Raw genomic sequence first — 144179 nt, forward strand, 5'->3', positions numbered from 1 at the left:
ACCTCCTCCTTTCCACTCCCAGTGGGGAGAAGAGGAAGGCCCCTTGGGGCCTTCTCCTCCTCACTCTCCTTCCTTTCCATAGTGGGGGGAAGAGGGAGGCTTTGTGAAGCCTCCTCCCCCTCACTACTCTCCTCCTCACTCTCCTTCCTTTCCATAGTGGGGGGAAGAAGGAGGCTTTGTGAAGCCTCCTCCCCCTTACTACTCTCCTCCCAAATATTCTCCTCTTCCTCTGCCAGTGCTCTTGGTACTTTTGGCACCGTTGCAGGGAGAAGCTTGTACTCTGCCTTGAGGTGCCATAAAGGGAACTCTTGATTTATATCCCCGATCGTTTTCTTGAGAATCTCGGTACTGGTCCGGCGGTAAGAGCCATCACCAGGCCAGCACCGAAACCTCAGCCAGGGAATTTTTTCCTCCTTGTCCACGCATCCAACGTGCCCAGGTCTATGTCCTGGTGTCTATTCTGTCGGGATTTCCACCAGAACTCAACCTCGTCCCGTATGTCGTCATGATTTGGCCTAACTTTCGTCGAATCAACCGATTCTACAATGTATGGGCCAAGCTTCCTCCATTGAAGGATCACCTCCGAGGGGGGGGAGTGTGTGTTCTCCCCATTCCCCGGTGGCGTCCACCTTATAAGGGGGGTGTCTGTTGTACCCCTCCTAGACTCTTCCTCTTTTAAGATAGAGAGGGGTTCTTCTCCCCTTCCCTCTTCTATCTTTCCCTCCCCCCTTCCTTGTGTGGAAGAGGGAGGTGAGGACACCCTTGCTTTTTTAGCAAGGGGCCTCTCCCCTTCGTCCTTCATAGGCGAAGAATTTGGGGGGGAAGAATTCCTCCTCTCCTTCTCCGCCTTTACCTCCATGTCCTCAGGGTCGGGAGAGAGCGTGATGACGGGGATGAGAGAAATTTCTCTCCCCCCCCCGCACACTCTCCCCTTCCCCGAGGATTCCACCATTTCCACCTCCATAATTGGGGTGGAGGGGGGGTGGTCCCCCTCCTTCTCCTGAGGAGGTAATTGGGGGGTATTGCCCCCCCTTTCCCTCCTCCTCCTCTTCCTTCGTCTCCCCTTAGGGGGGACGATCGGGCAGACTCGGCCACCAATGCGGTGGGCCGAGTCTCTACCCGCCTCCTTACACACAGGGCAGCTCGCCCTCCTGCGCGAGCATGCCCCTGCTAGGTGATCGGCGCCCCCGCAGTGGAGGCAGTATTTGCTGCGGTCCACCTGCGAGGGGCACCGCCACCTCTCGTGCCCGCATATGAGAGCCTCACCATACCCCTCTTAACATTTTAATAATGTTTAGAAGTTTCCTGCCTTTAGAGAGGAGATAGTTGACGTAAAGATATCCCGTGAATCTATAGTCAAAAAAATGCCAAGAAATTTAGCGTGATCAACTGAATTAATGAGATTACCATTGACCTCGATAGAACAAGAGGGTCTATTCTTTTTCTAGTAAAGATGACGAGTGATGATTTAGAGGGAGAAATCTCCAAGCCAATGTCTTCAAGATATGTGGTGATTTTTGTGGCAGAATTGGATAATTTAAGAAGAATTTCTTCGATCTTTTCTCCTCTTATGTAGATAATTGTGTCATCGGCAAATTGAAGTAATCGACAATTGTTGGTTATTTGTTTGCTTAAGGCATTAATGTATATGTTAAACAAAATAGGACTCAATACAGACCTCTGTAACACACCTTTATAGGTATGATAAGACTGTGATAATTCACCATTAATGATAAAATGGAGGATGCGAAAAGAGGTAAGGTGAAAAATGAATCTGCATAGTCTCTCTGGGATCCCGATGTTTCTCAAAGTATGAAGTAGAATGTCAGGAATGAGGTTATCAAAAGCCCCTTTAATGTCCAAGAAGAGACAAGGAGTATATTGTCCATATGCAAGTCCAAGGCAAATTTTTGTAGAAAGTAGAGCCAGGTTATCATAGCATGATTTACCTTTCCTGAAACCAAATTGAGATTTAGAGATAATATTATTATGCTCGCAAAACCATTGAAGTCTAGAAGAGATTATTTTTTCTAAGATTTTAAGCAGGCAAGGTGTTAGCGAAATGGGTCGGAATTTACTCGGAGTGGATTTGGGAATTAAGTACAATAAAGTTTTTCTCCATTTATTGGGATAGGATCCTGTGGTCAGAATACTGTTGAATAGGTGGCAGATAAGTTTATGCATAAATATAGGGAGATTTTGAATTATTCGATAGCTAATGCCATCCAATCCCGGAGACGATCGAGCACCAAGTCTGGAAATGACGTCGGATATCTCATTGACGGATATAGATCGAGAGAGTAAAGATTCATCCGGAGAGAGTTCGGAATTCTCAAATGAGATGTCAGGGGGACAAGAGTCTGGACAGAGAGTATGAATAGTACTATTGAATTCTTCTATTTTATGATTTGTGTTGAAGTTATTGTGAACACTTACTAAATTTCTGTTTTTAAAACATTTAATGGTTCTCCAAATTTTTCCAGGGGCAGTTTTAAACTCGATCTCACTACAAAATTTCCTCCATTAGTTAGTTTAATATGTCGTGGCTCCGAAGGTTCTTCCCTCTTGCGGCCATCTGGTTCGGCAGAAGGGGGGGTGATAAAGGAGGCGGGAGATTTAAAGAGAGAGGTTAGACATTCTTAGAAAAACTTCAAAAGCGTGTAAGGCTTCGGGAGTTGGATTTTTTAGTAAAGTAGTAGTTGAATAAGGGGGGTTGATTCCAGTTTTTAGTAATTCCGAACGAAAAGCAGATCTAGCACTGTTATAAAGTGGGCAATTCCATAAAACATGTTCAATGTTTTCAGATTGATAGCCACATTGACACTTCGGAGAGTCGATAATATTGCATCTGGCGAGAGAAGCATTTAAATTGTAATGGTTACTTCTTATGCGAGTTAAGGAAGAGATCAATTTCCGATCTGAAGATTGAAAAGGATGGAACCAGGGTTTTTTGTTTCTGTTGTAATAATATTTAAAGTAATGACATCCTTTTATGTTTTTCCAACGATCCAAAAAGGCAAAAAATCTTGAATATGCTTTTTTTTGAAATGATGAAAAAAATCAGAATAAGAAATGGGTGCATTTAAGTTATTATCATATCTTATGGCTAAATTTACAAGACGGTCAGCCATTTCATTACCGTCTATTCCTATATGAGCGAGGATCCAAATAAGCTCAATATGCAGCCCAATTGCATGTGCGGAGTAAAGTTTATTTTTAAGATAAACTGCTAGATCATTTTTGCAATGTAAAAGCGAGCAGTTTGCAACAGAACGAACTATGCTTTGCGAATTAGTGAAAATAACTGAGCTTTTAAGTTGGTTAGAAACTATGAGGTCAATTGCAATATCTATTGCCATACTTTCCGCAGTGAAAATGGAAGCATAAGATGTAATTCTATAGAAGGGTGAATGTTCTAGAGAGGGGGCATAAACAGCCAACCCCACATAAAGACCGTCGGATTTTTTGGATCCATCGGTATAAAAGACATGTTTTCCACTGATAATATCATTGTAAATTAATCTAAAGATCTGATTAGAGTCAGAGTTCTCAGCAAAGTTGGATCTGTCTGTAATTCTGATGTTAGGTGTCCAAAGTAGAGCATCAAAGGATATTGAGTGAGCAATAGCTAGGGGTTCGGATTTAATACGATTTTTAAAAGTACGACAGTGATAGAAGGCCTTAAGTAGAAAAAAAGAATTAGAAATGTTATGTCTGGTGTGAATAGAAGTTATGTCAGAGAGATTTTTCAATTTGGTAATCAACGGATGTTTCTTCAGCGAGAAGGCCCTTATTAGGTATCTTCGAGTAAGAAGCAAGAATCTAGTGTATAGAGGTAATATACAGGTCTCAGCAAGAATGATATTAGTAGGAGTGGTTATCCTGTAGCCAAGTGCAAGCCTGGAACTGTATGCGTTCAAGTTTCTGAAATAGATTATAAGGAACACCGGAAAAGACAAAATTACCGTATTCCAAGAAAGCACGTATGACCATTTTGTAGATATTTAGCAGAGCAGAGGGATGGGATCCCCACCATACGTCTCTTAGCATTTTAAGGATATTAAGTAGCTTGATACCTTTAGAGTAAAGATAGTTAACGTGTAAGTGTCCTGTGAATCTATAATCCAAGAGAATGCCCAAGAATTTGGCTCTATCAGTTGATTCAATAAGACCTCCATTGACATCAATACAACAGGAGAAGGGATCTATCCTTTTCCTGGTAAAAATAACCAAGGATGACTTAGAAGGGGAGATTTCCAACCCAATTTCCTCAAGGTAACTTACCACTTTAGATGCGGATGTAGATAGGTTGAGGAGATTTTCCTCGATATCATTTCCTCTTATATAGATAGCCGTGTCATCTGCGAATTGAAGAAGGCGACAGTTATTAGATATATGTTTATGTAAGTTATTAATGTAAAGATTGAAGAGAAGAGGGCTTAACACTGAGCCCTGAGGCACGCCCTTATATGTATGATATGGTTGAGATAGTTCTCCATTTAGATTGAAAAAGAGAGTACGAAAGGAGGTAAGATTATAGATGAATTTGCAAAGCCTTCCAGGAATTTTTAGTTCCCTTAAGATATGAATTAGGATATTAGGAAGAAGGTTATCAAACGCTCCTTTGATATCGAGGAAAAGGCATGGAGTGTACTGTGCTAGAGCGAGGCCAGTAGAGATTTCTGTTGAAAGAAGAGCTAAGTTGTCATAGCATGATTTGCCTTTGCGAAATCCAAATTGAGATTTAGTAATTATTTTATTGTGCTCACACCACCATTGAAGTCTTGAGGCGATGATTTTTTCCATGACTTTAAGAAGACAAGAGGTTAACGATATCGGACGATATTTACCCGGTGTAGCTTTGGGGATTAGGAAAACCAAGGTTTTCCTCCAATCCTGAGGGAAAGATCCTGAAGAAAGAATTTGGTTGAATAACTTGCAGATGTGTTCATGCATGAAACTAGGAAGATGGAAAATCATGCGATAACTAACACCGTCAATACCCGGGACGAGTGTAAATTAACTCTGGCTATTACATCCGAAACCTCAGACACTGAAATTGGTCGAGAAAGTATACACTCCCCTGAAGAAAAGTCTACATTTTCAAAAGGAGTAGGAGAAGCACAGGAGTCGGGACAGAGGAAATGGATAATACTCTTGAGTTCTTTGTTTTTTTTATTGGAATTTGGATGGTAGTTTACCTCGGAAAGATTACGATTTTTGAAGCATTTAATAGTCTTCCAGATCTTCCCAGGAGCTGTTTTGAATTCAATTTCGTTACAGAATTTCCTCCAAGATTCGCTTTTAGCTTTACAGAATATTTTTTTAGCTAAAGTTTCTTTATTTTTGAGAAGAATGTAATTAGATAAGAATGAAATTTTTTTGAAATTTTTTAAGGCTGTCTTTCTTTCAATAGCAGCTAACTTACAATCAAGGTTCCACCAGGGAGCTGGTGGGGGGCCTTTTATTGAGCGATAGGATGTTTGAGAGTTGGAATGAAGAGGTTTACCATTAGCTGAGTTAACTGCCTCGAGAAATTGATTTGAAAGATAGTGAATTTGCTCAGAGACATCAAAGTCTTCACGTTGAAGTCTAGTTGAAATTTCGTCTTCTCGGAGAGCAAAGTGTCCTTTAAAAATTTTCCAGTCGGTGGCATTATTATCGATTTTGTGATAAAATCTTTTAGAGTAGAAAATTATAGCGTTGATGGTAGTAACAATAGGAAAGTGATCGCTATTCATGGAGTCATTTAAAACTTGCTAAGAGCAAACAGGGATGAGATCAGGATTGACAAATGTAAGGTCAACAGCGCTTTTGTTTTGAAGTGGAGATGTTAATCTGGTTGTCGAACCATTATTAAGAATTGCTAGATTATTATCCGATGCTGCTTCTTCAAGCGATCTACCTGTGGCGGAGGTAGTAGCACAGCCCCAAGAGAGGTTATGAGCATTAAAGTCGCTCAGTACTATTATATTTTTAAAGTTCGTAAATGAGGAGAAAAACGAGTTCCATTGATCATATCCTATACGAACCTCTGGATGCTTATAAAGAGAGACTATGAGTAACTGATTGTGTGCGGTTGAAAAAGAAGCTCCAAGAGTGTCTAAGGTTCCTTCATAATGTATAATTTCATTTTCGATAATAGATTGGATGTCGTTGCGGATCATGAGACATAGCCCACTAGATTTATTGCGAAGAGAGTCTCTTCTGTAAATTGTAAAACCTGGAATATGAAAGTGGAAGTTTGGATTTAACCACGATTCAGAGATGGCAATGACATCATAATTATTGATAATCTTAAGGAGTTCTCCCTTTTTAGAAATTAGTCCTCTAGCATTCCATTGGAAAATTTTTATATTATTGTTTGAAGATTTATCCATTATGAGAATTATTGTAGGGATTGAAAGGAAGTTCCTTTTCCCTGGAAGGATAAGACAAAGAGGATCTGTTAATGAGAATATTATATAAAGATGGGTTTATATTAGAAACCGCAGCTATTAACTGAGTAAATAGCTGCAGGATAAAATTTAGCTGACTCTGTTGGGAGCCAGAAGGAGGAGAGGGGGGGTAATTGATATTGGGTCGTTCAGAAGGGATAGCACACCCGTCTGGAGGTCTAAAAAGAGATCGGCCATTTGGCTCGAGCAAATAGTCATGCCCAGAGCCTCGGCTGTCCTGATTAGGACGGTTAGGGGCCTTAGGGGTAGGAACTCCCCTTATGTTAGAGAACGGACTCTTGTTGGCTTTATTATAAGAGTTAGAGCTATCCGTCGCCTGCGCATAAGATATGCCATTATAACTGATTGGTGAGTCATTAGTATAAGGAGAAGATCTGAATATAGGTGAAGAGAAGTGAGAAAAGCTAGGTGGTGAGTCAGGGGAAGGACTCCCACCAAGAGGGGGGAAATTGAAAATGTCGTTCCGCAAATTAGAATTCTGATTTTTACCTGAGAGTAGGTCTCTAGCCTCCTTAAGAGGGATGTTCCTGTCCGCTGCGAGTAGCTGAACATTTTTCTGAATGGCCAATTCAGGACAGAGGGGGTCCATAGGAGAGTGCTCTCCTCTGCAGTTGGCGCAAAATGGTGGGGACGCGATGTTAGAGCAAGGAGTTGAGTTGTTATGATCTGATCGTCCGCAATGCGAGCAACGAGGTTTGTCTCGACACTGTGTGGCTGAGTGGCCAAATCTGAAACACGAATAACAGATAGTAATTTTAGGTATAAAGGGAGTGACTTCGTATCTTACACCAAATATATAAATATATTTGGGAAGGATTTGATTTAGAAAAGATATTACAATAGTCCTAGCAGGTACAAATTGGATGGATTTACCACCAGACTCGTCTTCTATAGAGACTCTTCTATTGAGTCTCCTCAAGGCAGTGATCTCAGTTGGGCATTCGATTCCCGTTTTAAGATCCTCTAAATCAATGTCTGTAGGGATATTTCGGATTATTCCCTGACGAAAGATTCTGTAGTTTGGAATAAAGCATGTTGAATTGCGATCTTTGAAGGGCTGTTGTGAGACTAATAGATTAGCCGCTTCTTTGGTTTTTAGTTTGACGGAGACTTTGGAAAAACCCAACTTCTTTACTTCTGTAAATTCATTTTTACCCCATTTACTAAGGATGCGTCCTATGTAGAGAGGATGGATAGGTGAGGGAGGAGAAGAAGAGGATTGAATATACACATAAAATGGACCTTGGTTAGAATGTGTATATCTGTTTTTTATTAGATTATCGATAGCCTTAATTGTCTCACTTTCTTGACTAGAAGAGTCTTTGGCGTTATTATTGGAAGTGGTAACTTTAATGGATTTTTTGATCTCGGTATCCGAATAAGGTTCATCATTGGCAGATCTTTTGATCCCAGACGTAGATGAAACAGAAGAAATAGTGGCGTGATCGTGTGTTAGATTTAAGTTGGAAGAATTAGCCTCGATTATATCGGAAATACGTTTTGGATCGTTGGTGATGTCAAGGTACATATTAGTACTTTCCTTAGAGGTTAATTCATTATTAGTATTCATGTCGATGTCGGAATCACTAGAATCACTAATTATAGAGGTAGTTTTCTTAGGATTGCTTACCCCATCGTGTATTTTAGAATTTCCTTTGTTACTTTTAAGGCGGGAACGGGATCGAGAACGAGGCATGTCGGCCACGTGCGAAGGGATCAGAAAGGTTAGCCCTCCTTCTTACCAAAAAGCGGCAGGTTTCCCTGCAATAGAGCCTGAGCCTGGCCTTTCAAGAGCTAAAAATGCTAAAAGACTGCAAGACACTAAAAACAAACTTTAAAAGCTTAATACGTATATTATTGCACAATTAATTTTCCGAGCACTACATAATTGCGTGTGTTCACGTTCGCATGCAGCGCCAGACTCCCAAATTTTCTCCATGATTCTCTCTTGGCTTTATGAAATACCCTCTTGGCCAGGGCCTCTTGTTTTTTAAGATGACAGTAGTTCAAGAAAGAAGAGACTTTCCTGAAGTTAGACAGAGCTGATTTTCTTTCCATTGCTGCAGAGTCACAGTCGTGATTCCACTACGGGGTCGGAGGAGGTCCCATAGTTGAGTGATGGACTGAAAGGGAATCAGAGTTTGAACGAAGAGGATGGCCATTTGCAGATTCGATAGCTGAAATAAAAAGCGAAGTGAGATATTCTATATGATCAGAAGGATTGATGTGAGAATCTAGAATTCTTGAGGAAATTTCTTCTTCTTGAAGAATGAAGAATTTTTTAAAAGTTAACCAGTCAGTAGATTTTTTATCTATTTTGTGACAGAATCTTTTTGAATATTGGACGGTGGTGAGTATGGTGGTCACGACAAGAAAGTGATCACTATTCATAGAATCATCCAGTACCTGCCAAGAACAGATAGGTGCAAGATCAGGATTAATTAAAGTAAGATCTACAGCGCTCTTATTTTGAGAGGGGGCTGTAAATCTAGTTGGTAAACCGTTGTTTAGAATTACCAAGTCATGATCTGAAGCGGCTTCTTCTAGAGATCTGCCAGCCGAGTCAACAATCGAACATCCCCAGGAAGGATGATGCGAATTGAAGTCACCCAATACAACAATATTTTTGAAATTAACAAAGGTAGAAAATAACTTATCCCAATGTTTGTATCTTATACAAAATTCTGGGTGTTTATAAATTGATACAATTAGTAGCTGTCCTTGAGAGGTGGACAGTTTTACGCCTAGGGTGTCAAGTGAACCTTCTATGCAATAAATGTCAGCATCGATGGCAGAATAAATATCATTTCTGACAATGGTACACAGACCACTGGATTTTATGCGTAACGAATCTCTTCTGTAGATAGTATAGCCTGGAATTGAGAAGTGAGTACTTGAACGCTTTTAACGCAAAATCTTTTATGAATTTCCTAAAATAACTCGCTAATCCTAAAAATCTCTGAACACCATGTACGTTAGATGGTGTTTTGTAATTTCTCACCGACTCGGAATGTCTTGGACTTAACGTCATCCCTTTCTCCGAAATTATATATTTTAAAAACTCGATCTCTTTTTTGAGGAACAAACATTTTTTAAAATTTAACTCGAATCTGTAATTTTTTAAGATAATCAACACCTCGGCCAAAACATCGAAATTTTCTCGCACTGACCTCGACGGAATCAATACGTCATCTATATAGACGATCACCTTATCAGCGCGTATGAGCGGATTCAGGATCTGAATGATCCGTTTTTGGAATTCGGCTGGTACTTCCGAATAGCCAAAAGGTAAGCGTACATACTCAAATTGTCCTCGGGTGTAACGAATGCGAAATAACGCGTCGAATCGGCATGCACCTTAATCTGATGAAATCCATCTTTAAGATTAAGTAGCGTGAATATCGACATGCCACTTAAACGCGACAAACAGTCCTCAATTATCGGAAAAGGATATTTTTGTTTGATCACTCGACTATTTAACGGCCTCAAATCGACGCAAAGTCTAATTTCACCGTTTTTTTTTCTTACAGGTATTACCCTGGCGCAATACGGTGAGACACTGTTTTTTATAATGCCTTGTTCCAGGAGGTCGTCCGTTATTTTCCGTATCTGTATACGTTCCACATACGCAAAACGTCGTGGTGCATACGCGTAGATGGAGTCATCTTTCAAATGTACTCTCACCTCGTAATCGTCATCGACCGGTACGATTTTCTTTTTCTCTATCTTATCTAATAAATTAAACAATTCGTTTTTCGTTTCTACATCTAAACTACTACCATCTATTTCAAAATCTTTTTCTAGATCATCGGCATTCTCTTTGTCTACGTATAACGGCAGTTGCTCGAATAAACTAACAGCACTCGTGAATTCTGCTGACTCACGGCTTCGTCTTATCAAGGTGAGTTTTTGTTTATCTAAAAACTCTCTTCCTAAGATTATGTCTCTATTCAACGGTTCATTTAAGATATACAGATCGACTTCATATTTTTTTCCGCCAAGTTCGCTCAATGATATCTCTGTTTGTACAACTCCTTGAACATTTAACCGTTCCCGGCTGAGATTAACAAAATTTTTATTTGCCGGCTTACAATTGTTTACAAACGGTCTGATTTGTTTCAAATAAATCCCTTTTTCAACGAACGAGACTGGACTTCCGGTATCGATTAATACACGAATTTTACATTTTTGTTCGCAGATACTCGAGATTTCGGCAAATGGTAATCGGCAATTTCTAAATTTCCACCCGCGGCTACGGAAACGCAAGCCACCACCTCCTCTTTCTCTTCCTCGACGGTAACAACGACTGCTACCGAGGCCATTGAAGACCGCTGAGCCGTCGGCGATTTCCCGTTTTTATCCTTGACTTTAGAGCAGTCAAACTGACGCTGCCCTTTCGACTTGCAGTAGAACCATGTGAGTTCTCCGCGACAATCCTTATGAAAATGTCCTTTCTTTCCACAGTTTCTACACGCGTTATTATGCACGGATTTTACCGCACTCGCGACCGCCGTGGATTTTCTCTCTGTCTTTGTATTTCCTTCTGCTATTGTTCGCATCTTCGCGAGAAATCCGTCTATCAAATTATCTGATATCGAAAGGGCTATGGCCCTTAACGAACCCTGCGATATTCCGCCAATCAACATATGAATCGCGTCACTCGTCGGCAAGTTTAAATTTTTCATGAGCGCGAGCTTCGCGATCGCGTATTGATCGAAGGATTCTTTCGTTGGAATCCATTTTCGCGCCTCTAATTTCTGCATTGCTTTATGAAACGGCACTTGTTTTTTTAAACATTTTTAGCAAATCCATTTTTAATGCTTGTCACGACTCAATCATTTCGCCCGTCTGGATCTCGTACCATTGACGGGCAAATTTTACGAGCTTACTGGACGCGGCCAGAAGCGTTATCCCGTCGGACGCACCGTGGATTTCCGTCACTTTGTCTACGCGATTAGTCCACACCTCGACATTTTCATCGTCACTCCCGCCAAATTCCGGAATTTGCGAGGCCAGCCAGCTTACCGCATTTCCGGCCGGTAAGGCGCTCGCATTTGAGAGCATTCTACTATGTCCGTTATTCGAGTAATTAGTTTGATTCGATCGTACATTACCCGATGTTGCCCTTGACAGGGTTACCAGCCCACTCGGACCTGTTGTCCCCTCGTCCTGGCTTATCGGCACACTCGCTTCCTGGGGCGCCAGCCTCTGCAAGACCTGGAGCAAGATCTGCTGCTGCTGCTGCATCATCGCTGTCATCTCAGTGATGGCATGACAGAGAGCTCCTGCATTTGGTGGGTCTGCTTCGGTGGCTCGACTCGAGGACGACTCTGCAGGATCGTGCATCTCACCCGTCTCCTTCGGCATTTCCAATGTCCTCTTGGTATGACCCGCTCTCTCCAGGTAAGTCAAAATTTGTTCCACCAATAGATCGCGGTCGTTTAAAACCGGTAATTGGTATCTCTTTGCCTCTTTCTGGAGCTGTTCTAATGAAGCCTTTTCCAGGTCTTCTCTGTCCATCATGGACCTGGTTTTCGGCATTCTACTGCCCGGCACGACTCCAATCAGGATTTTTTCGGCCTCTTCAACTCGACGCGAATTTGAAAAATCTGTTAATCGACCCGACACGCCCCGACGGCAAATTTTGCCTTTTTCGACTCGACGCGGGTTACTGTCGCCCGTACACTGCTTCGACTCGACACGACAAGAGTTTTAATAACTTTTTCGGGTCGACGCGGACTTACTCAGTCCGTTAAATGTTCCGACACGACACGACAAAGTTCTTTTAACTTATTCGGCTCGACACAGACTCAAAGGCCCGTTATCCCACTTCTGAACTGAAAGATCCTTATGATCTTGAAGATCTCGATTTTTCTTAATTCTTAATTTCGACTCGATGTATTCTATTCTCAATAAAATAATGTCTCAAAAACGATTTGGACTTGATTCCAAAGTTTTAACGTATTCTAACGTTCAAATACGACACGACTTTGTTCGATAATGTTGATAAATATGTTTTAATGATTGGATAAATTATCCCGTACTGTTTAACTGTTCGACAGGATGGTAATAAAATAAAAAGATCGACACTAAATTTAATATAATGTACTTAACAAATTATCTCTGCTTTGAAATACAAAAGTGCGTGAATTCGACTAAGTTCAACTGAATTAATTTCGGTCCGACTGTCTCTCTATAATATAATGCTTATACGACTGTTCGGTTTGGTTCGACGATAGAGAGTGATTTTGCCTATCCCTCTTTCCATAAAGAAAACTACTTGGAAGGTTCTCGAACTTTTCGAGACCCTTCCCGGTTTCCTTTCGATATCTGCGCGTGATCGCGCTCGCACAGAATCGATTGACGCCCAGCTGATCGCTCGCATATTTTGGGCGTCCATGAGCTGGCGCCGTCTGTCGGTAAATCTCGAAGCGATCTTACAGGCTGCGTTCCCATTTCGTCTCACTCAGTGCAGTATCCAGTGGCCGCCATTTTGCTGTATACTGCACTGGAGAAGCGTTCCCAAATTACTGGACTGGCTAGTGACAATCGTACCTCGTTCAGAATAATCACAACACGTTAATAAAAAAAATCAATGTGTACTGAAAAAATAAAATTATGTACAATAATTATATACAATAAACATTATATACAATAATTTATTGTTTTAATGTGAAGTTATACAAACAAATAATCGGTATAATCGTTATAATATTTAAAAATAACGCTAACACTTATTAATACATTGCTAATTGAAATATTTACTTATCAATATAATAATCTTTACTGGCAATAATTGCTTCAACACTATTTACATATTAACTAACAATTTTATTTAGGTTATGAGCTAATACGTGTGCGAAACTATCACTAGCCACTAGCCAGTCCAGTAATTTGGGAACGCTTCTCTAGTACAAGATCTATAGAGAGAAGGTTACCTCACGCGCAAAGAGGGACGCGCGGCAAGAGGGGCACATGCCGAGCGGGGTGAGCGGCAAGAGGGGCACATGCTGAGCGGGGTGAGCGGCAAGAGGGGCAATGATGATCTCATCGACTAACAGTAGCTGTCTCTCTCGCACGCTTTAGTGTTTTCTCTCTCGCTCCTTTAATATAGAAATGCTTTGTGAATGCAAATGCAAATGTGAATATTTATATGATAAAATTTACAGTGTTAATAATTTTCAAATATTTGCTAATAAAATATTATTGAAATGTTTCTGTTGAAATCTTAAAATAATTCTTTAAAACAAATATGGGATATATATTAGGGATCATTAAATATGCGGCAATATTGTGATTATAAAATTATATAATTATCTATAATAAAAATTAAGTATAATAAATATAATAAGTATAATAAGTATAATAATAATAAGTATAATAGCATAATATAATAATAATAAAAGTATAATAATAAAATTTTTATAAGTATCTATAATTATAAAAATACATATATATTATATTAAGAGGATGCTGAAGTGACGGGCGAACTCCGACGCGAAAGCGCCATCATTTCGATGGTACTAAAAATGAAATGACATTATCGGCACAGCCTACGGACCTATGCCGCGTAGGTCCGTGTGTACGCATTTGTTTGTAGTGGTGACTCACTACACTGACGTGTGGTCTGTGTACGTGTGTCATCGGAAGTTTGTAAACAAACGATGCTTGCGCTTGTTTCCTCGACTGAAATTTCGTCGCAAAGCTGCAATATAATGTCCGAGAAAACATAAGCGTATACAAGGTGTCAAATAAATACAAACTAAATATGACAAAATAATAAATAAAAAATATACATATAATACTATATATATCATTGAAGAAAAATGTCATATACTTTTCTTACTTTTATCCTTATGTAGTAAATACTAAATAACTAATTAATCAATTAATTAATATATACATATACACATATATTCAATAAATATTTATCTTTATTTTGTATTTTATATGATAATGACTAAAATAATGAAAGTATATATTATTTCAGTTATATAAAATACAAAATAAAGATAACTATATTCAATATGTATATGTATGTATTCAATAATTAATTAACTTATTTATTTATTTTGTATTTATTACATAAGAATAAAAATAGGAAAAGCATATAACATATTTTTCCAATTAGATATATAGTATTATACATACATTTTTCAAATAAAATATTTTATCATATCTAACTTATATCTATTAGACACCTTGTATAAGTCTATTTTGTCTCGTATGTACATCATTCAGCCATACGATAGAATTTCAATTGCGAGAAAAAAGGTTAAATGACCTTATAAATTATCTGATAAAATATAAACAGACCACACGTGCAGTAAATTGCTAACTAAAATAAATACGTATTTCTTCAAATCTGTCAGCTGACGTTAGATCGCCTATGACAATATTTCTTAAAATCTGCCAGTTCACGAATAAATTGTCTTTAGCTCTCTTTTTTCTAAACTGTCAGCTGACGTTAGATCGCCTCTGACTATATTTATTAAAAATTGTCAGCTCACGATAGATCGCCTCTGACAATATTTCTTACAATTTGCCAGTTCACGAATAAATCGTCTTTAGCTCTCTTTTTTCTAAACTGTCAGCTGACGTTAGATCGTCTGTGACAATATTTATTTAAAATTGTCAGCTCACGATAGATCGCCTCTGACAATATTTCTTACAATTTGCCAGTTCACGAATAAATCGCCTTTAGCTCTCTTTCTTCTAAACTGTCAGCTGACGTTAGATCGTCTGTGACAATATTTATTTAAAATTGTCAGCTCACGATAGATCGCCTCTGACAATATTTCTTACAATTTGCCAGTTCACGAATAAATCGCCTTTAGCTCTCTTTCTTCTAAACTGTCAGCTGACGTTAGATCGTCTGTGACAATATTTATTTAAAATTGTCAGCTCACGATAGATCGCCTCTGACAATATTTCTTACAATTTGCCAGTTCACGAATAAATCGTCTTTAGCTCTCTTTTTTCTAAACTGTCAGCTGACGTTAGATCGTCTGTGACAATATTTATTTAAAATTGTCAGCTCACGATAGATCGCCTCTGACAATATTTCTTACAATTTGCCAGTTCACGAATAAATCGTCTTTAGCTCTCTTTTTTCTAAACTGTCAGCTGACGTTAGATCGTCTGTGACAATATTTATTTAAAATTGTCAGCTCACGATAGATCGCCTCTGACAATATTTCTTACAATTTGCCAGTTCACGAATAAATCGCCTTTAGCTCTCTTTCTTCTAAACTGTCAGCTGACGTTAGATCGCCTCTGACTATATTTATTAAAAATTGTCAGCTCACAATAGATCGCCTCTGACAATATTTCTTACAATTTGCCAGTTCACGAATAAATCGTCTTTAGCTCTCTTTTTTCTAAACTGTCAGCTGACGTTAGATCGTCTGTGACAATATTTATTTAAAATTGTCAGCTCACGATAGATCGCCTCTGACAATATTTCTTACAATTTGCCAGTTCACGAATAAATCGCCTTTAGCTCTTTTTCTTCTAAACTGTCAGCTGACGTTAGATCGCCTCTGACTATATTTATTTAAAATTGTCAGCTCACGAAAGATCGCCTCTGGCTTGTCTTATTCTATATTGCCAGTCCACGACAAAGCCGCCTCTGGCTTGAAGACAAGAATAAGAATTTTCTAATGCCAGTCCACGAGAAAACCGCCTCTGGCTTGTCTTATTCTATATTGCCAGTCCACGAGAAAACCGCCTCTGGCTTGTCTTATTCTATATTGCCAGTCCACGAGGAAACCGCCTCTGGCTTGAAGACAAAAATAAGAATTTTCTAATGCCAGTCCACGAGAAAACCGCCTCTGGCTTGTCTTATTCTATATTGCCAGTCCACGAGAAAACCGCCTCTGGCTTGTCTTATTCTATATTGCCAGTCCACGAGGAAACCGCCTCTGGCTTGAAGACAAGAATAAGAGTTTTCTAATGCCAGTCCACGAGAAAACCGCCTCTGGCTTGTCTTATTATATATTGCCAGTCCACGAGGAAACCGCCTCTGGCTTGTCTTATTCTTTATTGTAAGATACTTTTATTACGTCATATGCTTTATGTATATATATATATATATATATATAATGTATATTATATGCTCCACATTATCTATATTTATATCAAAATATTTTTCTAAGAAATTGATATCATTTTGTATACTCTTTTTACAATAAATGTATATGATATATGCCATATTTTTTATTTCTAAAGTATGAAATATAAAGATATTTTTATTTTTTTGTGTCTATTATTTGTAAAAAAATTTTGATAAAAGAAACAACATTAATTTTGCGACTTGCAATAATCTGTTTCATTATATGCTTCTTTTAAATACTTACACTTAGCCTTATTTTATGTGATTAACTTGGTATTTAAAATACGTATCAAAATCGAAAATGTATTTATATTACAGTAGAAACGAAACATTCTTGTCTTACAACAGAGAGAAATGGCAAAATATAATATTGTCTAAAGTACAGTCCAATAAAAACTGTTAAAATTGAACATTTTATAAAACCACTGTGATTCATGAAAAATCAGAATTATTATTTCAAAAATATAGATATATTTCGACTGTGTGTTTTAAACTGCACTACACATTCAAAATTCACAGAATAAATTTATTTCTGCAAAGTTGTGTATAATGTCAGTGGAAAAGTGATTTATTTGTTATTACATATACATGATATTTTACCATTCCTTTCTGGTGTAAGACTACAATGTTTTTTTTCTACTGAACTAGAAATTAATTTTATATTTTGATGTGTATTTTAGATACCAAGGAAAACGCATAAAATAAGGCTAGTTGTAAGTATTTAAAAGAAGTATATATTGAAACAGATAATTGCAAGTCACAAAATTAATGTTTTTTTTATCAAGATTTTTTTACAAATGATACATACAAGAAACTAAAAATACCTTTATATTTCATGCTTTATAAATAAGTTATATGACATATACATTTATTATAAAAATATATACAATATACAAAATGATATTCATATAAATGATATACAATATACAAGATGATATAAAAAGTTAATTTTACATAGATACTTTGATGTGAATATACATAATATGGAGCACAGAATATACATAATATATACACATAAAGCACATGAATAAAAGTATTTTGTAGAAATTAGAATATGAATGTATGTAATTAAATAATATAAATGTTTGCAAAAATGTTGCAAAATTTATGTATAATACATACACTTTTTTATCCTTCAGAGTGCCTTCAACCCATTTTTTTCAGCCGGGTTTCGTAGCACATAACACAAACACACACACACGCACAACTAACACACACATAACTAACCTAAAAGATTCTGTATATGACAGATAGCACTGAGAACTGTATAGCGCCTCTATCCCAAAATCTCGGAACTAATCTATAGCTCTTTTTTACCTTATTCTTTCTATATTGCACACATGCTTTACATAAATCTGGAAAAGGGTGGCGTTTTGAAAATAAGTCTCTAAGCTCTATTTTTTTGGTTTTCCATTATTGTTTCATACGCTCTTCTTCGGCACATGGTCTTGTTTTGCAGATTGAAGCAGTATAATTTTGATATAAAAGATATAATTCTTTGAGGTGACATTGTCGGTAAATTTTCAAAAATTTTTTTTATTTTTTGGTTTAAATTTGACCAACTGCCGAAAGATTAGCATATGTACTTTATTTACACCAAAGGATTTGTAATTCTATTAAAGCAATAAAAAACGCCACCCTTTTTAGAAAATTGAAGTTTCGGTCGGTAACAATATGACTTCAGCATCCTCTTAATCTGTTAATATAAAGAAATTTATTAGCGTTAAATTAATTAATAATTTTTTTATATTTATTAGCGACTCTTCTTTCATTATCATCTGCTTTTCTCTTATTACCTACGTGCTTGCGATTTTTTTTGGCAGTATTATAAAATTTAATACGTACATAGGTTCTTTGGAGAATAAATGCACGTACTAGCTCCTCAGGTATGTCGATATTTTTCTTCTTTACTATTGCCATAGTTAAGTTTTTAACAACGGCAGGTCCTTTTTGTAAACCATCTTTATGAAATTTACAAAAATATTTATCCATTTTTTTAACTTGGTTCAGCCATTCTGTAGATGGCTGTGTCAGTCCACCATAAGAAATGTGTTGCAACCAATTCGGGAATACATAATTATGTTCAATATTTGACTCATATGTATAGCACCCCAAAGTTGGATATTTTGTTTTATATTTTCTGGCCAACCAACCTGCTAAATAAAGTAGACCATCTGCTTCACTATCACATTTTATATTTACTGTCATAACGTTATAATCGCAATGTGTAATGGAGGAAATAGTCGATAAACTCTGGACTTCGAATGGTTTTTCTTCGTAATCTGAAGGTTCATCAGTTTTTTCATCACATTCAGGTATTGGAATACCTGAAGCTTTAATAACGGACGAAGACATATATTCGTCATGCACTGCTTCATGCACGTTGCGGTTTTTTTGGACTACACCTGGATTCTTACCAAGGATAATCATACGTATTCTATATTGAGCATCTAATGGGGTAGGGTGTTCATTAGAACCACCTTTTCCACGTACTTGCGAAAAAAAATTTTCAAGACCATCCTGATTTAATTTATAAGTAGCAATATACGATATGCCATATTTAAGTTTCATTTCAACATATAACTGTTTTAATGAAGCAATTGATATAAGAAGTCCTTTTTGAAATATTTGAAGAACTTTTTTCGATTGACAACGCATTGCATTTATCATGTTGTAGACCGTATCGAGAACTTCATTTTGGACGTTGATATTGAGACCATATGGTTTTTTACAATCTACCTTTCCTCCAGTAACATACGAATTCATAAGGTCCCACCACTGGCTGATCTGTTCAATGAAGTTTGCAGTATCGATTGCCACTTTATTATCCAAACCTGGACGATATTGTTTCAGAGCAGTTGTAGTCGTATGCGACAATAATTGAGCTGCTAATGCAACATTTTGTCGTTTAATTTTTTCACAATAAACGTGACCATTTGTTAATTTATGGCAAGAATTAATCTCAGAATTAGTTTCGGCGATTAAACATCGTAATGGTTCTGCTGTTATTATAGTTTTATCTGCTAATACAAAACCAGTATCCAATAGCCAATTTCTAATTAATTTTAGAATGTGTGGTGCATCTGCGAACACATAAACATTTTCTTTGGTTATCGGATGCGGAAAATATGTTTTTCCAGTAGATATTCCTAAAGTTTTCCATAGACCGACGTTGCCACCACCACAGTCTGATACAATTGCTACAACTGAATACGAAATATCATTCAATTCTTTTATTATTTGATATATAATTGTTTCAGTCATTTTTGTATCGAATTGGACGTATACTGGTTGCTTCCAATTTCCGAACAAGCTCCGAACCATTGCTATATGCATGTATTGATGTGGTCCAATAATTTCGTCGTATTTCCGATCATACTCGTATAAAGCGTTGACTTTCATTTCATCGAAATTTAATACCGTAACTTTCTCAATTTCGGACAAAGATTCTCCTTTTATTTTCATTAAATGTAACACATCTTTCAAAATACCTTGCCGCATATTAATAGTAGAGGCCCATCTCTGTAGTGAAGAAATTCCAGGCAAAGGGTAATGTAATTTTCTTTTAAATATCTGTAACCTTGTTGACTATAATACCGTAAAGCAAATGCCCGTGATATATCATCTTTTGACCAAATTACGTATTTTTTTTGTTTAGTGCTATATCAATTTGACATTGCGTTAATAATTTATTTAAACAACTATTCAGTCGATTATTATTATTTTTAAGTTCAATTATTTCTGAATTTGTCGCATTCAATTCGGTAATCGCTGCTTCGTACTTAGCTTTGAATTCATTTAATTCTATTTCTAAATTCTTACGAGATTCTTCACTCTCCTCGAATTTTTTGGTTACGCAGTTGAGTCTTATATTAATAATATCACAGAAATGTTCTTCTGTTTGAGTTATTGCATCTTTATAACATCTTAATTGATTATTATTATTTTTAAGTTCTATTATTTCTGAATTTGTTGCATTCAATTCGGTAATCGCTGCTTCGTACTTAACTTTGAATTTATTTAATTCTATTTCTAAATTCTTACGAGATTCTTCACTCTCCTCGAATTTTTTGGTTACGCAGTTGAGTCTCATATTAATAATATCACAGAAATGTTCTTCTGTTTGAGTTATTGCATCTTTATAACATCTTAATTGATTATTATTATTTTTAAGTTCTATTATTTCTGAATTTGTTGCATTCAATTCGGTAATCGCTGCTTCGTACTTAACTTTGAATTTATTTAATTCTATTTCTAAATTCTTACGAGATTCTTCACTCTCCTCGAATTTTTTGGTTACGCAGTTGAGTCTCATATTAATAATATCACAGAAATGTTCTTCTGTTTGAGTTATTGCATTTTTATAACATGTATTTAGCAATGGATTTTCATCATGTGTTGGTGAGGACTGTTTGAAAATTGTGTGACCTGATTCAATGTTCTCCTTATCTAATGAAGATTGCGTGAAGATTATGTCACTTAATTCAGTGTTCTCCTTGTTTGCATTTAAATCATCAGATATTGGTAAATGCAATGATGGTATTGCTGCAATAAAAGAATCAGAAAAAGAGATTAATAGAGTGCGATTATATATAAACATTCAAAAAATTAGTGTAATACCTTAATACAAAACAAATTAATTTTTCAGCATTACCTGTACACTTTAATCGAGGTTTTGATGATTCGCCCAGTGCTTCTGCAAGACCTCTCTCGTAATCATTTTTTTTTAAATGATTTGAGCAGATAAAACCGGTAAACTTTTCAAGACTTTTCCCACATACATGTGCCCACTGTTCTTTTAATTGGATGTTCTTGGGCACTTTATGAAATCGAATATGTGGATTCTTTACAATTGCTTTGCAATAAACATTGCCACATCCTGGTACAATGCACTTTGACCGTGCTCCACAACTTGACATCCTTGCTAAAAAGAATAATAATACACAATACAATATTTGTAAAGGAATTGTGATTTCAGTCATTACAATAATAATACCAGATCGACTTAAAAATTATAAAAATTGTATGTATTTTAGATAAAAGAAATATTGTTTAGGTTTAGGTTATGTGGGTTAAATATTTATAATTATATATAATTATTTATAAATATATATAATTATTTCTTCGGTTTTGTTCATTTGAATATGTTAGGGGAAATAACAGACAAAATAATTAATATACGTACCTTCGATTTTTACTATATAACCTCTTCAACTTGAACTTGACACATGAAAGTCAATAATGAGAGCGAGTGACAGAGTTAGAAAAGGAAGAACTTTGAAAGAGAGAGACAGCTATTGTTTGTCGATGAGATCATCATGCTCCCCCCTTACTTCGTCGCCCCTCGCCTACAAGCTGTATCTAGCTCCCCCCTTACTTCGTCGCCCCTCGCCTACAAGCTGCTTCTAGCTCCCCCCTTACTTCTTCGTCCCTCGCCCATAACCGGTTTGCCTGAGGTAACCTTCTCTCTATAGATCTTGTCTCTAGTAGCAGTATCCAGCAAAATGGCGGCCACTGGATACTGCACTGAGTGAGACGAAATGGGAACGCAGCCACAGTACCATCTTCCATAGAATTTCGCAGGAAGGTCTATAGTTTAAAGACAGTATCAAGATAGGATAAAAATGGGAATGTTGCAGTAGATCACATATACATGCACACATTTACACAGCCAAGCGTTGAAACGCGCGCGCGTTCATATATTGTATAGGATAATTTAGATTAGGTTAATTAATCAGTCAATTTCTTATTAATTGATATTTTTATTTCAAAATTACGACCGTAAGTGTAAAAATATTTACATAAAACTTACAATATAAAATAAAGTTCTAGAAGCCTAAGCTAGAGAACTTCAAAGGAACGATACTGCAAACTGAAAACAGTTTTATGTTAAATCATCTTTTTAAGACATTGTTTAAAAAATAATTAAGAAAATGTATTGTATATTTAACTAAGAACTAAAGAGGTGAGAGGCAATTATAATGCAAGTTTACGAACATAACCTTAAAATATTTTAAGCAAAATAATTTAACAAGTACATAAAAAATAATAAAAATATTACAAAAAATATATACAAACACTATCTAGTTCTTACACTTTATTCACTATTTTGTGAAATAAAACTTAAAGGAAAAAAGGATTACCTTCGATATCAGTAAAACCTCGGATACGTGGTGTTGCGTGGTGTCACTTGATGCCGGGCAAGCGGGAAAAGGAATTACGTATGTAAATGGCGCAGGTTAGTGCTGGTCTCGTCAAACCTGAGATTATACGCGCGCGATAGAAGTGCGTACGTATCACTTCCGTACGTTTGAGTCAAACCTGAGATTATATGTGTGCGAAAAAAGTGCGTACGTATCACTTCCGTACGTTTGAGTCAAACCTGAGATTATACGTGTGCGAACAAAAACCGAATAATACTGCAAAAAATATTATAGGATTGATCTCAGTATTTAACGGATAATCACAGTAGAATGAGTATGAAAATGGGATGATACGCAGGATATCGAGTGCTGTTAGGGTATCAATCAGATTTGAAATATAAATACACACGTATTGTAAATACATGTATTGTAGCATTTATTTTTGCATTTACAGTTTATTTAGCAAAAGATCAGTTATTTTCAATAACCTGTGTAATTTGAAAATGTACATTCAATTATTTTAATAAATTACTTCTATAATTTTGTATGTGTGTGTGCGTGCGCGTGTGTAAATAAAATGTTGCATTTTTGTCAATATTTAAGAAGATGATAAACTCTTATAGATATTTTATACAGTAATGACCAATAACTTATTTTGAACATTAAAAGCCAGGGTTGGGCGTTTACACGTAAACTATAATAGATGCAAAAATACTCGCATATTAAACACGAATGCAAACTAAACATTAAAAACAATCTTTTCATCTATAATTTGAGAAGACTATAGTTATGAACCGTCGCAAGAAAGTGTGCAAATTGTAATCTTGAAATTTAAGGTACAATTTACGAAAAATTACGGCATAATGTAAAATAAACAAATACATATACGTATACATTTTTAATTAATTATTTAAAGAAATTTATGTTAAATTTTTCTTTAATTTTGTGATTTTTGATAATAAAAATATGAGAGGGTATTAAAGTTTAATAAAATACTATATATGTAGTATTCAGACATCATTTATTAAGATAGGATATTAATATATTATTAAGATTAAATTTATTAATTAGTAATGTTAAATATAAAAGTGGAGCCTTTCCTCCATTGGTCTCGCATTCCGTCTCCAGCTCCACCACGCCACTCGCTTGTAGACCCGCGCCATCCGCGTCTGGATCTGTCTCGCCATCCGCTTCCAGATCCACGGTTCTGGCCTCCAGAGCCACGCCACTCGTCTGTCCATGGGCCCATCCACCCACCTCTCCACCCTCCTCTCCACCGGTTTCCTCCGCTTCCTCTTCCTCCACGTGCGTTTCTAAATCTAAACCAAACAGAGAAAATAAATAATACATTAAGTCATACATTCATCATGACATATAAAACTTTCAATGAATTTTATACTAGAACACGCATTGTCTTTATTTTTTATTTTTAATTGAGATAAAATAATTATAATATTTAATTAACAATGAGATAAAAAAGAGGAAATACAAAATAAGTTAGAATTATGTTGAGTTAGATATTTTTGCATATAAGCTTCAAAATATTGAAAATTGCCGAGAGATATTGTTCTTCCAAATAAAGTGCTAATAAAAATTTTCTTCACATTTGTGTGTGATAAAAATGCATTAAAGAAATTATAGGAGCATGTAACTTACATTTTGTTTCTTTCCTGTAAATATTGTCCTCCTCTCTTTTTTCTCTTATTGTTTTCTTTCTCTTCCTCTTCCTCTTCCTCTATCTCGTCCTCTGCTTTATCCTCTATTTCTATTTCTTCCACTCTTTCCGCTATTTCTTTCTCTACATCCATGTCTTCTTGTTTCCGTTTTTGCGTCTCCTTTTTTTTCTCCTCCTTCTTGTTAATTTTCTTATACTCTTCTCTACATCCTGACCTTTGAATAGTCATAAATTTTATTTACATATATGTATGTATCTTAATATAATCTTATATTATATTATTTTATTCGAGATAACACGCCTTATAATGTCTAAAAGTAAAAATATTGTCTAAAACTTTTTACTTTCTTTTATATGACACTTGATTCCCTAATCTGAAATCGACTTGGCCAGCAACAACATTAATTTCATTTACTAGCAACAGTTTATGTACACAGTTTATATACACAAAGTCAGTATAAGATTTTAAGAAATCAAGGTTTACTAAGAAATATACTCTTTCACGTATATTATTTGGGATATTATGTAGTATAAAATAATATATATTTCGACCATTAAGAATACAGACGGATATAGGATCGGAATTACAGAGTTCTCTCTAACATTCTCGCGTCGTGATGTATCGTTTCATCGCTCGAGGACGACTGACTGTCCTCGCCAAACTGTCGGAATTCAAAGCCGAACAGTACGAGGCAAACGCATGTACGAAATACACAAATATTATCGCTGTAACGCTACCTTTAAATATTCGGAGCTGTCGAGCTGTGTCTTACAATCGTGTCGCTGTATTCAACGTTATTTATTCCACAATTATAATAATAAAAAAAAGTATGAAAATAATTGATGTACAAGACTCTAGTAATTATCAAAATCAAATAAAATTAAATAGAAGCGTAAAGAGCCACAATGCAGGTTATTCGTGCGAAGGTTACAGTATATTCGTTTACAATTATTTACATTTACATTTAACAAACGTTTCTCTTAAGAGACATTCTGCGCTGCGCGCAGTGAATAGAAATAAAATGCACTCTGCGCTATGCGCAGTAAATTGTAAAAAATGCATTCTGCGCTATGCGCAGTAAATTATTAAAAAATGTATTCTGATTTTTGTATTTTACAAAGTTGAAGAATATATTTCAACATGTTTGAAAATAAATATATACTATTTTTTAACATTTTTAGTTGCTTCATTTTTTGAATTTTTATATTTACCATTGCTTTTGATTTTTATTATTTGGTCTTCTCAGTTTTTCTTTTTTTTCTGTCTTATTTTAATTTATATTATTAATTTTCTCGTTAGTTATAAACTGTTGCTCGATGGTGCAAGATGGTTAACTGTGTTCAAATTTTCTTATTATAATACTATTTTTATTTTATTTATTTTGTAGGTTTTTGAGTTTTCTATGAGGTTTACTAGTAACAGTACTGCTGCTTTTGTCAATGCGATTGTTATATCTTGTACAAGAATATAATTTAATCCTTATCATAAATTTCAATGCTTGCAAACGATGATTATAACACGCATTGCTTTTATCTAACCATTCAGGATATTTTTTATTTGTTAAATTAACACATTCATTCGATAGCTTATCTAGAATCTGCGTAGATGCCCAATAATGTTGCCAGACACGATTAAATGCCATTAGTTGTGTCTCGATTACATTAGCAAAAAGAGTTGTTGGTCTTACTAACTTTGTAATAATAGGAGCATCTTCATCTATATTTGGATATTCGCGAAATTCAATATACTTTTCATTTTCTGTTACATCATCCATTGGCGTTTTCATCATAATGTCGCGACAATTGTCGCAATTTGTTTTTGTAATACTTCGTCGTGCTATGTATCCAGCAAAAAATGCAATAGCATTTTGATCATAACATGTTATTAAACTTATATTTTCAGATTTTTCCATATCAAATTTTTTTATAATTTCTGCATCTTCTGTAAATACTTCATTTTCAGGTTCAATGTCATGTATAGTAACATTATTTTCATTAAAGGCATTCTCTATCGTTTTAACAAGTTGACTAAGTGGATTAATGAGAGTTTTAGTTTCTGGACACTGAATATTGCCTTTATCGCTTGTTTGTATATATCTTGTAGATAATATATGTCTAAAAGAAAGTCTGACCATTCTTGCTGTAGGATTAGGATTAAATCCACCGCGTTGTTTTAATTTAGAGAATAAATGTTCGACAGAGTCTTGATTACACAATCCTGTAGCAAGTTCGAATGTTTCTTGCTCTTTTAGTCCTTTATATTGTTGCGTTTCCGAAACGTATCGCGCGGTTTACACAAATAAACCAACACTTTTAGAAAGAACTATTAACAGTTTATTAACTCAGAACAACAGTAACACAATAAACACACATTAATTAACAAGAACGCTTTTAAAAGAAGACCGTGCTGCTAAGTACATCCGTACAACGAGACAGCCAGCCGAAATCTGAAAGGCGTGAGATGTCAACAACCTGTCTCCAAGGAAACTCATTGACATATCGATATATCGATATAATGAGATATCAGGGACATAACAATATGTTTCAAGAATTGCTGGTATTGTTAAAGTGAAACCTTTCAAACAAGGAATTTTTGAAATTCTGTCTGATGACAGAGACCATCTTGAGCACCATTCAACAAAATTTCTTAATAAAATTTCAATATCTTGATTTTTGGAAGACAATAATCGTTTTCCACCAAATTTAATGTTCAAACTATAAGAATTGCAGGCATCAATTATCTTATTCATATGCTCTGTAAAGTCAGCTATTGCTTCCCAAATATTTATTTGTAACTGTTTACTATATCCTGCTGTTTTTATTGCAGCTGCAAACCTGTTACTGAATATTTGAAAAACTCTTTTCACATTCTTTGCTTCAAAGGTATTGGGTCGAATATGTGCTGCTGTTATGTGCGATAATAAATTTGAACCTCCTTGTGCGGCGTTATCAATAGACCATGTTATTTCATAATCGGGATATAATGCTATTATTTTTTTATCACAATACAAATATTTATGTTTTCTTAATAAACTTGCCAATCTTTTTACCAAATGTGAAAAATCACACAAACAATGCGTAATATTTTTTTTTATTATGTATAAAATATGTCTTATCTGAGTGCACACCAAGTTGAGCATAAGCGCTTAGATTAGATGGACCTTGATCGTACGTTATAAGTCGTACATCAGCACCCGTTTTGCTCAATCTATCTAAGCATTCTTTCATTAAAATCATTATTTCTTCCGCTTTCATACATTTTCCTGGGAGAAAATATGTTAGCGGTTTCCGCAAATTTTCAATGAATCAATCTGAAAATTTCCAAAAATCTTCCTTCAATAGTGAAGAACAAATGTATCACTGGAAGTTGTTCCAAATTTCAAGTTCCCTCGATACTTTTTGTCGGCGAAACTAAAAAAACGTAGTTACCGATTGGCCTCAATTTGCAATTAATTATTATTAAACAATAGGCGATTTTCAGCTTCTTTATTATTTTGTAGGCATCGCTAGACTATACTGCATGCGTATACCAAATTTCAAACAATTTCAATAAAATTTGGTCAAATTACGACGATTTATATCTTAAAATCTTAGTTATATCTTAGTTATATCTTAAAATGTTAGTTTACACGGGCAATAATATTGTTACAGTTCCAAGTGTCTATCTTCAAACATTGGATTTTAATTATTAAGAAGAACTCACTGCGTATTTTATGGTTTTTATTTATTTACTTTCGCAATGTTTCGACTAGCAAGACACTGATTTATTATGTATTTTTTCTAATGTCACTAAGGAAGGCCTAACATAGGCAGAAACGTTTGAATATAATTGTAATTTGTATTTTTCATAATATAATTTGAATTTTATGCATGAACATCTTGCAACGGCTCTTGTCGCCTTTTATTTTTGATTATTGTTATTTTTTGGAGCCTTAATACTAATATTAAATTCTTAAAATCTTATTGAATTTGGGGATAAAAATTTTTCAGTTTTTTATTTTTATTATTAAAAATAAGCATCGAACAAAAAAACTGCAAATAGAAAAAAGTTCCGTCTCGTCGTTCTCTACAAGCCTATATTAAAAAAAATTAATTTTGCGACTTTCAAAATTTTCATGCTCTGAGACGTTTGGACAATACTTTTACAGGATTTCAAGCGCTGGGCAAAGTCTTTGATCCGGGCTGTCAATTCTATCTATCTGTTACGCTCGGGCTCGGTCGACCCGCTGAACTTATTTTTAGCCGAGCGCTGTTACCATGATGTAAGAAGATAGGTGTACCATTGCGCATAATGGCAGCCGTATGACGTCAGCATGATAGGACAGCCAATCAAACGTGGTCCAAAATGCATCCGCGAAATTCTAATATAGAATTATCATATTATTAAAATGTAATTAAAATTTATAAAAATATCTTATGAAAATAATAAATTTGCAATATAAAATACAGTAGCAATAAATGACAATTACCCACAATAATAAATAATATCAATTAATAAATATTATATAGAAAATTAAGTGTTTCCAACACAAATGTGTGAATACATATATTTAATATCTCTTATGATATCTCGTATGATCAGTACGACTTATACAATTCTTTACACAACACGTTGGCATAGTTTTTAAATATCTTTTAATATTATTATATTTAATAACCTTCGGTGTCAACCGTGTCAACATATTTTGGCAGCCATATTACTTTTTAGCATTTTGGACCAATTCCTGATTGGTCGAAGAGCGATCATTACTTTGGACGACTGCGCATTCACGGCAATGGTACACCTATCTTCTTACATCATGGCTGTTACGAGCGTATAGCTACATAATAGTGTAAAAGAGCTGAATTGTTCTTTAAATACACTATGTGTTCTGCAGAGATTAATTGAACTCTCTAGAACTTGTTAATGTCCGCTAAAGCAAAACTCTTGAGGCGCGACGCGAATGCACGTGAGCGATCAAAAGTACTAGGACGAATAAAACGTGTATTACGTCAGAATAGTTCTTGTAGCCGAATGAGGAACGAAGGGATGACGGGCACTAAAGACAATACTATAATCACCATCACTGATAAATCTTTATTATAAAGAAAATACGTGTGTCTTGACACACGGACTATGGCACAATGCCCCGAGACGTGATCACCGAGACTCGCATCGCATGTCCCGGCTGGTTGCATCATCCTTGACCAATATTCGACGAGCACGCGGGCGCTTCTTGTAGTGCAGCGCCACTCAGCCAATCAGGCGCTTGACAACCGCAACGCGCGCAATACATAAGGTGTGAGCAAGAAAAGTAAATGTGTGTAAGAGAGATAACCTATCGGTGGACGAGTTCTCTCTTACAATATATTATTTAGAATAAGTCGGGACACGTTTGTGGAAAAAGTCTTTATTCGGTGTTGCTGTTTGAGCTTTGATCGAGAACTGAACTAGCGAGAATGATCTTCGTTTAAGGTGCTGTAGGAAAATCGTAGCGGCGGAATGTTTATTGGAAGGAGGCGGTTTTGTCAAAGAGAAAATACGCGTTAGGCATAGGGACAGCGTTTAGGTTAACCCATGTTTGTTGCAGTTATCAAAGGGTCATGTGTTTAGGATCAAGAAGGAGTAAAGATAAAAAAAGGTTTGAAGGTTCGAATAAACAGAGTAATCTAAGAAACTATAAGTTGCGGCACGCAACAGCGCGCGTCACACAGGTATAGCGTTTCGTGTGTGCGTGAGATGTGCTTGGGCTCGAAATCCCGCTGATCTTATCCGCACGCGCTTATATTGTACTTTATTTAACTATTCTTTAATGTTTTTTTTTATAAACTTCTTATATCAAAAAGTTTAATTTTTTATGAAATCTTTACATATTCAGTAAGCACTAAAATACATATTGATGCGCGAAAGATGCCGAGATCATCTCTCTATTGTGCAATATATAATTACAAGGAAAATATCAGAATAACAAAAGTCTTAATTTATTTCATCCATAAATTCGTAATACGTTCTTTAGCCTATTAAAAATCAAATATCAAATAACTTTGCTCTACAAGATATCAAAACTCGAATTAAGAGTATCATTTTTAAATCATTTTATAAACAAATTTAAGATTGCTACTTTTACGTATACACTCAACAGCAAAATTAAAGTATCACTTATTCTGCTCTCTAAAAATTGGCAAATTTCGAAAGAGTGTAACTTTGTCAAAAATGATCATAATAAAATATTCCATATTCAAATTTTACATTTAAAATCTTTACTTTTCAGATTGGTACTTTAGTAAACAAGTTACTGATTTTTTACGAAGCTATACGGATACAAATAAAGAATGCAAAATGCGTTAAATTTCAAAATTTTTGTATGAACTTTGCAAAGTTCCATGGCATGAATTAAAAATCGCATACAAATGCGGTTTATAGCTTTTGAAAGTGTTAATATTGAAGCAAAAATGGTTTTTTTATTTTAACATTGAATAATTTGTTGAAAAAATTGCACAACGTTCAACGAATAAATTAAAGGTAAAGATTCACGCTTTCAAATAATGTAAACCGCATTTGTATGCGATTTATAAATCACGCATTGGAACTTCTCAAAGTAAAAAATTTTAAAATTTGACGCATCTCTATTTATATCTGATGTAGCTTTGTAAAAAATCAGTAAGTCATTTACTAAAATACCGATCTCAAAAGTAAAGCTTTCAAGTTGTAAAATGCTTCTCAGAACATTTTATTATGCCTACTTTTGACGAAGTTATAAATTCTCTTGAAATTTGGAGGGCAGAACGGGTGATGCTTTAATTTGGCTGTTAAATGTGTATACATCAACATATTATTGGATATATTTATATCATTTAAAAAAACATTTCTTATTTTTATAAACACGATTTCAAAAATATGCAAAAGTATGCTTTTAAAAAATAACTTATAAACAAAACTTACCACTGTTGCGTATCCATAATTTTTGTCTTGCATCTTGCTTTGATGGAAATCTAAATAAATGTAAACCTATAGTATATCGTCCGTTACGACAGTTTTTATAAGCACATTTATCATAAATTGTTTCCATTGTCCATTGATTATTTATTATACTTTATTTAATAAATGTTAAATATGTTTCATAAACTTTTTAAATATAAAATTAAAAAACTGTATAAATTAAATAACAATTAAACAGAAATTAAAAAAAATATAAAAACGATATTTTATAAAACGATAATATTGCAAAATGAGAAATGTGAAATGAAGTTACACGGTAACACACAAACTTTCCGTTGCACACTGCCCAAGTAACACAGTCTGGCTATATTCGCTGCGACAGCAAAAATGTAGTTAGTATAACGTTCTGCCAGCCTTAATTACAGCTATTTGACAGCAAATATTATTTTGCTAAACTTTTAACTGCAAAAGCGCTGTGACAACTAATAAAAAAGTCAAAATGCAGCCACAGCTATTTTAGCTGTATTAATAGCTATAAAATTGCTGTGGCAGCTATCAAAAAAACCAAAACTAATCGCAGCTATTTAACTGCATTAATTAGTATGAAGTAGCTGTGACAGCAATAACAAAAGACAAAATTCAGCCACAGCTATTTCAGCTGTATTAATTGATATAAAGTCGCTGTAACAGCAATAACAAAAGCCAAAATTCAACCACAGCTATTTTAGCTGTATAAATAGTTGTAAAAGCATTATGATAACTATAAAGAAAAGTCAAAACCTCAGCCATTTTATTACTTTTGGGATTAAAAAGTGAATAGGTAACAAGTTTTCAAAATGAAAAGAAGACTATTGACCGACTTGCAAAAGTTTAGAAAATTTGGGAAGTTTATTATGCACGTACACCGTAAATTGTTACCACGCATGCGCATGGATAGAAGCTAAAATATAGCTAAAATAGCTGTAATCTGGCTGTAATTTGTATGTCACAGCAAAAGCAGAGTAACGTGACTATCAGTTTTATATTAAATTTAGCATGTATCAGCGATGGTCAAGCGGACCTATGCGTTCATTTATGCGGCTCTAATATTAATACTTAAAGATCTATATGTGGTTCTGTAATCAGTCTCTTATGAATTTGCGTCCGCGCTTGTATACTTATAATGTACTTTATAAATTGTAGTAATTTGTAATGATTAATTAATCTTTAAATTTGATCTAAGTTTAGTGAGGCGAATGTTCCGGGATGTCATAGGTTCAATGTCAGTTAAAGCAAAAATTAAAAAAAAATTTTTTAAAAAATATTTTTACGTAATTTTACTGCCACTGCTGTAATGTGGCTATGACAACTTTTTTACGGCAAAATAATTGTGCAGCCAAATGGCTACGATATAGTTTTTAAAGCCTAAAAATATTGTCTCATTTTTGCTGCTACAATTTTGTCAAAACGTTACAATGACATTGTGGCGGTAGCTGTGCTAAACAAAAATGCTACGGTTTAAGCTACAACAACGTTATTGCAAACATTTTAAAGCTTTATGTGCTTGCTGTAATGTGGCTATGACAACTTTTTTATAGCAAAATAGTTGTGCAGCCAAATGGCTATGATATAGTTTTTAAAACCTAAAAATATTGTCTCATTTTTGCTGCTACAATTTTGTCAAAACGTTACAATGACATTGTGGCGGTAGCTGTGCTAAACAAAAATGCTACGGTTTAAGCTACAACAACGTTATTGCAAACATTTTAAAGCTTTATGTGCTTGCTGTAATGTGGCTATGACAACTTTTTTATAGCAAAATAGTTGTGCAGCCAAATAGCTGCGACATCGTTTTCAAAACCTAAAAATGTTGTCCCACTTTTGCTGCTACAATTTTGTCAAAACGTTACAGTGACGTTGTGGCAGTAGCTGTGCTAGACAAAAATGCTGCTGTTTAAGATGCGACAACGTTATCGCAGACGTTTTAAAGTTTCATGTGCTACTTGGAGTGAGTTCCATTTGGCGATCACAACGCTCCTAGGATCATTTTATCCTTGTTTTTCATCGAAAGTTAAACGAGGATAAAATGATTCTAGGAGCGTTGCGATCGCCAAGTGGAACTCACCCTTGGGTGACTATGAGCGTAGCGTATTTATCTCAATTTTTACCAAGACGCTCGCTGTTTACTTGTTTTGCTAGGACAGTGCTCGGAATTTGTTGACATTTCAGCCGATTTCCGCGGTATACCCCTTTTTTTGTCTTCATACGGCGCTCGCTGCAGCCGGTAGGGTCAACGCCGCCGAGCGTTAGGAGCGGCACTATCTAATTATGAGTGGATTATTCTCCCTATTCATTAAAATAAAAAAAAATTTATTAAAATTTATTAAAAATAAATTTTTTATTTTTAAATTTATTAAGTAAAAATATTTCAATAAATTCCACGTCACCCATGAGGTACTAATGCTGATGCGTTTATTTAAAAGTGGTTTTTCCAGTAGGTCCACTCCACTGAAGATAAAAATGCGTCAGCATTAGTACCTCATGGGTGACGTGGAAATCTGTTGAAATATTTTCACTTAATAAATTTAATAATAAATTTATTTTTAATAAATTTTAATAAATTTTTTTAAATTTTAATAAATAGGGAGAAGAATCCACTTATAAATAGATAGTGCCGCTCCTAACGCTCGGCGGCGTTGGCCCTAGCGGCTGCGGCGAGCGCGGTAAGAAGAAGAAAGAAGGCGTATACCGCGGAAATCGGCAGAAATGTTCAACAAATTCCGAGAACTGTGCTAGGAGATTGTTTTATAAAACTATAATCTCTCTCAGGACTGTCGATGATATATATATATATATATATACAATATATTTGCTCAGTTGAGAATGCAACAAAGATGAATGAAATAATGAGACAACAAAGGACTTTTTGAAATTTTTTTATTTGGAAATACATAATTTACAGTTCAATATAACAGAATTGTAAAAAAAATTTGAAACATGTGGTTTATAATTACAGAAAAACAGGTTATAACAATTCTTTACACGTTTCCACGTCACAAAATTATTCGCTCATTTTGTAGAAATTATTATTTTAATAAAATTTATACTTAGTGGGATACCCTTTTTGTTTTATAACTTCGGCAAGTCTTTTTGGCATTGATCCTACTATTTTTTTCAAATAATCGCTGTCTATTTTTTGCCATTCCTTTTGTAATCTATTTTGCAACTGAGTTTTGCTTGTAATAGAATGTTTGCGTATTTTTTCCGTAGTACTCTTCGAACTGTTTCGTGGGAAACTTTTTTTTTCAGAGAAATTTTGAAGAAGTGGGTTTATTCGGGGAGCACTTATCTTCGGATTTTCTTTAACTTTCCTAACTACAAACGCTCTTCTTTAGGAGGAATTTATTAATTTCTTTCTACCACGGTTTGTTTTATTTTCTATTCGTCCTTCTTCGTATTGTTTAATAACGTATCGCACCGTCAAATAACTTTTACAAACAATACTTCCAATTTCTCTTAAAGATTTACTATTTTTCCAATAAAAAATAATTAATTTCCTAACTTCAAGATTTGTTTTTTTGCTTTTTCTTCTCATGATAATGAATTATTGAAACGAGAAGTTAAAAATGGAAATCGATGCTTACTGAATGCTTTTCTATGTTATACTGACTATCTTAAGCAACAATCAGAAACAAATACCCATCGAAGTTTGTAGACTGCATTTGTTTTAGTCGGTTCGTAGCGTGAGCGAATAATTTTGTGACGTGAAAACGTGTAAAAAATTGTTATGACCTGTTTTTCTGTAATTATAAACCACAATGTTTCATTTTTTTTACGATTCTGTTATATTGAACTGTAAATTATAAATTTCCAAATTAAAAAATTTCAAAAAGTCCTTTGTTGTCTCATTATTTCATTTATTTTTGTTGCATATTTTTATTTATTAATCTTTTATAAATATTTTTAAAATAATTTTTGACAATATCTGATTTATTAATTTATTATAGAAAGGATTGGTAAATATACAATTTTTAAAAAGGGCAATTTTTAGGATAGTCATATTTTAAAAAATAAACAAGTATTCGATCCGACCAATATAGTTTCAAGTTTTATGACACGGTTTTTTCAGTTGATATACAATATTTGTTTTAGAAAAAATTAAAGTTTTCCAGAACAAACACACAAAATTTTGTGTATGTGTAGTGTTAAGAATATAGAATTAAATTTTAAAACTTAATTGTTAAATGAAACTTTGTGCGGTGCACAACTTGCACACTTTCTTGCGACGGTTCATAACTATAGTCTTCTCAAATTATAGATGAAAAGATTGTTTTTAATGTTTAGCTTGCATTCGTGTTTAATATGCGAGTATTTTTGCATCTATTATAGTTTACGTGTAAACGCCCAACCCTGGCTTTTAATATTCAAAATAAGTTATTGGTCATTACTGTACGAAATATCTATAAGAGTTTATCATCTTTTTAAATATTGACAAAAATGCAACATTTTATTTACACACGCGCATGCACACACACATACAAAATTATAGAAGTAATTTATTAAAATAATAATATATGGTACATTTTCAAATTACACAGGTTATTGAAAATAACTGATCTTTTGCTAAATAAACTGTAAATGCAAAAATAAATGCTACAATACATGTATTTACAATACGTGTGTATTTATATTTCAAATCTGATTGATATACATAATCATGTTTTACAAGTATGCATTACCGACACTTTGTAGATATAGCACATATCGGAACCAAAAAGTCGTGGACATAGCACGGAAGAGACCCAAAAGATCGTGGACATTACTTACGGGATTCGTGGACATTGGCTACGTAGTTCAATGTGCACGTTTTGTGCACATAGAGGCGCTAGCCCACAGAAACACAAAAAATGCGGGCATGTCCACTCTCAGTCTTCTCTCTGGTGTAAGTAAGTATAAAGAACGTTTTAGTGCAGTGATCAACATAACGCACCACGTAAATGAATTATTAGATTCTTCGGATGAAGAAAATATAAATCTAATGTCACCATTTATACCTCTTTTAGATGACGATGACGGTGGTAAGATATGTATTTTATGTGCACTGTATTATTATTTATTGTTATATATATTAATAAAATTAAAATTTTTTGGAAATTTAATCTAATCTAATTTAACCTAGTAACTATTTTTTTTTTTTAATTTTGATGAGTTACGATTATTACATCCAATTTTTGGAATTATACAAAAGATTGAACGTGTCAAAATAAATAATTAAATAAAAAATATTGTTTATAATTATGACAATTTGGATTTTATTATGCATTTTCGATTATCGAGGATAGTAGCGTATGAACTGATAGATCGATTTAGAGAATTGGAAATATTTATTTCTTTACAAAGTATATATTATTTTTAGATAGAAACAAAGCTTTGAAGATAATATTTAATTAAATCTTTTATAAATATATACATATTTTTCAGCTGTTCTGTAATTTGCAATTATTATTAACAATAAGTATAATTTTATGTTACACAAATACAGCATAAAAAACTTTTATATACATTTAGCTTCTCTAAAAAGATAAAACTTTTCACATTTAATAAAAGTTAGTACTATCAAGCGTGATTTTCTGAAATTCAGATTATTAGTATAATTTCAGTGCTTATAATTTAAATTTAAGAGAATTATTAATTACTTTAATATTAAATAGGATACTTTAATATTTATAATAGGTTGTGTACTTTTTAAATTTCCCACCATTATCAACTTACCCGATTTTCGCACTGCCCTGCACTGCTTGTTATTAGAGGTCTGTTTTTTATAGCTGAACTGGCTGCACTAGTTCAGAGTTTATCTTTCTCCTTCCAATATGGAGGGAATCAAACAGACCTATGAAGTTGCACGGGTGTCAACTTGACACTGTCAAGGCATATCGAGTTGGCATGTTCCGACTCTACATATTTTTACATCATGACTGGTTATGAACATAATGGCAATGCTGTTTTGGCTGTTTCAAAGCAACTGGAGCAATTGACAAGTAAAGGTTAATATTTATAATATTTAATATTTATATCAATATTTATTGATGGTTTAATATTTATAATATTTATATTTATATCAATATTTATTGTTGGCGGAAAACGAGCAATATATACAGGGTGATTCAAAATAACCTGACGTTCTTGCAATGCCATATTCTTGAGCAAATTCTGAGACGATTTTTCCTTTTACAAAGTTTTGTTCGAATCTTAGTTTTCGAGTTATAATTGAAAATAGGTAGCAACTCACGAGTTTGGTACAACGGGCAGGCAGGGACGCGCAACGTATAATGAGACTGTCAAATGTTTACTATCGTCTCATAACGCATTGCACGTCTCTGCCTGTCCGTTGTATCGGACTCGTAAGTAGCAAACTATTTTCAATTATAACTCGAAAACTAAGCTTTGGACAAAATTTTGTGAAAGGAAAAATCGTCTCAGAATTCGCTCAAGAATATGGCATTGCAAGGACATCAGGTTATTTTGAATCACCCTGTATATACTAAATGATAAAGAAAAGTGTAATTATTTATCAAAATAATAGGAACTTATATAAAAAACAATTAACAAATTTGAGAGTATTAGCATGATAATAAAAAATAAATAAGTAATATTTTGATTTAATAATATTATCTGTGACTTATTTAAACGAATATTTTTACTTACATGAGAAGTTTCAAAATTTTCAGCAAATTTCTTGACTACACCACAATCACATGCTAATACTTTAAAATCTATTAATTGCTTTATATAAGTTCCTATTATTTTGATAAATAATTACACTTTTCTTTATCATTTAGTATACAGAGTGTCCCATTTTAAAAACCCCACGTAAATAACTTTTTAGAGAGAAATTTACAAGAAAAATGATTTAGATCAAAGTTGTTGGGTTTGAAGGGAGACATCCAATGATGACATTGGTTTAATCTAGGGTGTACATGCCAAGGTCATATGAAGGTCAACTTTGTTTTTTTAAATAGAACACCCTATTTTTGATTCCAAAATCTAATAGCTGGTGTTAAGAACTTTTCAAAACACTATAATGAAGTTATTTTTCATTAAGTACTTTTCGAGTTATGAGGCTTGAAAGTTACAGCATTTTGACATAAAATACAAAATATCTTGTAAAACATTCAATTTTTGGGAATCTTACCTTAATACTTTTATGCACAAAATAATGAGACGAGTCAATTGGTATAAAGAAAACACATAGTTGCTTTCAAGACAAAATATGTAATTTGCAACATGCAACTGCATACTTTTTTTTAAAACCAATGTGTTTTCTTTATACCAATTTATTTGTCTCATTATTTTGTGCATAAAAGTATTAAGGTAACATTCTCAAAAACTGAATGTTTTACAAGATATTTTGTATTTTATGTCAAAATACTGTAATTTACAAGCCTCATAACTCGAAAAGTACTTAATAAAAAATAACTTTATTATAGTGTTTTGAAAAGCTCTTGACACCAGCTATTAGATTTTGGAATAAAAAATAGGGAGTTCTATTTATAAAAACAAAGTTGACCTTCTGTTTAAAATGCGCGCTTTTTCGCCACTAAGGCAAAGCGTGCAGCACGAGCGGCACTATATGCCGGTTCGTTCCCGATCCGCGAGTGGCGCTTACCGAAGCGGGAGGAACGGCCGCGCCATGCCTGCTTTGCATGCCGGCTTCCGCCTAGACCTTGTCACGAGGCTAGTCGCTTTTTGTTGTTCGTCGCGCGTGTCGTTCTTTGTTGCGGCCCTTGCTGGCCATAGAAAGTTGCGGCCCTTGCTGGCCATAGAAAGTTGCGGCCCTTGCTGGCCATTGAAAGTTGCGGCCCTTGCTGGCCATTGAAAGTTGCGGCCCTTGCTGGTCATAGAAAGTTGCGGCCCTTGCTGGCCATAGAAAGTTGCGGCCCTTGCTGGCCATAGAAAGTTGCGGCCCTTGCTGGCCATTGAAAGTTGCGGCCCTTGCTGGCCATTGAAAGTTGCGGCCCTTGCTGGTCATAGAAAGTTGCGGCCCTTGCTGGTCATAGAAAGTTGCGGCCCTTGCTGGTCATAGAAAGTTGCGGCCCTTGCTGGCCATTTTATAGAAAGTTGCGGCCCTTGCTGGCCATTGTATATATAGTCACATCACAAGGTGAGTTGATCATTGCTGCGCAGAACACGCTTACGCGTGTTCCTGCCGATCGCCATTAGGCGCTGGATGAGATGTATTTATACAGCATTGAAAGCCTGAGTTAACCTTACAAGTTAACGCAGCACTACGTTTGCGGATTTCTAGACTGTGAGAAAATCTAAGTCTTTTCTTTTCTTTTCTTGATTTACAACAGGTTAGGATAGCCTGCTTTGTTTTTTTGGAGACCTATCCCACTTGCATGTCCCTTGGAATGGACGAATGCTTGGCCTTTCTTTGGACCACACCTGCACACACATGCACGGAATAATTTGCCTTGACTGAACTATTTAACTTAATGTACATTTGCCTGTCTTGCGGTGAGTGTATCTTTTCCTTTATTTTGTAAAGGTCAGGTGCGGCCTTTTTATTGCATTTGTGAGCGACTCATTACCTCATAACGAAGAATGTGGAATGATTGAGATTCTTTTCTATCACCTTTATTTCTTTGTGACACAATAATATTATTATTGTATTTACGTTTGAACATCGCTAGACATAGCGTTTGATGTAAAACTTCTGCGATAGAGTCTTGCTGTGCTCTTTTAAGATTATTGCATTAATGTAATAATTGACGATCATTTGTATAAATAGTACTTAAGTATTATAGGTATTATCTTTTGCGTTTTGAGTCGACTCAAAAATTACAGTATAATATTAACCTTTTGCGATATGACTTTGTGTTAATCGAGAGATATTTGATTTATTATTTGAATGGTACATTTGACTTATAAGTTGCTTTTCTTTTATTGTGGTTTGCTCATTGACGAGCATGTTTTTTGCAGAATAATACAGTCCACTAAGACGATTTTCATTGCTGATAACTCGATAAAAAGAGTTGAGTTTATTAACTAAATAATTTAGTTTCATGTTTTCTTTTTGTACCCAAAACTAATATCTTAACTTCTGATATCTCTTGATTCTTGTTTATAGATATTATATCTGATGTTTATTTTGCGTTATTAAGTATTATTATTTGGATTATGTTTTCATACGACACATAGTTTTATGTTTCTTTGGGGATCTTAAAACCCTTTTTATACACCTTCATATGACCTTGGCATGTATACCCTAGATCAGAGCCTTCCAACTCGCGCACGGCGTGCAATTTGCGCCACGAGATCCCTCTGCCTCTCGCCCGCTCGCGTTTGTCCCTCCACATGGCTCAATCTTTCCTCTACCTATGCGGCAAGCGGCAATCCATTGTCGCATGTTTTATATGGAAGACGCGGTTCCGCCCGCCGAAAGATAAGCTAGAAAGAATACGCGCTAATACTACAGCCACGTACATATCCGTCTGACTGAGATAAAATCAAAGAAGACACATTTTTAATTCTTTTTTCTTTTAAATTTGTACTAAGCCTAAAAATTTAATTTTAATTTAGAAAATAAAGTATATATCAATAAAATTATAGTAAATTATTAAAAAATGGCAAAAAGGTTAAAAAATTTGCAATTGCAAATAAAATGGAAAAATGATTATTTTTTTGTTCTCCAGGAAAATAGCAAACCGCAGTGTCTAATTTGTTCCAAAATTTTGTCACGCGCGGAAACATTTCATATGAAAAGACATTATGATCTTTGTCACAAAAAGAATTATGAAAATTATAATAATGATACAAATCAAAATTATTACAAGAATTAAAACTTAAACATGCGAATAAATTACAAAAGCACATTAACAAAAATATTGTTGCATCACAGCAATCTTTGATAGCTTCTTATGCTGTTGCTGTACTTCCCAAGTAGCAACATGACGTTATAATGACAGTAAATTTTGGTCGTAAAATGACTAATTAGACGTCTTAAGTTAGGTCTCATGAGACTCGAAAATGACGTCGATATGTCACATCCACAAGACGTCATTTTTTGACGTCTTATAGACGGCGAAAATAGGACCAATATATGACCAATTGTATAATACTTAATTAACGAAATTTTGACATTAAACAATTATCAAGAAAATAATCTAAGACTTTGTTTTAAACACTCACATGCTTTAAATGCTGGTTCTTCTTCTTTTTTATTTAAAAAGATAAGAAGAAACGCTTAAAGCATGTAAGCGTTCAAAGCGAATGCATAGCCTTAAACTACTTTCCTGATAATTTTTAATTTGTTGTAAAGGGTTTATATTTTTGTTAATAATACAGCACATTTAAGTTTTCTTACAGAGTTTATTTTAATATAAGATTTATACAAAAAAGATTCTTTCTGTCTTAAAATAATAACATTTCAATAAATAATTTAATAATTGTTCTAACAAAACAATATTTAGATTATTCTCATCTTAGAATATTTATGTAAAACAAACATAAATTATAATATAATTATAAAAACATGAGAAAATAAAAATTGTTTTAGTAGATATGCGAGATACTAAGAAAAATTAAATGTTTGCAAAAAATTTGACTTACATTTTATGTATATATAAATCAAAAAATATATATATATTTTGATTTACATTTGTAAGATTCAGGATGATCGATAGTTCCGATAATAGAAAAGAAAAGATCTTATTGAAAAAACAATAAAGATATATTTAACAAAACAAATTGATTCACATGAGTTTTCTGTTAAAAGGTACGCTAACCTTTTTAATCAAATAATGCACGCTCGCATTGAATGTCACTAGATGCACGCTCGCACCGTTCATTTATCAATTGTTCCGTTTTTTATAATTTGCGAATTCTCCGAACCGAACGCACACTTACACGATCGAAAAGACTTTCTTTTTCCGTGTTTGTCTCTCTTCGCTTGCTCAATTCAAACTGACTCCGAATCAACGGCTTCTTATTTATTTTGTCTTCTTTTATACTCTAGATGGCCTTTTATGTTTTCGATGTACAAGTGGCCTACCGACTAGCTTACCATATATGTATTTACATATCTCTATTACCTATACTCTTACACATTATAATTAAAGTACATTCTTTCAAAATAATTTTATTCTCATAAAATAAAATGTTTTTTTAGAAACTACTGACTTAAAATTTAAGTCTATAATCAATTTATGTAATTATAGATTAATTATATATTTAATCAATATGATTAACATTATCTAAACTTTTCATGGGAAATTGAAAAGCAAAGTCTTTGTGTGAAGGCAATACTTCTTTATTCTGTAAAAGGGCTAAGACCTGTGAATTTTGCGCTTTAAGATGACTTAGAAGACGAATAATCTTCTCTTGGAAAACTGAAACAATGTTTTAGGAAAAAATTTATAACTATTATTGCATTGTACAACATTAAAGAGATTTATACAAATTTAGTCAAAAATATATAAATTATTAAGTATCTTATGTTTTTTTCTTTAGTTTTAATTTTTTTACATACATCAAAATGCAATACAAGACCAATTCTAACTGCGGATGTCAATATCAATTGTACGTTTAAATTTTGTAAATGTTCAAATATTTCAAATTTATATATTGCATATCGTATAACTAATTCGCATTATTAAATGTAAAGGACATTAAATGTAAAGGAAAACTTTAGACCAACTAAACAGAAAATGTCATACCTGTTGACTCTGTTGAACTATCCGTAGGTGTGATGTGTAGTGCAGTCTTGCAAGTAAGATATTTAGTAATTCTGTCTGTATGATCGGTAGTAAAGCTTGATGTATTACATGTGTTATGTCTTGAAATATTAGACAGAGTTTCTTGTATAGCTTCTTGTATAGCTTGTTGTGTAGAAAAATCTCTATTGGGAGAATCTGATGCATTAGGAGAATCGACATTAGGAGAATCTGCATTAGAAGAATCTTCATCGAGCAAATTTGTTACAGGATAAAATGCTATAACATTGAACAATATTATTTATAATTCAAAAAATAAAATATTAATATTATGCAATTATATGCTGCTGAAATTATAATATTAATTTACACTAAAAAACTCACTTTGTCTAAAATTCTTTTTTTCTTGAGTTTTTTCAGTAGTTAAAAATTTGTTTTTTAATTTTGGAGGGCGAACATCAACGTCATCATTATCATTTTCATCCTCATCGCTTGACAAAAATCAACGTGGCACTACTCTTTTTCTTTTCCGGTAAATATCGGCCTCCTGATTATCTGTTTGTAAATCGGATGTCTCCTCTGATAATTTACATTTTTGCTGAGCTCTTTATAAATCATCTAAAATAATTTAATTAATCAAATATATTACTATATAAATTTTCTTTTTATTTTAAATTTATTAAAAAAATATGAAACATTATTGATATTTCTTTATTTCTACAATAATTAGTAAAGCTTTACTTTTATGCGCTTACCAGTTTCAAATAAACATCTCTGTACTGGGTACAGTTTCCATGTTGCAGTATGTGCATGTACTATGCTTTCTAAAATTTTATTAAAAGTTTTTTGGTCTTTTACAGGTGGCCAAAAAACTTCTCGTTTTCTAGGAGTTAACCATGTGCTTCTTACAACTGCAACACTACCACCCCCATCATCAAATTCGATTAAAACATAAGACATGCTGTCACTCCTCGTATTAATTATAGGTACTATATAAAAATATCGTGAAATCCTACAAGAAATCCACAAACTGTATAATGCAAGGAAATATATGACCGCATACAGCGAGAAATAACTCATTGAATAGACATCTAATCGACGTCAAAATCATCAAAATTACATCGAATTACACGTATTTTCAATGATTTCTACGTCGATTAGATGCCAATTCAATAAGTTGTTTCTTTTTTTTTTTTTTGTGCGGGGGGCGATAGCTTCTCCCCGGGGGTGAAGAATCTTCTAAAGACACCCTCCGGCGATGTGGATTCCTAACGAGAAACTCACTGCCGGAGGGTAGTGTGGGATTTGCCTGGGGGTGTGTTATGGTATGCGACACCATGTACACCCCCAGGCGCCTACCCACTAAACTCCACCCCTGTTGCGTGGCCGTCAGCCGCTGTTAGGGGGAGTGGCCGGGAACCGCATCTGCATTACATCTAGCCACCCCCCCCCCGGCTGCCGGTTGCCCGGTGCCTCGTAAATTGTGGGGAGAACTATGTTCTCCCCCCCACCCTCGAGCGCATCTCTACTCCGGGTCGAGCCCGGTGATCCCGCCTACGGGGAAGTGGAAACCACTCAATGACCCGCTCGCAGGGGATCCCCCCTCCCTCTTGCCGCTCCCAGGTCCCGGCATACCCCGGAATCCAAGGAGCGGTGAGGGCCGGTCATCGGAGGTTATGTGGGGGAGGGGGACTGAGCGCCCCCCTCCATAATCTCTCGGCACCGTTCCCCCGCCAGCCGGAGCGCCTCCAGCTGGTCCGCCCAGGCACTAGCACTAACCGCGCCAGAAACCCTGGGCGGCCTCCTCCTCTTGGGCTCCCTCCCCCCGGCAACAGCAGGGGTCGCGCACTCTGGCGCGGTAGCCCCACCGCCATTGGGGGAGGGAGCCTTCACCTCACAAAGGGAGAGAGGGTTCAACCCTCTCCTCCCCCTCATCCATACAACTCAGGAGGCCCCTCCAGCGTCTAAAGGTACCGGAGTAGGGCCACTCCCGAGATCCTCCCCAGGGGGTTCTGGGAGGAGGGGGTTTTCCCTTTAATAGGGGAGTTCCCTTTCCCCTGCGAGTTCTTACGGACCCTTTTTCTCAGAGGGAGATTCAGGGGGGCAGAGACAGGAAGACCAGGGAGTGGTCCTATAGGACTGGTCCCCCAACCCCCTTCCCTTCCACCCCCCCAACCAATTCCCGTCGAAGCAAGGTGGGAGGCGCGGCCGTTGCATCGCGGCCCCCTATGCTCTTCCTCCCCCCAATCCTCTTCCCACTCTTTTTGAGGGGTTTCCCATTGCCCTGAAGAGACCTTGAAGCAGAGGGGGGGACGTCCCCAGGCATTGCCTCCCCCCTCTTCTCCTCCCTCCAGCGGCACACTCACTTTGAGAAGAAGCGGAGGGCAGTGCGGCCGCCATATCGCGGCCCCCTACACGTCTCCCCGCTCCCCTTTCCTTCTTTTTGGAGAGCGCATTTGAGGCAGCAGCGGCACCGCCACTGCCACCCCCCGCACTTCCCTCCTTTTTCCTCCTGACACCTCCGCTCCCAAGTCGCCTCGGTGAAACCGGAGGGCAGGAGCCCCCTATACGGTGGCGGAACTCCGCCTTCTTTCCCTGGCAGGCGGGGCAGCTCACCCGCCTGGTGCAGCTCCCTGTCCTATTCCCGGGCTTCCCGCATCGGAAGCAAAGATTGCCCCTAAACAGAGAGCCCGGGCTCTGCCATCCTCTGTACCCGCGGCACAGGCACCTAAAACATCGGGGGATATAGCCCCCCCCCAACGATCCAGACGCCTCCCCTCTTTTTTGGGAGGTAGGGTGGGGGTTCTCTCCTTCCGGAGAACCTCCCCATTTCCCTCCCCCACCTTATAGTCTTTCGGGCTCTAGTTCGTTTAAAAGGGTTGGGGCAGACGTTGTCCTCCCTTCCCCTTTGGCACCGGAGCCTGCCCCCTCCGTGCTGGCCGCATGTGGCCACACTGCCCACAAATGTGGGCCTCACCAAGTAGCGCCCTAAGGCGCTTATTCTCGGCCCTAAGAAGGGCCGCCTCTTCCGCCATAACCAGGAAGTCCTGGAGGCACCGCAGGGCCGTCACCCCTGCTCCGTTCGCGGTAGCTATTTTCGCTGGGGTGCCCGCGTGGCACACCCCAGCTAGCCCGTCACAAGATGACGACGAGGAGCTGGCCGGGACAGGATCAACTCCACGCCGGCCTCTGGGTGTCCGGTCACCCTGAGGCGGTAATAATCCGCAAGTCGTCGTCATCTTTTGATCCATCCATATGTAATTTGTTAATAGAGTTTTCTTCTCCGGGTTTTTTATCGTGGTCTTCCTTCCACTAGGACGGTTGTCGACCAGAACTAACGAGCCCGTCCTGCCCGGGTCTTTTTATAGAGGTTTTACCACCCTCGCGGCCTGTGCAAGCTCAATGCAAGCACCGGCTCCCGGCCCCATAATTGGGGTTACGGTATGAATCGCCACGCCCCCCCCCCCTCGTGCAATGGGGGGCTAGCTGTCGTCCCGGACTCCTACACACAAATCGGCGCGCACGCCTCGCGGGCCCCCAAAAAGCAACTGGCCCGCTCGGCGCACGCCACCAACCGGCCAGAGGGAGACCAGCCCCGTCACCCGCCTGCATGAGGCCCGACATGCAGCGGATCGTGAGCAACGACGTGTCGCAAAAGCGCGCCTTCGGGTAGAATGGGGATTCCCTCAGGAAACGCGTCCCGGCGCAGCCGCCGCCCCCTTACCACCACATGCCGGCCTGGGTCCCCCAGACTCGGGAGCGGACCACAGGTCCCCACCCAGGCGGGCAAAGTGGCTGCTGAATCACTAGTCTTCCATTAGTTCTATGTTTAATACTACTATTAACATAATATTTATCGAACCAAGTAAATATAGGTTTAGCTTCAGGGGGAAATAAAGTTTTTAAATTATTGAACGTATTCGAAATTTCTGTAGGTTGTAAGAATACAAGACATGGAATACTTCGTATTAGTTCAGTAAATGATTCATCTGTTCCATATTTATTTACCAATCCATTCTTCTGTATTTTCCTACAGTTTGACACAGGTGAAAGAAACACCCTTTTATTGTAGTAGATGGGAAAATGGATTTGATTGCATTTATCACTGCAATTTCGAAATCTACGAGTATAAATTCAGGGCATAAAGTTATGTCCAATGTAGCAGCTAAAATTGAAATTTTGTCCAATAACAATTTATAGATATCCTGTCTTTTAGATGACAATAAAGCATAAATTAAGGGCACAGATAAATTTTCCTTATCAATATGACCATGTATTGTATATAATTGTTTAAAGAAATTAGGAACCATTTTAAAAGTTCCATCCATGAACCATGTCTTTATTTTTGCTAGAGTTTTAATATTGTCGTCTGTAGTTAATAATATTATATTCTCTGATTCTTTTTTTATTATTCTAACAAATGGTTTTCCATCTAAGGTTTTACACAGATCATCAAATAAATTAATTTCGTCTATACTTTGAGGCTCTTTAGGCTTATTAATCCTTCGTTTACGTAGGATTTGTTGCTTCAAGGCATTGGAAGCAAGATATGGCTGAATGGATTTTTATGTTTCTACGATTACATTTCTAACTATTTTACATGGTTTTTCGTCCGTAAGTTTAGCTAACTCTTTTACTTTATTACTAACTTCTATTACTTGAGATCGCGATGCTTCCGGAGCATGATTGTGTTTTGAAATGTCGTGAGAACAAATAATGTGCACTCCATCAACAAGCTTTGTATTCGCTGTTCCTCTACAGTTACAGCTATTACCTTTTTTGCCCTTTTTTTCGCACACCCAGTAGTATAAAGTATCCCTGTTTTTGGATTTATTATACAGGGTGATTCAGAACAACCCAGGTGTCCTTGCACAGACGTATTCCTGAGTTAATTCTGAGACGATTTTTCCTTTACAAAAATTTTGTCCGCCGCTTATTTTTCAAGTTATAAAAGAAAAAAGTTATCAAATCACGGGACGAATACAGAAGATAGGCAGGAGCGGCGCAACTGGGCGCAACTCCATTCGACACGGGTGATTACGGGACGCACGTTGCGATCAAACACACGTGATGAAACACGCGCCACACACCTCACACACACACACACACGCGCGCGCGCGCGCGCACACGCACACGCACACGCACACGCACACGCACGCACACACACACACACAGTGTTACAGCTGACGGACCGATCGATAATATCGATTGTTTACATTCTCTTAGCAACAACTTGTTTATTTACAAATGCCATACGGCTTGAACTTATAGTGACCGATCGATATTATCGATCGGTCCGTCAGCTGTAACACACAGCATCAGCGGCAAAAAGCACAGGCGTAACAATACTTTTCAATAAAAACATAATCTGGTTCATTGTTTACATCGAGTACTGTCTCCGCATCGAGCTACGTGCGTTGTGTAAACGTTAGGCGTATCCTTCAAATAATTTTTAGTCACCGAATAATTAATCGGTAGTAATAACAAACCGATAGATTCGTGTGTGAGTGTGTGTAAATCTGTGAAAGTATTGATTACTGTAATTGCATGTAGTGTGTACTTTTTTCTTAATAAAAGTAAGCGGAATATGATTATTCGGCAGTGATTAATAGTAATGAATCGATTTATAAATCATTCATTTACGTGAGTAAATTTGATACGTGATACAAAAAAATGTATGTCTTATAAATCTCGGTATGGATTTGTTGCATGTCAAGTGCTGTGTAAATTTTTATTGCTTATCTCCAGTAAAATTATTTATCCGTCAAACGGAATGAAGACGTCGAATTTGTAAAAGTAAGTGAGCGAGCGAGAGGGAGGAAGAAAGAAAGAGAGAGAGAGAGAAAGTTGTGCGTGCGTGCGTGCGCGCGCGCGCGCGCGTGTGTGTGTGTGTGTGGCGCGTGTTTCATCACGTGTGTTTGATCGCAACGTGCGTCCCGTAATCACCCGTGTCGAATGGAGTTGCGCCCAGTTGCGCCGCTCCTGCCTATCTTCTGTATTCGTCCCGTGATTTGATAACTTTTTTCTTTTATAACTTGAAAAATAAGCGGCGGACAAAATTTTTGTAAAGGAAAAATCGTCTCAGAATTAACTCAGGAATACGTCTGTGCAAGGACACCTGGGTTGTTCTGAATCACCCTGTATACAAAACCATTAATGCAAATTTTTGGTTTCCCGCGAATAGATGAAATAATTTCAACGTCTTGTTCCGCAGCATTATGACTCGGTCCAGAATTCATAGCGTTCAATATGTACGTACACGTCTGTACTATAGAATAAGGTGAATAATGATCGTCGTAGAAGTCGACATCATGGATTTAAATATTGTCGGCGAAACTCTCTCGGTGTCGATGAAAACATTATCGATGAAAACATTGTCGATGAAAACATTGTCGCTTGTCGGTGATCTAAACGTGTCGGTAAGTAAATATTGTCGGCGAAACGCGTGTCGGTGAAATGATTGTCGGTGATCTAAACGTGTTGGTGAGTAAATATTGTCGGCAAAACGCGTGTCGATGAAATCGTGTCGGTGAAACGATTGTCGATAAAATAATTGTCGATGAGATAACAGTAACCCAAGGAGCGAGGCGGAGACGGAGGCAGGCGCGTCCACCGAAGCACGGCCACTTACGCCTACCGCCGAGTCCCTTCCCCCACCCGCCTCTGCAGCCAAGCTGCCTCGTAGCGGGGGCAGGCGTGGCCGCCGTGTCGCGGCCCCTTGCGTCATCCCCCCGCCTCCCCGCCCCACCCTTTTTAGGAGGAGCGGAGGGGACGGCCGAAACCAATCCACCTCCGCCCCACGTAGCCTTCTTTCGCTTCCTCACCGCACCTCCTCTCCTGAGTCGCCTCAGGGGAACCGGAGGGCAGGAGGAGCCCCCAATGCGGTGGTGGAAATCTACCCCCCTCACCTTGCAAGCGGGGCAGCTAACCCGCCTGGTGCAGCCCCTCGCCCAGTGTCCGGGTCCCCCGCACCGGAAGCAAAGTTTGCTCCGGTCACGGGGACCAAGGCACGCCCAGCCTATGTGTCCACGGCACAGGCATCTGAAACACCAAGGGAATTCCCTCGATGTTCTAGAAGCGCCATCACCTTTTTGGGAGGTGTGGGTAGGGCTTTCTCCCTTACGGGGTTTCCCTCCACCCTCCTCCCCTTTCTTTGCCTTTACAGTTTTCGGAGGGGTTTTACCCCCTCCATCACCCTTGACGCCCCGGTTGGCGTCTTCGTCCCTAGATTGAGGGGTTTCCCCTTCCCTCCCGATTGGTGTCCCCCTGGGCGAGGCACAGACCTCAGCCTAGAAAGGCGGGGCAGATGCCACCCCCGCCCTTCCCTTTTGCACCGGAGCATTCCTCCGTGATAATAGCCACGTTTGGCCACATGCTCACAAATGTGGGCCCCTCCCAGTAGCGCCGTTAAGCGCTTATTTTCGACCCTTAAAAGGGCCATCTCCTCGGCCATCTCCAGGAACCCCTGGAGACAGCGCAGGGCCGTCACCCCTGCCCCTCCCGCGGTAGCCAATTCCGCTGGGATGCCCGCGTGGCACATCCCAGCTAGCCCGTCACTAGATGACAACGCAAAGCTGGCCGGGACGGGACCAACTCCACGCCGGCCTCTGGGTGTCCAGTCACCCTGAGGCGGTAATGATCCATTATGCGTCGTCATCTTTAGTCCATAAGTTGTAATTTGTTAACAGAGTTTTCTTCTCCGGGTTTTTTATCGTGGTTTTTTTTCCACTAGGACGGTAGCCATCAGAGCTAACGAGCCCGTCCCGCCCGGGTTTATCTTCGGAGTAACCTTCTCCTAGATGTGCTCTTAGACCCTAACAATCCTTCCATCCAAGCGAGAAAGACATTTCCCACATGAATGAGGAGATTCATGACTTTGGAGAGCTCTGGCACCACGTCAATGTGGCATATCGTCGCCAGAGAACGGCATTATTACATTTTTTTTTTTTTTTTTTTTTTTTGGGAGGGGCAAGCCCTTCCCCGGAGGTGAAGAATCTTCCAAAAGACACCCTCTAGCGTGCAATGGGAACATCCCTGCCAGAGGGTAGTGTTGGATTCGTCCGGAGGAGTGGTCTGCGACACCACTTCTCCCCCGGACGCCTACCAACTAAACCCCACCCCCGTTGCTTAGCCGTCAGCAGCCGTTGTGGGGGGAGACTGGGAACCGCAAACGCATACATCCAGCCATCCCCCCCGGCATGCCGGTTTCCCGGCTACTCAGTGTTGGTGGGGAGAACCAAGTTCTCCCCCAACCCTCCAACGCATCTCAAGTCATGAGCCTGGGCTCCCTCAATCCACCAGCCATGGGCGGGACGGAGCGAACACACACCCACCTCAGTGGACGTCGCTGGACGACCCGCCCATGGGAGATCCACTCTCTCCCTTTCTACTCCTTGGCCCCGGTTTACCCGGTGGTAATGGCCTCGGAGTATCCAGAACACAAACCTTGGGGGGCTTTCGAAGAGGAGGACTAATCTCGTCCCCCCTAACCCCCTTGGGCCGCTTTTCAGCCGGGGTACGAGAGGGCCCCGCGGACCCATCCGACCCCTCCGACCTTAAGACTCTCCGAGAACTGGCCCCACTGGGACCAGGCTCGGGAGATCTTCTCACCAAAATCTCCCCTTCCCCCGGGGAGGCGGGGCCCGGGCCAGTAGGCGTGGTTGCCCCACCCTCTCCAGGGGGGGGGGAGTTAGGTTGCTCCTTTTGGGAGGAGCTCTAGGCGCAGGGGGGATCGGAGGATATTTCTCCGACCCCGCCCTGTGATCCGCCTTCCTGCCAGCGGTGGCACAAATGGGGCAGTGGGGCAAACGTCCACAGGTTGCCCCCTTGTGCCCCTCCACCCCGCACTGGAAGCAGCAGGAGGCCCTGCCCTTTCTGGACGGGCACCTCCGCTGCGTGTGTCCACGCGCGAGGCAGCGGAAGCAGCGGGCTGGTCTGTTAGCCAACAGCTCAGCCCGTACGGAGAACCACATTCCCACTGTGATCCTCCTTGCCTCCGCCACCTTAACAGCAGCCCTGGCCGGGCATTGCACCCACACTGTGCGCAACCTACGCACAGCGGGGCGCAGCGGACCCACTCGAATCTCCGATTCGGAGCATTCGTCATTGGCAGCAATTGCCTGGCGGATCTCCTTCTCGGAGATCGATTCCTCAACCCCCTTTAGCCGGAGGTCAAGACGCTTTGTCGGTCGTGTGACCCTGATGCCCTCAAAGTTTTCCTTGAGGGCCATCTGGAGGACCGTGGTTAGACGATCCGCCTTTGCCTCCGCCTCCGGACCGCCTCCTGGTATTTCCAGGAAGAGGCCCCCACCACCAAAAACTCCCTTGGTCTTGATACACTCAATGCCAAGTTCGCTCACGCTGAATTCCCGCCTCGCGGCGGCCAATGCTCCGGACAGATTATCCTGCCCCATCAGCATCACTGCCGCGGAGCGAGGGAGGCGTTTCCACGCTTCCTTGGCCAGGCTCTTCCCGGGTGCCGCCCCCTTAGGGGCCACCCTCTGCGGAGCCTGCCTAAACCGGCCGGGAGGAGTGGGGGGACCAAATCCCACTCCCCCCTTCCCAGCCTTTTTTTCTCGGGCAACGGTGTTCCAATCATTTGGGGCCACCGCCGCCGGATTAGCATCCCCAGCAGGGGGGGGGGGACAAATGGGATTGGCGGGAGACCCCGGCGGGGGTTGGGAAACATTCCCACTTCCCCAAGGAACCGCCATCCCAGTCCTCCCTTTTCTCTTCTTCTTCCTCCCCCCGCTACCCCGAGCTACCCCCCAGTGGGGGACACCCGAGGGCGGGAAGAGGTAGGGGCTGGAGGAGGGGAGGGGGCATTGCTACTCTCTCCTCCAGGCCCTTTAGTCTGTCCCTGATCTCCGCCAGGGTCACCGCAAGTTCCCCCGACGGAGGTTGGGGGGATCTCCTCCCTCCCTCAACCACCTCCACGGCGGCCTCCCCGTCATCCCCCGGGGAGACGGGCCTCTCGCCCGCCCTGGTATTGGCGAGTTCCGCCTGAAGTTTCCGGGTCCTGCGCTGGAGACGGCCATTCTCAGCCTTGAGGGACTCCATGTCCCTCTCCAACGCCAGGACCCTTTCCCTCCAATAGCCCGGGTCTCCGCCCTCAGAGGCCCTAGCGGCCATGGTCCGAACGACCTCTCTGAGGACGTAGACCCCTAGCTTGAGCTTACCGCTCAACTCCCCTTTTAAGTTTGCGGCACGCTGCCGCACCTCCTCGATGGAGAGGAGCCCCTGATCGATGTTTCTCAACATCTCGTCAGTCGTGCCCCTCTCCATCTTCCTTATCTCTTCCTCCGCCCTTCTCTTCTGCGGGCCGGAGAAGCTAGGTGGTACCACCTCCGCAAATGGGTTGCCCCCCGCGGGGCCCCCAACGTCCTGATTTGCGGCCGCACCCTCCGACGCACTTTCCGTCGCCGAGGTGCCCATCTCCCTCTCCCCGTCGTCGGAGTCCGACTCCAACGCCGCCAGGGGAGGGGCGGGTTTGAACGGACCAGATCCGTCCTTCCGCGGCCTCCCCTGGCCTCTCCTCAGTGAGAGGAGCCGCCCGCCAGCCATCCTTGCCGTAGCGCGCCGCCGCACGGCGTCCGTCCCCGGCGAGGATCTACGGTCCCTGCTGTTGGGGGACTCACCAAGTTCCCCCTCCAACAACTCTTGTATGGGGAGATCCTCCACCGCGGGAGAAGTTCTCCTCTCCCCCTCCTCCTCCGATGAAACAGGGTGGGTCTCGGGCGACTCGCCTTCACCCCCCCTAAGTGTGAGAGGGGGGAATAATCCCCCGCACTCCTCCACAGAGTCAGCCAGTCCACCATCAAAGACCGATTCCACCGCGGGGCTCGACGTCAACCCCGCGGCTAGTCCTACGTCGGATGACGACGCGGCGGAGGCAGGGACGATACCCCCATCCGCGCCGGCAGCTAAGCAAACGGCATTATTACATCCTCTAACCTAATCTAACTTAATATAATTTTTCTCACTTTAGTACATACCTTTAGTACAAATATAATTTATTAATTTTATTTTAAATTAGTTTCACATTAGCTTAAGTCAGTGCTCGGAATTAGTCTGAACATTTCAGCCGATTTCCGTGGTATACGCCTCCTTTCCTCTCCTTACCGCGCGCGCCGCAGCCGCTAGAGCCAGCGCCGCCGAGCGTTAGGAGCGACACTATCTGATTATGAGTGGGTTCTTTTCCCTATTTATTAAAATTTTAAAAAATGTATTAAAATTTATTAAAAATAAATTTTTTATTTTTAAATTTATTAAGTGGAAATATTTCAATAGATTTCCACGTCACCCATGAGATACTAATGCTGACGCGTTTTTTTAAAAATGGTTTCCCCCGTAGACCTATTCCACTAAAGATAAAAATAAATTCTTAATTTAAAAAAAAATATATATGTAAAAGAGATTTTCTTAATTAGATTTTCTTAGCCTTTTATGAGAATAAACAATTGATGCAATAATGTAGATAAAAACCACTTTTTGAAAAACGTGTTAGTATTAGTACCTCATGGGTGACGTAGAAATCTATTAAAATATTTCCACTTAATAAATTTAAAAAAAAATTTATTTTTAATAAATTTTAATAAATTTTTTTAAATTTTAATAAATAGGGAGAAGAACCTACTCATAGAACCTAATCAGATAGTGCCGCTCCTAACGCTCGGCGGCGCTGGCCCTAGCGGCTGCGGCGCGCGCTGTAAGGAGAGGAAAGGAGGCGTATACCACGGAAATCGGCTGAAATGTTCAGACTAATTCCGAGCACTGGCTTAAGTTATTATTTTACACGTATAAATTTTACAATAAAATTTAATTAAATTACTTACTTGTAAATTATATTCTTGAAAAGCTGCATGTGTTCGCACACATAACCATTACGCTACACGTGTAACAGCAAACAACGTACGTGACCGAATTCCCGTCGAACTAGTAATGCGCATTGCGTATACTTCTGCGCAGATTCTTTTTAAGTGCATGTTTCACAACTTAAAGCTATCACACAATGGAAAAATAAGGAATAAGAAATAAGAAATAAACGAGTCGATCAGTCATGATTAATCAACTCGTTTTTATTTCTTGTTTCTTATTTCTTATTTCTTATTCCTTATTTAATTTTTCATTAAGCACATAATGGCCTTTAAAAATATATTGCAATTAATTTTGTGGTTTTTATTTTATAATTAATTTATAATTATACACTATTAAGAAGTAAAAATAATTATACTATAAATTTATTTGGACAATCTTAAGACGTTTTCAAAATGACGTCTTTAGCTGGTCTAAGAAATGACGTCTTATAAACGTCCATTATTAGTCGTCGACGTCATAGTCCAAAAATGACTAAAAATAGACGTCATTATGTCGTCTTCTGACGTCACCTTGCTACTTGGGTTTTAGCTTGCGGAAAGAAGTTTTTCTACGGGAAATCTCATAAAAAAAGGAGCCATAGAAATGGCAAAAGCTTTCAATCTTAATGAAACTGCACAATACTTTGATACCGTATCTTTATCATCACAAACAGTTTCTCGAGGAATCAGTGTCATTGGTAATCACCTCGAGTGTTAACGATTGAACCTCGCGCAGCGTGCGTTATTTCGTCTTTATAAGTTTTCTCATTTTTGTATTAATTCGTTACCTTATACATTGTAATAAATTCCTAGTAACGGGCGGAATATGATCATGTTTAACTTTCGAGCATTCGCTTAGAGAAAGCAGCGGAAAAACATGCCTCGGTAAACAATCTTGAGTGAGTCGCTGGTATTGTTTTTATTTTTCTTTCTAACAACGAAGGCCACGAGAAGAGCGTTGAAAAGCCGAAAACTTCAAAACGATCAGAGATAGCGTTCCCCTCTCTGGCGCTTGAATTTAAGTCTGCACAAATCATAAGAGACCATACGGCCCTCTCTCCGCTGTGAAAAAGACGTTCGCATGCAGATCCACAGGACAATCGCTCACTTGGTCACTTTTGCGAATTCAGAAGCTTTCTTCAATTCCGAGTGAGAAGACGCTTCAAGTCGCCGAGTTCTATTAGTTATTTTTTCACTTTCTTCTCAAGCGTACGAAAGCTCAGTTTCGGGCCTCGATATTAGCTGTTTCTCGATTCTTTCGTCTTATTGCGAGATTTAGATTCTTGTCGCGTGAACTTATTCGACGGGCCTAACCGCCAGCGAACCTTTTGTTAATTCGTTTAATTAGTTGTTGAAAATAAAGTGCATTATTCTGCGAATATCAACGCTCTACGAACATTTATCGCGGCCATTTGATTTGGTCCGTTTCCGCCGCATCCGCGGGTCCTTACTTCTCGCTCACTTATTTCTATCTGGCTTTCTCTCTCGCTCGGTCGCTGCTTCGTGCAACAGCTAGCGTTCTTTCTCCTTCTCGCTCCTTTCGTTGCTCGCTCCGTACCTTCCTTTCCGCCAAACTGACCTTTCGCTCTCTCTGAGCGCACCTGGTAATTCTCTGCTCCGATCGGAGTCTCATCCCAATCGTGAACATAAATTTGGTCCTTCGAACCGGATTAAGGGCAATCAGTGCGGAGCGTTAAAGTGAGTGGACAATAAGTAACAATTCGGCATATCACCATGAGTGAACTTTTAGCGAAACAGCACGCGTTGTTTCATTCAATCTCACGGTCACTCGACAATTTTCGAAAGGTCGGGAAAAACAATTATACACCCGCAAAAATACGGTCGCGAGTGTCCGCCCTAAAAGAAACTTGGGCTCAGTGCATTGAGACACATTCATCCTTGATGCAAGCCGTGCCAGAAGCAAAGAGGGAGTCGGTCGACTACTTCCGGAGTCAGCTTTTCGACATGCACGAAGACGTTTATCAGGAGACCCTGGACTACATGGCGGAGCGCCTCGAGGAGATCGAACCGCCGATGACTTCCAACTCGGCAAATCATCGCAACAGTGGGTCTCCGTCGGCCTTTTCGCTGTCTCATTTGCCACCCATCAGCATTCCACCGTTTTCGGGCAAGTACGACGAATGGGAAAGTTTTTGCGATCGTTTTTCGTCGTTCATTATCAATAATAAAGACTTGTCCGCGTTCGCGCGCATGCATTTCTTATCATCAAGCTTGACCGGGCGCGCTCTGGACGCGATTAAGAACATTCCAGTAACAGCCGACAATTTCGAGATCGCTTAGAAAACTTTTGTGTCGCGCTATGAGAACAAACGTCGCTTGGTCGACATTCATGCCGTCGCGCTGTGTAATCTTCCGAGTGTTTTACGCGAGTCAGCTTCGGAGTTAAACGAATTGCGAGATAAAACAAATCAAGCAATTGCGTTGCTGAAAACTCTCAAGCGATCGTCCGAAGACATTTTAAACGATCTTCTCGTGTATACCGTTTCGCAAAAACTCGATCCTGCTACGTGAAAAGCGTGGAAGCTCAAAGGGGTGAACGAAACGGCTATTTTGTCATACGCAGACCTCGATCGCTTCATCGCCTCTCGCGCTCGCGCTCTCGAGGAATTGGCGCCTCCAAGCGCGACGAAACTCGCACGGTCGCAAAAGGCAACGAGCGCGACGGCGTCCGCAACGTCTGCAATCTCGTGCCCACTGTGCAAATCGGCTCATTTTATAAACAAGTGTCCGCAGTTTATCAAAAAAAGCCCGACTCAACGTGCGGAAATTATCAAAAGCAGCAACCGTTGCATAAACTGCTTGAGCACCAAACACGCGGTAAAATCGTGCCCCAGGGTGTACGCCTGTCGCACGTGTCAGCGAAAGCATCACTCGATGTTACATCTCAATGCGGATTCTCCATCAATCGAAGCAGCCAGCCCGCTCGACTCCGATGCGCAAGCAAAGACCGCTGATACTGCGGCTGGCACTGCATTAAATATGACGACAATAACTTTTTCGCGACCTCACGTGCTGCTAGCGACCGCTAAAGTCCAGGCTCGGACAGTATCAGGTCGTGCCATCGTCGTTCGAGCATTAATCGATCAAGGCTCGGAAATAACCTTTATGACCAAACGACTTGCGCGGCTCCTGAAAGTGCGCCGCGTTCGCGCGCCGGTTGCCATTTCCGGCGTCGGAGGCATCGACGCTGGCACTTGTTGTTACGCCGCCAACATTATTCTTTCTCCTTGCGACAACTCGAAGCCGGTCCTCGAGATTTGCGCGTCTATATTAAAGTCGCTTACGAGCTACGCACCGTCACCTGCAGTCTCTCCCGTCAATTGGGATCATCTCGCGGATCTTTCCCTAGCGGATCCGGATCTCCTCAGCGCAGATCCAATTGATCTTCTTTTAGGCGCCGATCTTTATAGTAATCTGATTCTCGAGGGCGTGCAAAAGGGCAAAAGCGGCCAACCTGTGGCGCAAAAGACCGTCTTTGGATGGATCATCTCGGGCTCGACGGCGACTCGTAAGGCCTCACGTAACGTCACCGTCCTGTATTGCGCAAACAATCCATCACTCGACCAGCTTCTCCAGAATTTTTGGGAGATCGAGGAGCTGCCGCGACAGACACTATTCAGCCCCGAGGAGCAGCAGTGCGAGGAGCATTTTGCGTCGACACATTCGCGCGATTCGAACGGTTGGTACATCGTGCGTCTCCCATTCAAGCGAGGCCCTCCGATCGAAATTGGAAGCTCGCACGGGACCGCCAAACGCCTTTTGCAAGGATTGCAGCGACGCTTCAATGGACATCCGCAATTAAAAACGGAATATAGCGACTTTCTTAGCGAGTATAAGCAAATGGGACACATGCGAACAATATCGTCTCCCGGGCCCGACTCGGCGCAATGCGTCTACATTCCGCATCATCCGGTCATTCGCGAGAGCAGCGTTACCACGCATTTGCGCGTCGTTTTTAACGCCTCGAGTCGCACTAGTGATGGATCGTCGCTAAATGATCATTTGCTCGCGGGTCCGAAATTACAGACCGACTTAGCCGCTGTAATTCTACGATGGAAACAGTTTTGCTACGTTTACGCTGCCGATATCGCTAAAATGTATCGCCAAATACGGGTAGATCCTCGCGACGTCGACTACCAGCGAATCTTGTGGTTTCGTGATGACGACCAGAGTGTTCAAGCATATCAGCTGCTTACGGTGACATACGGTACGGCGTCGGCTCTATTTTTAGCACTTTGCGTGCTTCGTCAGCTCGCTCAAGACGAAGGAGATGCGTTTTTCTTGGCTGTCTCAGTGCTCCAAGATCACATCTACGTCGATGTCCTCTTCGGGGCGGACGACAGCTTAAACGATGCTTAAACAAATACGCGATCAACTGTGCGCATTGTTAGTTCAGGGCCGGTTCGAATTGTGGAAATGGGTCGGCAATTCTTCCAAATTATTGAGCGACATCGCCGTCGAAAATCACGGGTTAGCTTGCACTAAAATTCTACAGGCCGATGAGCACATAAAAATTCTAGGTATTAGATGGAATCCGGCTGCGGACGTATTCGAATTTCGCGTGTTGCTTCCTCTCTCGATTCCGAACACAAAACGTGCGATCTTGTCCACCATCGCGAAACTGTTCGATCCACTCGGTTGGAGCACGCCCGTGACAGTTACAGCTAAGATCCTTCTCCAAAAACTGTGGCAGCTTAAAGTGGATTAGGACGAAGCTATTCCATCGTCATTGATCAGCCATTGGGAGTCCATAAAAACTTCGCTGGTTGACTTAAACGGGCAGCGACTCGCTCGCTGGATACAGCTAGGATCCGATACGATGGAGTGCGAGCTTCACGGCTTCTCTGACGCGTCTACTACTTCCTACGCCGCCGCCGTTTATATTCGGCTCACATCCATTTCCGGGGAAATAACTTCCGCGTTGCTTGTCGGAAAGTCGAAAGTCGCGCCGATCAAATCCTTGAGTATTCCTCTGTTAGAATTAGCCGCGGCCGTCCTGCTGTCTCGGTTGATGGAATTTGTGCGTAACTCTCTCCGTCTCACCACAGCTTCGTGTCATTGCTGGACGGATTCAACCGTCGTGCTTGCGTGGGTGAGTCAACAGCCGTCGAGGTGAAAGATTTTCGTGGCAAATCGCGTGTCCGAAATCCAATCCCGGATTCCATTCGCCTCCTGGAAACATGTTCCAACCGGGGACAATCCTGCCGATTGCGCGTCTCGCGGAATTCTCGGCAGCCAGCTCGCTGCTCACAAACTTTGGTGGCAGGGACCAACGTGGTTGCGTCTTCCGACATCTGAATGGCCCGCGCCAGTTGACTCTTCGTCAGAACCGTCTCTCGAATAGCGACCTTGCGCCGCCGCTCATGTCGTAACTCCGCCTGAGCCGTGGGATCTATCGAAGCGCTATTCCTCATGGCCTAAACTCATACGCGTTACCGCGTACATTATGTGCTTCACTCGTCGGCTTCGTCATCAGGCGATGCATCATGTAACGCTCGATGAGGCTCCATCCGCCCTGTCGGCGAACGAATGCCGAACCGCGCGAGATTTCTGGCTCCAGCGCGTTCAGGAGGAATTATTTCCAATAGAGCGAAAAGCGCTACAAAATCAAAAGGCTGTGTCCTCAAAGAGCCGACTTCTCTCGTTCAATCCTTTCCTGGGCAAAGATAAATTAATTTGCGTTGGCGGGCGGTTGTCCAACGCTCTCATTGCTCTTCCGCGCAAACATCCCATCATTCTCGCGTCGCATCCACTGGTAACGCTCCTAGCTCACTACGCTCATCTGCGATCCCTTCACGCCGGCACACAACTCACGCTCGCAACAGTGCGTTGGGAATTCTGGATAATCCGAGCTCGAAGCGTGGTAAAAGCGGTGATAAACCAGTGCATAGTCTGCACTCGAGAAAAGGCGGCGACACCAACGCAGTTGATGGGCAACTTGCCGACGGTGCGAGTCGCGCCTCCCGCACGCGCGTTCTTGCATTGCGGTGTTGATTACGCCGGTCCGGTCTCAATTCGAGCGATGTCCGGCCGCGGCGTTAAATCACGCAAGGCGTACATCGCTGTTTTCGTATGTATGGCGACTCGCGCTATCCATCTAGAAGTTGTCGAGGGCTATGCCACCTCGGCCTTTCTATGAGCTTACTCTCGATTTTGCGCACGACGAGGACTTCCAGAGTTCATGTACTCCGACAACGGAACTACCTTCGTAGGGGCCGATCGCGAGTTATCTATGGCATTCCGAGCGGCCCTTCGCGAGCCTGAATTTCTAAATATCACGGCCACGGATAACGTAACATGGCGTTTTATTCCTCCATCGGCTCCACATTTCGGAGGGCTCTGGGAGGTAGGTGTCCGAAGCGTAAAACATCACCTCCGTAGGATAGTCGGGTCTTACACTTTGACCTTCGAAGAATTTGCTACCGTGCTCTGTAACATCGAAGCATGTCTAAATTCGCGGCCACTCGCACCGCTTACTGATACCGTCGACGATTACGAGCCGCTCACGCCAGGCCACTTCTTGATAGGGTCCGCTTTAACTGCGCCTCCGGAACCGTCCGTATTGGAAATCAACGAGAATCGTCTGTCCCGATGGCAGCTAGTGCGACAGCTGACTGAGCGATTCTGGAAACTTTGGCAAAATGATTATGTCAATACGCTTCAACAACGGGTGAAGTGGCGAAAAATTGCCAAAGATTCTGTCCGAGTCGGCCAATTAGTATTGCTTAAAAACTCATTGCTCCCGCTGTGCAAATGGGAATTAGGGCGCATTCTAAAATGTCATGCGGGCCCTGACAACCTCACGCGTGTTGTCACAGTAAAAACCATTTCCGGCGAGTACAAACGACCGCTAGCGAAAATATGTCTCCTACCGATCGACATGGAATCGACAAATTAGAACGCGCTAGTTCTTAATGTAAATACTGATCGCCTCCAACAAATGATCATTCGCCTATCTGTAAAATAGCTATCTCTTTTTCGCTGTGATGCCCAATTACCGTCATCCTTTTGAAACGATCATTTCGAGGCGGGCGGTATGTTAACGATTGAATCTCGCACAGCGTGCGTCATTTCGTCTTTATAAGTTTTCTCATCTTTGTATTAATTCGTTACCTTACACATTGTAATAAATTCCTAGTAACGGGCGGAATATGATCATGTTTAACTTTCGAGCATTCGCTTAGAGAAAGCAGCGGAAAAACATGCCTTGGTAAACAATCTCGAGTGAGTCGCTGGTATTGTTTTTATTTTTCTTTCTAACAACGAAGGCCACGAGAAGAGCGTTGAAAAGCCGAAAATTTCAAAACAATCAGAGATAGCGTTCCCCTCTTTGGCGCTTGAATTTAGGTCTGCACGAATCATAAGAGACTATACGGCCCTCTCTCCGCTGTGAAAAAGGCGTTCGCACGCAGATCCACAGGACAATCGCTCACTTGGTCACTTTTACGAATTCAGAAGTTTTCTTTAATTCCGAGTGAAAAGACGCTTCAAGTCGCCGAGTTCTATTAGTTATTTTTTCACTTTCTTCTCAAGCGTACGAAAGCTCAGTTTCGGGCCTCGATATCAGCTGTTTCTCGATTCTTTCGTCTTATTGCGAGATTTAGACTCTTGTCGCGTGAACTTATTCGACGGGCTTAACCGCCAGCGAACTTTTTGTTAATTCTGTACACGCCCTTCGACTTAACGTGCTGTGAATCAAAATTTTACAAATATATTTTTTATCCGGTTACGGGCCACTGTCTAGGAGAGTCCGCGACGAGAGTAGATGTATAGGATGAAAAAACACAAAACTGGTCCGAATAACAATTCAATCAAAAGTCTTTAATGAAATTTCAACAACGTTGATAATACACGACTATGTGCGACGATAGCAAACGTTTCGTCGATGCCGAACGATAACGCGGGAATCGTTGTGTACTGATCGCTAGCCGAATAATATCTGACTGCCTGCGCTCTGTGAGAATCGAGCACAAAAACACGCCGGAATCTCCGCATTCTTATAATATCACGCGTACGAGATCGGGTGATCACGCGTATAGTCGTGGTCAATACCGAAATCATAACGTGATTCTTGAACGGATGTCAAACAAACAATTTATGGCCAAACACAATTAATCTACATGCCGAAAAATACAATTTGAATTCTGAACAAATTCGTTTAATTAGTTGTTGAAAATAAAGTGCATTATTCTGCGAATATTAACGCTCTACGAACATTTATCTCGGCCATTTGATTTGATCCGTTTCCGCCGCATCCGCGGGTCCTCACTTCTCGCTCACTTATTTCTATCTGGCTTTCTCTCTCGCTCGGTCGCCGCTTCGTGCGACAGCCAGCGTTCTTTCTCCTTCTCGCCCCTTTCGTTGCTCGCTCCGTACTTTCCTTTCCGCCAAACTGACCCTTCGCTCTCTTTGAGCGCACTCGGCAATTCTCTGCTCCGATCGGAGTCTTATCCCGATCGCGAACATCGAGGATAAATTTAAAAACTTATTAGCGACATGTAAATACTATTCTCTTTGTTTAGACGAGAGCACTGATAATTCAGATATAAGTCAGCTATCAATATTTGTGCGGATCATTCAATATGATTTTTCAATTCATGAAGATTTCTTAACTTTAGTTTTATTGCGTGATACAAGATGAAACCGTGTGAGCTTTTTCGGGCGCGGTATAGCTCGCCGGAATCCAGGTTTGGTCGGTTGGGGGTGTGTCAATGAATGTACGCGTTTGGTTAATAATAAATTAGAAAACGTATTTATTCAATTAGGTATGTTGATGACTGTGTGTGTACAGGCGATGTATGATTGCGTTGTGAAAGAATATACAAGCGATGTATGATTGCGATGTGAAAGAATATACAAGCGATGTATGATTGCGATGTGAAAGAATACACAAGCGACGGTGAAATGATTATTAAGCAACGGCTAAATAATTATTTGAGCAGCGCGAAATAACTATAAAAGTATCGGTGAAATCAGTATAGCAACGGTGAAATAAGTAACAAAGGATCGGTGCGATCGGTAGAATAACCACGGTGAAATAATTATTTAGCAACGGCAAAAGCGGCGTGAAATAAGTTTACAAGTAGCGTGAAATAAATATAAAGTATCGGTGAAATTATTTGAGAGCGACGGCGAAACAATTATTTAAGCAGAAGAAATAAATGTAAAGGCGACGGTGAAACAACTATACGGCGACGGTGAAATAATTATTTATGCAACGGTGGAATAATTATTTATGCGATATTATAAAGTCTGACGTGAGGCGTCCTAGTGCGGTCGGCGAGAGCGCAAGCGCGGGCGATCGTGTCGCAACGGTTGGCACACGATGGAGCGCTTGTCGGTGAGTGCGTTCGTAGAGTATCGCGAGTCCGTTCGATCATACATCGATGCGGACTATTCGGCAGCGCGGATTGGTTGACGCAGTTTACCCGCCGGATGGATTCTGTGGATGAATCACGGTGCGCGGTAACGCGATATAAGGATTAGGCTGCCGATTACGCTCGGCGGGAGTACGAGAACGCTTGTACGAAGGCGAGAGTAGAATGGCAATCCGGCTTGGTGCACGGGAATGCCCGTTGCACGAAGATCGGTGCCTAGAGAGCCGAGTGCGCTCGGCGGGTATACGAATATACTCGTATGCGGGAGCAAGAATACCGAGGACGCTCGGCGGTACACGAGGATACTCGTGTGTTGGAAAAGGCATAGAATCCGAGTATGCTCGGTCGGACTACGAGAACGCTCGTAGAGTGATGTTCGCTGTCTAGCAGCGAACGGGATCTGGTGAGAAGATGTACAGTCGAGCCTCTTTTATACCCGGCTGGCAGCCGACTGAACTCGAATCGGCAAGCATCGGCGGCAGAGCTGATGTGCTGATATGCAATTCTCGTACACTTTAATGTCTCGAATCTGAGAGCAGTGTACATTTTAATGTCTCAATGCAGACGAATCAAGTTTCTATAAGAAACATAAAAAATTTCGCACTAACAATCAGCGGTGGCTCCATTAGCCTCTTTCATATATATTGATATTTATTTATTTTTTTGTAACTAAATGATTTATTCATATGCATAATTGTTTTAAATTATTAATCTATAAATGTGTTTATTTTTCAGAAAAAAAAGAAGAGGTGGTTGGTCGCGTGCACGGTGGTACGCTCGACGAAATGTACAACACGAAAACCATATAAGACCAGGTCCTTCTGGAGTAATAAGAAGAGGAGGTGGCCGGGGAAACAGAAGAGGCAGTCGGGGAAGAGTAAACCAAACCATAATAAAAAACTGTTATTTATCATAACAAATTATATAAATTTTATTTTCTTTTATTTTATTTTTTTTTATTGCCTTTTATTTAACTTGACCTAAAATATTGAATAATTTAAATTAATTTTATTATTTTATTTTATTTTAATCAACTTTTTTTATTAAATTTTTGACAAATTTTTAATTTTTAATTTTTTTCTTCTATCTTTTATTTGTAAAACCGACGAACTTTTATTTGTAAAACCGACGAGCTAATATTGATTATATCAATGTTAAAACTAACTTTTTTCATTAATTTTACAACAAATCTTGCGTTTAAATTATATTTGTTTTAACTCACAAGGAAAGGGACCCAAGTGTCCCCCTCCGATTTTGACGAGCTTTAAATATGTCGTAAAGTAGTTCAAAATAAAAAACACCTATTTTTTTTTTATGTGCTTTCTCGCACATTTAGGGTTGAAACAACCTCTACAAGCTAAAACGGTTTTTTTGATTTTGACTGAATATCGTCAAAACTGTAAGAGATATCAAAAAATGTTTCGAATAAAAGTTGCATGGTCTTTTATGAGCTTTATAACCGCGTAGGTCGATTTTTAAAAAATTTTATATTTTTAATTTACCCTTACCCCATCTTATTATTTTTACGAATTAAAAAATTTTTGTTATGACAAAAGTTGTAGCATTTTTTACGCTGAATACAACCATATATGATTTTATTATGTTTCAAAATCGCATCTTTCAGAAATAAGCTGTCAATGTCGCACTATATGCGTCGCGCTGCGATATATGCATATATGTATATGCATAACGCATCGTTTGTGCCGCTTGTGTAATCGATGTTTGTCGCGCATGTGTAATTGATAAGATGAATAAAATTAGAAATAAAGATTAGCATGTTATGAAGTATTCGGAAAAATGTTCTGATCAAAGAACAAAGTTCACTAAAGTTGTTGCCAAGGCATCCCCTCTATTTTACACTTTTATAGTCGCATTTCGAGTGTATTTATAGCGCAGCGCGTTGTCATATCCCGTCAGTGCATATATTACGCTTTAAAGTTGTGCGCTTGTTAGTGATAACGGAAAAACAATATATAAAACAGCATCAAAAAAAGAACAGCAAATTCACTATAAAGTAAGTATTATTTTTTTGTACACAAATAAGGAGAAATATTTAATTGTTACCATATATTTTTCAGAATGGTTCAATTAAATCCATTTAACGTAATAATGTTAGTATACGTAACTTTTTCGGCCTTTAATCTATCAACAAGTCCGATAACATCTGAAGAACGAGAAATGGCACATAAAATAGAATCTATGCTGAAAGAAATGCGCGATGAGAGATACGAAATGGAAGTAGAAGAATCTTTAGATTATGAAAACGATAACGATATTCCAACAGCAGAGCAATTCGAACTAGGAGATGAAGAGGAAGAAGGTGAGCTATTGGACGCAAATCCTAAAGTTATATGTACTACAGATGAACGTATTCGGGCACAGGAAAATTTAAATGTACCAGGATTTACATCCTGGTACATTTAAATTTTCCTGTGCCCGAATAATTCATCAAGCTAAATCAGCGTCGTGAACAATAATTCTATTTTCAAGATCTGTATGAAAATTATTTAATGTATATTCCGAAATTTGTTTTAATTTTTTGAATCTACTGCCACCTTGATTCACTTGAATTTCCCATCGTCGTAATTGACGTAATGAATATACTTTCCGAAATCTTTGTTCTACTCCTTCTAATGTTCTTGGCCTTGTTGTACTGCTTTTCCAAAATTCGACTGTATTTTTTTTATATCCATACGGAATACGTTCATCTGTAGTACATATAATTTTAGGATTTGCGTCCAATAGCTCACCTTCTTCCTCTTCATCTCCTAGTTCGAATTGCTCTGCTGTTGGAATATCGTTATCGTTTTCATAATCTAAAGATTCTTCTACTTCCATTTCGTATCTCTCATCGCGCATTTCTTTCAGCATAGATTCTATTTTATGTGCCATTTCTCGTTCTTCAGATGTTATCGGACTTGTTGATAGATTAAGGGCCGAAAAAGTTACGTATACTAACATTATTACGTTAAATGGATTTAATTGAACCATTCTGAAAAATATATGGTAACAATTAAATATTTCTCCTTATTTGTGTACAAAAAAATAATACTTACTTTATAGTGAATTTGCTGTTCTTTTTTTGATGCTGTTTTATATATTGTTTTTCCGTAATCACTAACAAGCGCACAACTTTAAAGCGTAATATATGCACTGACGGGATATAAAAACGCGCTGCGCTATAAATATACTCGAAATGCGACTATAAAAGTGTAAAATAGAGGGGATGCCTTGGCAACAACTTTAGTGAACTTTGTTCTTTGATCAGAACATTTTTCCGAATACTTCATAACATGCTGATCTTTATTTCTAATTTTATTCATCTTATCAATTACACATGCGCGACAAACATCGATTACACAAGCGGCACAAACGATGCGTTATGCATATACACATATGCATATATCGAAGCGCGACGCATATAATGCGACATTGACAGCTCATTTCTGAAAGATGCGATTTCGAAACATAATAAAATCATATATGGTTGTATTCAGCGTAAAAAATGCTACAACTTTTGTCATAACAAAAATTTTTAAATTCGTAAAAATAATAAGATGGGGTAAGAGTAAATTAAAAAATATAATTTTTTTTAAAAATCGACCTACGCGGTTATAAAGCTCATAAAAGACCATGCAACTTTTATTCGAAACATTTTTTGATACCTCTTACAGTTTTGACGATATTCAGTCAAAACCAAAAAAACCGTTTTAGCTTGTAGGGGTTGTTTCAACCCTAAACGTGCGAGAAAGCACATAAAGAAAAATACGTCTCTCTTATTTTGAACTACTTTACAACATATTTAAAGCTCGTCAAAATCGGAGGGGGACACTTGGGTCCCTTTCCTTGTCAGATCTTAATGTAAATCAGCGTGCGTTTTTTATTTCACACTAAGGATAGCCTGATGACAGGTTATGAAATGTCTGTTTATACTAGTGTTATTATAACTCAATACAAGTTCGTTTACACTAAAATCTAGCGTTTTGATTTCTATTGCTCCTTTCCTTTTATAATTTTATTATTTGTTGACCCTTATCATTTTTAATTGAGATAAATAAAATTTCATTAATATGTCTACAAAGGACACCACACTTATAAACGATAGGCATGTAACAAGTATTTTGTCTGTAAATGACACCATATTTATGACCGACAAGTGTATGATAAGTATCTTGTCTGCAAACGACACCATATCTATATAAAGGTAATGTATAAAGAAAAATGAAAAGTGGTACAATAGGACTCCTGGCGAAGATCCACTTGAGAAATCTAACGCACCATTAGTGGAACCTCTTGGGTGGTGCGGAAGACCACTATATTAAAATGGTTAAAATAAAGTTAAAATACTAAACTATCCGATGTATAATCACATTGGTATGCTTTGTCCAGATTACTTTTGTGTTAAATAAGATAGTCATAAATATTTTTTAAGTAAAAACATGTTTCTTTTATTTTCAATCAATTCTTTCCTTTACTTCTCAATGTATCTTGCTATTTACAAAAGATATTATGCATTTATAATGTGATTTTTCACGTTAATGTGTAAAATTGGAACATATAAATAAATTAATAATATATTAAATGTTACTTGTTTTGTTTATATATTGCAATATATAATTTTTATTACTTTATTCTTATTTTATACATTAACGTGAAAAATTATATTCTGCAAATACATAATGTTAAAATATTTTATTAATATGAATATGATATATGTTTCATAAAAGACTGTAAATCTCAGAAAAAATATCGCGTCGAGCGAAAGCAACACGCCGCTAGTCGACTTAGTCGCGTGGAGCGAAATTCGGGAAAGCATTTTTGCTGCCAACGCTTGGCAGAAGAAACGATGCGAGCGTCAAAACCGGTTTTTATGCTAGGCTTGGTGGGAAAGAGATACAAGACATAGGTCCGCCCACTTCTACCAGTCGACAGCCGAGCGCACACGGACACGTGACGTCAGCGGGTCTCGGTTGTGTGCGTGTGGAGCTCTCCGGGGAAAACTGGCAGCTCTGATCGGCGAGTAGTATATGGCAGGTATGGGGCGTCACAACAAACCCCCACCACCTACCCCATATTTGACCCACTGACCTACATTTGGTCTGGCGTCAAAACAAATGACGTCACAGGGAGGGGAGAGGGAAAAGATGGCGGCAGTGGGTCCAACATGGCGGACGTCTACAAGATGGCGGCTGTTGACAAGATGGCGGCTGTTGACAAGTGATTTTTATTTTTCGGAATTGAGAAAAATCCAAGCTGGGTTCGAACCTGGATCGCTGGATTTCTAGTCCTGGTCCTAGTCTGCTGGGCTACCTATACATCTAATGATAGTAAAATGGTGTGTCGTATTTATGGCTATGGGACCTGGCAGGGAAGGGATGTATATATGTTGGGACCGCGTCTATATGATGTACCCCGGACTCTGTGGCAGGTATGGAACATGTAAACAAACGACGTCACACAGTCGCCTCTAGTCTGCGAAGGGAAGGGATGTATATATGTTGGGGCCGCGTCTATACGAGGTACCCCGGACTCTCTGGCAGATATGGAGCATGTAAACAAACGACGTCACACAGTCGCCTCTAGTCTGCGAAGGGAAGGGATGTATATGTGCTGGGGCCGCGTCTATACGAGGTACCCCGGACTCTCTGGCAGATATAGAGCATGTAAACAAACGACGTCACACAGTCGCCTCTAGTCTGCGAAGGGAAGGGATGTATATGTGCTGGGGCCGCGTCTATATGAGGTACCCCGGACTCTCTGGCACGTATAGCGAACAAAAGAATGACGTCGCAGCGACGAATGGTCATTCGACTTTTAGTTTGATATTTGGTGTGATGGTTAAGGGGTCGAGCGCGCGATATTGCGTGAACGGGGTGAGCGTCAGCCACCCGTTTTCGCAGATTGAACGTGCTGTAAGAATTGACGATGGCGAGTGGAGCGTGCAGGAACATGCGAAAAGGGAAGGAAACAAATGCAAGAAATGGAATACAAAAATATGTTTATTTGCAACAATTTTTTTCTTAAAAGTACATGGTCGAACGTTATAGACAAAAATATTTTATTTATTTGGAGAGTTTTCAGAGAGTCATAAACAAATCCATATATGCAAGAAAAATGTACGTTCGTATAGATTACAATTTTCGCTGCAACTTGATTATCCGTACAATTTGATTGAAGTAAAGTGCAATTAATTCTAAAAATATTATTTCAAAGTATGTATCGAGAAATGTTAAATCTTTTAGTTGCAAACGTACATTATGTTGAATATTGTGACAATTAGTGTTTATAGTGTGTTTTACAATGTTACTTTCGATGAAGTTCTTGTTGGGTAAATTTATCTGTATTTCATTAATAAGATATTTAGAGCAATCATTAACACTGTTTGCCATTATATTTAACTGATTTAAATTAGCGTTTACGCAATCGAGTAAGTTTTCCAGTCCGAGAAAAGTAGTCTTTTGCATTGCTATTGCGTAGGAATATGTTCGTGGTTTCTTCGGAGTATGGATGATTTCTTCTGCAGCCAAGTTACTTCCCGAAGAAGGCTCTTCTTGCTCCTGATATTTTAATAGCAGGGCTCTTGCTCCATAGGTGGTGGTGAAATTTATAATTATCTTCTTGATAATAATAGAGTTAGACTTAACACTATTTCCATTTAAATAATCAGTCATAAGTTCCATGTTTTCTTGAAATTGCTGCCACTCCACCATGTTGAAGCAAATACCCTCGGCTCCCTTGGAAGTAAATTTAACAGCGGGTTGGAAATCAAACTCGTCATCGTTGATTGAAGTTTGCAACCCAACATGAATTTTTTTCGTATATGAGGAATTGAGTCCGTAAGTGGTGTTGGCTAACATCATATAATTTTGCTCAAATTTTTCTCCATTGAAGTATCTTGCTCCGGAAACGTCACCGCGCACTTCGTGATGTTCAGAATTTAAAATTTCTTTGCGTTTACTCATGATACTAGTTTTCACGTAGACACAAAATGAAATACAAAAATGCTGTATCTTCTTTATTGTTGCTGCTGTTGTTACTGCTGTTGCTGCTGCTGCTGAACCCGCACGTTCGAATGTCAGAAAACGAATGATTAAAATTTTTCCAATCGCATGGAGTAGAAAATCGGAAAAGTAGTGGGAAAATGCGTGCGCATAAAAATTTTGAGTCATCTGATTGGATACGATGTTTATTGCTTCTACATTTTCTCGAATTCTCTTAAAAACGACCGTTGATAAAAGAAGGAGTAAGGACATCGGTTCGTGCGCTGTTACATCCTGCACAGTCTCGCATTACAATTATTCGGAAAAAAATCAAAAAGGGTACAAAAGGAAGAGAAACTGAGGACTGAGGAATGAGAAAAAATTAAAATATTGCAGTCAACGGAATTTTTACGAGCTTTCATCCTAAAAAGCTCTAAAACACTATAAATCTCCAATCCGATAAAACTATTTATTTACACTTGGACCCTGGAAAAATTACATTTTAAACATATGGAATCTAAAGGGTTAGACAAAAAAAAGATCGGAAATATCCGTACCGTTAAAAAAAGAAGCAATTTACAATAGGGTAAGCAAATGTAAACCTTTTTTATATTACATGTGAAAGTTTATTACTGTGAGTTTTCGAAATTAAGTTTTGCTCACGTACTAACTCTCAATTAAATTGTAAAAAGTTATAGGAAAAGAATATCGACATCGTCCGAAGGGTATTTTTTGTCTGGTAAACCCTTCGAACACTAAAGTAATATACATCTTGTAAAGTTGCCGCCAATGTGCGGAAATCTTTGTGAAAGATGTACAACTTGAAACCGATTGATTTTTTTGATCCGACTGAAGGTATAAATAGGAGATTTGAGACGGAGAAAAATCGCATTTCAAAATTCTCAGTGTAGTGGACAACACGCGTCGTGTTTCTTCGTATCGTGAATTCGGGCGAAATTATCTTGAGTACGCGAAAATGGTTGAGAATTTAAGAAAAACCGTCGAGACATGCTTACTACTGTCACGCGCTTTGTGCGGACTCGATGTGAGCAGATATTTATCGCTGTTATCAGACAACGATGAAAAAAATTTTGAAGTGTTTGCGAAATTTGCGGGGCTGTGTCCTAGTGCAGTGCTAGCGGTGCTATTTCGCTTGGGGCATTTTGCCTCCTATCAGAGACTTGTAATCTACGCGGGTGAAGTTATCGAAATGAGAAGTATTTTCGGTGATGGAGAAGTGGAGGATGCGGGTGGGCATATAGCTTTTCTATTATTTTATTTTCATCGATCGATTTCGGAAGCGAGTGAAAACGGTGAGTTTATATTCCAATTTTTATTATATATATATGTATATATAATTTTCAAAAATTAAAAGAGTAAAATCTTTTAGGAGTAGAACATCGGAACGTATCGCCTCGCAGGATCGCGGGGGTGAGAGGAGTGCAACGTATTGCACGTCCTGAAGAGTATACTCCTCCTCACGGAATAAGGCGACGGGCTGATACTTCACCCGAAGCCGGACCCTCACGTGAGTCTTATCACACATTCTTTTATGAAAAATAAGCATTTCATATTGGTAAATTTTTTTAAAATAATGAAATATTAAATGTTTTTAGGGCGTGCACGTATCGAGCTCACACCTGAGCCACCTCTCGTTAACTTGGATAGCGAGAGCGAGGAAGAAGAAGTTGGAACTCACGAAGTGAGTTCATTTGACGAGGAAGAGATTTTTTCACCAGGTGAGTAATGAGAAATTTATCGCAGTAAGAAAATGGATAAAAATTTTTTAACCGCTAAAAAACAATGGTGAATTTTTTAGAGTTTAACCAAGAAGGTGAAAATACAATAATAATAGAAGATTCGGAGGAGGAGGAGGAGGATGAGGATGATGATGATAATGAGGTACAAGAGGAAGATATGGGGGAGGAGTTGAGTGGAACGGAAGAACAGACTCTAGAGGAACTTTTGAGGGAAAGAGGTAAATACAATTATACATTTTTGCATAGATAACGCTTTCATACTCGAATACCTTTATTCTAACCGGAGGAAATTTTTAGGAATTGTTTTCCCGGAAATTTCTTACTCGCCGGAATATTAGTGATCAATGATCAACACGATCAACGGTGAACAAGAAAGGGAATAATCCTGTATAAAGGTGAGAGAATTTAATATGAAATGTATTACTATTTTTAATTTTAACAACGCGTAAAATTCGAGTATGGAAGTGTAAAAACAATAATTTTAAAGATAAACTAATTCGTTTGTTTTCGATTTTTCCAGTTCAGTTTGGTGGAGGAGGGGGAGAAATGGAAGAAAACACGCAGCAGCAGCAGCAGTCGGCGGAAAATCAAGCCGAAGAAACCGACGACAACGAGATAGGAGTTCGTGGGGAGGGGAGACTGGAGAGAGAAGAGGATGAGGAAGCGTTGTTTCCGGAGAATCAGGTTGGTGCGCCGGAACAGATCGCGAATCATAACGGGGATAATTTTAATTATTTAGATTTAATAAGGGAAAACGTGCGTGAGTTTAGAAATTTCGGTGTAGTAGGGAGAGAGGCTGGTTTTCGCCTTCGATCATTACCAGAGGGGGAGGAGGTTTACGCGTGGTTAGAAAACGCGTTTCGCGAGCTTCACGCGTACGCGGTACTTTCCTGTGTTCCCGGTGATTACATCGGACTTAGTTTCGATTCCCCGAATCTTTCACACGGGCCCGCGGGTATTTCGTTCCGACCATCTCGTGATTTGACTCACGAGAATATCTGGAACCTCGTGAGTTCGTTAGCTCAAAGCTCCGGGGGCTTGAACGTAGCGCAAGAATTCAATATCCACGTTTACCGTGTCACTCCTCCTACGGGTCGTGCGGGTAATGCGCTTGATATCGCTGGTAAACGCTCGATTTTAACGATATCCAACTCGGATAACTTATGTTTTCCTCGCGCACTCGTAACGGCGCAAATTTACAATGAACGTGGTAATTTACGTACGGGTAGCCTACAAGAAAGATGGAACGCCGTGAGATACCGTCATTCCTCGTTACAACGTGAGTTGGCATGTGATTTAACGAGGAAAGTCGGTATTACAATTCCAGAAGAGGGTTGCGGTATTCGCGAAATCGAGCATTTTCAGCAATATTTAGCCGCGGAAAACATCGCGATAATGGTTTATAGCGCGGAAACTTTTGGTCACGGGGGTAAAGTCTTATTTGATGGAAATGCGATACTAGCCTCACTACATCGCGAACCGGTCGCGTGTTTAAACATATTACATCACGCTGAATTGCGACATTACAGCGTTATTTTAAATTTAAGAGCCGCCGCGGGTAGCCGAGGTTATTGTGTACCGTGTAACGTCGGTTACCGCAGCGATGTAAGGGGACACCGATGCTCAAATAAATGCCCTCGGTGTTACGCGGTACCTTCGTGCGAGCGATTCGACGCGGAACGTATTCATTGCGAAAATTGTAATCGCGAATTTTTCAATCACGCGTGTCTTGAGCATCATCGTGCGCAAAAATCATACGATGGGCAATCGTCTCGTAGCGTTTGCAACACCGTATGTTTTTGCGAAGAATGCGGTCGTTTAATCGAGCGTAATAGACAACACGAATGCGGTGTGACTTACTGTTCAACGTGTCGTTCTGCCCAACCGTTGAATCATCTTTGTCACATGCTTCCTCTCCCTCACAAAGCTAATTTCCGTACTAACGACACGGAGCATATTTTGGGAGAGGGAGGAGAGCAACAACAAAACGCGGGTGAGTGCGTACTTAAAACAGAAAGTCGCGTCGCATTCGTGTTTTACGATTTCGAGACGCGACAGGATGACACGCTTCAAGGTACCGCGAGTGTAAATATTCACGTACCTACACTTTGCGTCGCGCAGCAGATTTGCGAAACGTGTGCCGAGATTGAGGATACTTCGGTGCGCTGTCGGTGGTGCGGTATTCGTGAATACATATTTCGTCGTGATCCTGTAAAGGAGTTTGTAGATTTCGCGACACGTCCGACTAAATATTTTAAACACATAATTTGTATAGCTCATAACGCGAAAGCATTCGATGCGCAATTTATCCTACGCTATATTGTTGAGAGCGGAACCGCCTTAGAACCGCGGGTAATCTTAAACGGGACGAAAATTGTAGTACTAACAGTGGGACATACGAAATTTATCGATAGTATTAATTATATGCCAATGCGTTTATCGGAGTTACCGAAGGCTTTTGGCCTGACGAATACTTCGGACAAAGGCATTTTTCCGCATTTATTTAATACCAACGATAATCAGTCATATGTCGGTCCGTTGCCGGATATTCGATATTATTCACCCGATAGTATGAATACGAACGAGCGAGAAAAGTTTTTAGCGTGGCACGCGGAAATGATTCGTACGAATTATGTGTTTGATTTCGAATGCGAGATATTGCGTTACTGTCGCAACGACGTGAATATTCTGAGACGCGCGTGTATGTCTTTCAGAAAGATTTTCTTGAAGTGCGGTCGCGTGTGTCCGTTCGAGGAATGCACAACAATCGCTTCCACGTGTATGAGGGTTTTTAGAAAAAACTTTTTACGTGAAAGAGAAATTGGAATAATTCCACCGGGCGGGTACAGACGCGCGAATACCCAATCGCGGAAGGCGCTTCAGTGGCTGGTGTGGAAGGAGCGCGAGCTCGGACATAACATCACCCACGCAGGACGCACTCGGGAATATCGTCTGCAAGACGGCACGCTAGTCGATGGTTATTACGAGTCGGTGGAAAACGGTATAACACACTATCACGTGTTGCAATTCCACGGTTGTTTTTGGCACGGATGTCCGTCGTGTTTTAAGATTAATCGCGATAGGGAACTAACGGTAAACAACGAACGCGGCGATACGATTGATTTGCGTTATGAGCGCACCATCGCAACAACGTATCGTCTTCGAAGACGGGGGTACTCGGTGATAGAGAAGTGGGAATGCGTCTTTGATCGCGAAATGATGGAAAATAGGGAAATGCGTGAATTTTTACAAAATCACCCGATGATAGAAATTGAGCCGCTCAACCCGCGCGATGCGTTCTACGGTGGACGTACGGGGAACATCGTGACGCGGTACGAGATTACGGATACGGAGAAGATACGTTACGTGGATGTGTGTTCTCTGTACCCGTACGTACTGAAAACCGGGGTTTTCCCGATCGGACATCCCACGGTGTACGTCGCGGAGGAATGCTCGACTCTAATTGGCATAGGACCGTGTTACAATTTTGATTCCGTCGAAGGTCTCGTGCGTTGCAGGGTACTCCCTCCGAGTGATCTCTTTCACCCCGTATTACCCTATCGCGTGCGTGGAAAGCTACTATTCGCGTTGTGTCGCAGTTGTTGCGAAACATTTTCACACGAAGAATGTACCCACGAGCCGTCCGAGCGAGAATTCGAGGGTACGTGGGTATCGCTTGAATTGCGCAAAGCCATCGACAAAGGTTATCTCGTAACGAGGGTTTGTGAGATTTGGCAATACACCACAGCTCGCTACGATCCCGATACACAGCAGGGTGGATTATTTACGGAATATATAAACACATTTTTAAAATTGAAACAAGAAGCCAGCGGATGGCCGAGCGAGTGTGAGGATGACGTGTCTAAAGAACAATATCTTCGCGACTACGAGAAAACCGAGGGTGTCGTTCTCGATAAGCAAAACATCGCGAAAAATCCTGGTTTGCGCTCGGTCGCGAAGCTATGTTTAAATTCTTTTTGGGGGAAATTTGGTCAACGATCCAACCTGCCGAATACCGAGATCGTAAAAACTCAACAGCGTTTAGCGAGTTTACTCACGAGTCCTCAGCATGAGATAATCGAAATATTACCCGTAAACGAGGAAGTGATGTATGTTTCGTGGCGACTGCGAGAAGAGCTGGACGTACCCTCGCCTCTTACTAACGTAGTTATAGCGGCTTTCACGACGGCACAGGCGCGTCTTGTATTATACGAATATTTAGATAAATTGAATCGTCGCGTTTTATATTACGATACCGACTCGTGTATTTACGTGAGCAGCGGTGTCTCCGATGAATACGAAGTGCGTAAAGGTAATTTCCTAGGCGATATGACGGACGAACTCGAGAGCTATGGTCGCGGTAGCTATATCGAGGCGTTTGTATCGGGTGGTCCGAAATTTTACGCATACGTGGTTCGCACAGCGGAAGGGCAAACGCGAGAAGTTTGCAAAGTAAAGGGCATAACTCTAAATTTCGAAAACTCACGCTTAGTTAATTTTAATAGTATTAGGGAATTATTATTACGTAAAGAGCGAGAAGGTCAAGAGAAGGAGGAGGAAGGGACGGAGTCGGCAACGGTAGAATCGCGTTCGATAAATCTATGTTTCAGAGCAATTCGACGTACAGCCTTTCACGAAATAATAACACGCGACGAAGTGAAAGCTTGCACACCCGTGTTGCTAAAACGTAGATTTCTCGACAGTCGTTGTTCCGTCCCTTATGGATATTTATCCGAACGCTAATTGTTATTTCACGATGCTGTTCCTTCGCTCTATTTTATTATTTAAATAATTACACGCATGTTTTCCCTATATATGTAAAGTTTATAAATTTTTTTGTAAAAAGTAAATAAAAATTGTGTTGTAAAAATAGAATAAGAATAGGCTAAGAAAATGATAAAATTATAGAAAAAAGTCATGTAAAGATTTAAGAAATAATAAAATTGTTTATATTTTATATCGTTTTTGCTTTGTATTTATATTCTGAAAAAATAATTCTCCAATGATTTTTCTCCAAGTTTATTTTCCCCTTTCTCTCTCTCTCTCTCTCTCTCCCCACATACATTCACGTAAAACGACTATTTTTGCCCAATTCTTTCCGTGGAAAGCAGCTTTTCATCGTGGGGGAGTATCATAAGCTCATGAACTCACTCCCCCGCGCGCGCAGGCGCTGACGCGAGCAATTCCGCTTGTTCAGCATTTACGCTTGTCCAGCTTCTCCGGTCTGAATTAGCTCGTAAAAGACCGCCGCGAAGTACGCTGGCGCGCGCGCACCTCCGCCGCGTAATGCCCTCTGCCGCGATGGTAAGCTTACTTCATCGTACCGTTACACGGCTTTTTTTATGTTAGTGAAGACACGAGCGGTGTTCATTTCACAAGATGGACGTACGCTGGAAACATCCCTGGACGGCTATTGTCAGCGGTCCCACCGGCTGTGGTAAAACGGTCTTTGTAAAATCCTTTCTCAAATATTTACCCGAAATGGCCGATGTTTCTTTTGAAAGAGTCTTATTTTATTACGCCGAATGGCAAGACGCATATCGTCAACTACAATACATGTTTGCGAAAACAAAAGAGAAAGTGGGAGGACATGGAAGAGGGGAGGGTAAAATAAAGAGAAATATAATCGAGTTTCGCGAAGGGCTACCGCAAACGGACGATTATTCTTGCGATCCTCTCGCACCAAAATTGGTGATAATCGACGATCTTATGAGAGAATCATCCTCGTGCGACGTAATCGTGGATCTTTTTACAAAGGGTAGTCATCATAAGAATCTCAGTGTTATACTCATCACGCAAAATCTATTTCACCAGGGACGTGGACAGCGCGACATATCTCTTAATTCTAACTACATAACCGTCTTCAAGAACCCGCGCGATCGCGCTCAAATTCGCCATCTCGCGCGACAAGTGTACCCCCATGACCCAAAGTTTCTAGAAGAAGCATACTTTGACGCAACCTCACGCCCTCACGGATATTTATTACTCGATCTGAAACAATCGACTCCGGACAAATATCGATTTCGGACAAACATCTTTCCCGACGATGCGTTGCATTACGTCTACGTACCGCGCAGATCATTCTCAAGCGTATAAAAAGTATGTACTTGCGTTCGCGTGACGTCAGTTGCGAGAGACTTTCACACGATGAAAGAAGCGGTAGCAGCGTCAGACAGTGCAACGAAAACCGCTAAACGTTCGATCGGAAAGAGAAACGTTTGTCTTCTAGAGGCATTGTGTCATCTGAACAAAAATCAACGCACCTCCTTCCTGCGAACCGCGGATGAAAAATTTATTCGCTGTATTTGCGAATGCGTTTTCAACACACTCAATGGTAACGTTGCGCTCGAACGACGCGAAAAAAATCGTCTGAGCAAATACAAAACAGCGCTGCGTCGTATCGCGTCAAAGCGTGGAAATTGGAAGAATAAAAGAAAGCTATTGGTACAACGAGGTGGATTCTTATCCTATATCATCGTTCCTTTATTAGAGGCCTTATTTTCGCGATTTATAGACAGGGCGACGGATTAAAACACAAGAGAGAAAATAATATTGAGCGTTATGGAAAGAGCGAAAAAAATGGTTTTAATTTCTACGGAAAATCTCGAGAGAATGCAGCGTCAATTACATCATCCGCAGCCGACTACCGACGGTGTACCTCTGGTGGAAAACACATCGGGGAACAACGAAAGCGCTAATAATAATAATTCCGTGCGAACTCCCGGGACCCCTTTATCCAGACTCGATGCGGAGTTGAGTCAAATTCTTAATTCACCCTATCCGAAGGATGAAGCCGAGAGATGGAAGATGTACAAAGAGGTTCTTTGGCGATATCTTCACTTTGTACGAGTAGCACGAGGACGACGAAATCAAGAGGACGACACGCGTAACGCCGAGGAAGAAGAAGAGGAAGAAAAAGACGAAAATGCGTTGAACACACGTGAAGGAGTACCGGCGCACGATCTCACGGGCTCATTCGTTCCGGACTCTAGTCGTACGAGAAGCTTCCCGAAAGAACACGACACAAGTCTCGAGGTGATGAAAAGCGTCGGAAGAATAGTGGAAAGCGTACCGAAATCTTACCGTGCCGAAGCTCGCTTACTAACGAAACACCTACTCGATAAAACATCGTCGAGTAGAATTAGCTGGGATGAGCAAGGAGTCGTGACTATAGACGGTAACGTCGTAAAAGATTCAAATATCTCAGACCTGATAAACGAGGCGATGCGCGATAGAAAAACCGTGAAAGCCGTGGGAAGAATTCAGTTCGCGCGGTTACTTCACGACTTGAACATTCCCTCCACACTAGTGAGAAATAAAAAATTATTAGCAGTCGGTTCTTCGCAAAATATCGCGAAACTTAGCGGTCCTACGGCGAGTTCCACTCCTAAGAGAAACACGGATTCACCGGTAGCGAGACGCCTGCTCGATTGGAATAAATTGGAATGACGGGTCTTGAAAAATTGTACTATGATCCCGAGCATTATGCCGGTTATTCGGCTGTTGATAATCTGTTTCGCGCGGCGAATTTATCCCGTAACAATGTCGCGCGATGGCTCGAAGCGCAAGATGCGTACACACTACATCGTCCATTGCGACGGAAATTTCCACGAATGCATTACAACGTAACGAATATCGACGATTTGTGGGAGGCTGATTTGATCGAACTCCGAAATCTCAAAAGTTACAACGACGGATATGCGTATTTACTCGTGATTATCGATGTACTTAGTAAATACGTCTGGGTAGAACCATTGCGCGACAAGACGAGTAATTCCGTAATGGGAGCTTTTCAGTGCGTGCTCTCGAGAAGTAACGGACGCGTACCCGTATACCTACAAACGGACAAGGGTAAAGAATTTGTCGGGCGACCGCTACAAAAGCTTTTGGAAGAAAATGACATTCGTTTTCGTGTAGCCCGCAATCCGGATGTCAAAGCCGCCATCGTCGAGCGCTTCAACAGAACGTTGAAAGAACGAATGTGGCGTTATTTTACGCATAAAAATACGCGACGCTACATCGATGTTTTGCAAAATATCGTAAACGCCTATAATCACACCCGTCATTCGAGCACCAGAATGCAACCGTATGTCGTTATGAGAGAAAATGCACGTATCGCACGTGAAAATATAACGCGCCAATGGAGGAGCAACGACGACGAAGCGAACGAGAAACGTCGAAAGGCTAAATACCACGTCGGTGATCTCGTTCGTATCAGTAGAGCAAAAGTCGTCTTCGAGAAAGGATACGAGGCACGGTGGAGCGAGGAGATATTTCGAATTCACCGTATACTCGATTGGCGAAAACCACGTGTGTACGAGCTGAGCGATTTAGCGGGAGAAGTCATAGACGGCATTTTTTACGAACAAGAATTGGCTCGGGTTGAGAAAAACTTGCAGGAGGAGGAGTTTATCGTCGATCGTGTGATAAGAAGTCGGGGTCGCGGTAATAATAAACAGGTGCTGGTTAGTTGGCGTGGTTATCCCAGCAAGTTTGATTCTTGGATCCCTGCTTCGAGTTTAACCCCGCTTGTTCGAAATGAGGACGGATCAATTTCTCTTGATTCTTCCCAGCAATAGTAGTATGCGCTATTTTCCGGACAATGCAACCACTTCCTTCATTACAGAATTACCCCATCCTATACACTTACACGGCGAATGGGAAGTCGCGCTTAACGAGATCCAATTTCCCACTACTTTTTTACACATAAATCACGGTGAAAATGTCATTAGATTCGTCGATATTGAAAATGGTCGCGAGACGAGGAAAGGCGGGACGACGTTAACGTCGACGCAAGGAGTAATACCGAATGGTATTTACAAAAATATCGAGGAACTTATCTCCGCTATTAATTCAGCGTGCAAAAATGCGAATTCGCATATTAATTTGACACTAGAAGACGCTAGTGGTGGTAAAATCTTGTTCGAGATTACATGCGATGAAAATAAATGCAATCTGGTTCATCATATGAACGTTTCCGATAATCTTCTACGAATACTCGGTTGCGGTGGGGCCCTAACGACTAGTGAAATCGAATTCTATACAACACTTACTGCAACTAATCCTAATTCCAAAGATATTTTTACAGCACCTTTTATCAAACTCGGGTTTAAAAGAGAACAAAGAGGGCGCGCTGGAAATTTCTATACTCTCGAACCGCACGGATTGCTGCGCGGTATTCCCGATAAACTCTTTGTTTATTGTGATATTTGTGAACCTTATATAACCGGCGATGTGCAAACTCCACTTCTTCGAATAGTACCGGTCGAGCTGCAGCATTACGGCCATTATTACGCGTACGGAGCGAATCAAGTGAAACATTTCTCCGTCCCGCATTATATACCATTACGACAAACGTATTTTCGTAGGATTGAAATAGATATAAAAGATCAATTCGGAAAAAGAATACCATTCCAATCGGGAACGCTGACGGTGACGTTGCACTTTAGACGTTTCCAGTAGGAAAAAATCAGTCAGAAAAGCCGCACGCTATGACTAGACCGGAGGACCATGAATATTACGATATACAAAACGGAGGTCGGAGTGAAGGAATCACACGAGTTTTTGTCGGAGCACCCTATCAACGAGGACACGGAATCGGTAGTTTTCTCGGAGGATTATTCAGGAGAGCGCTTCCTTATCTGAGTAAAGGTGTACGAGCGGTTGGTAAAGAAGCTTTACGCGCCGGCATTAGCGTGATGGAGGATGTTGAAAATAATACACCGTTCAAGGAGGCGGTCAAATCTCGTTTCAAGGAATCGAGTGGAAATCTCAAAAGAAAAGCCCAAGAAAAAATAACTAGCTTGATGAAGGGTACAGGTTATAATGTATCAGCGAAAACAGCCGCGCTTCAGTTTCCTTTCTTCAGTCACGAAAGACGCATCGCGGTTCCCAAGTGTCGTCGTCCTCATCGTCAGACGAGCAAAAAGAAATCGTCGAAAAATAGCAGCGTGCGAAGGAAAATCACGAAGAAAAAAAAGACAACGAAAAAAAAGAAAATTCGCACAGCGGCTAGAAAGACCAACAGCAAAAAGCCATCCGGCACCACGAGGCGTCGTCGAGTCAAGAAACGTAGTGTAGCCGACATATTCTCTTAATCAGTGCGTGAATTAGGAATTTACGGAGCATGTCCTTTCTTCATACACATTCAAACGAGTGTTTAAAAAGTGAACTCGATCTCTTTTCTTTACCACTCACACAAACCAGCATCGAGAGTTCGCAATGGATTTATTACAAACCCGTAACGTCGCTCGCGGACGACGCGCCTATAGAATTCGTCATACCCGGTCATGGAGAAGATTATCTAGATCTCACGCACACCATGCTGAGCCTTCGCGTACGCGTAGAATCTACCCCCCTAGCAGGAGGTGGTACCGCCGTTGGCACCCCCGAATTCAAAGTAGGCCCTGTAAATCATTTACTGCATTCCATGTTCAACCAAATCGACATATATTTCAATCAAAAACTCGTGTCGCCCCCAAACAACGCTTACGCGTATCGGGCTTACATCGAGGCGTTATTAAATTATTCTTCACCCGCAAAAAACTCCCATCTGACCTGCTGTCTGTGGGATATGGATACCCCAGGTTTAATGGACGCCCTCCTAGAGTCGCAAACCCCAAATCAGGCTCTCGTGAGACGCTCGCGTTACATTCGAGACGAACAGGCGCTAGATCTCATAGGCCATCTTCACTGCGACGTTTTCAATCAGGATAAATTCTTAATCAACGGGGTGGAAGTTAGAATGAGGCTCGTTCGCTCGAAAGATTCGTTTTGCCTTATGGAATCTAATTCACTGTCAAAAATACGCCTTCTAGACGCTAGTCTGCTCGTTAGAAGAGCAAAGATAAGCCCTGGTGTGTTACTCTCGCATGCGAGAATGTTGAGTAAAACCACCGCCAAATATCCTCTTACAAAAGTCGAGGTTAAAACATTTACGATTCACGCTGGACTCATAGGGGAATCGATAGATAATGTAATACTCGGACAACTGCCAAAACGTGTAATAGTCGGTTTTGTCGATAACAGAGCGTTTAATGGTGATAGAAAACTGAATCCGTTTAATTTCAAAAACTATGGTATAAATTTCTTTTCTCTGTATGCCGATGGTATGCAAATTCCCAGTAGACCGTTACAACCGAACTTCTCGAAAGACGAAGGCCTTTACGTCGAAGCCTACCACACGCTCTTCTCGGGAACCGGCATTCACTTCTTGAACGAGGGAAATTCTATAAGTAGAGAGGATTATGGCCAGGGCTACACTCTTTTCGCTTTTGATCTTACCCCCGACTTGTCCGCTCATTGCGCCGGACATTGGAATCTCGTGAAACATGGTAGTTTGCGATTAGAAGTGAAATTTGAAAAGGCGCTTACCACGACCGTTAATTGTATCGTTTACGCAGAGTTCGATAACATTCTAGAAATAGACTCCTCTCGACAAGTTATCGTCGATTTTGCCGGTTAGACTTTTATAACACCAAACCCCCGCCTCCCACCACTACTACTACACACATTTTTCCCTCACGTCTGTTTTCTTAAATGGTGTGTGAAGCAGCGGAAACAGATTCAGTCCTGTTCGAGACACGAACGTCGTCGCTTCGTTTAAAAATAAAGAGTGAGTACTTGGACATAACTATGGATATAGTCATTGATATACAGGGTTTCCGCGATGCCGCCGAGAAGTTTATTCCGAAAGAAGTAGCTGTCGTTGCGATTAACTCACCAATCATCGGACACTGGATTATGACGCCTCCCTATCCCTTTGACGATTTACCCGATAAATCGAGACGAGAAAACAACTGGCTTTCGCGAAATTATCACGGTATCGAGTGGTTCGATGGTGAAACTGATCTTAAATGTTTCGTAATACAACTACGTGAAATAACACGTCGAGCGCGCTACATCTATAGCAGGGGGCAGGAAAAGGCACACTATCTGAGGCGTCTACTTTCCAGAAACGTATATAATCTAGAAGGAATTTCTCCGGCATTTAAAAATTTACCAGAAGTCAAAGAGAGCGGACATCGGTGCTCTCACCACGGCTTTCGATTTTGCTCTACAGACAAATTTCTTTGCGCGTTACGCAACGCTTGCAAATTGAAACGCTGGATAGTCACTCAAAACACTAGCAGCGAGTGTAGCATCGTTTCGAGCTGCGATGATCTTTCTCATGAGAATTGGAACGTAAGCGAAAAAACCGACAGTGCTGTTTTTATGAAAAAGAATAAAAATCTTGATATAATTCGCAATATCGAAGCGTGGCGTAACGCTACGGAAGAAGAAGAAGAAGAGAAGAATCAATCACTTTATTACATTGCAAAAGATACACCGTACGTAAAGAAAGAAGAAGAATATCCTACCGATAGCTACGCTCAACAAACCATCCCCGTTAACACACAATCATTCGAGAACGTCTACTCTTTGCGTAAGGAGGTAAACCCCTGCGACTCTACTATACAAATAATTCCTCGCACGCGAGCACCGTCTTGTTACGCGACAAATGAATTCGTTGGAAATCTTACACGCGTTGCATCGTCTCAATGTCAGATATGCGGGAGTCTATCCTGCCGACAGACTACCGAGGGTGTGGACGAGGTCGACAGCCATTGTCGCTAATACAGACGAACATGACCGCCCCGGAAGACACTGGGTCGCCTTTTACATCGACGAGCATGGTACCGGCACATATTTCGATAGTTACGGAATCCCGCCACACTCGGATCAACGATTTCATCTGCGACTTCGACGAAATTCCATCACGTATCGATGGAACACCGAGCAGCTACAAGGATTTTTTTCGCAAACATGCGGTCAATATTGCTGCGTGTTTCTTTACTATTTGTCTCTTGGTTACAGCCTTCAGCAATTTCTTCGTCTTTTCACCGATGATTATAACCAAAACGACAGACTGATAGTATGCTTATATCGCAAAATTTTTCTTTGCAAAAAGAATGAGCAAACGAAACTACCTACTAGTACTTATTGTAATATTCAACGATGTATTTTTAAAAATTTAAAATAAAACATTTTTTTCATATATTTAACATTTCTCGATGCGCGCTTTGAAATAATATTTTTAGAATGTATTCAGTAAGTCGAATAAAATATTTTTATATTTTGACTGTAATGTTCAATTATGTATTTTTAAAAAAAAATTCCAAATAAACGATTTTGTATTTCATTTCTTGCATTCGTTTCCTTCCCCTTTTCACATGTTCCTGCACGCTCCACTCACCATCGTCAATTTTTACAGCACGCTCAATCTGCGAAAATGGGTGGCTGACGCTCACCCCGTTCACGCAATATCGCGCGCTCGACCCCTTAACCATCAAACCAAATATCAAACTAAAAGTCGAATGACCATTCGTCGCTGCGACGTCATTCTTTTGTTCGCTATACGTGCCAGAGAGTCCGGGGTACCTCATATAGACGCGGCCCCAGCACATATACATCCCTTCCCTTCGCAGACTAGAGGCGACTGTGTGACGTCGTTTGTTTACATGCTCTATATCTGCCAGAGAGTCCGGGGTACCTCGTATAGACGCGGCCCCAGCACATATACATCCCTTCCCTTCGCAGACTAGAGGCGACTGTGTGACGTCGTTTGTTTACATGCTCCATATCTGCCAGAGAGTCCGGGGTACCTCGTATAGACGCGGCCCCAACATATATACATCCCTTCCCTTCGCAGACTAGAGGCGACTGTGTGACGTCGTTTGTTTACATGTTCCATACCTGCCACAGAGTCCGGGGTACATCATATAGACGCGGTCCCAACATATATACATCCCTTCCCTGCCAGGTCCCATAGCCATAAATACGACACACCATTTTACTATCATTAGATGTATAGGTAGCCCAGCAGACTAGGACCAGGACTAGAAATCCAGCGATCCAGGTTCGAACCCAGCTTGGATTTTTCTCAATTCCGAAAAATAAAAATCACTTGTCAACAGCCGCCATCTTGTCAACAGCCGCCATCTTGTAGACGTCCGCCATGTTGGACCCACTGCCGCCATCTTTTCCCTCTCCCCTCCCTATGACGTCATTTGTTTTGACGCCAGACCAAATGTAGGTCAGTGGGTCAAATATGGGGTAGGTGGTGGGGGTTTGTTGTGACGCCCCATACCTGCCATATACTACTTCGGCGGTTTCGGCGGCGGGCCCCCTACAAAACGGAATTTCGGAACGGTCGGGTGTGGGGGGTTTTCGGCGATTGACCGCCGTTGTTTTGACAAGAGTTTTATCGGCGCTCGATGCGCCCTTGGTGGGCTACGGACGATGGACGGTCCGTAGCCGTAACGATGCAGCTTGCGGGCTGCACCGTTACAAAGAAAAGGAATCGACATTTATAATGCATTACAAGAACAAGTAAAGAAATTTGTTGGCTCTTTTGAAAAATGTTCGGTTATTGTTACTGATGGGGCATCAGCAATGACTGGATCCAAAATTGGTCTGAAAGGATTACTTTTCGAAAATAATGTAAAATGTTTAATGTTTCATTGCATTATTCATCAAGAAGTCTTGTGTAGCAAAGCGCTTAAATTATCTGATATAATGAAAATTGTAACAAAAATTACAAATATTATTAAAGGTGGCAACAGATCGCTTTCCCATAGAAAATTTTGTTTATTTCTGGACGAAGTTAATGCTAGCTATCATGATTTAAAATTAAATAATATATAAGGCTCAGCAAATTATTAAAATCAATTAAAATCAATAGGAGCGTAAAGAGCCATAATGCTGGTTAGTCGTGCGAAGGTTAAGATATATTCATTAAATTGTTTACATCAAACGTTTCGACTTGCCATCAGGCCTTCTTCAGTGTACAATAGTAAAAATACAAATAAAACAGAAAATTCGCTCGCAAAATTCAAGACAGTGTGAAAGATGTGGAAGACATAAAAAACATCCTTTCCACTCGATTGTAGTTTAGTAGAAAAAATCAGAACTACAATAAATGCAATGAAATATAAATGAAATATATGAATAATACAAAAAAAATTATAAAAATAAGAAATAAGTGGACCGGAAATTGAGAACATTATATACATACTTGAATTGAATTCATGTTAAAACGCTGGTCCAAGTAGAGAGAACGAGGTGGAAAACAGAGAACAAATAGTCTTATCATTTTGAAAGTCAAGCTTTTAGTGAGAGAGATATACATTAGAAATTATAAAGATTCACGAGTGAAAGTATGGGAGGAAGGGGGGAGTGGAGAGGGGAAAAGTAAGTAAGGAAGGAGAGAAGGTGGGGGTATAATAGGATCCCAGACAGCACATGGATGTCCTCTGGAAATCCAAAGGACATCCAGTATGGACAAAACGGATATCCTGTGGACATCCTATTTCAATCCCGGGATATCTTCCGGATGTCCTGAGGAAGGGCAAATGATCGCTCATTTTTAGTCCCTGAATCATCCAAAGGATATTATGTAGGACATCCCAAGGATATTGTATAGAACATTACAAGGACTTTTATAGGACATAAAAATAATGTTTTTAAATTGATATTTCTCAGAAAAATAATGTTTTATTACGTTCATATTTATAATTAGATTTATATTAGATCACAAAAGCTTTATTTTTATTATAATTATATCACAAAAGTTATAACTACAGCTATAAACTTGTAAATAAAAATTATATTTATATAGATATATATGTTAATTTGTACATTCAGAACGTCAAAGTAATTACTAAAATAATAATTTTTTAAATTATTACTAAAGTAATAATTTAAAAAATGTTACATGAAAGATAAACTTAATAAAGAAAAGTAATAACATAAAATTATTAATGTAATGAGATCACAAAATAAGAACAAAATACATTGCAATTTATAGTTTGTACGTAAAACATTGCACTCATTAATTTTTGCAAAACAAAACTATTAAAAATAAAATAATTATATTTGTAAACATTTTATGTTCCAGCTCTATATATGTAGCAATTAAATAAAAGCTTTGGAAAAATTAAAAACTAAAAAAATTTAAAAAGTATGTACAGTTGTTTCATTCATTAATAATTAAAAAGAAATCATAAATCTGACTTAAGAAGCTATAGGTACTTTTTATATTATAAAGAATTAATTTTATTCTTTATTTTCCACTCCAAGGTCAGTTCTAGTTTCTTTGTTGCAAATGAAAATAAATTTATTACATCATTATATATATATATGCGTATATATAAAATATAAATGTAAATGCATATATGTATATATATTCGCGTTTCGAAATATTTTAAAACTTACTCGATTTTCTTTACATGACGTTCGTTTGCATGTCGCAACCATGATTTTATTGGTTCAGCAATATAATGATCTGTTGTTTCCGCAAATTGGTTTTGTACAACACCTAATACATATAAAATTATTTATTAATATAACTTATGTGCGTGCGTGCGTGCGCGCGCGCGCGCGCGCGCGTGTGTGTGTGTGTTGCGTGCGTGTATTATTTATGTGAACATATAATGTGCATATAAAATTAGAATATTTGCAATATTTACTTACTGAATATAATCTTTCGTAATTGTAAGTCATAAAACACTTGCTTTTTTTTGCCTCCCACATAACTAAACTTGCTAGCTAATTTGTCAGACATTAATTTGCGTAGGAGATTATGTTACTCCTCTAACATCATTTCCACCAATTTGTGACAACTGTTTGATCTATAAAAATTAATATCATTATAGAGAATAAAATACATTTTATATTTTATTTTACATAAATATTTGACTTCTATTTTTAAAAAATATTCACCAGTTCTTTGCGATTAATACTGCTGTGGCGGTTGCCAGATATTTTTGGGTAGGTTTGCACAAAGGAGTCAGAGCTAGTAACAATCTAGTTTATTCTATCTAATATCGTATTTTGTTTTTACAAAGTTTATGGCGCCCTAAGGCGCAGACTATTCGCAACCGGTGTTGTGGTTAGCGAGAGTCTCTTTAAAATAACGTCTTGAATTTCTTGCGACGTGCAAGAAGACGTTTTAGTCTGTGGAAGGCTAGCAGCCGCTCTAAGCTTTTCCCTGGTGTTGGCGGAAGTGGTGAAGGCGTACTGCCGGGACTCGGCGAGCGACACCTTAACTGGACTGCCTGTTCCGTCTGCGTAGTGGCGTCGGCAGTGTGTTCTCCGGTCTGAGTGGCTACGGACTGAGTAGCTGGTGGCCGTTGTTTCCTTGTCCGTGGATCGGAACGTTCTATCGTGAACTCTATGGGTATCAGAGTCCACGGTAATAATGCCTGCCCTGGTGCGACTCCCTGGTCTAGTGACTGCGGTCCTGTCGGTACCTCGGCTATTCCCTTGGAAGGTGGCTGCAGAGGGGGTTCCCTCGGAGTAAGTTGCAGCCGCTGAGGAGGTTCGTCGGGACGTCTCCTCTTCCGTGGTCTTGGCACCGTAGTGCCGTTTTATATCTTTTGAGGGCCAAAAATTAATTGGCGCGCCTCAAAGACAATTTTCGAGGGCCAAGGTGAGTTGGCACACCTCGTAAAATGCCGGGTTACCTTGTCTGTGATCTGAGGCCCACTATATGTAAGCTCACTCAGATCCGAGGACGTGTTGATTATCGTTTTTCGATGCTCATATATAGGCAGCTCGTGGCTTTTTACTTACGAGTTAGTTTTAGCCGGTCGTAGCCTTCTAGCGGTGAATATTGGAACTTATGCTTTCTCTCCGTCTAGTGACGGTATCTCTGTTTCTATTTGTGGTTGGCTATTTAGCCGCCACAACTGCCTTCTATTAGTGATTTTTCGAATTGTTCTAAATCTTCAATAGTGTCAATTGGAAAATTATCCATTAAATGCTCTCTAATTTCGTTTTCCTGAATGTTTTTATTTGAATTAAATGTTTCAATACGTTGTAATATAGTATTTAATTTATTATTAATAAGTTTTTGTTGTTCATCTAATGAAGACATTTTAAATCCCATGTCTGTAAGTTTCCTTATTATGTAACGTTGAAAATCAAAGGTATCTAAAAATATAAAATAAAAAAAAAATAATTAAAATATAAAATATATAAAACGTAATTTCATAAATTAAATCAATACTTACAGTAACTAGTATTTGAGCTAGCATCGTTATTACTTTTATAAAATTTACCAAAAGACTTGCTATTATACAAACTATTTTCATTTTCATTAATTTCTGTAGAAAAGAAAATAATATAAACATATTTAAGAAATTATATGACTAATCTGATTATCTGATTAATTTAATGTATAAATTACCTTCATCATTGTCAGCAACTAAATCATGATGTATTTCTTTTCTCTTCATTTTAGATATGTTAGTATGTGTCGACAATTTCTCTAATTCTTTCTCCTTGAGGATAGTTGTAATATTTTCTGTGTTTTCAAAAATATGTATTTAAAATTATAGAAACTGCTATATATATAATATTCTGTTGTTCTTATTTACCTGTTAACTCCTGGCTTGGTTTACTATAATTAATCTTTTTATTGCATGTAGTTTTTGTTTGTGGAATCGTAGGAAGAGGTGGTAGAATCTCTTCTCCATCAGTATCACTGCTTGATATCATTCTTTTAGCTCTATCTTTTCGCGATTTTTTTAAATTTTCAGAATCACTTTCTGAATTAATATCCGAGACAAATTCTGCTTTCTTTAATTTTATTAGTCCTTTTTCATATGTTTCTAAAACACAAAATAATTTTATTAATATTTAATACAATTAAAAAATATTTAATATAAAATAATTTGTAATTTATATAACACTAACTTTTTTCTTTATATGTGTGTGTGTGTGTGTGTGTGCGTGTGTGTGTTAATTAGTGTATATTGAAATAATTTTTGATCTAGGAAGAATTAATGTTATATAAATTATAAATATATGTATATATATGTATATAAATATATGAGAGACACACGATTAACCACATTGAAATTGACCACAGCCATTCACAGCTACTGGTGCTTAGAGTTTTTCCACTGGATGGTTGCTGTGAATGGCCTGCGGTCTATTGTAACGTGATCAAACGGGTACTTCCTATATACATGTATATATGTATTATATATTTACACACATATACATACATATATATATATATATATATGTGCACACAACATATACAAAAAATAATTTCTTTTATTACTTACGTGCAGTAGCTAGTATTCTTTTTACATCATATAAGAACCAACTATTATCATATAATATACGTTTTTGTACAGCTTTGATAAATCTTGCATGCGAGGTAAACTGAGGCCAACGAGCAGCAGTTTTATTTTCTGTTAGCCAAGAACTAGGGATCATTTGGAGACCGTCCTCGAACTCGACGATAGAATATAAATCCTCCATGATAGAATTTGAACTACATAATAATATACAATAATGGTAATAAGTAATAATAAGTAATTAATGCAATAATGGAATTACATAATAATATACAATAATGGTAATAAATAATAATAAGTATTTAATGCAATAATGGAAAAACTGCAAATTTATTACTGTCTAATGGTAATTTAACATATTTAGTTTTAATATCTTTTATTGGCCACATCTTCAATTCTGCAGATAAGTTATATACAATAAATATTCCTATAAGAGATGAGGGACAAGGTTTATCATATAAATCTTCTTTATGACAGAATTGATTGCCTATAATGACATTCATATTAAGCTCTTTATAATAAGCTATATTTTTTACTTCCACAATGCTTCCATCTGTCAAACTACAACAATTATCTGCCAATGTATCAATACGTATAATTGTATTTAAGCATTTTATTATTTTATACTGTGGATTAAAACAATTTTCTATTAAAGGGCCGTTTACATGAGAAGATTTAAAATCTACTATAAAATAAGATGATGTTTCAAGAGAATTTTCTGCTGTATTGATAATACATTGTTCATGTTCAATGTATCTCCGAACAACCTGTTGTAGAGGTTTGTCATGTTTTTTTAATAACTTTTTCAACATTTGTAAATAATTTTCATATTTGAAGGAACTAAAACCATCTAATGGACCAAACTTTTTAACATCTTGTGCTAGGTGGATAAGACCATGTACATTATGAGAAATATTATGAGTACCATATAACAATGCAAATGTTGATACAAAATATTGGAGTAGTTCTTGAGCATAATCAATGAAATTTTGAAACTGCAAGCAGCATAGAATTCTAATTGCCACATGTAAAGTTAAAAAATGATTATATAAATTTTTTTGCAGAAATGATTTTAAAACTACAGGACCAATATATAGTAGAAAATTTCTAAATTCGGTGGCTTTCCATAATTTCACAAAAACAAGTGATCTTGTCTTACGTACAAATTCACATGGTACGTATAATTTTAATGCTTGTTCCAACTGCAATGATATTGTCTCAACTTTACGATTTTGTAAACGAACTTTAAGTTCTCCAAATAACCACATTATAACAATTTCCGTGTAACTCCTAAACAAACGAGATACATATAATCCAAAGGTATATTGTGTACAAGATCCAAATTTGGAATCTCTGAGATAACTGAATGTCCAATATGATAATTTTCATCCTTTTTTAAACGAAAATCATTATCTGTTCGTAGTTAAGCATTTATTTCAGGAAAACACATTTTACCGTTAATAAAACTACCTTCGGTAATACATTTTGTGCAACTCGAATAGCCATTATGTCCTTTTGTTTGTAATATAAATGATTTGACTGGCGCATCGCATATAATTGCTTCTATGGTACATGGAATATTTTTATTATTAATAATAATTCCATCTTTACATAATATTTTTGTATCGTTTACGAATTGTTGAAGAAAATCATTTGAATTAGATGGTTTTCGTGTACCATAATAAAGACCAATAATAAATACGTTTTTAGACTTAGTTATAGATCCCAAGATTGGCCAAAATTGTTGTTGTGATGATTTAGATAAGGGGAGTCCATCAACATTTATAGATAATTTGATACTAGTTACATTTTGTGGAATTGATGATATAATACTTAATATTGCTTTTGACAATCCAAAGTGATAATATTGGCCACCAGCATAAACATCTATATTAGTAGTATTTCGAGGAGTACGTACAAGACTTCTTGCATCAGATGGAATTTTAAAACTACAATCTTTACACGTATATTGTTTTATACCTTTTAATAAAGAATGTAATGATGATCGTGGAAACGTTCTGTAACTGCCCAATGAGCTAAAAACTTTTTAAAATCAATATTTTTTTTTTTATCTGATCTCCTATCTGATTTGCTATTGAAACTGCCATCTAATAATGTATTATTTGATGTACTATTATTTTCTGAAACTAAATCAATTTCTGTATTATTATTATCAAAGTCGTGTACAATATCCTGATTGGATAATGACTCACTTGATGCGCATTCATTTGATACTATATTTTCATTATATACCACATTGTCATTATGTACCATATTGTCATTATGTACTATATTATCATTATGTACCATATTGTCATTATGTAAATTCTCAATGTGTGATTGTGTGTTTTGATTAGATGTAGAAGCAAAAGAATTGCTATCAAAACCTTTTATTATCATTTCTGTTTCTAACTTAGCTAATTTTCTTCGATATGAGGAACTAATTACATGTTTGTATTTATTAGAAATTTCACGCGACATTTTTTATATTCCTACAAATAAATTTTCATAATAAAATTTAAAAAATTAATCAATTAAACATTACTTCGTATAATAAAGACTAAATTCTCGTCGTATCAAGTCTCATCGAATAAATACTTCATACAATGAGAAATACTTTTTGACCTTTTTTATCTTAATAGAAAAGAATATATATATATCTCTAATAAAGATTACATTATTTACATAAAAATATATTTATATATAACTTACGTATATCGAAATCAGCTTATGTCCAAAAACCTTCAAACTGATGTTTCGCAAGATAAAAAACTGGTGTTAACGTATCTACCTAAAATAATGTACAAAGAATTGCATTAAGTAGTTATGATTATTTCTCAACAAACACAAAGTAACGATAACAATATATGATAATAATTTATTATAATTTTCCATTCAAACTATAACGTAAAACATGTCTTGTAACAATTACATTGAATAAGAATATGTTATGTTATTCTTTGTGTTTGCTTAATTAGAAGTTTAGATAGTTCTAAAAACATTTATTAATTAAAATTTATTCATTAATAATTGCTAAACGCTGATTTTTAACAACAGCAAGCAATGAATATAACCTAACCTAACCTAATCTTTCTAAAATTATTCTGTAAAAAAATATCATGTATTATACGTTTGTATAATGTTCATCTCAAGGAATAATTTGAAAAACAAATAATTAATTAATTTGCTAAAGAAATTACACTTATCTATATTCTTCCACTTATTGTAAAAAGATTTCGAGCTCCTGAAATAACCGGCAACACTGATCACAGTAATCACTATGACGCGCTTATGGAGGATAGATCGGGAAACATTCCACCGGTACTACCCCACGTGACGATCTTAGCAGACATGTGATATGCTATTGAGGCCTGTTGACGCTTGCGCTGGCTTGCGCTACTGCACATGTGCAAGCTCACGATCTTTTCTCACGATTTTTGATTTTTGCTCTGCTACATTAGTGATGTACACTGCGCGTCAACGATTCGCAGGGTTGTGCAATGGCCCTAACTTATTGGCTATGTATTAATTAATACATAGTGTACTATAGTGTACTATATCCAGATGAGACTCGGAGTCGGAGTCTCATCTGTTATGAGAAAAAAGATTATATATAGTACATTAATTTTTTAATTACATATATATATTTATTTTATCAATTAATCGCCAAACGTAGGATATCCTCCAGATATCCAAAGGACATCCAATATAATACACAAGGACAGATATCCTACAGATATCCAGTGGTTATCCAATGAACATTTATGAAACATTTATACTTTAAATTATATTAAATATTTTATATAACTGACAGTATCATGCATGCATATTAAATTTTCATAAAATATATTTATAATGATATCTTAAAATGTCCTGTAAATGTCCTGAGCCGTCCTGGATATATTCAGGATGATCCTGAGGATGTCTTGCGCTGTCTGGGATAGATAGAAGGAAAGGGAAGGAGAGGTATTATTTATAAAGGAGGAAATAAATTAATGATGGGGAGGACTAAATGATCCGTGTCGTTATGATTGTTAAGGCCTGCATTTTGTCTTTTGATAAAAACCATTTCAGAGATTAATCTTTTTTGATAGAAAAGTTCCCCGTCAAGTATCTTTACTTTATCTCAATCAAAATCGTGGGAGGAATCCAACCTATGCCTAAATATGACTGAAGGAGAACAGCTTTTCTTATTAATGTCATTCTTATGTTCTTTTAATCTAGTGTTAAGCTGTCTTTTGGTCTGTCCAACATAATACTACAGTCATACTACAGTCACGACACGGAATCATATAAACCACTTGGCAGTGTGCAAGTTTGTTTAAATTGTCTTTCCCTGTTTTTATAAAGCATTTTAGGTTATTTGGAATTGAGCAAGCTAGTTTAAAATTAAAAGTTCTCGTAATCATGATTTGTTACTGCATTCCGAAATCAGATGGTTAAGCGCAGGAAAATGTTTGCAACGTTTTTTTGCGCTTCGAAAAGAAATTCCAGACTTCTTGAAAGAACACATAAAAAATTCATTAGATTTGCAAAATAAATTTAAAAATACCGATTTTCTGAAAAAAATTAGCTTTTTTAACCGATTTTACAAATTATTTGAATATTTTAAATTTGAAACTTCAAAAACGCAATCAAACCATATCTGATTTAATAAGTCATGTTAATGGATTTTGCAATAAACTTAATCTATTTTTAATAGAAATATCCAAAAATGAATTCCATCATTTTCCTTGTGCAAAAAAATTAAAAAGGAGCTGGTTAATGTTGATTTTAGTATAGTTATACAAATGTGTCGTTGATGAGTTTGAAATCCGCTTCAAAGCTTTCGATATAATAAAAAAGGATTTATGTATTTTCAATAATCCTATACAAGTCAAGGTACCAGATCAAGAAATAAAGTATCGAAAAGAATTATGTGATTTACAGGCAGATGAATATTTGATATCCAAAACTGAAGTAGGATTAGAGTTTTTCAAGCTCTTATCAAAAGATAAGTATCCGAATCTCAAAGATTTCGGGCTTCGAATTTGTTCTATGTTCAGCTCCACATATAACTGTGAAAGTACATTTTCAATAATGAAACATTATAAATCTTTGAAGCGTACTTCACTAACAGATTCATCACTTATACATTCAATGCGAATTGCTGTTACACCGATGGATATTGATATTTCAGCTTTTGTAGAAAATGCCGCATGCTCGCAAGTTTTGCATTAATGTTTTAAATTTAATCAATAGTCATATTTATCGTACTTCTTTTTCATTAATCATCATTAATTAAATAACAGGGCGCGTAATAAAATAAAGAAATTTGAAAATAATATAATATAAAATAAATAAAATAAAAATTTTTTAATATAAAAAAATTTATAAAAAAAATAAAAAAGACAAAAAACCGTTAAAAAACATAAATAAGGAGCCAGTATCCGCCACATCCACGTCGTTGGCTCCGGGCACGGCAGAGAGCGGAAAATCAATTTTTAAAGAATTTTTTGAACAACTTGCACACTTGCTTGCGGCGGTCCTGAACGCGCGCGATGTGAGATACAGAAAGCAGTCGTGGAAGGAGATAACTTCAGGCGGGGACCATTTACCGGCGGAATCTTGGTGGGGAAACAGTCACGTGATCAGTTGGAAGGCTCTGCCCTAGGTTAAACCAATGTCATCATCGAATGTCCCTTGTAGGGACATATGTCCTCCTCCAAACCCAACAACTTTGGTCTAAATCATTTTTCTTGAAAATGTCTCTCTGAAAAGTTATTCACGTGGGGTTTTAAAAATGGGACACCCTGTATATATTGCTCGTTTTTCGCCAACAATAAATATTAATATAAACATAAATATTATAAATATTAACCTTTACTTGTCAATTGCCCCAGTTGCTTTGAAACAACCAAAACAGCATTGCCATTATGTTCATAACCAGTCATGATGTAAAAATATGTAGAGTCGGAACACGCCGACTCGATATGCCTTGACATCCGTGCAACTTCATATGTTAAGGCATTAGTGTAATCAGGTGTACATGATATCGGCTTGAATCTTTGACAATAATTTAAATATATAAAAATGGTGTTATATTGTTTTGTGGAAGGCTGCAAATCAAGGAAATATAAAAAAGGGGAAATAAATGATTTCAGCCTGCAGTTTTAAGCTGATGGCAGAGACCCAGGGAGAACAACAGGTCTAAGAAACGTCTAATAGACGTCTATTAGACGTTTTTTAGACCTGTTGTTCTCCCTGGGGAACGAGACGTAAGTGGTAATAGTGGGCGTATACATATGAGTATATACATATATAGACTTCAATAGAGAGTCTACAATAGAAAGAGATAAAATAATCCAAATGCTCTCTGCGTGATCGCATCTTGAGCAGCACAACGCTTTCCAGTTTGTATAGAGTTCATTGAATTTATGTAAATAATCAAAATATAATAAAAAGAATTTTCACACAACTTCCTTTATTTAATAAAGATTGCCAAAAAACGTTTTTATTTTTTTATGGTCAAAGTGGTCTTTTCTGGTAAAGTCTAATTCAAAAAGACCATATCCTGTAGCATATATATGGGCACCATCAAATTCTAGAGAATATATATCTGAGTCATCCACATCATACGTCTAAAAATTTTCAAGAGAGTTAATAATAATTTACTAATAAAGTACAAGATACAAAAAATTTTAAAATAATACAAACTTGAATGGCAACACTTTGTCTCTGATCCCATAGAGAACCAATTCAATGACCTGTCATAAAAGTGTTCATATTATCTGATGAGCAACAGTATAACCAGCCATATTTGGAAGAATCTCATGTACGTACAAATTCGGATGTTCTGAAATCACAGTAAGAAATATAAATAAATTGAATGGCTAATTCCCAGGAAGAACAACAGGTCTAAGAAACTTCTAATAGACGTCTATAGACGTTGTTTTCCCTGGGTTGGTATTAACAATAAGATTTATTACCTCAAATCCATTTTTTAAATAGAATTAACAAAACACATGAGAATAGAGTGAGAATCCTCCCATAGTAGCTGTTGACTATAATCATCACATTTTTTATTCATTACCTGATAACTAAAATTCCTTTACATACATTAGTTTGTTATATATTCCAAATATACACATACTTGATTAGGTTCATATGTATTATATTTCTGCAGTTTCATATTTTGTTTAAATTTTCGGGTTATCAAACCGTCCTTGTAAGTCGTAATTAGAAATGTTATTAAATCGGATGATATAATAGTGTCTGTATAAACATAACTCAAGAGTACGTTTACACGGTAACGTTAATCGAGTTTCATAAGTACGGATGTTACTATACCCAATTGAGATTGACGTGTAAATGTAGTCAATGTTCAATCGAACATTTGTAGAAATCGATTAATTAATTGAAACAACTTACTTTTTATCAATATCGTAAATTAGAAACGACGACTCATAAAGAGAGCGCGATGAATTCCAATTAACGGAACTAGCCGCAAATTTTGTTCCTAAAAAGTCAAATAAGATTGATTTTATACGAGATTTGTCGCCTTCACAAGATATTTTGTTTTCTTCCGTACAACTTTTTCTATCATATTTCAGTACCTACAAAAAAACAAACTTTTTACATACTACATTAACATAGCAATTTTTCTTTAACCTTACCTTTAATAAATTTCCAGAACCAGTTATAATGTGTTGCGATGTTGCGTTTATTTGTTCAATTTTATAATGCACATCATGTATTTTTAAACGTGTAAATAAAAAATTATTTTGATTATCCTTAATTTCCCAGCGGTTAATAATACCATATCTGCAAGAATTTTCGTCAAAAAAAAAAAAAAAGAAATAAACATAAAACACAGTTAATAAATAAATACTCACCTGTCGCCACTTATAATATAATTATTTCTATTAGCAAAAAATTTAATAAAAGTTTTGTCAGTTTTCAAAATCTTTTTACCCTTTTCAATGGTACCGTTTTCTGCACGTTTATAAGCAAGAAAATTACTATCACACAAATACCAAACCGTATTTCTAGTCATTTGTACGTTTTGACTTACATACTCTATATAGTTTTCGTTTCTTTTATATATATGTCTTCTTTTATATCCTTTATATAACCAGTTGTAATTTGTAATAAATACAGAATTTTTATATAAAGATAATAGTGGTTTACATTTGTAAGGTTTAGGATGATCGAGAGGTTCTTTAGTAAATAATAACCCAGGGAGAAACACAAGATCGGATATACAGGGTGTTGCATATACATATTGGGCAGTACGACGGGTTGCGCGGCATACTTTGCAGGGATAGGCGCGGTTCAGTGGGTAATGACAGCATATATACGTAGCATCGTAACTTATTGATCGAATTGATCGCGCGCATTTTTACTAATTTTGAGTTTACAGCGTTTTAATTATAATGGACTTGAATAATCGTTGCGATTATTACTAGAGAAGCTAAAACACATTAAAGATAAAAAATTAAATTTTAGAAAGTTAACACGTTAAAAGATACAAATATGATACAACAAAATTTCTTTCTTTACCGCTTTACTTTTCGCGCGTGTTAGCGTTGTAAATTTTGATAGAGCGGTAAAGAAAGAAATTTTGTTGTATCATATTTGTTTCTTTTAACGTGTTAACTTTCTAAAATTTAATTTTTCATCTTTAATGTGTTTTAGCTTCTCTAGTAATAATCGCAACGATTATTCAAGTCCGTCATAATTAAAACGCTGTAAACTCAAAATTAGTAAAAATGCGCGCAATCAATTCGATCAATAAGTTATGATGGTACGTATACCATATATGCTGTCATTACCCATTGAACTGCGCCTATCCCTGCAAAGTATGCTGTGCAACCCGTCGTACTGCCCAATATGTATATGCAACATCCTGTACGTCTATTAGATGTCGGAGCCATTTAGTCTAAAATAATGTCTAGAAATATCTAAATTAGATGCCATGTAATTTTGTGTCATTTATTTCCTTATACAAAATTAAAACTTAATATTTACACAATAGCGATGTATTGTTTATCAAACACTGTTTAGATTACAAATTATCTTTCGACATCTAATAGATGTCTAATAGACTTCTAACAATAAGTAAATATATTAATGCAATATAGGCTTAGTTTACACCGATTGTTTAGTACACGTATCAAATACTAAATCAGCTTCTTTGATTGGTGTAGATTTTACACTAAACGATTTATACCTATCGAAGAAGCAGATTTAGTATTTGATACGCGTACTAAACAATCGGTGTAAACTAAGTCATAGCCTCATCAGGATAAAAACACAAAAATTTTGTGGTTAAAAAAATAATCTCATAAAATGTATTTTTAGTCTAATATTAATATTTACTTTGTATTTGCGCAAATCAATTTCTGTCTGTCATGATTTTGGAGATTATAAAATTAATAATGATGTCTACATATATGATCGATAGCTATACCTGCAAAAAGAAAGAGATAGCATTATGTCTGTCCTCTTTTACCCGAGGCTGTCAGCAGCATATATAATTATAATCGATTATAAATTGTTCTTTAATATTATATTATATTAATATTATATATAATATTATATATAATATTATATAATATTTTTACGGAAAAATTGTTTTAGTAATTTTGTTTTTTGCGGGTGCTATATTGACCAATCAATATCGATCATTTATATGATTGGTTACGTTGCCTTTTATACCGCTCAGGCTCAACAAGTATTGCCGCGCGAATGCCGTAACCTATTCACGTGTTTACGTGCTGTGCTGTCTTGTGTCTCGTGTGTGCTGCTATAAAATAGTAAAAAATGGATAATGAAGAGAAACCGGTAAGTGCACGATTTTTTTCCCAAGGAAAAATTGATTGTGCTTTATCTTGTGATTTAATATATTTGTGTACTTTAAAGTAAAATATTATGCTTTTAGGTTAGTTCGCATTTGCAAAAGTTCGCGTTGCATCGCATTGTACACTCTTTAGTTCTTTTTTCTCTCCAACGCTTGAATATAACGTTCTTCTCATTTTAAGTGCGAATTGTATACAAGTGTACAAAATAGCAACGCAACAATAACAAACCTTTTGTTTGTTTTACTTCTAATAATGTATAAACTCAATTTTTAGATTATACTTCTTTAAAGATTTTGTCAACTTTGTCTTATTAAAATTTTAGATCTAGAAAATATTAAATTATTTTTTATCTTAGAGTATTAGTAAAATTGAACTTAACAAATTTTATAATAAATATAATTAAATATTGTGTATGTATTCGCAAAGAAATTTGAATAATGTAGAAATGTATCGTATAATATATTCTACTGTAGTAATATAAGTACCTACTTTAGAAATCTTATAAATATTATTATATTATATATATTACAATTATGTACTGTGTTAAATGTATATTATGCAGTATTGTTTTAAGGCTCAGTAAAACATATACTAAGAAAAAATACAGCATTGTAGTGTATGCGTCAAATGATATTAAAGATATAAATGCGCAAGCATTCTACAATGCTGTATTTTTTCTCAGTATATGTTTCAGTGATCCTTAAAACAATATTGCATATTATAATAAAACAATGTACTTATGTACTACATATAAATAAATCTGACATTACATTACACAAGGCTATAATTTTGACAGTTCATTAATATATATTAACAATCCGTTGGGTTAAGCCCATATCAGACTACGTATTAAAGATTGAAGATTGGAATTTAATTAATCAAGACAGAAGACTAAAATTTCTTTGTTCTGTTTAGTTAAATTTCAATTTTAATTGTTAATGCATGGTTTGATACGAGCTTTATATAAGCTTTATATAAAGCGTCTAATCAACATTTATAAGACATCTACAAGACGTCTAATAGATGTGTCTAATAGAAACCATTTCGACGTCTACCGAGATGCAAAAATCAACTTATTTTAGATCTATCGAATAGACGTCAACTAGACATCTATTCGACTTTACGTTTCTCCCTGGGAAATCTTCTTGGAAAAAACAACACTGGTATTATATTTACCACACGAATTAATACACAAGAAAAGAGGGGGTCGCGCTATGCCACGTTCCCTTTTTCAAAAATTAACGAATAGTTTTTTATTAGGAAAGGTACGCTCACCTTTATTAATCACTGGGTGCACGCTCGCACCTTTTATTTTTAACTGTTCTTTTAAACACGTTGTGAAAAACTCCGGACCAGTACACGCTCGCACGGCCGTAAGGATACTCTCTACGCACTCTTCGTCGTTCTCTTGAAACCGTGTGAGCTTTTCGGGCGCGGTATAGCTCGCCGGAATCCAGGTTCGGTCGGTTGGGGGTGTGCCAAAGAATGTACACGCTTGGTTGATAATAAATTAGAAAACGTATTTATTCAATTAATTATGTTTGATGACTGTGTGTACATGCGATGTATGATTGCGATGGATGTAGCGAGATTTGTATAAATGAGATGTGCGATTGTGATGCAAAAGAATATACAAGCAACGGCGAAATAAGTAGAAAAGTATTGGTGCGATCAATATAAAGGCAACGGTGAAATAATTATTAAGCGACGGCGGAATAATTATTAAGCGACGGCGGAATAATTATTAAAGCAGCGTGAAATAAATATAAAAGTATCGGTGAGATCAGTATAAAGGCAACGGTGAAATAATTATTAAGCAACGGTGAAATAATTATTAAAGCAGCGTGAAATAAATATAAAAGTATCGGTGAGATCAATATAAAGCAACGGTGAAATAATTATTAAGCAACGGCGGAATAATTATTAAAGCAGCGTGAAACAAATATAAAAATATCGGCGAAATAATTATATGTCAACGGCGAAATAATTATTCAAGCAACGGTGAAGTGATTATAAAAGCAACGGCGAAATATGATAAAGTTTGACGTGAGGCGTCTTAGTGCGATCGGCGGAACGATCGGTGCAGGCGCGGTGTGATCGAGTCGTAGCGGTTGGCACACGACGGAGCGCTGGTCGGTGAGTGCGTTCGTAGAGTGTCGCGAGTCCGTTCGATAATAGATCGATGCGGACTATTCGGCGGCGCGGATTGGTCGACGCGGTTTTGCCTGCCGAATGGATTATGATTCAAAATCTCGGCGAATAAACGCGATATATGGATTAGGATGCCGATTACGCTCGGCGGGAGTACGAGAACGCTCGTACGAAGGCGAGAATAGAACGGCAATCCGGCTTGGTGCACGGGAATGCCCGTTGCACGAAGATCGGTGCCTGGCGAAGCCGAGTGCGCTCGGCGGGAGTACGAAGACGCTCGTACGAAGGCGGAATTAGAACGGCGGTCCGGCTAGGTACGCGGGAATGCCCGCTATATGAAGATCGGTGCCTAGAGGAGCCAAGTACGCTCGGCGGGTATACGAGTATACTCGTATGCGGAAGCAAGAATACCGAGGACGCTCGGCGGTACACGAGAACACTCGTGTGCTGGAAAAGGCATAGAATCCGAGTACGCTCGGTCGGACTACGAAAACGCTCTTAAGCCTTGTGTCCACGATGCTAGAACTCAATCCGAGATCTCGGTCCGAGTTCTCAAACAATAATATTTATACTTGGCTGAATATAGTTAGCGTTGTAATCGAGTTACGATTCTTTACGATGATTTTCTGATCTATGTTATATTGCCAAGTTGGTTTATAGATATCATCAAGTGATGCACCGCTTGATTTCGAATGTTTTATTTTATTTAGATGGTCCAGATATTGTGATTTTAAATTATTAATTTTTTTTTTGCAATTTCAGTTGTTAGTGGTTGTCTTGTTAATTCTTTGTACTGATTACAGATTATCTGTAAAGCTTGATCTCGTTTCATACGATTATGATAATCAACACTTTTTGTAACATATAAACAAAAATGTTGTTGATATAACATTAATAAAATTTTAACATTTTCCTTATTATCCATTTTTTATTATAAAAGAAGTTTTTTCTGAAAATCAATTTTATATATTATTATACTTTTCTTGAAAAATAATATGTATATATAGGTTATAATATATTTTTAATGTCTTTTTTTTTTATTTTTTTTTTTTTTAACGCAGAGAAATCCATTACGGATACCCGCAGCCCTTGGGGGAGGAACTGCAGGTTATGTGGGACTCTCCCCGGCCAGCCGACCGGGGCCTACCCACTAAAACCCTGCGAGTGGCCTACACCGGCATGATGCAGGGACCCGGGGAACTGCCCGAGGGTATAACGTCCCGGGCCCCCGCTGCCTGACGCTCTAAGAGCATTGCTCCTCGTCCTAACCCTCCCAAGGGAGAGTTAGGACCTGCTGGGAGGACCACTACCCCCTCCCAGCATCATCTCGCGTAATGCGGGGGGTGGAGTCGGTGTTAGGGCCCCCGCCCCATACACCGGCCCCCTCGGACGCCCGGCTGGCGGGAAGAGCGGGAGGGATGATGTCCTCAGAAGAAGACCCCCATCCCCACTCGACCCCCGGCCGGAACCCGTTAGGGAGGGTGCGGAGAAAACCGCTCCCCCCCGTAGATGCGCGGGTGGTCGCCGCCGACGGCCAACCAGCCGTCGACGACGGGGAACACCCGCGCCGTCCGCGTGAGGATCATCCGGGGGGTTGGCTTCCCCCCGTCTGATCCTCTCGGCTTCCTCCTTCTGGGAGATAACATTCTCGCAGAAGGTGGAGACCGCCCTCCAGTTTTCCTCTCCCTCCAGCATTCTCTCAACGAGAGTGGGGAGGGAAAGGTCACAGCCCACCACTGCGAGCAGAACCCGGCGCTCGGCATCCCACGCCGGACACACTTCAAGAGTGTGCTGCGCCGTGTCCCGCCCGGCCGCACAGTGGTGGCACTTGGTCGTGCGTTCCCGCCCAATGTTGTGCAGGTACTCACCGAAACAACTATGTCCGGTGAGCACCTGCGTCGTTCTAAAGGACAGCCCGCGTCCCCTCCGCCCCAGCCACTGCCGGAGACGGGGGTGGATGGCCGTGGCGACCCTACGGCCCGAGAGATATTTTACCCGGGCCACCCGCCCGAGGAATTGCTCCCACGAGCAAATGGCCCGAGCCCGGGCCTGCCGTCTCATACGGTCGACCGCGCCGGGAGGGAAGCTTCCCTCCCTGCGGAGATCCCTAAGGCCATTATAGGCTTCCCGGTATTGCTCCGCGAGGAACTCTACCGGGGGGATCCCCGCCAGCACGGTCGACGCCGTATACGACACCGTCCTGTACGAGCGGATGACTCTGATGGCGGCCAGCTGCAACGCCCGATGCATACTGGCTTGTATGCGGGCGCTAGCCGCCATCTCACCCGCCCACGCCGGTGACCCGTAAAGGGCCACCGACAGGACGGTGTTGGCGTAAAGACGGCGTGTCTTCACGCCAGGGCCGCCAATGTTCGGCAGGAGTCGGGAAAGAGCTTCCGCTATCCTGCCGACCTTGGGGGCTAGAGCCGCGAAGTGCTGCTCAAACCCCCAAGAGCCATCCAGGGTGAGGCCCAGATACTTCATCTGCTGCCCCACCCTGACGCGGACTGTCCCCACCGTTACGTCGGCCTGCGGTGGCCCCCCCCAGAGACCCATCGTGGAAAAAGAGGGCCTCTGTCTTCTGGGGAGACACCCGCAGACCGATCTCCTCGATGGCACGCACGACCATGTGTGTGGCGATGTTGGCGTTCGCCACTGCCTCGTCCCATGTCCTCCCCTCGGACAGCACTAGGGTGTCGTCCGCATAGCAGACCACATGGCTGCCCGAGGGGAGGACCATCCGAAAGACCCGGTCGTACCCGAGGTCTCAAAGCAAGGGGCCGAGAACCGACCCCTGCGGGACCCCGCAGTACATTGACCGGGTCACCGGCCTCTCTGCCCGATCCACATAGTAGATCGATCTCTCCCGGAAATAATCCCAGATGATCAGCCGGAGATAGTTGGGGAGGTCGAAAAATTCGAGAGCCTCCCCGACCTTGTCCCACGGGAGGGTGTTGAACGCGTTGGCGATGTCCAAGGACACCGCATATACACTTCCACCAGAGTGATGGTCCTCCACTGGATTGCGACAAATCCGTCCCAGCGCTTCAGAAGGGAGCACAGGGGGGAGTTCGTCGCCCTCCTCCAATGGACCGCAACAAGGGGCGGGTCGTGTGTATCGACCGCCCATGTGTCGCGGTCCGGGACCCTGTACGGGTCCACTATAATCCCGACGCTACACTCCAGCTCAGCCATCAGATGGACGAATCCGTCCTGGGCTGAGCCGGAGTGATTGATATTGGCCTGGAGGAGGCTGGACGCCATTACTGGCCATCACCGACCGTCCCCTTCAGGCCAATGCCTGCCGGCAAGGCACCCTTTAGGACCTCCCCCGTCTCCACGGAGGGAGAAAGAGGGGGAGGGGTGATGTCCATCGCCACCACCTCCTCTCCCTCCACTTCCTGCAGGACTGCGAAACGGTTGCCTTCGGGCACCGTCGCAGCCTGCGTAGAGGAGGGGTTCAAGGCTCCCCTCTTCTTCATTGCACCACCTTGTTTGAGGGGAGGGGCAGTGCCGCTCCTCCCCTTCTTAGGTAGTGCCTTGCAGGCCGGTCCGCCGACCCTATGGTCGGCCTTCCGGCCCGCGTCCCTGCAGAGTGGGCATTCTGCTGGGGCAGAGCACCCACTCGCCAAATGTCCCGATCGGCCGCATCGGTGTAGCACGCTCCGCTGCGTTCGACCGGGTTGAGGCACCTTCCCCTTGTGTGCCCCCTCTCCATGCACCTAAAGCATTGGAGAGGGCGCGGGGGCAGGAGGGCCACCCGAGCCATAACCCAATCCACCTAGATCCGTGTCTTCGCGATCAGGTGATTGGCCACAGCCATCGGGCATTGGACCCATACCGCCCCCAATCCACCGGGGCCGGGACGGACCGGACCCACCTTGAGCTGCTCCGGGAGACACTTCCCAGAGACAGCATTGACGATCGCGGTCAGCACACCTTCGGTGGTGGCCGCATCGTCCAAGCCGGAGATCCTGATCTCCGCCCGCTTGGTCGGACGGGAGACCCGGACCTCCGGCTCCTCCTTGAACAAAGTACTGAGCGCCCTAAAAAGGGCGTCAGCCTTGTTTTCTCTGTCATCACCAGGGATCTCGAAAATGAGACCCCCGGTGATGGCACGACGGATGTTTTTAAATGGGGGGATCCCCAGCACCTGCAGGGAGATCCCTCTCATTGCTTGCGCCATCACCTCGGCGTAATTGCCCTTCTCCGTAGAGAGAAGGACCGCCGAGGTAGATGGTACCCGTCGCTTCGTCCCGCCGGCGGATGTTGGCGCTCCAGAGGTAGGGGAGGATCCCCCCCTCTTTTTGCCAGGAGGCAGCCGCGGCACGGCAGCGGATCGGGTGGGTCCCGTTGAGGGGGGTTGCCCCTTGGATCGGGTTTCCGCTCTCTTTCCCCTCCGGCCCACTACCGTGGCCCACGTATCCCCCACCCCATTGGATGAGGGTGCAGCCGGGCGAGGAGGCCCTTGCGGGGCCTTATTTGCCGGCACCTGAGGGGGGGCCTTCCCACCCCTCCCCTTCCCCTTACCACCCTTCAGGGGAGAAGAGTGATGTGCCCGAAGGCCCAGCACGAAGGTTTATCGACAACCTACAACACTGAAACGGCGACCGAAGGTCGCCCCATCACAAGGGAGTAATTTCAATCATGGGCACCACCCTTTAAGAATCCCAGGTTTATTCAAGGAGTATCCTTCTTCTGGACGTTTTTTTAACCCTTCTCCGGGTCGTTACTCCGAGTCGTCGGGCGCCATTGGCTTGGTAGCTACCTTCGCTACATGTACTAGGTCGTCCATTCCCAGAAGCAACTTGTTAGGGGAGCCGCCCTCACCTCCCAGACGATCTTTGTTAAGCCTGGATCCCGGCCAGCTGGTTTTTCCCATTTTTGAGGTTTTTCATCAGGAGGTATCCTCAAACCCCCGGTTAATAATGAGGCGATCCTATCTCGGGGCGATCTTTGTTAAGCCTGGGTCCCGGCCAGCTGGTTTTTCCCATTTTTGAGGTTTTTCATCAGGAGGTATCCTCAAACCCCCGGTTGATAATGAGGCGATCCTATCTCGGGGCGATCTTTGTTAAGCCTGGGTCCCGGCCAGCTGGGTATTTCCATTGAGACTTTTCATCAGGAGGTGTTCTCATACCCCCGGTTGTTTAACGAGGCTATCCATCCTCAGGGCAATCTTTGTTTAGCCTGGGTCCCGGCCAGCTGGGTATTTCCATTGAGACTTTTCATCAGGAGGTGTTCTCATACCCCCGGTTGTTTAACGAGGCTATCCATCCTCGGGACGATCTTTGTTTAGCCTGGATCCCGGCCAGCTGGTTATTTCCATTTGGGACTTTTTATCAGGAGGTGTCCTCAAACCCCCGGTTGATTAACGAGGTTTTCCTTCCTCTGGGCGATCTTTGTTTAGCCTGGATCCCGGCCAGCTGGTTATTTCCATTTGGGACTTTTCATCAGGAGGTGTCCTCAAACCCCCGGTTGATTAACGAGGTTTTCCTTCCTCTGGACGATCTTTAGCCTGGATCCCGGCCAGCTGGTTATTTCTATTTGGGACTTTTCATCAGGAGGTGTCCTCAAACCCCCGGTTGTTTAACGAGGTTTTCCTTCCTCAGGACAATCTTTGTTTAGCCTGGGTCCCGGCCAGCTGGTTATTTCCATTTGAGATTTTTCATCAGGGGGTATTCTCAAACCCCCGGTTGATTAACGAGGTTTTTCTTCCTCTGGACGATCTTTGTTTAGCCTGGATCCCGGCCAGCTGGTTATTTCCATTTGAGATTTTTCATCAGGGGGTATTCTCAAACCCCCGGTTATTTAACGAGGTTTTCCTTTCTCGGGGCGATCTTTGTTAAGCCTGGATCCCGGCCAGCTGGTTATTCCCATTTGAGACTTTTCATCAGGAGATATTCTCAAACCCCCGGTTGATTAACGAGGTTTTCCTTCCTCGGGACGATCTTTGTTTAGCCTGGATCCCGGCCAGCTGGTTATTTCCATTTGAGACTTTTCATCAGGAGGTATCTCAAACCCCCGGTTTTTTTAACGAGGCTATCCATCCTCGGCTTTTTAAGGCATGCAGAACAAGTAGTGCAACCCGCAGAGGCCCATTGTGAGGTTTTCCTCCTCAGTTTTTCCTACAGAGTTGTACTTCTCTGGCAATATTATCTAACGAGGTTTTGCTTCCTCGGGGCGATCATTGTTTAGACTGGATCCCGGCCAGCTGGTTATTTCCATTTGAGATTTTTCATCAGGGGGTATTCTCAATCCCCGGTTGTTTAACGAGGTTTCCTTCCTCGGGACGATCTTTGTTTAGCCTGGATCCCGGCCAGCTGGTTATTTCCATTTGGGACTTTTCATCAGGAGGTGTCCTCAAACCCCCGGTTTATTAACGAGGTTTTCCTTCCTCGGGACGATCTTTGTTAAGCCTGGATCCCGGCCAGCTGGTTATTCCCATTTGAGACTTTTCATCAAGAGGTATCTCAAACCCCCGGTTGTTTAACGAGGTTTTTCCTTCCTCGACTTTTTAGGGCATTTAGGCTGGCGGAGGAGAAAGGGGAGAGGGTAAGAAGGGAGGTGGAAAAGGAAAGGAAAGGAAACAGTCTACAGAGGCCCATTTTGAGGTTTTCCCCCTCAGTTTTTTTCCAGAGTTGTACTTCTCTGGCCAAATTTTAGGTCATAAGGTGAAGTGCAAGCTTCAGAGCCTTTTTTGGGTATGGCGCCCCAAGTTTTTTTTAACGAAGTTAAGCTTCTCCGGGTGTGCTCTTAGGTCCCGCATCTCCACGAGTGGATTTGCGGGGAGCCCTGGCACCACGTCAAGGTGGCACACCGTCGCCAAGGTATATTTTTAATGTCTAATTTAATCTGCATTAAAACTAATAATAACTACTTATGTAAATCTTATTAATTATTAATCTTATTAATTTATTTTATTTAAGAATTATATTTCTCTTATTTTTTCAATTCTATAATTACTTACTAAAATATTATTTATATTGTTCACAGTATCTCGTATCACTATAAGTATCTTATATTTTGTCTTGACAGATAGTAAAAGAAACTAGTAAAATCTAATAACTCTCGCAATAACTCGTACCAAAAAATGGGACACAACGCATTTTTTCGTTTGAGCTTCTTATTCGAGTTTTGCATCCAAATTCAGTGTGTACATAATCCGAGTTCTAGTAACTTTCCCTCAGTCCGAGATCTCGGACCGAGTTCTAGTATCGTGGACACAAGGCTTTAGAGTGATGTTCGCTGTTTAGCAGCGAACGGGATTTGGTGAGAAGACGTACAGCCGGGCCTCTTTTATACCCGGCTGGCGGCCGACTGAACTTGGATCGGCAAGCATCGGCGGTTTCGGCGGCGGGCCCCCACTAACGGAAATTCGGAACGGTCGGGTGTAGGGGTCCGTTCGGCGGTTGACCGCCGTTGTTTTCGATAAAAGTTTTATCGGCGCTTGATGCGCCCTTTGGTGGGCTACGGACGATGGACGGTCCGTAGCCGTAACGATGCAGCTTTACGGGCTGCACCGTTACACTCTTTATTCCGTAGCTCCGAATTAACTGCTCCGATTTGTCCCTTCTTTCTAATAGATGGAATTAATCGCCTAATACACAGGTGGCCTACCGACGCTTGTCGCGAATGGTCTCACTATATACATATATGTATATTATTTATATTCTTACAGTTTTTGGTCATCCTGATATGTTGTTCGTCCTCGAACATCGACGAGTATATATCTAGGTAAAAAAAGGTAAAAAAAGGCGCCAAGTACACGTTCTTGTCACAACTAAAACAAAACAGTATTGTTTTACTTTTCAAAAAAATTGTATATATTAAACCTTTCAAAAAAACCTGTCGTATATATTAAAATTTTCAAAAAAAGCTATCTTATATACTTCTTACAAAAAAATATGATATCAGGAAATGGCACCAAGTGGGACTAAAGAACTGTGAAAAAACTTGTACATTATTTCTATAAAACTCTTCTATAAAACTGTTCTATAAAACTCTTGTACATAAAGCTGTCGTATATATAATTAATTATATTATATACTATATTTTATCATATTTTACATATATTATACTATATATACTATATATATTATTAGATATACTGTATACACTCACCCGAAAAAAAAGCGGTACACTGAAAATGTGGAAAAAATTCATCAAATTTCAACTGACGATAACTTCGTAAATAATAAAGATAGAAAGTTCTATAAAATATGAAAATAAACCTTAGAATCTCTACTTTAAGAATCGATTTATTTCAATGTTGCAAGATAAATTTATTGAAAATGGCGGATGACAAAGCGAGAGCATGCGAAATTGAAAAATAATGGTTCGAGTTTGCGACGGTGCACGGTATATACAAAAAATTGTAGCTTATTGGGATCAAAAGCGTATGAAAGTACAGAATCTCCTCTTTAAAATGTTTTTTATGCATCTCGATATGATGATTTTTTGCTGAAAGATTCGCATTTGAAGTAAAAACCTGTCTTTTTCTTCCTCTTTAACTAATTTAATATCAAAAAAGTTCAGTGTCTCCTTACATAAAGGTAAGGTAAAAACGTTATTATCTGTAATTAAGTACAAAAACATCATTTTCAGAACATATTAAAGCAAAAAATGCGAACTTTACAATTTCTATTTTTATGATTTTGATTCTAATGTAATAACTCACCTTGTACATCTTGTATAAGTAAATTTCCATTTGAATAAAAAATGGGCATATCACCATTCATAATGACTTGATGCCGCCCTTTTACAAGCGTTATATTCCCGTACATTATTTTTTGTTATTTGAATAAGGCACTCAAGGTAGAGAAGAGAGAGGTTATGTTTCAGTTTTAATAAAAATGAAGAGGCGTTCGGAAGCGTTACTCTTGAATCACACTGACTCCTCTTGCTTTTTCAGCGAGTGGTTTCGTGGCACACTGGTGGTACTCGTTCAACGTTTTCGAACGATTCACCTGAATGCACATTAAGTACCACTAATGTGTTTCCGAACGGTTATTGTGTGTTGGTGTGCACACAGTGTGTGTTTCCGAACGCAGCCTGAATGGCATGCACACACCGAGTCGAGCAGGTCAGAATTCACGTACACATAACACATATATATAAAGCCCCACTTTTTCGTATCTTTCAAGTATTGCTTTAGCCACACGCCACACTCGTGGTTCGTGGCGCTGAGTGCGCGCATCGCGCATGACTAGAATATTCTTACACCAAATGATTCTGTCACATTTGATTGGTCATCTAAAGGAAAAAACATTCTGCCAAGAGTCAATCAGAGCGCACAGCGCACAGCATTGTTCATTTATATCACCCATAAAAAAATCTAAATTATTCGTTAAAAATTTATATTATATGTAGCTCGACATGCCAAATTCACATGTGTGGAGTGCTCCATCATTCCACATACAAAACGCCGCCTCTGCTTGCAACGCGAGTCAACTGTTTGAATACGAAAATGTTACAAACACATAAATAATATGTTTGCTTGCCAGTATAAGATAACAGAATTAATTCTTCAAGACGCCAGTTTCGTTTCAACAGCAGCACGCAGTGGAACAATGTCCCATAAGTAGAAAATAAAATTATAATTATTCATATATAGAAAAATATTTTATACATGTGCTTATATATAAGAATTAAGATTTTCAATCGACCGTAATCGACGATAACAACTAAAAAGTGAACAATGTGTTATGATATTAAGCATTATATATTATTGATGTGTACAGAGTCGACCGCGAGACGTAAATGCGAGTGAGTAAACGCAAAACTTTGAAACAGACGGAAGTGTGTTAAAATTTTTCGATAAATCTCGAACGGTCGAGAATTTATATAATTTATATATAACTTTACTTTTATTTTTATTTTTATTTTTATTTTATTTATATATTTATTCTTTTTATTTTTGCAAAAGATTTGGAACAAAAAGTCACTGCACAGCAACAATTAAAGCAATTGATCTGCAATCAACAGCAGCTGCAGTATCAATTGTTATACTTGCAGCAGCAGCAGCAACATCAAAATGACAGATCATTTGAACGACAACAAAATAAAAAAGGTATTTGTCTACTTGTATTAAAAGTGTTTAGATTAAATTCATTGAAATTAATATTTCTGTTCTATAATAATAATTTGAACAATAATTTATTGTGTAATAATAATCGGTAATAAATAATACAATTTAGCACTTTTTAATTACTTATGTTTATTTTTCAGATACAAACAAAGAACAGGGCGAGATGACCGCTGACCAGGGTGATCGAGGTGGCCGAGGTGGCCGTGGTGACCGAGGTGGCCGAGGGAGCCGAGGTGAGCAAAAAAATATTTTCTATCAAAATATTTATAAAAATTGCATGTTTTATTAAAAAATAAAAAATTATTTTTGCAAGTTATGGTTTTATTTATACAAAGACTTTCTAATTTCAGAAGTATATAGATACAAAGATACAGTGTTAACTACTGTAAATTATTTTAACCTGTAAATAACAAGTGTAAAAAAGTGGTACAATAGGGCTCCAGGCGACGATCCACTTAAAAAAAATCGAACGCGCCATAAGTGGAACCTCAAAGGTGGTGCGGAAAACCACTACTTATTAATAATATTAATAAAATTACTAATTATGGGCGTAACGTACTAAGGATGTGTTCGACTTGGTGAGAGATTGAGAGAACCAATTTGTTAGAAAATATATTTTATTTTCTTCGTCAGAGAAGTGAGTATGTACAAGTTGTGTGCTGTATTGTGTTTGAATGTTTTATTGCGCCAGAGGCGCTTTCTCGGCGAAGGTGTAAGACCGATAAATTAAAATAAAAATTGACGGGCGCGGTAAAAAATTACCGGCCTCGTCTTGGTATATTGGACGGGTCCTAAAAAGGACGGTTCGATAGAATCAGCTCGTTGCAGCCCCTTTCCCGGTGTTGGAGGAACTCCGTTTGGAAAGTGGTCTTCCGTCTGGTAGCTACTCTCTGAGCACGCCCTAGGCGGTGAAGTCTGGATAGCCACGGATTGAGTCTCCGGTGTGCCTGAAGATGCAACCGTCTTGGCTCTTGGTGCAACAGAATGTTCTGTGTACCGAGGAGAGAAAGGTCTCCGAATTCGTATATGGTCAGCAACGAGAATATCCCTTGGTGGCCGAGTCAATCGGACGCAGAACTCTAGGGGAATTAATTTCCACGCTAGAGTCTGAGCAGGTGACGGCGGTACTGATGAGTCAGCGGGCCGCTTGGTTGAAATGTGCGGCTGAAGCTGGGACTCTGTTTTTCTTTTACGTGTCTTACGAGGCAACGTGAGAAAAATTGCGAGACAAATTTGCCTCTGGTTACGCTCTGCTAAAGCAGAGTAAGACTCAAGTCAAGGGCTTTGTAGAGAGCTCGCCTTGAAGCGAGTGAGTGAGTAAAAATCTGCGACGAAGCTCTTTTATACTGCTTCGATCGATGCTTGATCGCGAGAAAACTTTTCACCGCCTGCGCAACGTGTATCTACTAGAGACCCTATAGTAAGAGTCTGGACAGTCTTTTTAGTTCGACAAAACATGGCGTCGTAAAACAGAAACAGTGATGATATGATATAGATGTGATCTAAGACAAAAAGATATTGTGAATTTTATATTAAATAATAAAATATCACAAACAAGTAAAATAGGTAATTTATAATATAATATTGTAAAAATGAAGTAAAATATATAAAAAAGAAGTATTATAATGCATGCTACTATAAAAATCAATTCCTAACCTTTATTATTGTATTTTATATTTACAAGTTGCATACAATTTTGCAGAAAATGCCTGGCTGCTGCGTACCTAATTGTTCAAATTGTACGGAGAAAGGTTTTTCGATGAGGAAGTTTCCATCAAATATGAAGCGGAAAACGATATGGACCGAAAATATTAATATCTATAGTGGCAACATCCATCAATCCTTAAAGTGGCAACCAACTAAAAATTCATTTGTATGCGAAGTAAGTAATTATTTGTATGATTAAAAATAGAAATATAACAATAATCTTGAATAATTGAATAATTTTTATAGACCCATTTTTCCGCGGAAATGTGGGAAAAAGTACGAGTAGATGGAAAAAAAAAACTAAAAACCAATGCCATTCCAACAATTTTTTATCCTCCCAAAAATAAAGACATTCCAGTAGAAAGAAATGTACATGTTGTATGTATCGGTTTTAACTGCAGTTTTTAATAGGGTCATTGTTAAATAAATTTATATATATATATTATATAAACTAAGTTTTAAACAAAAAAATTTTTAAAGTTTTAATTTTTACAGATTTATGACGAAGACACAGCACAAGCAACAAATGATATTCTTGAAGTTTCTTCAAATGATGGTCTTGAGGTTCCCTCAAATAATGTTGACATTTCTTTTACAACTTCATCAAAACAACTTGTCACAAACATCAATACTAATATAGTTCATGATGCAAAAAGATTACAAAAAAATAATAATGACACTATGACAAGTTATAATAACACTGTAGAAGAATTGAAAAAAAAATTAGATGAAGCAAACAAAAAACTAGAGAGAGCAGATACCATTATCCGTAAAAATTTATGGAAAAACAGAATTCTTCTGAAGCGTTTACGACAATCAAAAAATTCTACTAAGTTGCATAGTAAACAGAGATTTTCTTTGGCAGATTTGTTGCATAAAATACTTAATAAAGATCAGATAGAATATCTCAAAGCTAAACATGAAGGACGTCATATATATAAATGGACAGATGAAACAATTAAAAAGGCATTACGGCTGAAACATGCATGTGGGGATAATGGATATAGGGAATTATTACATCATTCTTTTTCTTTACCTTCAACTCGTACTCTGCGCAGACGCATAGAATGCATTACTTTTAAAGATAGAATTTGTGACGATGTTTTTGAATTATTAAGGGAAAAGGTATCAAACTTTCCAGATGAACGACATAAAGATTCAATGATTTGTCTTGATGAGATGAGTTTAATACCAGGTGAACAAATAGATCTCTGCACCAATCACACCATTGGATATGCTACAATTCCTGATAAATTTGGTAAATCCTGATTTAGAAATATATTACATATTACGCATTACATATTTTTGAATGTGTTTCCACAATGCTTACCTCACTTTAATTTTTCTTGCATGTTTGCATGTACATTTGTAGGAAAAATGCCTTATGCTACGCATGGTTTGGTGTGCATGATTTGCGGTATATTTACACGGTGGAAACAAATTGTAGCCTACTATTACACTCCTGATTTAATGGTGCAATTTTAAAAGAAATTATTCTTAAAATAATTGAAAAAGCTGAAAATTTAGGTCTTAAATTTTATAGCATCACATCTGACATGGGAGGAGTTAATCAGGCTATGTGGAAAGCTTTCGAAAATATATCTGCAACAAAATATTCGAAAATTAAAAACTCGGTGCCACATCCACTAGATAACAGCCGAAAACTGTTCTTCTTTGCCGATGCTCCACATCTCTTAAAAAATCTTCGCACTACTTTGGTAAATAATAAAATTATAATATTGCCACAGAATTTCGCAGAAATGTATGAACTTTCTTCGTGTATTGTTAAGTGTTCACATGTCGCAGAATTAGCGGCTGAACAAGAAAATCTCACGTTCAAATTAGCACCAAAATTAGATAGTCAAATTATTACTATTACTAATTTTAACAAAATGAGAGTTAATAAGGCAACCGCTTTGTATAATAGAGATGTTAGTAGTGCATTGCAATTTATAGCAGAAGAACGTAATATAAACGAGTATAAAGTAACCGCTTTATTTATTGAAATTGTATCAAAATGGTTCAATGTGATTACTTCTCGCACTTCTTTAATTGCGTTAGGAAGAATAGAAGGAAAAGAAAAATCACATAAGAAATTTGTTGATAGTATTGTGACGTGACGCTTTTCGAGCGCCGTCACAAGGGCGATAGCCCGGCCGAGGGAGCAAAGAGTCCTGGTGTTGCTCCTCGCGTGGAGAGAGCAACCCGCAAGACTCCACAATCTGTACGCGTTGTTTTTTTTATGTCGTTCCCATTTTGTAACGTTAAGAGGATGCTGAAGTGACGGGCGAACTCCGACGCGAAAGCGCCATCATTTCGATGGTACTAAAAATGAAATGACATTATCGGCGCAGCCTACGGACCTATGCCGCGTAGGTCCGTGTGTACGCATTTGTTTGTAGTGGTGACTCACTACACTGACGTGTGGTCTGTGTACGTGTGTCATCGGAAGTTTGTAAACAAACGATGCTTGCGCTTGTTTCCTCGACTGAAATTTCGTCGCAAAGCTGCAATATAATGTCCGAGAAAACATAAGCGTATACAAGGTGTCAAATAAATACAAACTAAATATGACAAAATAATAAATAAAAAATATACATATAATACTATATATATCATTGAAGAAAAATGTCATATACTTTTCTTACTTTTATCCTTATGTAGTAAATACTAAATAACTAATTAATCAATTAATTAATATATACATATACACATATATTCAATAAATAGTTATCTTTATTTTGTATTTTATATGATAATGACTAAAATAATGAAAGTATATATTATTTCAGTTATATAAAATACAAAATAAAGATAACTATATTCAATATGTATATGTATGTATTCAATAATTAATTAACTTATTTATTTATTTTGTATTTGTTACATAAGAATAAAAATAGGAAAAGCATATAACATATTTTTCCAATTAGACATATAGTATTATACATACATTTTTCAAATAAAATATTTTATCATATCTAACTTATATCTATTAGACACCTTGTATAAGTCTATTTTGTCTCGTATGTACATCATTCAGCCATACGATAGAATTTCAATTGCGAGAAAAAAGGTTAAATGACCTTATAAATTATCTGATAAAATATAAACAGACCACACGTGCAGTAAATTGCTAACTAAAATAAATACGTATTTCTTCAAATCTGTCAGCTGACGTTAGATCGCCTATGACAATATTTCTTAAAATCTGCCAGTTCACGAATAAATTGTCTTTAGCTCTCTTTTTTCTAAACTGTCAGCTGACGTTAGATCGCCTCTGACTATATTTATTAAAAATTGTCAGCTCACGATAGATCGCCTCTGACAATATTTCTTACAATTTGCCAGTTCACGAATAAATCGTCTTTAGCTCTCTTTTTTCTAAACTGTCAGCTGACGTTAGATCGTCTGTGACAATATTTATTTAAAATTGTCAGCTCACGATAGATCGCCTCTGACAATATTTCTTACAATTTGCCAGTTCACGAATAAATCGTTTTTAGCTCTCTTTTTTCTAAACTGTCAGCTAACGTTAGATCGCCTCTGACTATATTTATTAAAAATTGTCAGCTCACGATAGATCGCCTCTGACAATATTTCTTACAATTTGCCAGTTCACGAATAAATCGTCTTTAGCTCTCTTTTTTCTAAACTGTCAGCTAACGTTAGATCGCCTGTGACAATATTTATTTAAAATTGTCAGCTCACGATAGATCGCCTCTGACAATATTTCTTACAATTTGCCAGTTCACGAATAAATCGTTTTTAGCTCTCTTTTTTCTAAACTGTCAGCTGACGTTAGATCGCCTCTGACTATATTTATTAAAAATTGTCAGCTCACAATAGATCGCCTTTGACAATATTTCTTACAATTTGCCAGTTCACGAATAAATCGTCTTTAGCTCTCTTTTTTCTAAACTGTCAGCTGACGTTAGATCGTCTGTGACTATATTTATTTAAAATTGTCAGCTCACGATAGATCGCCTCTGACAATATTTCTTACAATTTGCCAGTTCACAAATAAATCGCCTTTAGCTCTCTTTCTTCTAAACTGTCAGCTGACGTTAGATCGCCTCTGATTATATTTATTTAAAATTGTCAGCTCACGAAAGATCTCCTCTGGCTTGTCTTATTCTATATTGCCAGTCCACGACAAAGCCGCCTCTGGCTTGAAGACAAGAATAAGAATTTTCTTCTAATGCCAGTCCACGAGAAAACCGCCTCTGGCTTGTCTTATTCTATATTGCCAGTCCACGAGAAAACCGCCTTTGGCTTGTCTTATTCTATATTGCCAGTCCACGAGGAAACCGCCTCTGGCTTGAAGACAAGAATAAGAATTTTCTAATGCCAGTCCACGAGAAAACCGCCTCTGGCTTGTCTTATTCTATATTGCCAGTCCATGAGAAAACCGCCTCTGGCTTGTCTTATTCTATATTGCCAGTCCACGAGGAAACCGCCTCTGGCTTGTCTTATTATATATTGCCAGTCCACGAGGAAACCGCCTCTGGCTTGTCTTATTCTTTATTGTAAGATACTTTTATTACGTCATATGCTTTATGTATATATATATATATATATAATGTATATTATATGCTCCACATTATCTATATTTATATCAAAATATTTTTCTAAGAAATTGACATCATTTTGTATACTCTTTTTACAATAAATGTATATGATATATGCCATATTTTTTATTTCTAAAGCATGAAATATAAAGATATTTTTATTTTTTTGTGTCTATCATTTGTAAAAAAATTTTGATAAAAGAAACAACATTAATTTTGCGACTTGCAATAATCTGTTTCATTATATGCTTCTTTTAAATACTTACACTTAGCCTTATTTTATGTGATTAACTTGGTATTTAAAATACGTATCAAAATCGAAAATGTATTTCTATTACAGTAGAAACGAAACATTCTTGTCTTACAACAGAGAGAAATGGCAAAATATAATATTGTCTAAAGTACAGTCCAATAAAAACTGTTAAAATTGAACATTTTATAAAACCACTGTGATTCATGAAAAATCAGAATTATTATTTCAAAAATATAGATATATTTCGACTGTGTGTTTTAAACTGCACTACACATTCAAAATTCACAGAATAAATTTATTTCTGCAAAGTTGTGTATAATGTCAGTGGAAAAGTGATTTATTTGTTATTACATATACATGATATTTTACCATTCCTTTCTGGTGTAAGACTACAATGTTTTTTTTCTACTGAACTAGAAATTAATTTTATATTTTGATGTGTATTTTAGATACCAAGGAAAACGCATAAAATAAGGCTAGTTGTAAGTATTTAAAAGAAGTATATATTGAAACAGATAATTGCAAGTCACAAAATTAATGTTTTTTTTATCAAGATTTTTTTACAAATGATACATACAAGAAACTAAAAATACCTTTATATTTCATGCTTTATAAATAAGTTATATGACATATACATTTATTATAAAAATATATACAATATACAAAATGATATTCATATAAATGATATACAATATACAAGATGATATAAAAAGTTAATTTTACATAGATACTTTGATGTGAATATACATAATATGGAGCACAGAATATACATAATATATACACATAAAGCACATGAATAAAAGTATTTTGTAGAAATTAGAATATGAATGTATGTAATTAAATAATATAAATGTTTGCAAAAATGTTGCAAAATTTATGTATAATACATACACTTTTTTATCCTTCAGAGTGCCTTCAACCCATTTTTTTCAGCCGGGTTTCGTAGCACATAACACAAACACACACACACGCACAACTAACACACACATAACTAACCTAAAAGATTCTGTATATGACAGATAGCATTGAGAACTGTATAGCGCCTCTATCCCAAAATCTCGGAACTAATCTATAGCTCTTTTTTACCTTATTCTTTCTATATTGCACACATGCTTTACATAAATCTGGAAAAGGGTGGCGTTTTGAAAATAAGTCTCTAAGCTCTATTTTTTTGGTTTTCCATTATTGTTTCATACGCTCTTCTTCGGCACATGGTCTTGTTTTGCAGATTGAAGCAGTATAATTTTGATATAAAAGATATAATTCTTTGAGGTGACATTGTCGGTAAATTTTCAAAAATTTTTTTTATTTTTTGGTTTAAATTTGACCAACTGCCGAAAGATTAGCATATGTACTTTATTTACACCAAAGGATTTGTAATTCTATTAAAGCAATAAAAAACGCCACCCTTTTTAGAAAATTGAAGTTTCGGTCGGTAACAATATGACTTCAGCATCCTCTTAAGATCGTTTTTAAGTTGTAAGGCGAGACCCCGTGCGGGCGGCGTTGCGTGTTTTGTGCCTCAGGGCGAAGATGCAGCATCGCCATAGAGACCGGACGCCGGGGGATCATCGACGGGTGTCACGCGTTAGTGACCCCACAGCAAAAGGTCAGCTACCGCGATTCCGTCGCCTCCGCCATCCAAGCCCTATCTAACTCCGCTTTGGTTTTAGCCACAAAATCAAAGAAGCGCAGAGACACGCAGCAGCGGACCTCGCCCGGCTGCAGACGGCTTCGAGGACTCCGAAGATGCTGCACCCGGAAGGACCGGAGTATGGCCTGGCCAGCCTAACCAGTCTCTTCCGGGAACATCGACTCATCAACACATTATCGGCCGAAGGATTTGAGGAAACCACAGAAAACGAGGGGGGGGGGAGGGGGCGCCCTGAATGAACTGTGGGCGGTTCTTAGGAGCCCTCCTTTTTGGAAAATCGGCAGGATGCGCAGGAAGGCGACGCGAGATGAGAGGGACCTACGTGCAGAGCCCGAATGAGTTATTGTTCGGTGTGCCGCAAGTGCGCGAGGACGATCACGAGGACTCAGCTCAACGACGCCGAAGACGCCGAAGACGTCTACTCGATGTAAGCTGCCTCTCGGGTAGAGTTTCGTCCGGTTATGGCTGGTAGCGTGAGTCTGTTTTGTATTTAGTGTCTCTTACACAACTAACCGAGATTTTTGATACCGTGAGCGCGTATTGACGCTCAATTACCGTGTGTCCAGCCGGCTCCGGATATCGCGTAAAAGTCTCTCCGCCTTGCGGGAATCAAGCGCCGACAGTCTCTTTCGTTTGCCGTTTCGTTTCGTTACCGGACCGTCTTTCCGTTACCGTTTCTGTTTGAAGATACCGATTGCTACCGTCTTTCCGTTACCGCTTCTTTTGAAGATACCGATTGCTACCGTCTTTCTTGCGATACCGTTTTGTTACCGTTTTTGTCGCGTTATCACCGTACCGGAAGTACCGTGGGTGAATGTCCGCGGGCGGATTTTGGTTCGGGAACGTTCTCCGCGAGATTGCTGTTACCGCAAAGTTAGTGTCTCGGCGAGAAACGTGAAAGCCCGCGAAAAATAGCCGTTCAGCGACATCTCATTTCTGGACGTTAGGCTACCGTCGTTCAAAGAGTATTTATTTGGCCTTCACCGGCCGCGTCGGATGGTCGTAAGATAAGTCATTTGTTTTGCTGGATACCGTCGGATCAGCTGCGAATTATCGTGATCGCGTTTCTGAGATTTCATGTAGTTATCGAACTTTATTCTTATTACCGATTGATTGGGCGAATGGCCTTACTACCGTATCAAACTATTTCCGCCGTATCGGCTCCGGCCGAACTATATAAGCATCTTTAACCTTGTAACCGAATCACTGAAATACATCATTGTTAAATTTTAATTATTGAGTTGTCCTTGTGTTCGCCTCTTACTCCAGATATCTAACGTTAAATAAAAGAACTGCGCCCCTCTGCCATATACTGAGCGGGGAGCGGCCGAACATTTTAGAGAACTGTTAAAGTTACCGATACCGCGGTGCGATTACTCGCACCTGGCGTCCATTTCCGGTTACCGATATCGCGTGAGTTACCTTGCTCCCGAATTTTGTGGAGTACCGCGAGTTACCGAATCGTGCAGTTATTGCCGATTTCTCGAGTTACCTTGCTCCCGACGAGCGTGGAGTACTGCGAGTTACCGAATCGTGCAGTTATTGCCGATTTCGCGAGTTACCTTGCTCCCGACGAGCGTGGAGTACCGCGAGTTACCGAATCGAGCATCTATTTCCGATACCGTAAGTTACCGAATCGAGCATTTATTGCCGATACCGCGAGTTACCGAGTCGTGCATTTACTGCCGACGCCGCGTAAGTTACCTAACTCCCGAAGATCGTGGAGTACCGCGGTTACCGATTTCCATTGGGCGTGCTCCCTCGGATCTGGCGTGATTCCGAGGCTAGTTCACGTCGCAGTATAAAGTTTTTGAAGTCAGTTGTTGATCTGTTTTGCAATATTAAAATCGGACAAGATGGAAAATTTAAACCCGTACAATGCGGTATCATGCTCACTACTACATCTTTCATAGAACTCACAAATTACTTAATTAATGAACGGGGATATTTATATGTATTGGGCGCAAGATTTACACAAGACTGTGTTGAAAATTTATTTTCAAACATACGAAAGAAATTTCCTGTGCCCAATGCATTGCAATTTAAACAATGTTTAAAGATCCATAGCGTTTCACAATATTTACAAGTTGTACCAAACACTAATTACGAACAAGATGATGGTTCTCTTCTTGTTAATTTCTTAAAAAAACGTCAAAAAGATAAAAATCATAATATATTGTGTGAAATTCCCGTAATTCTACTTATGTTGATAAAATACTAATTCATATGGATAATGTCCATTTAAATGTATTATATGCTCTTACTAGTTACATTATTCATAAAAATTCTAAGTTGCCCACAGTTTGTAAAACTTGTATTGATTCAGCTGGATCAAGGACATTTGATGCCAATATTAAATATTCAAAATTAGTATATTTTAAGTGTTTTAGATCACAAACATTGTTTTTTGTTAACACAGCAACTTTCGATTATTTTTATGAGATGAAAGTTATCATAAGAAGATATCTACCTTATATTAAGAGTAAAAATTATAATTTAATAATAGTTTTAACAAAAAAAATGGCTAATATTCGTTGTGATACGCTGGGAACTTGTTGTAATTTGTTCAACAAAATAATGAAACGCTTTATTGTATTTCGCATAAAAATTGATTGCAAGAAAGGGCGATTAAAAACTAAAATTTTCAGTAGTAAAACTATGGCAATGCGAGACTTCCGTTTCCGGTGCGTAGTGAGAAAGATACGTGGTTCGGTAGTGAGAGAAAATTAAGTGAGAAAAGGGTATAGAGATAAGGAGGGAAGGTGAGAGTGGAGGGGGTGTGAGTGGAGGTGCATGTGAAGGGGAGAGAAAGTGGAGAGGCAGGGATAGAAAGAATAAGGGCAAGGAGAGAGGAAGGAAAATAGACAGGTGATATAAGAAGGTGAAAGGCGCGGAACATAGGGAAGGTAGAGAGGTAAGCGAGTGGCTCGAGTCGGTCAGGGAGAAGGTAGGAGATAGATTGGAAAGCGAGAGTGCGGGAGAGTAACTAGGGAGAGGCAGGTAGAGAGAGTGCGCAAGCGTGACAGGGAGAAGATGAGTGTGAGAGGAGCAAGGGGGAAAATAATGATGAGGGATAGGAGTGTGAGTGTAGATGAGATGTGGAAAAGGAGGAGAGAAGAAGGAGGGGAGGGGGAGGAGGAAGTGTTCAGGACATGTAAAAAAACAATGAGGTCGCCGGAGAGAGGGAAAGGAGAAGGGGAGGGGATTGAAAATTTGATAAGAGGATTAATGGAGGAGGTAAAAGAGATGAAAATAAATGGAGAAAAGGCGAACAAAGAGTTGAAGGAAAAGATAACGGAGAAAATAATAGAAGAAGGAAGGAGGCAAGAGCAGGCGTTGAGGAAGGAGGTGGAGGATTTAAAGAGAGAGTTGAGGGAAATGAGGGAGAGGGAGGAAAGTTGGAGGAAGGAAGGAGAGAGGTGGGAAGAAGGACTTAAAAAGGTGGAAGGAAGGGTAGGAAACATGGAAAAGAGATGGGAGGAGAAAGAAGGAGAAAAGAAGGGAAAGGTGGGGGAGGAAGGGAAGGTGGAAAGTAGAGTAAGGGAATTGGAGAGAAAGTTGGAGAGGAGGGAAAGGGAAGAGAGGAAGAAGAATGTAATAATTAAGGAGTTAAAAGTGGGAGAAGGGGGGAGGAGAGAGGCGGTGGAGAGATTAATGGCGGAGATTGGAGCAAAGGTGGAGATAGAGGAAATGAGGGGGTTAGGAAGGAATATAGAAAGGGGAACGGAGACGCTGTGGGTGAAGTTAAAAAAAGAAGAGCAGAAGAGGGAGGTGATGAGAAGGAAGAGGGAGTTAAGGGGGAGAAAAGAAATAATTAGGGAAGACTTGACATGGAGGGAGAGGAGAATGGAGTGGAAATTGGAAGAAATAGCGAAAGAGGAAAGAAGAAAGGGAAAAAGAGTATGGAGAGTGTACGGGAAGGTAAGAATAGAAGAGGAATGGTGGATATGGGATGAGGAGAATGAAGTATTGAGAAATGGGAAAGGAACGGCGAGGGAGGAGGGAAGGAAAAAAGAGGAGGGGAGAATTGGAGAAGGGAGAGATTGACAAGAAAGTGGAGGAAGGGAAAGAGAGGGAGGGGAAGGTAGAGAGAAGGAGAGAGAATGGAGGATATTATTTTGGAATGTGGCGGGAATGGGAAACAAGGATAAAGAATTTTGGAATTATCTGAAGAGCTGGGATGTGATGGTATTATCAGAAACGTGGGTGGGGGAAAAGGGATGGGAGAAGATAAAGAGGTGGTTACCGAGAGGATTTATATGGGGGATGCAGGAAGCAAAGAAAGTAAATAAGAAAGGAAGAGCTATGGGGGGAATGATTATGGGGATAAGGAAGGATATATTGGAGAATGGGACGGGAATTGAGAAGGAGAAAGAGGGGATAATGGTGGGGAATATAAAAATAGGGGAGAAGAGATGGAAGATAATAGGAGTATACGTTAGGAGGGAAGGGATAGATAGGACATTGGAGGAGTTGGAGGGATGGATGGAGAAGGAGGAGGAAGAGGAGGAGGGAATATTGATGGGAGGGGATTTTAATGCGAGAACGGGGAGAGAAGGTGGGGGAATAGAGGGAAGTGTGGAGAGGGGAGAGGAGGATGGATGGAGGATGTCGAGAGATAAGAAGGTGGATAAAGAGGGAAAAAAATTGTTAAGATGTATAAGGGAGAAAGGGTGGGAAATTTTTAATGGAGGGGTAAAGGGGGATAAAGGAGGAGAATATACATTCACGGGGGGGAAGGGAAATACGGTAATTGATTACATATTGGGCAGTAGTAGGACTAAGGAAGGGGTGAGAGAAATGAGAATAGGGAGCAGGGTAGAGTCGGATCATCAGCCGATTGAGATAAAGATAAAAGGGAAGGTAAAGTGGAGAAAGGTAGGCAAAAAAGGGGAGAAGGCATGGAGAGGGAAATGGGATGAAGAAGGGAGAAAGAGATTCAAAGAGAGATTAGCAAGTTTGGAGGTAGGAGAGGGAGAAATTGAGGAGGTATGGAGAAAAGGAGAGGAGAGGATAAGAGGGGTATTGGGAGAAATGGGGAGGGAAGATAGAGAAAGGGGGAATGAGGAGAGAAGAGGGTGGTGGGATGAAGAATGTAAGGAAGTGAAAAGAGAGTTAAGAAGGGAGATGAGGAGGTGGAGGAGAGAGGGAGGGGAGGGGAAGAGATATAGAGAAAAGAAAAGGGACTACAAAGAATTGTGTGAGGAGAAGAAGAGAGAGGAGAATAAGAGGTGGGAGAGAAGAGCGATGGAGGCAAAAAAAGAGGGGGATGTATGGGAGATAATAAATAGAGAGAGAAAGAGAAGGAAGGGAGTGAATGAGGAGATAGAAATGGAGGAATGGGAAGAATATTTCAAAGATATGTTGGGAGGAGTGGAAAACAGGGTGAAAGGAAGAGGTAGGAAGAGGGAAGAAACAGAGGAGGGAGGAGGAGAAGAGTTGAGTAGAGGGGAGGTGAAAAGGGCGATAAGAAATCTGAAGGAGAAAAAGGCAGTAGGAAAAGACGGAATACCAGGAGAGGTGTGGAAATATGGAGGTGTGGAGGTGGAGGAGTGGCTATGGGGTGTATGCAGGAGAGTATGGAAAGGGGAAGGATGGCCGGAGGTGTGGAGAGAAGGAGAAGTAATTCCGATAATTAAGAAAGGGGAGGGAGGGAAGGTAGAGGATTATAGGGGAGTAACGTTAATGCCGACAGCATATAAAGTATATATGATGATATTGGCGGAAAGGTTAAAGGAGGAAATGAGAGAAAAGGAAAGTTTATCACCGAATCAAGCGGGTTTTAGGAAGGGAATGGGAACGATAGATAATATATATGTACTGAATTATTTGATAAATAGGCAGCTGGAAAGGAAAGGAGGGAAAATGGTAGCATTGTTTGTGGATTTGAAAGCGGCATTTGATATGGTAGATAGGGAAGTATTGAGAGGAGATATGGAAAAAAGAAGGATTGAAAAGGGGATTATAGAGAGAAGTATGGAAAGTATGGAAGAAACTAAAAGCAGAGTAAGAGTAGGAGAGAGGACAGGGGAATGTTTTTGGACGACGAGAGGGGTGAGGCAGGGGTGCCCGCTAAGTCCCTTGTTATTTAATATATTGATGGCGGATTTAGAGGAGGAGATGAGAAAGGTGAAATGGAGTGGGGTAAAGTTAGGAGATGGTAGGGTATATACAATGTCGTACGCGGACGATATGGTGTTATTGGCGGAGAGTGAAGATGAAATGAGAAGCATGATAGGGAGGTTGGAAAGTTATCTGGATGGAAAAAATTTGGTGCTGAACACGGAAAAGACGAAAATCCTAAGGTTTAGGAGGAGGGGAGGGAGGATAGGGAAAAAGGATTGGAGGTGGAAAGGGAAAAAGCTAGGAGAGGTAAAAGAATATAGATACTTGGGATATATGATACAGAGAAATGGGGGGCAGGAAGCGCAAATAAGAGAAAGGGTGAGAAGAGCAGCGGTGGTTATGAGACAGGTGTGGGGGATAGGGAAAAGAAGATTTGGAAGGGACTGGGGAAGAAGGATATGGCTTTTTGATAAGTTAGTGTGGACGGTGATGGGATATGGGGTGGAGATCTGGGGATGGAAGGAGAGAGAGGAAGTGGAGAAAGTAGGGGAAAGATATTTGAGATGGATATTAGGAGTGGAGAGTAGGACGCCGGGGTATATGGTGAGGGAGGAGATGCAAAGGGAGAAATTGAGGGAAAGAGCAGGGATAAGAGCGTGGAGGTATGAGAAAAGATTGAGGGAGGGTAAGGGAGGGGAGTTGGTGAGAAGATGTTGGGAGGAAATAATGCAGAGAAGTAAGGAAGGAAAAATAGGATCGAATTGGGAGGGGGAAAGAAAGGAATATTTTGAGAAAAGAGGGATAGAAATGAAAGAAGTGGAGAGGAAGAGAGAGATGGGAGAGGAATGGGAGAAGGAGATAGTAGAGGAAGGGAAAAGGAGGGACAGACAGGAAAGATGGGAAAGAATAGAAAAATCGAGGTATAATAAGTGGTATGGAATGGTGAAAAGGGAGGGGATACCGGGGTATTTAAAAAAAGGGTGGGGAGAAAGTAGGTGGAAGAGAGTGGCGAGGTTTAGATTAGGAAGTGTGGTGAGAGAAGGGAGGTATTGGGAGGAGGAGGAAAAAAGGAGGTGTAGGCTGTGTGAAGGAGGGATAGAATCGTGGGAGCACATTTGGGAGGAATGTAGAGAATGGGAGGAAGGAGGGAAAAGTTGGCAGGAAGTAGTGGAAAGAATACTGGGAGAGGAAGGGGAAGGGGAATGGTGGATGAGAGAGATGGAAAGGGAGAGAGGGAGAGATGGAAGGGAAAAGGGAGGAGAGGAGGGAGGAGAGGAGAGGAGAAGGAGAGAGAGAGGGGGAGAAGGAGGGAGAGAGAGAGAGAGAGGGGGGAGGGAGAGAGAGAGAGGGGGGGAGCGAGGGGAAGGCGGGGAGAGAGTATATAATGATTTAAAAGATGCAATAGGAAACGGAAGTCCACAAAGCGTGTGTGTGTGTGTACAAGGGGTAGGCACGAGACGCTCGTGAATACTCATGATGTAGATTTAGGGTTAAGGATAGAGTATAAATAGAATAAGTTAGAGTAAGTTAGAGTAAGTTAGAATAAGTTAGAAGTAAGTTGGATGTAAATGGAAGAGGAGAAGGAGAGGGAGATTGTAACCCTGAGGGAAACAAATAAATATATCTATCTATCTATCTATCTAACTATGGCAATGCATTCTACTGTTCAGTAACATTATTTATTTTTTAATTAACATTATATTATTTTGTATTGCATTTTTACGTAAATAAAACTGTTAAAAACAAATTTGTTTTTTTATTTTGTTTAATTCTTCTATTCTTATTAGTTTAATAATACCGCGCATGCAATATAATTTCGAGATACCTTATTGGTTCCGCCATATTTTGTCGACACCAATAGGATACAAGACGAGACTGTCCAGACCATAGAACTTATAGTAAATGGAAGAGGAATAGCGTATCTAAACAATGGGTGGAAAGTGTGAGCAACATCTAAGAGACAGAAGATGTATTTCTGTCCTGCTCAGTGACTTTTCTTCTCTCTGCGCATGTGCCAAGCGAGACACGGTATTTTAATTGTCGAGTTCTCTGTAACCTCTGCTTTAAAAAATATGAAATAATTGCAAACTATCATATTAAAAAGGAAAAACCATTTAATAAGATATAAGAACAAAAATAGATAACGACACAAAGAATACATAAAAATAAATACAATATGAGATATAATGTTGAAAGAAATATATGATATATGTATATATATAATGGAATTATCAAGAAACTTATAAAAAAGTACTTATAATAGATAATTTATTGATGATAAAAATGTATTATTTTCGAATACTTGTGGCGTATGTATTGTTTTTTTTCAGCATCACTTGAGAATTTTGCTTCGTGATATAGACGTATTTTAACATATATTTCAATGATACATTTTATCAACTGTATCTTATGATTATCAAAAATATCTTGATTTCTTATATGTTCAAACATAGCATCGTGCGTAAAACTATAATCAATCACAGCATTAAAGACTTTTAACGCTAAAAAATCTTTAATATTTTTTTTAATAAAAATAATATGGTTATTCTGTCTTATAATTTTTTCGCACGCGCTTGTAATTTTTATTACATCTTCCGAGGGAATTGTCAATTTTCCTCTATTTTTAAATGTAATTAAATTTGAGGTATTATTCGTAGATGTTAAAAAAGAGGCACATGTCTCACATATTTTTTTATCACGGGTCATTTTTTTTACTACGAATCCACTGATATATTTTACAACATCTTCTACGTACGAACTAAGAGACCATAACGAAGCTAAATAATCATGGTCAAACATGTCGATAGCAAAAATTGTTTCAGAATCATATGATTCGGTGTATATTGGTTCAGACTCTGAACTTCAGAGTATTTTTTTGTTGTTGAAGGTGCGTACAATATATGAATATCGTTAATTAGGCAATTTCCTTTTTCCGACGCACTAATTTCATGCCTGACCATCAACCTTTTGTATGCTGCTTCAAACTGTTGAGCGTTAGGATTGTTATTGAACCCTCCCCGACTTCTCAGAGCGCTAAAAAATGTTTCCAAATGATCTTGATTAAGTTTAAATGTTAATAAATAATTTAATTTTAATTGTTTTAAAACATTCCACAATTGAAATATATTTTTTAAACAGATAATAAATCCTAGAAAGCCAGTTTTTCTACTACTTCTTAGAATAGATTGATTTTGTACATTTTTTAAATCGCTTATATATTCTATAATTTTATCAACATGAGCTTTTAACTCGTCATAGTTTTTATTCGTTAAAGGTACTTTATAACTCGTTCCTCTTGAAAACTGACTACGCACGTTCAAGATATCAAAAGCGTTATTAAACACCGAGCAAAATTCAGCCGTTTTTTCTGGAGAATGGAATTGCTTATAATTACTTGTGTGCACATATTTGAGGGCAAAACAAACACTTTCACTCAGTGTTTGAGCAGCTAGCTTAACATTCATTCTATTGTTTTGATAGAAAATGTGTTTTTTTGTTAATTTTGTACCAGCACGCAACCCTTCTTCTTCCTCAAGCTTTTGCAGGAGCACAATATCCTGCCAATGGATATCTGCATTTTTACTTTTCATAATTTTTTGATCACCCAAAGTATTTCGAACTAATTTTAACATATGACATGGATCAAAAAAACAAAAGATTTTTTTTTTCGTTACAGGATTGATAAAATATGGCTTAAAAGCAGTTCCTAATTCAAAATTTGCACCTAAATATTTGCACATATTTATGTTAACGCTAGCTCCATCAAAAGTTACGAAATGCACTTCTACTCCTGTCATTTCTATCAACTCCAGGCATTTTTCTAATAAACTGGCTCTCTCAGCTCCATTTAACGAGTTCAGTAAGAAATATCCTACAGGAATTTTCCAGTGGCCGTTGATCGCGACAAGCATGAAAACTAGGGCGTTTGTTGCTTTAAGTGAATGATCTACATGAAAAGCGTCATTATGATCAACTCCGAAATCAATAAGTCCATAGTATCTTTGTCCGTCATAAGTTACTTGTTGTCGAATCGCTATTTCGTCTATTACGATATTACAAATAATCGGATTATCACTTTTTTCAACTTGACACTTTAGAGCTTCAAATGCTTCTGCAGTAAATCCAGGGCGTCCATTCAATACTGAATACCATTTTCGAATTGTAGAGGGTTCAGGTAAAAGATTACAGAAACTCTTTCGTACGTAATTGTAAGCTTTTGAAGAATAAAAGTTTAACGTAAGAGCAAATGCTCTTAATTCAGGTAAATATTTTTTTTTCTTAGTTTGCTTGCGTTTAAAGATTTCTCGCATTGGGTCAGGTAATTGTGTCTGAAAAAAATCAACGTGTATACGTGATTACATTATTTTATTACGCTTGTGCACTGAAAATTAATCTTATTACTATATACAATTTTTTCAAAGGTTGTATTCATAGTCCATTTTTATTCTTAGATTATCTTAAATACTGTCTTAAGATACTAATATGACTTTTTAATCGATTCATAGCATTTTAAGATCATATTTAAAACAATCTTAAATATAAGAACGGATTATGAATACTGTCCAAAATGTACCATTAAGCAATCGACAGCATTATCTGATATGAAATTCTTCTTCTTGAGGTGATCTATTAAGTCTTTTATAGTTTTAAGACGCTTTTTCAATCTACCAGTAGTTTGTTGTAATGTTAAAATTTGTCTTCTTTGTTTCTTTACTACCAGCTTTGCTAAATTAAAAGCTCTCTTAGCTCTTCGTGGTGTAGCTAAATGTGGTGTCTTAATATCACCAATATAACGTGGTTCATTATAACGTGGAGAGTTTGGAGGAGTTACATTTATCAATGAAACTACATCAATGATACCTGATAAATAATAATAATTAGTGAAACTATTTTCTCATGTAATGAATAATTAAAGCTTGCATCAGATTATGCAACTTGTTGCAGCAATTCACAAGCGATCTAATAAATTACTAGTATACACTATAGGTCTGTTCTTTATAGCTGAACTGGCTGTACTAGTTCAGAGTTTATCTTTTTCCTTCCACATTGGAAGGAGAAAGATAAACTCTGAACTAGTGCAGCCAGTTTAGCTATAAAAAACAGACCTTATGTGTTGTATGGTTCATTTTTAGTAATTTACTAAATCACTTGCGAATTGCTGCAACAAGATGCATAGTCCAATGCAGATTTAAGATTTTACTTGTGAATATGAAATGTTAAAGTGATACTTCATAAATCATGACACATTTAAAAAACTCACTGTGATGAATTTCTTCTTCATCTGGAATTAGTTCATTCAAATTTTCATCAGCTATATGTTGAATTGAAGTATATGCTTCCTCTTCACAGATATTTACCATTTTGTTCCGTTTTATATCAATTTCCTCATGTTTGCAATCTTTATCATTATGGCTCCTAAAATTATGTTTTATATATATAACTAAATCAAATAATTTGTTTTACATAATACAGTTTGTCTTTTCATGTACATATCTTTTTCTACTTTTGATATAGTAAATAGATGGTATGCTTCTATTTTTTAAAACTTTATTTTTTGTTGTGAGAAGATAATCTTTTTTTGTGAAGTGATTTGAGCATAAAAAAGTGGAAGTTTTGAGAACAACTTCATCAAAATTACAAAATTTTAGCCATTCTGGTCTTATTTGTACATTATTTGGAAATCTGCAAAAATTGGAATGTAATTTTATTTAACCTAAAATATCATGCAAGCATAAAACACATGTATTTATTAGAAGCTGTTATTATTAATATTAGAAGCTGTGAAATACATTTACTTACTTGTGATAAGATACTGTTTTGTCACGATTACCACATAAAACACAATATCGAACCATTTTACATTTAAAATTAACGATCTCGTACACAGAAAACAACAAATCACAAAAAACTGTGAAAATTGATGAAAATATTACGATCATGTGTTGTTCTAAAATCTGAAATTTTGATTGGTGAAACTTGGTCATGCGCATAGAGAAGAATAGTCATTGAGTAGGACAAAAAGATACTTCTGTCCTTTAGATCTTGCTCACAGCTCGTCACCCCGTATTCCTCTTCCATTTACTATAAGTTCTATGGTCCAGACTCTTACTATAGGGTCTCTAGTATCTACAGGCTCGTAACTCGGCAGAGGCCCTACGGCGCGTAGCGGCGCTGCGGCGTACTATGCCGCTTCAGTGCAGCGGTGTGGCGGTGAGCCAAGATCTATAGAGAGAAGGTTACCTCACGCGCAAAGAGGGACGCGCGGCAAGAGGGGCACATGCCGAGCGGGGTGAGCGGCAAGAGGGGCACATGCTGAGCGGGGTGAGCGGCAAGAGGGGCAATGATGATCTCATCGACTAACAGTAGCTGTCTCTCTCGCACGCTTTAGTGTTTTCTCTCTCGCTCCTTTAATATAGAAATGCTTTGTGAATGCAAATGCAAATGTGAATATTTATATGATAAAATTTACAGTGTTAATAATTTTCAAATATTTGCTAATAAAATATTATTGAAATGTTTCTGTTGAAATCTTAAAATAATTCTTTAAAACAAATATGGGATATATATTAGGGATCATTAAATATGCGGCAATATTGTGATTATAAAATTATATAATTATCTATAATAAAAATTAAGTATAATAAATATAATAAGTATAATAAGTATAATAATAATAAGTATAATAGCATAATATAATAATAATAAAAGTATAATAATAAAATTTTTATAAGTATCTATAATTATAAAAATACATATATATTATATTAATCTGTTAATATAAAGAAATTTATTAGCGTTAAATTAATTAATAATTTTTTTATATTTATTAGCGACTCTTCTTTCATTATCATCTGCTTTTCTCTTATTACCTACGTGCTTGCGATTTTTTTTGGCAGTATTATAAAATTTAATACGTACATAGGTTCTTTGGAGAATAAATGCACGTACTAGCTCCTCAGGTATGTCGATATTTTTCTTCTTTACTATTGCCATAGTTAAGTTTTTAACAACGGCAGGTCCTTTTTGTAAACCATCTTTATGAAATTTACAAAAATATTTATCCATTTTTTTAACTTGGTTCAGCCATTCTGTAGATGGCTGTGTCAGTCCACCATAAGAAATGTGTTGCAACCAATTCGGGAATACATAATTATGTTCAATATTTGACTCATATGTATAGCACCCCAAAGTTGGATATTTTGTTTTATATTTTCTGGCCAACCAACCTGCTAAATAAAGTAGACCATCTGCTTCACTATCACATTTTATATTTACTGTCATAACGTTATAATCGCAATGTGTAATGGAGGAAATAGTCGATAAACTCTGGACTTCGAATGGTTTTTCTTCGTAATCTGAAGGTTCATCAGTTTTTTCATCACATTCAGGTATTGGAATACCTGAAGCTTTAATAACGGACGAAGACATATATTCGTCATGCACTGCTTCATGCACGTTGCGGTTTTTTTGGACTACACCTGGATTCTTACCAAGGATAATCATACGTATTCTATATTGAGCATCTAATGGGGTAGGGTGTTCATTAGAACCACCTTTTCCACGTACTTGCGAAAAAAAATTTTCAAGACCATCCTGATTTAATTTATAAGTAGCAATATACGATATGCCATATTTAAGTTTCATTTCAACATATAACTGTTTTAATGAAGCAATTGATATAAGAAGTCCTTTTTGAAATATTTGAAGAACTTTTTTCGATTGACAACGCATTGCATTTATCATGTTGTAGACCGTATCGAGAACTTCATTTTGGACGTTGATATTGAGACCATATGGTTTTTTACAATCTACCTTTCCTCCAGTAACATACGAATTCATAAGGTCCCACCACTGGCTGATCTGTTCAATGAAGTTTGCAGTATCGATTGCCACTTTATTATCCAAACCTGGACGATATTGTTTCAGAGCAGTTGTAGTCGTATGCGACAATAATTGAGCTGCTAATGCAACATTTTGTCGTTTAATTTTTTCACAATAAACGTGACCATTTGTTAATTTATGGCAAGAATTAATCTCAGAATTAGTTTCGGCGATTAAACATCGTAATGGTTCTGCTGTTATTATAGTTTTATCTGCTAATACAAAACCAGTATCCAATAGCCAATTTCTAATTAATTTTAGAATGTGTGGTGCATCTGCGAACACATAAACATTTTCTTTGGTTATCGGATGCGGAAAATATGTTTTTCCAGTAGATATTCCTAAAGTTTTCCATAGACCGACGTTGCCACCACCACAGTCTGATACAATTGCTACAACTGAATACGCGAAATATCATTCAATTCTTTTATTATTTGATATATAATTGTTTCAGTCATTTTTGTATCGAATTGGACGTATACTGGTTGCTTCCAATTTCCGAACAAGCTCCGAACCATTGCTATATGCATGTATTGATGTGGTCCAATAATTTCGTCGTATTTCCGATCATACTCGTATAAAGCGTTGACTTTCATTTCATCGAAATTTAATACCGTAACTTTCTCAATTTTGGACAAAGATTCTCCTTTTATTTTCATTAAATGTAACACATCTTTCAAAATACCTTGCCGCATATTAATAGTAGAGGCCCATCTCTGTAGTGAAGAAATTCCAGGCAAAGGGTAATGTAATTTTTCTTTTAAATATCTGTAACCTTGTTGACTATAATACCGTAAAGCAAATGCCCGTGATATATCATCTTTTGACCAAATTACGTATTTTTTTTTGTTTAGTGCTATATCAATTTGACATTGCGTTAATAATTTATTTAAACAACTATTCAGTCGATTATTATTATTTTTAAGTTCAATTATTTCTGAATTTGTCGCATTCAATTCGGTAATCGCTGCTTCGTACTTAGCTTTGAATTCATTTAATTCTATTTCTAAATTCTTACGAGATTCTTCACTCTCCTCGAATTTTTTGGTTACGCAGTTGAGTCTTATATTAATAATATCACAGAAATGTTCTTCTGTTTGAGTTATTGCATCTTTATAACATCTTAATTGATTATTATTATTTTTAAGTTCTATTATTTCTGAATTTGTTGCATTCAATTCGGTAATCGCTGCTTCGTACTTAACTTTGAATTTATTTAATTCTATTTCTAAATTCTTACGAGATTCTTCACTCTCCTCGAATTTTTTGGTTACGCAGTTGAGTCTCATATTAATAATATCACAGAAATGTTCTTCTGTTTGAGTTATTGCATTTTTATAACATGTATTTAGCAATGGATTTTCATCATGTGTTGGTGAGGACTGTTTGAAAATTGTGTGACCTGATTCAATGTTCTCCTTATCTAATGAAGATTGCGTGAAGATTATGTCACTTAATTCAGTGTTCTCCTTGTTTGCATTTAAATCATCAGATATTGGTAAATGCAATGATGGTATTGCTGCAATAAAAGAATCAGAAAAAGAGATTAATAGAGTGCGATTATATATAAACATTCAAAAAATTAGTGTAATACCTTAATACAAAACAAATTAATTTTTCAGCATTACCTGTACACTTTAATCGAGGTTTTGATGATTCGCCCAGTGCTTCTGCAAGACCTCTCTCGTAATCATTTTTTTTAAATGATTTGAGCAGATAAAACCGGTAAACTTTTCAAGACTTTTCCCACATACATGTGCCCACTGTTCTTTTAATTGGATGTTCTTGGGCACTTTATGAAATCGAATATGTGGATTCTTTACAATTGCTTTGCAATAAACATTGCCACATCCTGGTACAATGCACTTTGACCGTGCTCCACAACTTGACATCCTTGCTAAAAAGAATAATAATACACAATACAATATTTGTAAAGGAATTGTGATTTCAGTCATTACAATAATAATACCAGATCGACTTAAAAATTATAAAAATTGTATGTATTTTAGATAAAAGAAATATTGTTTAGGTTTAGGTTATGTGGGTTAAATATTTATAATTATATTATATAATTATTTATAAATATATATAATTATTTCTTCGGTTTTGTTCATTTGAATATGTTAGGGGAAATAACAGACAAAATAATTAATATACGTACCTTCGATTTTTACTATATAACCTTTTCAACTTGAACTTGACACATGAAAGTCAATAATGAGAGCGAGTGACAGAGTTAGAAAAGGAAGAACTTTGAAAGAGAGAGACAGCTATTGTTTGTCGATGAGATCATCATGCTCCCCCCTTACTTCGTCGCCCCTCGCCTACAAGCTGTATCTAGCTCCCCCCTTACTTCGTCGCCCCTCGCCTACAAGCTGCTTCTAGCTCCCCCCTTACTTCTTCGTCCCTCGCCCATAACCGGTTTGCCTGAGGTAACCTTCTCTCTATAGATCTTGGCGGTGAGCCGCCACACTAATCTTACATTTATTTGACTGCATTTTTAATATGTTACTGTGTTCCTCCACTAATCTCCACAGTACATGTATATGTGGTTACTGCAGTAACTCTTGCTAGTATGCAGTAGTTTAAAATAAATAATTAAAAGCTTTGCAGGTGTGTAATCTTTCATGTTGATAAATATAAAATAGCAAGCATGGCTAAATGAGTAAGGCGAATGGCAAGAATATTAAAAATCTCGTGTTTAAAAACTGTGATTTTGTAACTTTTTTTCTTTTTTCGATATTTGTTTTAAATAAATTATTAGATAATGTTTTTGTTTTAAAAGAAATTATTTTATCTTTATTAAAAATATTTGCATATGTTAAATTAGCACTTTGTTGCAACAATGTAAAATAACTTTTTATTTTTCTATTGACAATAGCAGATCTGTATTATTTCTAAAATTGTTAGTTTAACATATGCAAATATTAATAATAAATAGAAAATATTTTTTTGGGCAAAAAAATATCTAATGATTTACTATGTTAGAAACAAATGCGGAAAAAAGAAAAGAAAGTTGCACGAAGTAGGTCTCGAAAGCCTTGTGTCCACGATGCTAGAACTCAATCCGAGATCTCGGTCCGAGTCCTCGAACAATAATATTTATACTTGGCTGAATATAGTTAGCGTTGTAATCGAGTTACGATTCTTTACGATGATTTTCTGATCTATGGTATATTGCCAAGTTGGTTTATAGATATCATCAAGTAATGCACCGCTTGATTTCGAATGTTTTATTTTATTTAGATGGTCCAGATATTGTGATCTTAAATTATTAATTTTTTTTTGCAATTTCAGTTGTTAGTGGTTGTCCTGTTAATTCTTTGTACTGATTACAGATTATCTGTAAAGCTTGATCTCGTTTCATACGATTATGATAATCAACACTTTTTGTAACATATAAACAAGAATGTTGTTGATATAACATTAATAAAATTTTAACATTTTCTTTGTTATCCATTTTTTATTATAAAAGAAGTTTTTTCTGAAAATCAATTTTATATATTATTATACTTTTCTTGAAAAATAATATGTATATATAGGTTATAATATATTTTTAATGTCTAATTTAATCTGCATTAAAACTAATAATAACTACTTATGTAAATCTTATTAATTATTAATCTTATTAATTTATTTTATTTAAGAATTATATTTCTCTTATTTTTTCAATTCTATAATTACTTACTAAAATATTATTTATATTGTTCACAGTATCTCATATCACTATAAGTATCTTATATTTTGTCTTGACCACGGACTAAGGAATAGAGGGACTGAGTCTAAAGTCCTAGTTTAGGCGAGAGGGGATGGTAACTCAAGCGTGCGGGGGGGGGGGACTGCTTTCCGCCATATTGATGTAGCGATTCTCACACAGAGATTCTGTGTCTGTGATATGGTTACACTCATGTAGTGGTGCCACTAGACATAACGAGTGACAAGCATAAAGAGATTAGGCGATTTTATTGTTGTTGTATTATAAATTTTATAAAATACTTTAACTTTTATTACTCTGAGGTTCTGCATACAGTAGACAAAATATTAAAAATAGCAATAAACATTTAATATTAAAAAGAGAAATTATTTTACATTTAACAAGAGAATAAAATATATTAATTAGTTCCAATTCTTATTTCTTAATTTATGCATTAATTTTTTCTATTCTTTTTATTTTTAAAATAAATAATTCCAATTTCTTATTTCTAATATTTAATAATTATTCCTATTTCTATTTCCTATTTTGTTTATTGTGCGCAGGATCTGACTTTCATTTCTCACATATACGCAAATAGCGTTTTCGATTATACAGGATTTGAACGACCCAAGATTGGTTAATGACGTCATTGCAACCTCTCCACCAATGAAAGACTTGCATTTATAGCAAAATAGTGATTGATCAACCCTAGATCGTTCAAACCCCGTTTATTCGAAAACGCTAAAATAGTGAGTTCTATGTGTGGTGATTACTAAACGAATATGGCGGCCCCCCCCGCCGCAAACGTGCTCCCCCGGTACAGCTTGTGCACCGTCCCTCTATTCCTTAGTCCGTGGTCTTGACAGATAGTAAAAGAAACTAGTAAAATCTAATAACTCGCAATAACTCGTACCGAAAAATGGGACGCAACGCATTTTTTCGTTTGAGCTTCTTATTCGAGTTTTGCATCCAAATGCAGTGTGTACATGATCCGAGTTCTAGTAACTTTCCCTCAGTCCGAGATCTCGGACCGAGTTCTAGTATCGTGGACACAAGGCTGAACAGGTGATCTCTAATATTCCAGCCACTCGCCGCAGAATTTCTTTTTTGAATCAGAAACGCTTGCTTTTAACCAGTGATGCAGTGATGCGATATCTACTACCGGGCTCGCGGCTCTCGAGCCCCAACAAAAGTAAGAAGCGCTTACGTCACGCGTCTGTGTGCGCTCGTCCGTTCGGCTATAGAGAGAGAGCGGACGTCTCTGTCTTGCTACCATCGAGCCGACGTAAACACATTGCGGACGGCAAATGCTCAGAAACAAGCGCTTTTAATCGAGTAAGGCGAGTGCCTAGCGGATTCGAAGTCCCGTATTCGAGACTTGATTTTCGCAACTTTTTTTTTTCTTTTTTCCACATTTGTTTCTAACAGTGTAAGTTAGTTAATAATGTTTTTTTGGCTAAAAAATATTACTTCGTATATTAATAATATATTTGCATATGTTAAACTAATAACTAATTATTTTAAAAAGAATACTAATTTGCTATTATAAATAGAAAAATGAAGTCATTTTACAACATACATATTGCAACAAAGTGCAATTTAACATGTGCAATTATTGTTAATAGATATAAAATAATATTTTTTAGCCAAAAGCATTATCTAATGATTCACTTGATGGTACAGTGCTAGAAACAAATATCGAAAAAGAAAAAAAATGTTACAGAAGCAGTTTTCAAATACAAGATTTTCAATATTTCTGCCACTCGCCTTAATCGATTAGCCACGCTTGCTTCTTAACATTTATCTCTATCGAAAGATTACACACCTGGAAAATTTTTAACTATTTATTTTAAATTACTGCATATTAGCAAAAGTTACTGTACTGTGGAGATTAGTGGAGAAACGGTAACATACAATGCAGTCAAATACATCTTACAAATGCAGTCAAATAGATCGAAGATTTTCTGCACTCTTGTTAGCATGTTAAAGTATGTGTAGCGTATTATTAGTTCATTAGTAATTTTAAGTGTTATTAATAGTGGTCTTCCACACCACCTTTGAGGTTCCACTAACTAGGCGCGTTCGATTTTTTTTAAGTGAATCGTCGCCTGGAGCCCTATCGTACCACTTTTTTAAAATTATAATTTAAGGTAAAAGTAATTTTTATTGTCTTGATGTTGATGGACCATATCTTGTGCAAAAATAAAAGAAATAAATATAAAAATAAAATAAATAATTAAAGTTAAAATAAAAGTAAATTTCTCTAAATTCTTGACCGTCTATTAAAAAATTCTTTTATGGTTTGAAGATTGTTATAAAGTAGTATAAAGTACATATAGAGAAATAAAATGTATAAAGAAATTATTGAAAATAAATGTATGAAAGTTTAGTGTTATATGTAATTTAATTTTCAACAATTTCTGTATATATTTTATTTTTCTATTAAAACAGCTGAATACAACAACAGCTGAATACGAAAACAGCAATCTTAACACACTTCTTCCGTCTTCGTCTGTTTCAAGATTTTGCGTTTATTCACTCGCACGTCTCACGGTCAATTCTGTATACATCTATAAAATATAATTCCTAATATCAAAACGCAATGCTCACTTTCTTGGTTGTTACCGTCGGTTACAGTCCAGTAAAAATCTTTGAAAATCTTTGTTGAATACGTATATTTATTTTCCTAGTGCTATAATTATTATAATAATTATAATTTAATATTTTACGAGACATTGTTTCGCTGCGTGTTGCTGTTTGAAGAAGATACTATAGCCGTAACTAGTGAGATTTAAATTATATTTCTTTTTTCTTTTATTATATTTTTTTAAATGTTTTATTATTATATAGTTTTTTAATTATTGGCGCATTGGCAAACGAAACTGGAGTCTTAAAGTCCTGTTACTTTATACTTGCAAGTAAATATTTTATTTATATTTTATATTTTATATGCATTTGTAATATTTTCGTGTTCAGACAGTTAACTCGTATTGCAGGGATCCGACTGCGATCGTACATTTCAAATTATTCTATATTATTCTCTAACTTCTATTTTTTACTATAAAAATGAGTGACAAGGCAAAAAATACACGTAAACGAAGTTTTTCGGAATCTTGGCTTCAAGATGATCGTTTCAAACCTTGGATTCGTAAAGTATCATCGGACGAAAGTCTTTTTTATTGTATTATATGCAATAAAGAAATGTCTTGCTATTCATCGCATGTTGCAAGACATGCAAATTCTGCGAGTCATAAGGACAAGATGAAACAAAATATATCAGATGACGATATAAGTCCAAGAACCAAAATTTCAAAATATGACATTAAATTTCAAAAAGAATGGTTGGATATAGCATTATTTAAGCCATGGTTACGCGAAGTGTCAAATGACAAGCGTGCATTTTTTTGCACATTTTGCAACAAATCATTTATTGGAGATTTATCTAACGTATATTGTCACGCATTTTCTAAAAAACACGTGGAACAAAACAAACAACAAGAAACAGACGAAGATGTCGATATGATAGAGGAATCGATTTCACTTAAAGAGCGAAGGAAATTGGCAGAAATTCGATATGCAGCGTTGATCGCAGATAGAAATATTCCTTTCCAAACTGCGAAAGATATTCTCAATTTTTTCCAAGAGATAGGAAAGGATTCGGACGTATTACAAAAAATGAGTATGAGCCGAAAGAAATGTACAAACATTATTTCAAATGTACTATGCCCAATAGAAACAGATCGTGTGGTTGAAAGCATTCGAAATACCAAATTTTCTATTTTTATATCTGATATTTCTAATGAAAAGTGGATGACGTTTCTTGTTCGATTTGTTGATTCTGAAACATTAGATATTCGCACGCAATTAGTAAAATTAATTAATATTGACGCGAAAAGTAGCAGTGCGGACAAAATATTTCATGCATTTCAAAATGAGATGTGGAGATTACAGATTCCATTTACAAATATTATTGCTTTATCATGTGACAATGCGCCTGTTATGGTAGGAAAATATACGTCATTTAAAAGAAAATTAGAAGAAACTTGTAAACATTTACTAACATTTGCGTGTCCATGCCATTCTGCTGCATTGATTGCACATTCTGCATGTGCAAAAATACCAGAGTATTGCGAAGAATTTTTGAAAAA

The 144179-nt window shown here is 38.5% G+C and overlaps 10 protein-coding genes and 3 long non-coding RNA genes across 16 annotated transcripts; 8 read left to right on the plus strand and 5 right to left on the minus strand.

The window, feature by feature from the left end:
* Positions 1 to 17422: 17422 nt before the first annotated feature.
* On the minus strand, positions 17423 to 22012 carry LOC136997518 (tropomyosin-like). Its single transcript, XM_067348422.1, has 3 exons — positions 21758 to 22012; positions 21227 to 21496; positions 17423 to 21117 (listed from the first exon to the last, which is right to left on the minus strand). Exons 2-3 carry the CDS (start codon positions 21489 to 21491, stop codon positions 20210 to 20212), a joined length of 1173 nt encoding a protein of 390 aa, XP_067204523.1. The 5' UTR covers positions 21492 to 21496; positions 21758 to 22012; the 3' UTR covers positions 17423 to 20209.
* A 1707-nt stretch (positions 22013 to 23719) lies between these two features.
* On the minus strand, positions 23720 to 25059 carry LOC136997519 (uncharacterized). Its single transcript, XR_010888241.1, has 3 exons — positions 24959 to 25059; positions 24372 to 24605; positions 23720 to 24034 (listed from the first exon to the last, which is right to left on the minus strand). It is a non-coding gene; the product is annotated as an uncharacterized lncRNA (long non-coding RNA).
* Positions 25060 to 25763: 704 nt separating this feature from the next.
* LOC137001914 (uncharacterized) lies at positions 25764 to 28401 on the minus strand. The gene has a single exon (XM_067361235.1). It carries the CDS (start codon positions 26523 to 26525, stop codon positions 25764 to 25766), a length of 762 nt encoding a protein of 253 aa, XP_067217336.1. The 5' UTR covers positions 26526 to 28401.
* Positions 28402 to 56591: 28190 nt separating this feature from the next.
* On the plus strand, positions 56592 to 59237 carry LOC105672736 (uncharacterized). Its single transcript, XM_067361240.1, has 2 exons — positions 56592 to 56985; positions 57442 to 59237. Exons 1-2 carry the CDS (start codon positions 56592 to 56594, stop codon positions 59235 to 59237), a joined length of 2190 nt encoding a protein of 729 aa, XP_067217341.1.
* A 1087-nt stretch (positions 59238 to 60324) lies between these two features.
* Positions 60325 to 61017, plus strand: LOC105672737 (uncharacterized). The gene has a single exon (XM_012367869.1). It carries the CDS (start codon positions 60325 to 60327, stop codon positions 61015 to 61017), a length of 693 nt encoding a protein of 230 aa, XP_012223292.1.
* Positions 61018 to 61059: 42 nt separating this feature from the next.
* On the plus strand, positions 61060 to 61776 carry LOC137001915 (uncharacterized). The gene has a single exon (XM_067361242.1). It carries the CDS (start codon positions 61060 to 61062, stop codon positions 61774 to 61776), a length of 717 nt encoding a protein of 238 aa, XP_067217343.1.
* Positions 61777 to 63583: 1807 nt separating this feature from the next.
* Positions 63584 to 66519, plus strand: LOC136997488 (uncharacterized). The gene is made up of 2 exons (XR_010888231.1): positions 63584 to 66269; positions 66334 to 66519. It is a non-coding gene; the product is annotated as an uncharacterized lncRNA (long non-coding RNA).
* Positions 66520 to 74854: 8335 nt separating this feature from the next.
* On the plus strand, positions 74855 to 77790 carry LOC136997486 (uncharacterized). The gene has a single exon (XM_067348390.1). It carries the CDS (start codon positions 74901 to 74903, stop codon positions 77736 to 77738), a length of 2838 nt encoding a protein of 945 aa, XP_067204491.1. The 5' UTR covers positions 74855 to 74900; the 3' UTR covers positions 77739 to 77790.
* Positions 77791 to 80440: 2650 nt separating this feature from the next.
* Positions 80441 to 81574, plus strand: LOC137001916 (uncharacterized). The gene has a single exon (XM_067361247.1). It carries the CDS (start codon positions 80441 to 80443, stop codon positions 81572 to 81574), a length of 1134 nt encoding a protein of 377 aa, XP_067217348.1.
* A 1547-nt stretch (positions 81575 to 83121) lies between these two features.
* LOC137001917 (uncharacterized protein F54H12.2-like) lies at positions 83122 to 84459 on the plus strand. The gene has a single exon (XM_067361249.1). It carries the CDS (start codon positions 83122 to 83124, stop codon positions 84457 to 84459), a length of 1338 nt encoding a protein of 445 aa, XP_067217350.1.
* Positions 84460 to 88786: 4327 nt separating this feature from the next.
* Positions 88787 to 96148, minus strand: LOC136997487 (uncharacterized). Of its 4 annotated transcripts, none has more exons than XR_010888230.1 (7): positions 94838 to 96148; positions 92111 to 92322; positions 91415 to 91648; positions 91225 to 91341; positions 91049 to 91141; positions 89508 to 90968; positions 88787 to 89352 (listed from the first exon to the last, which is right to left on the minus strand). XR_010888230.1 is itself a non-coding variant. In XM_067348392.1 (7 exons), exons 3-7 carry the CDS (start codon positions 92307 to 92309, stop codon positions 90712 to 90714), a joined length of 900 nt encoding a protein of 299 aa, XP_067204493.1. In that variant the 5' UTR covers positions 92310 to 92322; positions 94838 to 94916; positions 95326 to 96148; the 3' UTR covers positions 89831 to 90711. The 4 variants fall into 4 exon arrangements, 2 of the variants coding, with proteins under 2 accessions (XP_067204493.1, XP_067204492.1); XR_010888229.1 differs by having other exon boundaries at positions 88787 to 89665; positions 89757 to 90968; positions 94838 to 96147; XM_067348392.1 differs by lacking the exon at positions 88787 to 89352 and having other exon boundaries at positions 89831 to 90968; positions 94838 to 94916; positions 95326 to 96148.
* A 29470-nt stretch (positions 96149 to 125618) lies between these two features.
* On the plus strand, positions 125619 to 126437 carry LOC137001936 (uncharacterized). Its single transcript, XM_067361276.1, has one exon. The coding sequence runs from the start codon at positions 125619 to 125621 to the stop codon at positions 126435 to 126437; it is 819 nt and encodes a 272-aa protein (XP_067217377.1).
* Positions 126438 to 135426: 8989 nt separating this feature from the next.
* On the minus strand, positions 135427 to 139507 carry LOC136997429 (uncharacterized). The gene is made up of 3 exons (XR_010888178.1): positions 138499 to 139507; positions 137966 to 138234; positions 135427 to 137856 (listed from the first exon to the last, which is right to left on the minus strand). It is a non-coding gene; the product is annotated as an uncharacterized lncRNA (long non-coding RNA).
* Between the last annotated feature and the right edge of the window lie 4672 nt (positions 139508 to 144179).

Source organism: Linepithema humile, chromosome 1, assembly GCF_040581485.1.
Source record: "Linepithema humile isolate Giens D197 chromosome 1, Lhum_UNIL_v1.0, whole genome shotgun sequence".
NCBI classification, from domain to species: domain Eukaryota; kingdom Metazoa; phylum Arthropoda; class Insecta; order Hymenoptera; family Formicidae; genus Linepithema; species Linepithema humile.

Excerpts from the sequence above, each read along its gene's own strand:
- LOC105672737 (XM_012367869.1), top strand. The coding sequence starts at position 60,325 with ATGTGCTTCACTCGTCGGCTTCGTCATCAGGCGATGCATCATGTAACG.
- LOC137001915 (XM_067361242.1), top strand. The coding sequence starts at position 61,060 with ATGTACTCCGACAACGGAACTACCTTCGTAGGGGCCGATCGCGAGTTA.
- LOC137001916 (XM_067361247.1), top strand. The coding sequence starts at position 80,441 with ATGACGGGTCTTGAAAAATTGTACTATGATCCCGAGCATTATGCCGGT.
- LOC137001936 (XM_067361276.1), top strand. The coding sequence starts at position 125,619 with ATGGAGGAGGTAAAAGAGATGAAAATAAATGGAGAAAAGGCGAACAAA.
- LOC105672736 (XM_067361240.1), top strand. The coding sequence starts at position 56,592 with ATGAGTGAACTTTTAGCGAAACAGCACGCGTTGTTTCATTCAATCTCA. Across the intron at positions 56,986-57,441 it reads CAGCATTCCACCGTTTTCGG|ACCTCGATCGCTTCATCGCC; the intron begins GCAAGTACGACG and ends TGTCATACGCAG.
- LOC137001914 (XM_067361235.1), bottom strand. The coding sequence starts at position 26,525 with ATGGTCAGACTTTCTTTTAGACATATATTATCTACAAGATATATACAA.
- LOC136997487 (XM_067348392.1), bottom strand. The coding sequence starts at position 92,309 with ATGGAGGATTTATATTCTATCGTCGAGTTCGAGGACGGTCTCCAAATG. Across the intron at positions 91,342-91,414 it reads ACCAAGCCAGGAGTTAACAG|AAAATATTACAACTATCCTC; the intron begins GTAAATAAGAAC and ends TTGAAAACACAG. Across the intron at positions 90,969-91,048 it reads TAGCTCAAATACTAGTTACT|ATACCTTTGATTTTCAACGT; the intron begins GTAAGTATTGAT and ends TTATATTTTTAG.
- LOC137001917 (XM_067361249.1), top strand. The coding sequence starts at position 83,122 with ATGTCCTTTCTTCATACACATTCAAACGAGTGTTTAAAAAGTGAACTC.
- LOC136997486 (XM_067348390.1), top strand. The coding sequence starts at position 74,901 with ATGCTTCCTCTCCCTCACAAAGCTAATTTCCGTACTAACGACACGGAG.
- LOC136997518 (XM_067348422.1), bottom strand. The coding sequence starts at position 21,491 with ATGTCAAGTTGTGGAGCACGGTCAAAGTGCATTGTACCAGGATGTGGC. Across the intron at positions 21,118-21,226 it reads ACCTCGATTAAAGTGTACAG|CAATACCATCATTGCATTTA; the intron begins GTAATGCTGAAA and ends CTTTTATTGCAG.